A 101,167-nucleotide genomic window follows, 5' to 3' on the forward strand; every position below is an offset into this window, starting at 1 on the left:
GATGTGAGAACCGCGCATACGACATGCTGTGTGGGTATCATGCAGGCCTGACAGTCCCTTCATTGAAGGTTGTTTCCATTGTCCCCATTTCCCATTTGGAGAAACTGAGGCCTAGGAAATTGAAGGAATTTGCCTAAGGCAAGACCCAAACCTCCAAGCCCCACCATCTTGATGTACAGAGTGGAGATTAAATAGACCATTTCCTTCATGAGGACAATCTAGATTTTTCTGACAGGAATAATGGGTGTCATCTGGAAAGCCCAGAAATTCTGAAATACTGTCTGGGGAACTGGTGGCAGAGGGTCCCTGACCTGAGACAGGCCCGTTGGTGGGTCCTAAGTTCTTGCAGAAAGGCTGAGCAGGGATCTAAAACGCAATTCAAACCTCAGTCAAGAAGAAGAGACATCTTTTTTATTTTTACTATTTTGCACACAGACTCTATGAGTGCTGAGGCCTGATCTAAGGGGTCTGATGGCTGCTTCCCAGGCTAGAGAAAGAGGGAGAAATGAGAGGAGGGCCGGCCTGCAGCCCTCTCCTCCTTTTTCTAACATGTCATAGTGACAAAGTGCTCTCTGAGGCTGAAAAGCAGTACAGAATCTAAGGAACCTGAGACTCACCCAGCTGAATTCGCCCCACTCTGGGCTGGAGGCTGACCTGCTTAGTGCTGTCTAAACTTAACCTGACCCTGTATCTTCCCCGAATTGCCTGATGCAGCCACTAGTCTTCTATCCACCTCCTGTCCCTGGCCAGGATATTCAAACATCAACAAAGGTACACCCCAAACTGGGGCTGGGAAACACAGACCAGGGCTTCTAAACCCACCCTCATATCCACTCTACTCTAGGGCAGGCCTAGCCATTCTTCTCAGGAGTAAAGCACTCGGGTTCAGACGGGGCCAGAGGGAGTTATGCTATGGGTTCCTCAAACGAGTACAGGAAGTACACAGCCATGTGGTGTCAGTGGCAAGAGCTCTTGGCTTCCCTGAGTTTGTTTCCTCCTCTGTAAAGTGGACATAATGTCACCTATTTCATAAGTACATTGTGATGACCCAGAAACATAATGCAAGTAAAGTGCTCAGCATACAGTGGGCTTTCAACAACAGGAAACTGATTTCTGCTGGGAATCGGACAGGGAGAGGGGAGAAAGTGTCAGGGCTGCAGGCAGGCATGTGAGCTGTCCCCAGCACGCTGTCAGAGAGGAAGGAAACAGCCCTCTCTCAGGGACACCTTGGCCGGAAGTACCTTCAGTAAGTCTGGAAGCAAAGCCTACCTAATGAAGAAAGACACCCCCGCGCCTCTGTCCGCCGAGGCCCAGTTCTCTGTCTCTAGCTCTCCATCTGTGGCTGGCAGCTGGCGAGGCTCTCTCCCAGGCTGTGGGAGGCAGCATTGTACAGAGGAAACTGAACCGGCTGGGCAGGCAGGAGGGCCGATTTCTCCATTAGACATGGTAGGTGGAGTGCCTATGGACCACAGTACTTTTACGAGTCCACAAAAAAAATTTTAATGTCTTTTAAAATCAGAGGAAAATAATTAACTTCGAAGCTGAAGAAAATATTTTCTTGTCTGTTAATAGATCCATCCTTATGCCAACACAGTCATAAAATATATTTTTCCTTTATTGTGCTTTAGGTGAAAGTTTACAGCTCAAGTTAATTTCTCATACAAAAGATTTATACGCATATTGTTTTGTGACATTAGTTGGAATCCCCACAGTGTGACAGCACACTCCCCCTTTCTACCCTGGGTTCCCCATGTCCATTCGACCAGTCCCTGTCCCTTCCTGCCTTCTCATCCTGCTTTGGGACAGGAGCTGCCCATTTGGTCTCAGACATCTATCTGATTGAGCTAAGAAGCACATTCCTCACGTGTATTTTTTTTTGTTTGATAGTCCTATCTAATCTTTGTCTGGAAACCCTGGTGACGTAGTGGTTAAGTGCTACAGCTGCTAACCAAAAGGTTGGCAGTTCGAATCTACCAGGTGCTCCTTGGAAACTCTATAGCGCAGTTCCACACTGTCACTATGACTCAGGGTTGACCTGACCGCAATGGGCAATCTTTGAAGAGTGGGCTTCGGGAATGGTTTCAGTTCTGGGTTTACAGTGCATCCGGGGGCGATAGTTTTGGAGGTTCCTAACTAAGGTCTCTGTCAGACCATTAAGTCTGGTCTTTTTATGTGAATTTGAGTTCTGTTTTACATTTTTTTCCTGCTCTGTCTGGAACTCTCTGTTGTGTTCCCTGTCAGGGCGGTCATTGGTAGTAGCTGGGCACCAACTAGTTCTTCTGGGCTCAGCTGGTGGAGTCTCTGGTTCATGTGGTCCTTTAGTCCTTTGGGCTAATATTTTCCTTGTGTCTTTGGTTTTCTTCATTCTCCTTTGCTGCTGCAGCTCCTTTTTTTTTTTTTTTGAAGGAAGAGAGAGGCCCATTAAGGCAAAAGTGTCTAGGGCTCTTGAAAGTCATAATGCAGCCCTGGCTGAATTCTCATCCCAGCTCTGCCTCAAACTTGCTCTTTGACCTGCGGGTCCCCCCTCCCCCACCGCACACACACCTCATTTCCTCAACTGTACAAAGAGGAACCAAAAAAAACTAAACAAAACCCGTTACCACAGAGTCAATTCCAATTCAAGAAAACCCCATGTGTTACAGAGTAGAACTGCTCCTCGGGGTTTCCTTATCCGTAATCTTTATACAAGTAGATTCCCAGGCCTTTCTTCCATGGCACTGCTGGGTAGATTTGAACCACCAACCTTCAGGGCAAACCATTTGCACCACACAGGGACCTTGTACAAAGAGGAGGGTGGCCCAAATCATCTCCAGCTACTAGTTCTGCAGTGACAAAACTGTGGCCTGAAGAGTTCCATTTTCCTCATGCCAGCCACAGGGCAGCTATCTTGGTTACTATGGGAACCTTGCCCCCAAAGGATGCATCAAGGCAAGTGCCAGAAGATCAAGGGCAAGGGTCTCTAGGTACACAATCCTTAAGCCCGATTTGGGGACTCTGGCCTGTAAGCTCAGACTCAAAGTCCTACTGAAAGGCGAGGTGGGAGGTAGGGGGGAACAGCTTTAAGTCAAAGTATAAAAGCCAAGTTGCCAGTTACAGAATCAGAAGAAGAAAGTTAGGTTCTAAGACACAAGGATTGGCATCAGCAAATCTCTATGTTATCCACCTCTCCCATGGACTTAGATCCATGATCTGGGAGCCTGGGTTTTCCTCATTCCTAAATTTGTTATTATTGTTACATGTCGTCAAGTCAATTTCGACTTATAGCGACCCCATGTGACAGAGTAGAACTGCCCCATAGGTTTTTCTAGGCTGTAATGTTTATGAAAGCAGATCACCAGGTCTTTCTCCTATAGAACAGCTGGGTGGGTTCAAACTGCCAACCTTCTGGTTAGCAGCCAAGTGGTTAGTCTTTGTGTCACTGGGACTCTTCTTTCTTAGATTAGGGATCTTTTTTTTCCTAACGAAAATTTACATAGTGCCTTACAGTTGACATATCTTCTCTGTTTGAGTAGGACAGCTATCTTTAGTCTCGTTTTATAAATGAGGAAATCAAGGCTCAGAGAGGTTGCATGGTTTGGTCGAGGTTATATTGCTAGTAAGGGCAGAAGGCGGTTCATACTCAGGTCTTCTGGTACCCCATCCAGGGTCCTTTGCCTCTGCACCAAGATGATGTCAAATAAAATCAGGTGTGTACAGGGCAGAGCAGTCAGCTGTAGAAGTGGACCTGAAAATAGCATCTGTGGCAATGAGTGGGTCTCCAGGCTTTTCCCCCAGAGAATACTAACACATGAACACAGTGCTGTGCGTATGGGTTGGAGAAAGTGACCCTGGGTGAGCATAGGCATAGTAATTATGATTCAAGTACAGACTGAAGGTGGAGGACTAGGGGACACACCAAGCCCCACTGCACTGTGACATTCAAGTACACACTGAAGGTGGAGAACTGGGGGACACACCAAGCCTCACTGCACTGACATACACCAAAGAATGCCAGCTCCTCTGCCTTCCTGTCTTATCAAAGCAAGTGGAGCAGCTCGAGGGAGTGTGCCAGGCATGGTCTTTGCACAGGCAGAACTGGGTTTGAGTTCAGACTCCATGTCCTAGTCTGTTGTCTTAAAGTGGTTTACTTAACCTTTCTGAGCCTATTTCCTCATCTGCAAAGTGGAAATGACAATAATACCACCCCTTAGGGTTGTTGTACTTAGCATAGTGCTGGCCACATAGAAAATAGTTGATAAATGGCAGTAACTCAGCACCGTTATGCCCAGTCCCTGCCACAGTAGGCAGTTAATGGTAGTTCCCTTCACATCTCACTTCTACCACCAGGCAGGGAAAAGGAGATTCTTTCAAGTGTCTTTGTAGTCTCGAAACTGCCTTGAAGGCTCTTATACATATTTTTTGGAAGACAAGAACATTTCTCCCATTCCTCCAAAACAAACCATCCATAAAGGGGTTCCTCTTGTCTAACGGACTTAATTTTCTTGATGAGTTTCAAAGGGAATCAGAAAGATTTCTTTATGCTTATTAGAGAGGACTGGTTCCCTGGGGGTTGCCTTCTGACTGCAAGTCAGGACAGATGTGGCTCAAGAGGGTGATTTCAGTGGAGAGACTGGGCCCCCAGCCAGATCAGGAAGGATCTGGAGAGAGCCAGAGCATGGACATTGGAGGCCCAGAGAGGATCACGTATAGTCTGCCCCAGATGATGCAATAATAGAGAAGTGAAGTAGAAGTAGAGGAAGCATTGAAGTCAAAAGCAATCTCGAGTTTAGAATTATTTGGACCAGCTTTATAGGAAAACAAGCTGGGTGTGTGAGAGAGTTAGGGGGTAGGGATGTATGTGCAGTGTCTTGCCAATAAGAAAGGAGGTCAAGGTAATATGCTAAGTCTCTTTGTAATGGCTCATTCTTGAAACTGGAAGGAAAGGGGCATAAAGAGTCTAAGCAAAGAGTGTGAACCTGTAGCGTTTAGGATTCTTTGGTTGTGAGCAACAGAAACTGACTTTAGCTATCTTAAATCTAAAAGGAATTTATTGGGAGGACATGATCAGGTGGCTCACAGATTTGAAGGGAATGCTGGAAAAACAGGCTTGCAAAATCTAGGACCAGGAAACCCAGGTTGTTGTTGTTAGGTGCCGTCATGTCAACTCTGCCTCATAATGACCCCATGTGATGGAGTAGAACTGCCCTGTAGGGTTTTCTTGACTGTAATCTTTACGGAAGCAGATCAACAGGTCTTTTTCTCATGGAGCCATTTGGTTTGCCAACCTTTCAGTTAGCAGGCAAGCGCTTACCCATTTGTGCCACGAGGGCTCCTTGGGAACCCAGGCAACAGGAAGTCATTGAAAGTCTCCTTGGAGCTCTACTGCCAGAACAACTGGACTCCAATCTTTTTCCATCACTTCCACTGAGATGTAAGAGAGTCATATTTGCCTAAGCTGAGTCATATACCCACCCCTTGGCTAGAGAAGGGTCCAGCAAGATACTCTGATGTGTAGCCCTTCCAGCACTACATAACAGCAGTGAAAGGGAAACCAAGGTGCTGTTATCAAAAGGAAGGGAAAGGTTGCTAAGCAGCCCCCAAACAGCATAAGTCCATCATACTGGAAGCAAGCAGCAAAAAGGTCTCATACCTGGCTCAGTGTCTCTGGGAGCTTCTTGGCTAAGACAGAGAGTGAAAGGAGAAACAGGCAAGCCTTGAGAAAGTGGCAGAAAGCTCTGAAAGGTACGGGGACGGAGAGGCCTAGACTGCGGAACAAACTTTCTCAGGCTGGGGTAGATACAGAGCTGGAGACAGGCAGGCTTTTTGTGGACTTTGCACAGCTCTGAGTTCTGCTCAGGAATGGGAGAGTTGTGATGAGGGGAGCAAGTGCAAAAGGTTATTAAGGATGGCCTTGAATGTTTATTAAATGCCACTGTGGGATGGAAAGGAGTACCACCGGAGGGAGAAAAGGCACTGGGGCTCGGGAAGCAGTCAAGTTGCTTGCAGGTTTATCAGAAGGTTTGCTGTCCATATGTCCATGTGGGAAATGGATGTGCCCTTTCACAGAGCACTCAGTAATTTGTGTCTTCCTACTTTGAGGATATTTAAGTCATATCCTCTCTCTATTTCAGTCCTGCATAAGGAATATGTAGTATGCATGAACACTTTGAGCCTGAAAATGAGGAGTTCGCGATTCTGTGATAATGTGAATTCATCTATAAAGCACGAAGACATTAATGTGTGTGCATTAAGATGGCCCTGTAAATTAGTACAGGTTCATACGTCTAGCAACAAATTAAGGGCGGAGGGAAAAGGCCAAAGCTAAAAGAAATCAAAGTGAAAATATTAACACAAATTGAAACTACACCACTTCATACTTCTAAGTGTGGCATTACTGTGAAGGTGGTAAATTTTTTGTTGGGGAGGTGGAATTATGAAACTTGGGAATTACGAGGAGGGTCCCCTCAGTCCCCCAACCCCCTGCTGGCTGCTCTCATTTCAGACTCAGCAGTCAGCCCAGGTGCCGGGCAAACTTAAAAGAATTTTTGCCCTGGAGATTAGAAACCAAACTCCAAGCTGGTCACCTCCCCCTTGGTGCCTCCCTTTGCCAGCACACAAGGAGCTTAGTCGTCTCAGGAGGGACAAAGGGGTATTGTTAAGGGGAGCCTGGTTATGAGAAGGCTCTACAACTAAAAGCTTTTATGCTGCTATCTACGCTATTCTGCCTGGGAGGGACACTGTGCGCCTGTCCCAACCTCACTGTCTCGGTGCAAAGAGAAACTTCAGCCAGACGCAGTGATTGCAGGAGGATATCTTGGGACTTGGCAACATTAATAAGTTAAGAATTTCTATCACAACATCTCATCCAAGTCCCAATCCTCGGACCTACTAGGTCCAGGGACGGGTTGGAATGGGGGGAAAAAAAACCAACTTTCTTTTTATAGATACAGTCTCGGAGTCAAAGGTTTCTCCCGTAGGAGCTGGCTGAGAGGCAGCCTCGCTTGGGCGGTAGAGAGAAGAGGTGGGTGTGGATCGCATCACAAAGCGTAGGGGAAATCCTGTCTCTACTCTTTTTACCCTCCTTGTACTGGCCCTTCTAAGAGAACACTGATGCTTTCAGGAAAGGCTGCTTAAGCCTGAGGGGTTGATGATCCCAGAGATCCTTATCTCGTCTGGGGAATTAATTCATTTGAGGTGGTCTCATTAGTCTCAGAAGCTAATTATTAATACATACTTATTTCTTCTCTGGTGTAGTACTGTGCTGTTTTGAAGACTGGACTCCTGATTTCAAGGAATTTATCATTCAATCCAACCACCATTACCTTACCATGCACTGTGCTAAGGGTTAGAGTCACACAGGTAACAAAGATTGAGACCCACACATATGGGGTAGAGAACAATACAAGATGATCCATAAAAAGCTTTGGCCAAGTGGGGCCCTGATATCACAGTAATTAAAAGCTATGGCTGCTAACCAAAAGGGCGGCAGTTTGAATCCCCAGCCACTCCTTGGAAACCCTATGGGACGGTTCTACTCTGTCCTTTAGGGTCTCTGTGAGTCGGAATCCACTCAACGGCAATGGGTTCGGTTTGGTTTGGGTTTGGTGCTCCAAGTGGCTGCTTTAAAATCTGCATCTCCTGTGCCATGGAAGTCTGTAATGATTTGTGTTCTACTATGGGGCTGTTTCCATGGCCAGGCTATGTTTCCATGACACTTTATCTGTGAAGTAAATTCTCTAGTTTTGGCTCAATATTGATGAATATTTACAAATTTATACACTTCTTTCTGTCAAAAAAGTTTTTGCCAGTTTTCCTTGCCCATAGCTTAGGTCCAAGTCTGCTTGTTCTTATGACCTTCAGTGGAAACTCAGACTTGAGAAGGTGCAATGCCACCTTCAATGGAATTTTTCCATATCTGTAGGAACAATGTCAGCCATAAAACTGTGACCACCCCCCAGGGAATACAGTAGAGGGGTCTAGGGACAGGGAGGGAAGGAGTGGGTTTCCAATGGCACGCAGGAAGAACACAGAGGGGATGAGGTCTTTGCTTTGGAACTGACATGCTTGTGTTCAGAAAGGGAACTGGTTGCTTAGGGGCTCATCTTGACCCTGTAAGTGCTCTGTAGTTTTATGATGGGAGATTAAGATTATATCATGTTCTTGAGCTTCTACTTTATAAATCCAAATTCACCTTCTAGGAAGACACTGGGCCCAGTGGGCCCCACCCCCGTCACAATTTTTTCACCAGGGCTGAGTTGAGCTGGTTGATGCCCCAGTGCTCTAAGGAAGTTAGAGTCACAAGGATCCCTGGGAGCTAGGGAGTGTGGACAGTTGTAAGTGGGTTTAAAAGAGCAAGAAAAGGGGTAGAGGTGAAGAAGAGGGGCTCAGGACTTCCTCCTCGAAATCATCCTCGATGCTGCTCCTACCCTGAACTTCACGTACTCTGGCCTCTGGACTTCATCCAACCAGCTTCTTGTTCTTTCTTTCCTCTAGTAGGTAAAATGGCTGAATACGTCATTTCCCTTGCAGGATATGAAATGAGCTTGGATTAGAACTAGGCCCAACTTAACTCTGTCCCCAGACTTGTGTCTGCTCCCTCCGGACTTGGGCAACTGCCAGACCACAAGAACATACTGTATAATAGGAATCCAGTAATGCTGTTGTGGTCATAGCTTAACTGCTTTGAAGAGGTAACGGATCCAGGCACTATTAAAAATATGTGAGTCTCCACTGATCTGAACATTTACTCCGCCACCTCTACAGGCCCCCATTTGCCATATATCCCTCCCAATGGTTTAGCCAGTTGGATGCAGTGACTCAAAGGGGTTGGCATTAAACTGGAGGGATGGGAGGCTGTTAGGGCAACTCTTGGCTCTTTGATTGGCAGGTTGTGGTTTTATTATTTGTCAACCTCCCTGAATCTCAGCTTTCGGCCTTAGTGGTGAGATCAATACTCTTAAAATATTTTAATAGCTTTATTAGAAAAAATGATTCACACACAAAATGTTCACATAAAATAGAAAAGCACAAAGCAGAAACTAAAAACATGGCACCAAATTTATACACTCAAAAGCAATCACTGTTAATTTTGAGAAAAAATCCTCTACCTATCTTTATATACATAGTTACATGTATACAGTTTTACATAAAATAAATTATATTACGCTTTATACTGTTCTAGAAATTGGTTCACTTGACGTTAAGTAATGAATATCTTTCCATGTCAATAAATAGAACTCTTCATCATTACTTTTAATGGCTGCATGGTATTTTATTTTCTAGATGAGTCATAATTTACTTACTAGATCCCAATTAATGGACTTAGGAATTAACCCAATGAATTTAGGTTATATACTTTTCCCCCTTTATTTTGTTATTTTTGCTGCTAAAAATACTGGGGGCAATACAGCTCTTTTAAGCATCCCTCATTCTTTTCCTAACAGGTATTGTGAGAAATATTGAAAAATGTTTTTCAAACAGGACAATAGACAAAACATCTCGTAACATGGAGGAATCTGGAAGGCGTTATTGTGAGTGAAATTAGTCAGTTGCAAAAGGACAAATATTGTATGAGACCACTATTATAAGAACTCAAGAAATAGTTTAAACACAGAAGAAACTATTCTTTGATGGTTATGAGGGTGGGGTGGAGGGAGGGACAGGGGCATTCACTAATAGTAGACAAGAACTATTTTAGGTGAGAAAAAAAAAAAAGAACTATTTTAGGTGAGGGGAAAGACAGCACACAATACAGGAGAGGTCAGCACAACTGGACTAAACCAAAAAGGTTTCCTTAATACACCAAATGCTTTGAAGGCCAGCATAGGAGGGGCAGGGGTTTGAGGACCATGGTTTCAGGGGACACAATAAAATCTATTAAGGAAATATTCTGTATCACACTTTAGTGAGTGGCATCTGGGGTCTTAAATGCTAGAAAGCAGCCATCTAAGATGCATCCATTGGTCTCAACCCACCTGGAGCAAAGGAGAATGAAGAACACCAAAGACACAAGGTAATTTTGAGCCCAAGAGACAGAAAGGGCCACATAAATCAGAGACTACATCAGCCTGAGACCGGAAGAACTAGATGGTGCCCAGCTACAACTGATGACTGTCCTGACAGAGAACACAACAGAGAATCCCTGATGCAGCAGGAGAGCAGTGGGATGCAGACCTCAAATTCTTGTAAAAAGACCAGACTTAATGGTCTGACTGAGACTAGAAGGACCGCAGAGGTCATGGTCCCCAGACCTTCTGTCAGCCGAAGACAGGAACCATTCCCAAAGCCAACTCTTCAAACAGGGATTACACTGAACTATAAGACAGAAAAATGATACTGGTGAGGAGTGAGCTTCTTGGCTCAAGTAGACACATTAAACTATGTGGACCGCTCCTTTCTGGAGTGGAGATGAGAAGGCAGAGGGGGACAGAAGCTGGCTGAATGGACACAGGGAAAACAGGGTAGAGAGAAGGAGTGCACTGTTTCACTAGGGGAAGGGCAATTAGGAGTACATTGCAAGGTGTGTATAAATTTTTGTATGAGAGACTGATTTGATTTATAAACTTTCACTTATAGCACAATGAAAATAAAAAATAAAAAGGACATGAGACTCATAAAATGTCATGTCAGTGAAACCACTGACAGTGGAGTGGAAGAGGTAGTCCTAGAAAAATTTCAATAATCACCACCACTATAAATGGCTTCCAAACCTTACGTACATTATTATTCCACTGGCTTGAGTGACAAGTGTATTTAGGGAAACTTCTTATTCTGTATATTCCAATGGATTTATTTCAACACTAAAATTTTGCTTCACCAAAGAATCACGTTCTTCCCAGCAGTATCTTTTGTTCCACAGGCCCACACAAGTCTGATCCCCTATTCCCAGAAAATTCTTACTTTCAGTAGCTGATGACCCTAGAAGCCACCTGAGAGTCTCCCCAGTGGCCAGTGGGGGCAATGCATATTGTTTGGAAGGAGCAGCGGTCACGTATCACCTCCAGAGCAATGCCCATTGGTTTCCAATCCCAGGAATCGGCTTCCTCTGTTCCACTGCCAACTTCCCTTCTCATGTGTGAGACCTGTCTGTTGGCCTACTTGATTCCTTTCGGGGAAGAAAAACGGGGAGGCGGCAATAATTCAAGTCTACAAACTTTCCAGTCCTAGTCTGTAGAGGAAAAAGGACTAGCATTGCCTCTTCTGAATCTGAACCAGGGAAATTCAGAACCTGGAAGTACAGAAATTCCGTTTTGGAAAGTTGCGCTGCCCATATCACCTCTGACAACTCCAAAGCTCACCTCTGCATTAACAAAGCTCCCAATTCATGGACTGCCTCCAAGCTCTAAGTGGAGTAATCTCGTTCTGCCTCTGTGTCCCATGGCTTTATCTACGGCAGAGCAAAGGTGATCCTTACCTGCTGCTTGGACTCGGTGCAGGAGTCTCTTCCGTCCCCTGCCCATATGGCATGGCTGGGTGTGAGGTGCTTAGAAGGACAGCCAAGCTGATGAGCTGTGCACAGCAGCCTGAGGACTTTGCTTGGAAGGAGGAAGTGCACATTGCCTGGAGCCAGGAGTCTGGAGTTGGGAAGGGAGAGAAAGTTCTTTCCACCTTTCCTGGCCTCACCCTAGTCTTTTTTTTTTTCCAGTCCTCTTCACTGAAACTATGCAAAACTGAGCAGGAACGAAGTATGCAAAGCTTAAAGTCTCCGCCTCATGCAGAGTTTAAGGCCCCATTAACCACCACATTATCGAGGTGATCAAAGCATGCGATGATCAGATCAGAAGGGAACACATCTGGCAGTAGGCGTTGACTGGGAGTGGAAAGCCTGAGCTCAGTACAGTTCAAGAAAACGAGCCATCCTGACCACTAGGTGGCGCTGACACATAGCCTCCGATCGCCAGAAGGGTCATGCCCAGGACTTTTGAGACCACAGACAACTAATGTCATCTGGACTAACCCCATTCCCAGAAAGGCAATAAAGAGCTTCCAATAGTGTGTGAGCCCTGACGAAACCAAACACCAAACCAGTTGCCATCAACCGACTCCCACTTATAGTGACCCTAGAGGATAGAACTGTCCCATAGGATTTCCTAGGCTGTAACCTCTTTGGGGCAGTTCTACTTTGTCCTGTAGGGTCGCTATGAGTCGGAATCGACTCGACGGCACTGGGTGGGGTGGGAATCTTTACGTGAGCAGATTGCCAAGTTTTTTCTCCCGCCGAGCAGCTGATGGGTTTCAACTGCTGTCCTTTCAGTTAGCAGCCCAGCGCTTAACTACTGCGCCATCAGCCAGCGCTCCTATCCTAGAATAGTACGTGGAAAATGGTAAATATTCGATAATATTTGTTAGTGACTGTGTGGAAAAAAATAAATAAATGAAAGAAACAAATGAATAAATGAAAGCTCACTCAAAGTTAAGGCACCTTTTTTCCCCACCCCACCACCCCACTAAGGATCCGCCTCTGGGCCAGCTCATTTCCTTCCTACTCTGAACCCCTCAGCACGTCCAATCCCGGCCTCCTGACCCCACTTCAGCGGTGACTCCAAGACTCCCTGGTCAACCCCATGGCTTCCCCAGCTCCTGCCAGAGATTCAGCAGTAGAAATAGCTTCTTGAGTTCTCTATAACCCCAGGGCCACCAAGCCCCGCCCCGCTCCTGAGACAGAAGGCTGCACGTGCACTAACAGGGACTAACCTTTTGGCTCCTTGGAGTCTGAGAACCACCGCCCCTCCCCCACCCCTTCTTTCCTTCCCTTTACTCTCCTTTACTCTCCTTCCTACAGGCCCTGGAGGTAGAAGAGAGGTGTTTTGGTTTCAGAAGCCCTGGTGGCATAGTAGAAACCCGGCTGGTGTAGTGGTTGAGAGCTAGTTGGAATCCACCAGGAGCTCCCTGGAAACCGTATGGAGCAGTTCTACTCTGTCCTATACGGTCACTATGACTTGGAATCAACTCCAGGGCAATTGGTTTGGTTTTTTTGGTTTTGATGGCATAGTGGAAACCCTGGTAGTGTAGTGGTTAAGAACTACCGCTGCTAACAAAAAGGTCGGTAGTTTGAATTCACCGGACACTCCTTGGAAACCCTAAGGGACAGTTCTACTCTGTCCTAGCAGGTCTTTATGAGTCAGAATCGACTTGACAGCAATGCCTAGGCAGGTAGGTGACATAAGTAGGTAGGTAGGTAGGTTAAGAGCTTGGCTGCTAACCAAAAGATTGGCAGTTCAAATCCACTATGTGCTCCTTGGAAACTCTGTGGGGCAGCTGTACTCTGTTGTATAGGGTCACTACAAGTTGGAATTGACTCGACAGCAAGGGGGTTTTTGGTTTGGGGTGAAGCAGGTCCTTGGGTGGTACAAATGGTTTGCACCAGACACAGAATCACCATGAGTTGGAATCGACTTCATGGAAACGGGCTTGTTTGTTTTTGTTCTTCCACTAACCGAAAAATTGGTGGTTTGAACCCTCCTAACTTTTTTTTTTTTTAACAGTACTGAGGAAGAAAAGGACTGGTGATCTGCTTCTGTAAAGATTACAGCCAAGAAAACCCTATGAAGCAGTTCTACTCTGTAGCACATGGGGCTGCAACAGGATTGGGTTTTTTGTTTTGTTTTGTTGTTTTTTGTAATGAAGCAGGAGGGTTCTCTTCAGAACTCAGAGCCCTGCTCAGAGAAGGCACGCGGAAGGCAGGAGGGAAACGAGGACTCTAGGAAGGACAGGACCCAGAGGGAAGATTAATTTTCAAACATTTCACCACTTCTCCTAGAGTTATTCCTGTCTCTCAAGCCATTCTGCTTATCTACAAAAATCTTGCAACAGAGGGAGCTCCCTGAGAGCAGATACCATGTCTTGATCACCTTATATCCCGCCCCCAGGGACCTGATAGAGTACCTGGTAAAAAAAAAAAAAAACCATTAGACTCCAGCAAATACTTTTTCAAAGAATGAGTAACAAAAGCTACCATTTATAGAACTCTTGCTACATGCTGGAACACTGGTGGTGCAGTGGTTAAGAGCTCGTCTGCTAAGCAAAAGGTTGGCAGTTCAAATCCACCAGCTACTCTGGAAATCCTATGGGGCAGTTCTATTCTGCCCTATGAGGATGCTATGAGTCAGAATTGACTTGATGGCAATGGATTTTTTGGGGTGTTACATGCTAGACACCATACTATCTCATTTAATCCTTTCAAAGCCATTAGAGCAAGAATTATCATTATCACCATTTTACAAATGAGGAATTAACTCAGAAAGCATCAGTAACTGCTCCAAGATGCCATCACCACCTAAATGGTAAAGCTGAGACTTGAACTGAGGTCTGGCCAGTTCCAAAGTCCCTGTTCCTTCCCGCAGTGCTGCCCAGTGAAGGAAGCCAAATCTGTCTCAGGCACACTTTAGCATGCTGTTACATTGACTCTGTAGGAATTTATTTTTAAAGATTTCATTATCAACTTCATGGCTTGTGTATATAAATGAACTCTCCTCTAACCCCTGGTGTGGTTAAGTTAGCATCTGAAGTACTCTAATCGGGAATCCACACTCCAGAGTGTGGTTACAGAAGCACTTCAAACACCATTGAAATCCACACCAACAGGTTTAATGTGCTGGAGGGATGTTAGAAATAATCTTTCATTGACAAAATAAGTGGTTTTCAAAACATGGAGTTGGGTAGAAGATTATCTGGGCCCCATTGCCCTGGAATGAATGAGGTTAGAACTAGACAAGGCCAACTGCCCTACTCCCTCAAAGCAGGTTGTGGAACTGCTTTGTGCCTGCTTCTCAAATATTTGTATATTTGGCCAAGTTTGGTCTTGGCCATTTTTAACATTACACCTGTAGGAAGTTAGGAGAGGGGACAAATTGTCTTCAACTCTCCAGCACCTTCAAATTCAAGAGTCCAACCATCACTGAAGGACCAAATTGGCTTAGACCTGTTCACAACGAGTGCTTATCCAAGACTCAGCCTCCTCTTAGCTTAGTGGCTTTAACTGACCCTTAGACTTGGGGCAAGGAGCCCTGGTGACACAAAGGTTAAGCACCTGGCTGCTAACCAAAAGGCTGGGGATTCAAACCCACCCAGCGGCTCCGTAGGAGAAAGACCTGGAGATCTGCTTCCATAAAGATTACAGCCTAGGAAACCCTATGTAGCAGTTCTATTCTGTCCTACAGTGTCTCTCTGAGTCAGAATCTACTCGACAGCACCCAACAACAGACTTGGCATCTGATGGATTTTCTTCTCCCCTCTCTGCTCCACCCTCCACTCTCCATTGTCAGGCCTCTTGTAGTAAGCTAACATTAAACAGAAAGACGCTTTAGGTATGGTGGGTACTGTTTCTCTATTAAGGGTTCTGGGCGCTTAGAGCAATTCCAGTAGGCTCCCGTGTTCTCCCAGCTCCTACCCCAGCCCTGCCTGTTCTCCTCCCTCTCCCCACTCGGGAACAGCCAAAGATGCTGCCCCCCAAAATGGCTTTTTATTTACTTGAGCTATGCAAAGTCCCCCTCCACTGTGGTGATGCCTCTATAATCCTACCGTGTCTTCCAACCCCCAAACATTCTGACCTCAGCAATAGCTGAGCCAAGGAACTGGTTTCACCATTTTACAACAGAACAAACTGAGCTAAGGAGCAAGGGGTGGCTTATCCAAGCTTATTGTCAGGGAACAAGGACCCAGTAAATTCAGTCATCTAAGTAGAATTCTAGATCATTTTAGAACTTGCAATGTCAGAGTTTTAGAACAGCTATCTTATTTCTCCATCACCTTTGATTAAAGATGAAAACAATGGCCGCTCATCAAGGGGGTACGGGGCAGAGATCAGCTCCAGAGAGGTAGCAGGTGCTCTATCAGCCTGAAGAGCTTATGTGGGAGGTGACTCTGGATTCTGGAACAATTTAAAAGTTGGTTACCACAAATTAAGGAACGAAGAAAGGAAGGAAGGGAAGAAAGGGAGATGGCCGCTGATGTTATTGTCTGAATTTGGCCAGTGGCCACCACAGTTTAACCTTAAGTCTCAGTTCCATGGAGGACTACATAAAAAAAATACCTTAAGACAGAAAGGTTTTGGGGAAAAGTGTCTGAGAAATCTCAGCCCTAAATCCCAGGGTTAAGTCAAGGGCGGGGCAGCTAGGGATACATCCCTGGCATGGGGTGGGGTGGGGTGGAGACAGTGGTTGAGGACACCCCAGGAGCCAGGTCTCACTGGAGCCAGAATAGCTGCCTTGGCTATTTGGAAACCAACTGGCAAGATGGAGGGGACACCAAAAACCCAACCAGAGGACTTTTCAGGTGCAAGAACTTCCTGAGCCCCCAGCGTGGGGTGACTGGGGTTGGCAGAGCAGGTGACATCAGCAAAGAAGGGATAACCCCTAGCATTAGACGGGAAACTGCTCAGCCCATGAGCATCCCTGCCAACCTGGTTATTGATTACCCGCAGCCCCCGAGGAATGATTAACCAGTGCTTCCTTGGGACCAGCTGCCTGGGTGCGGGGCTGTGGGAACCAGTCTCCTGGGGCAGGGTAGGGGATGAGAACATTCTCCTCTAGGCATCCATTCACTCTAGGGAGTACTAGGTAGGGGCTAATTGTAACAAAAAGAAGAGCTACAAAACACAGCCATAAAAGACATTATTGGGACAACTGGGGAAACTTGAATACAGCCTATGTAAGTATCTGATAGTACTGTATCCATGTTCAATTTCCTGAGTGTGATAATGGTATTGGGAGAAGGTCCTTGTTCTTAGGAGGTACCTGCTAAAGTATTCAGAGGTGAGGGGTCACGATGTCTACAATTAACTCAAATGGTTCAGAAAAAAAAAATGTATGTATAGGTAGAGACACAGACACACAAAGCAAATGTGGCAAAATGTTAACTGGTAAGTCCAGGGAAAAGTGTGGGTATTTATAGTATTGTTTTTTGTAACATCTATAAAAAATCCAAAAACCTGTTGCTGTTGAGTGAATTTCAACTCATAGTAACCCTATAGGACAGAGTAGAACGGCCCCGTAGCGTTTCCAAGGAGCAGCTGGTGGATTCAAACTGCCGACCTTTTGGCTAAGAGCCGAGCTCTTAACCACTGCACCACCAGGGCTCTGTAACTTCTGTCGATACGAAATTTTTCAAATTAAAATGTTGGGAGGGGAAAGAAAGCTATCATGTATTAAGCAATTATTGGGCCCCAACTTTATGTACCTCTCATCTGATTTAATCTACATACCAAACCCAGAGATACAGGTCTTTAATATGATTCCCATATTGTTGTTATTAGTTGCCATCAAATCAATCCCGACTCATAGCAGCCCCATGTGTGCTGAGTAGGAAAACTGAGTCCCAGAGAAGCTAAGTAACTTGTCCAGCGTTATACAGTAGGATTAGAAGCAGGGGGAGGCCACATGGGGGAGAAGAACTGGAGTGCTATTGGGACACCAATGGCTAACACTTCTTCAGCCTTTCCATGTGCTAAAAAAAAAAACCCATTGCCATCAAGTCAATTCAGACTCATAGCAGTCCTATAGGACAGAGCACAACTGCCCCATAGGGTTTCCAAGGAGTGGCTGATGGACTCAAACTGCCGACCTTTTGGTTAGCAGCAGTAGCTCTTTATCAGTGCACCACCAAGGCTCCTTCTGTTTGCTAGTAGTGCTTTAAACTCCTCCATTTGTATTGGCTCATTTAATCGCCCATTTCTAAAAATGCATGCACTATGTGATAAGTCACTCGGTGTGGATGGAGGGGAATGAAGTTGCATTCATACATAATACAAGTTCGTGCACTCTCTTTGAAGGCAACTTAGTAACATCCATGGACATTTAAAATTCACGTGTGCTTAAAGTCAGCAATTTCACTTCTAAGTATTAAACCATAAAGACAGTCACATATGGATTGAGCTGTATGTATATTTATTGCAGCAAGTATATAATAACTGAAGATTGGAGGCATTCTAAATAATCATACTGTGTTGTTGTTAGGCTCCACAGCACTGGGTTTTTTTTTTTGTTGTTGTTGTTGTTAGGTGCCATTGAGTCAGTTCCGACTCATAGCAACCCCATGTGACAGAGCAGAACTGCCTCCATAGTGTTTTCTAGGCTGCAATCTTTATGGGAGTGGGTCACTGGGTCTTTCTCCCTCAGAGCTGCTTAATCATTGTGACACCAGGGCACCTAGGAATGCTATGGAGCCATTAAGAAAAAGTGAGACATCTCCAAGGCTACTAAGATGGGTCAGTCAGCCAACAGTAGTGTTATGAGAAAAAAAAGCAAGAAACATTTCCCTAGTGTTGAAAGGGAAATATGAATACATATTTATGTATGCATAAAATATCTTGAAAGGACACACACAAAAACTTATAACAGCAGTTGTGCTTGGGGAGGAGTCTAGGGGACAAGGGACAGGGTGGAAGACTTACTTTTCAGCCTTAGCCTTTCTATGTTATTTGAAACTTGTATACATGATTACCTATTCAAAGTGGATGAGTGAATGAATGAATGAATCTCCCTTAGCAAATTCCAGAGGACTCGCTTTTGGACTTCCTTAGGAGGTTGCTGGAGAGTTTCAGGGTATAGTCCCAGCACCGTATCCCACAGTCTAGGGCTCATCTATCACAATCCCGTAAATAATAAATCTGTTTGCAAATCCAGCCCTTTGGAGACTCTGGTTACCAGGAGATGCAGCGGCCCAGTTTAGCTTTCACACTTGGCCTCCTGAACTGCCAGGACCAGCTTTCCAGAGCGCCTGAGCTCTCAAATTGTGCAAGGGGATCACCTGGAAGCTGGTTAAATGGGCAGTTTCCCAGCCCCCCTCCCACCCCAGAGATTTAGATTCAAGCCTGGGATGGAACCAGGGATTCTTCAACTGCTGAGAGGTGATTCTTCTAATGCACGTTTGGAGAAACATGACCTGGTGTTTTGCTTTTGCCCTGTGCAAGCCTAGACTGAGAAGCTCCAGGTTTGGGGAATAAAGCTCTGTGTGTTGAAATGCAGACCCTTCTCTGCAATATTCTTTATTTTCATCTTCTCTACCCCCATGCCCACCTAATGAAACGTTGAGTGTTCCAATCCTCTTTGGTGTAGGATTGCATTAGGTGAACTGTTGGCCTGCAAACCCCTGAGGAACTAGAGTATATTGATGACAACCCCCCTCCCCGTTAAAACAAATACAATTAATTGTTAAATATCTTTAACTATTAACAAATCTATCCTGCAGCTGTGGTATCTATATTTTTAACAAACTACAAATCAGAACACTTGATCCGACAATTGTTGTTGTTGTTAGGTGCCGTCGAGTCGGTTCTGACTCATAGCGACCCTATGCACTACAGAACAAAACACTGCCTGGTCCTGCACCATCCTTACAATTGTTGTGATGCTTGAGCTCATTGTTGCAGTCACTGTGTCAATCCACCTTGTTGAGGGTCTTCCTCTTTTCCGCTGACCCTGTACTTTACCAAGCATGATGTCCTTCTCCAGGGACTGATCCCTCCTGACAACATGTCCAAAGTATGTAAGATGCAGTCTCGCCATCCTTGCTTCCAAGGAGCATTCTGGTTGTACTTCTTCCAGGACGGATTTGTTCATTCTTTTGGCAGTCCACGGTATATTCAATATTCTTCACCAACGCCACAATTCAAAGGCATCAATTCTTCTTCTGTCTTCCTTATTCATTGTCCAGCTTTCACATGCATATGATGTGATTGAAAATACCATGGTTTAGGTCAGGTGCACGTTAGTCTTCAAGGTGACATCTTTGCTTTTTTAACACTTTAAAGAGGTCCTTTGCAGCAGATTTGTCCAATGCAATGTGTTGTTTGATTTCCTGACTGCTGCTTCCATGTCTCTTGATTGTGGATCCCAGTAAAATGAAATCCTTGACAACTTTGATCTTTTCTCCGTTTCTCATGATGTTGCTCATTGGTCCAGTTGTGAGGATTTTTGTTTTCTTTATGTTGAGGTGCAATCCATACTGAAGACTGTGGCCTTTGATCTTCATTAGTAAGTGCTTCAAGTCCTCTTCACTTTCAGCAAGCAAGGTTGTGTCATCTGAATAACGCAGGTTGTTAATGAGTCTTCCTCCAATCCTGATGCTGTGTTCTTCTTCATATAGTCCAGCTTCTCAGAGTATTTGCTCAGCATACAGACTGAATAGGTATGGTGAAAGGATACAACCCTGATGCACACCCTTCCTGACTTTACAACACACACTATCCTCTTGTTCTGTCTGAACAACGGCCTCTTGATCTATGTAAAGGTTCCTCATGAGCACGCTTAAGCGCTCTGGAATTCCCATTCTTCGCAATGTTATCCATAATTGGTTATGATCCACACAATTGAATGCCCTTGCATAGTCAATAAAACACAGGTAAACATCCTTCTGGTATTCTCTGCTTTCAGCCAGGATCCATCTCACATCAGCAGTGATATCCCTGGTTCCACATCCTTTTCTGAATCTGGCCTGAATTTCTGGCAGTTCCCTGTCGATATACTGCTGCAGCTGTTTTTGAATGATCTTCAGCAAAATTTTACTTGCGTGTAATATTAATGATATTGTTCTATAATTTCCATATTCGGTTGGATCACCTTTCTTGGTAATAGGCATAAATACGGATCTCTTCCAGTCAGTTGGCCAGGAAGCTGTCTTCCATATTTCTTGGCATAGACGAGTGACCAGCTCCAGCACTGCATCTGTTTGTTGAAACACCTCAATTGATATTTCGTCAATTACTGGAGCCTTGTTTTTCGCCAATGCCTTCAGAGGAGCTTGGACTTCTTCAGTACCATAGGTCCCTGATTATGTGTCCGATCCCATGTCCTGATCTGACAATGGGACAGGTTATCTGAAAATTATGACTTCCTCTTCAAATATCTGACGGTATAGTTCATACAACCACCCCTGGTGACAAAACGATTAGCACTAGGCTACTAACCCAGGGGCTGACGTTGGAACCCACCCAGCGGCTCCGCGGGAGAAAAACCTGGTGCTCTGCTTATCTGCTTTTGTAAAGATTATAGCCAAGAAAACCCTATGGGGCAGCTCTACTATGTCACATACGGTCGCCATGAGTAAGAATCGACTGGAGGACACTCAACAACGATATAGTTCACACAGGTCGCCAGACAAAAGCTGGAACTGCCTTGGGTGGGAAGAAGGGTCTTGTCCCTCATTCTGCCAGCTGGGAACTGAGCGAATCCCCAGAGCTCCCTGGCCGCTCCCGGGTGTAACTGGGGCGGCCTTCGCAGAGAGCTCAGGGTCGGAGTCCGGGAGACCCCCACTGTCCCCAGGACCCCGCAGCCACCCCGCCGCCCCCAGACCGAGCCCAGCGCAGCGGAGAGGTGGGAGGCTGTTGCCGCTGAGGTCATTTCCTGTGCCTCTCCGGGAGCCGCCTGCAGCTCCGAGCCAGGCGCTCTGCCTTTAAGGAGCGGGAGGAGCATGGGCGGGGAGGAGGGAGCACCCGAGAGCCCTGAATGGGACGCCGAAAGGCGTAGCTCGGCTTTGTGCGGTGAGCCTGCGGGAGCCTCCGGGCTCCGGCCCGCCGCCGCCCCGCCCACCCGACCCCTGCTGCCGGGCGGTGGAGCCCCGGCGGCCGCTCCTGACTCCGGCGAGAAGAGCGCAAGGTCAGTGGTGGCCACGCGCGGAGGGCGCCCGGGTGGCCGGTGCGCGGCGTGGACGTCCGCGAGCTCGCTGAAGGTGAGCGCCCCCGCCGGGCGGGGGTGGTCGGGGTGGAGGTGTTGGCGGGGGAGGGTTTCGGCTGGCGGGGAGGGCCGGCTCCCCCTGCGCCGCAGGGCGATTCCCGAGCAGGTGCCTCCGTACCTGGAAACGAGCTCCCAGGAGCTCAGAGCGCTGGGAGCCGCGGGGCAGGCTTCGGGGAGCCGGGGACTTCCCGAGACCGGCCGCGAGGCGAGGAGTAACCCCTCCCGGGGACGCTCCGGAGTTTGGGACCGGCTCGATCCAGTTGCCCCCGCAGGGCCCCTCGGAGCTTGCCTGCCAACTACCTACCTACTACCTTGCAGTCCGTGCTCGCTCGCGTTCACCCCTACCGCTCTTCTCCCTCAATTTGGGTTATTTCTTCTGTGACTTCTGGGTGTTTTTTTTTTTTTAGGAGTCTTCTGGGTCAGGCTTGACTCCTAGGGGCAGGTCAGCCAAGCAGAAAAGAAAACAAATTGGGCGCCGAATGGTACCAGGAGCTTTGAGTCCTAGGAGCCTTAGAGAGGAATCAGTCACCAGGGGCCAGGGAGCCTTAAAGGGTGGCAGAGGCAGTGAAGACCCTAATCTGGGAGTCAAATCCTCTCCCTGTTGGATTTCTCCGGGATACTTCCTCCTTAAGCTTTTACTACCAAGCCACCTAATAAAACTCTTCCGGACAGAGCCTTAGTTCCAGCTTAAACTCCTGCTTGAAAGATCATTTTAGTAACTCTTTTCAATGGAAGAATCATGGATTCCTTCATCCAACTTTTTGGACCGTCTTCTGTGTGCCAGACACTGGTAACATGACACTACTTTGTAGAACATTAATTCCAGTGTTTTCCTGTATTATCACCCCCATTTTACAAAGGAGAAAAAGAGGACTCAGAAAAGTTATGACTTGCTCAAGGTTATATAGCTAAAAAGTAGAAGAGGCAAGACTCAAAATCAAGTCTTCTAAATTCCCAGTTTGGGGTTTGGTCCCCTGTCTGCCACAGGGGGCTTGTGCACAGCTGGATTATGATGGGATACCCCTGTGGTCCCAATCTCATTGAATCTAACAACTGAGCGGAAAAAATGTGCCCCTGCTGCCCTCTTCAGAAATCACCAGCTACTGGGAAGAAGTATGTACCTCCCACCTTACGCCCCCCTTGTGTGTTCCTCTTTCCTATTCCCTTTCTTTTTTCTGAGAGGGTATCTGTATGCCGAACTCTGTGCTGCTCATGGGTTGAACAGTACTTTGGAGAGGCAGAGTTAAGGTGCTGTTTTCCCTCACCCCTGTTTAGGGTGACTTCACAGCTGGCTGCTTGCAGAGCCACCATCCTGCATTCTCTGGGGCAGCCCAGCTGAACTGTCATTCCCTGCCATCAAAAGCGAATTCAAGATTGATCTGCACTGTGGGGAAATAGGCACTTATTGCTGGCTGGAGGGTGGATTAGGACCACCTCAGGGGAGGGCAATTTGGACTGCCTGGCAATTTACAATGTCTATCACTTAACCCTACAAATCCGTTTCTAGGACTTTATCCTTCAGATGTGCTCTGAGGTATGTGAGTAACGTATGTACAAGGATATTTGCAGCAGCGTTGTTTATTTTAGCAGAAGGTTGGAAACAACCCAAATGTCCCTCAATAAACTCAATAGGAGACCCTTAAATAAGATCATATAATAGTCACACAATGGAACATGTGCATGTTGGGGGAGATGTGTGGCAGATATGTATATTGATATAGGAAGGTCTCTTAAGTTATATTTTTAAACCAAACCCATTGCTACAGAGTTGATTCTGACTCATAGTGACACTATAGGACAGAGCAGAACTGCCCCATAGGGTTTCCGAGGCTGTAATCTTTACGGAAGGAGCCCTGGTGGCACAGTGTTTAAGCGGTCAACTGCTAACTGAAAGTCACCGGTTTGAGCCCATCAGCGGGAGAAAGATGTGGCAGTCTGCTTCCATAAAGATTGCAGCCTTGGAAACCCCGTAGGGCAGTTCTACTCCGTCCTATAGGTTCACTATGAATTGAAATTGACTCAGTGGCACACAACAACAATCTTTAAGGAAGCAGACTGCCACATCTTTCTCTCTGGGAGCGGCTGGTGGGTTCGAACTTCTGACCTTTCAGTTAGCAGCCAAGTGCTTAACCACTGCACCACCAGGGTTCCTTTGTTATATTGTTAGGAATAGTGTGTATAGTGTGCCACCATTTGTGTGTGGCTGTGTGTATATAACATACATGAATGCTTGTATATGCATGGAGTATCTCTGAAAGAACACACAAAAGCCTGATAACAGTGGTTGCCTTTGGGGAGAACTATGGCTGAAGTACAGAGGTGGGAAGAACCCTTACTCTGCATCATATACCCACTTGTTCAATATTCTAAAATAAATAGATAAAATAATTTTTTAAAATCAGCCAGTCTCCTCGTCAGGGTGGATCTGCTGGTGAGCACATACATCGTCAGTCCAGGGCACTGTTAGTTTGTCTTTTATTTGCTGATAATAACAATAGCTGTCATTTTTTGAATGCTTACTGTATACCAGGCTGTAGTAATATCTTCTTTAATTCTCAAAAAAAAAAAAAAATCCTGCATGAGGTGGCCTTGGTTTGAACCACATGAAATTGCCGTTTTTGTAGCTAAGAAAGTGGTTAAATGTTGGCAGTTTCATATGCTTCAGCCTCGTATTATTACCCTTCTTTCCAAAGAAGGGAACACAGACTCAGAGAAGGTGAGCAAATTGTTCAAAATCACAGGATTGATCAGTGCCTGAACTGGTAGTCAAACTCAGGTCTTTGGATCCACGGAGTAGGATCTTAAGTGCTATGCTCTGCTGTTTCTCAGACCATTTTGTTCTCAGTGGAGGCTGTACATGGTGGTCCTTGCTCCTTCTCTTAGCATTTAGATCTCTGAAGGCTAGAATGTGCTCACCTTTTCCTTTGTCTCCCCAACACTATGTGAACTGTGATGCTCAGCATCCCACAGAGGTCATGTGTGTTGTTGGCTTGGTCAGAAGGAGCTGTGTCTTATGTCTCTGTGTCTACTTACACCCTCGTCCCAGCTCTGTCCCCAGCAAGGGGTTACAGAGCTCTTCCTTTCCCACAACAAGGGAAGGGGGATCAAACGTAGCCTAACGGAGCACTGTTAGAATATGGTGGTGGCCCGTTACTAACGAGCAAAAATTACAGAGGGAGCGAACCGTGGTGAGATGGCAGGGTAGAGCCCAGTGGAGACTGTTCCCATAACAGAGGCCCAGACGTTACCTGCTGATGCCCTTGCACCCTCTGCAAGGTAGATGCAAGGTTGCTCTGGTACCTGCAGCGACTTCCCTTCAGGCTCTTGTATTGACTGGCTCCCTTTGCAGGGAAGTATCAGGATAGTCAGATTGTAGCCACTTGAGCCACAGCATCTTTCTTCATCTGCATATCCTTAACCTATACATAAAAAAAAAAAAAAAAAATACATAGGCCTCACTTAACAAAAGTTAATTGAATTAAATTTAATCTCAGCATTTTGGGAATTTCTAGTCAAATCCCCAAGCTTGCCAGAGAGATCTCTGGTCAAACATGTGTTTTCTCCCATACAGACCCAGGGTCTGAAAGTACCCAAGGGTTCCCTGTACCTTCTTGCCACTACCCACCCTACCCCTAGCCCTGCCTCTGCTTTTCAGGCCAGGGTGCTGGAGGATTTAGGGAATTTGAAAGCAGGTGCCAAGGCCATGGCAACTATTTGACTCTTAGCTGTCAAGCAGTTTAGGATGCTGGCACCAGTAGGAATCAAGAGAAGTGGGTTTTATAAGAGTAGCCATGAGCTGATGACAGTTATAGCTGCATGGGGGAGGGGGACACCTGGAGAGGTATTATATTCTCCTTATATGTGTTTGAAGCTTTCCAGAATAAAAAAGAAGAAAACAATTGAGCAGGTTTTTGTTCCCCACCCACTTGCCTCCTCTCATTTCCCCATCTGTTTTTGCCATTAATGTTGTGTTTGTGTTAGGCTAGCCTGGTAGCTGGAGACATCTACTGCCACTACTGAAGCATCATCAGGGAAAGAGGGCAGTTCTAGATGTTGGGAGATCAGGATTCTTGGTCCAGCTCTGCTACTACTGAGCTCTGTCTCTCAGCGAGTCGCGGATGTGATGAGTTTTTTCATCTGTTCACTGGGAATGATTACATTCATCCTTCTCCATCTCAGGGCTATTGAGAGGATAATAAGAGAAATAATGAATGTTGCAGTGCTTTGAAAAGGTAAAAGCTACTCTGCAAATCTGAAGTACTTGTTTCTGCTCATTCTTGTGCATCTTTATGGGAAGTACAGGTAAGTGCAAGGTGATTTAGCAAGTGAGATTCAGCTTATTTTTGTCTTCCCTTACCATCCTTCGTTTTGTAGCTGTTACTCCTACCACCTGCTTCTGTCGGAAGAGCCTCTGAGCCTTGGACTTGGCAGCAGGCAGCTTGCTGCAGATCTGTTTTTGAAAACTCGTAACTCTCCCCACATGCCGAGGCAAGCTCCTCAGGACCTCGCCAGCATCCCTAAGTCAGGGAGAGGATTAACTAGACCATTTGATCAGTGCAGAGTTGTGATCTCACAAAGATGCTGGATTGGGGAGAGCACTCCCTGAAGTCCAGGTGTAATCTCAGACACCAGAGAGAGGCAGAGACCAATGACGTATTTTATTTGCAAAGTCCCTGGAGATTTTCATGATTTGGGTTTGCACTCTCCCCGTGGAACCTGAGCAGCAGCTTTGACAATTAATAAGGGAATTAAATGAACCAAACTCTTTCAACCGCACAAAAGGATTAAATTCTCCCTGCCCCTTGGTTTTACTTGGGTGATCTTACTGCTAATTCTTTAGCCCTGGGCTAGGTCGCACACTCCGCAGTCCTAGTCTCAGATCTGCCACCTTTTTTATTTATACAAGGAAAAGCAAAGCTCCCTTAAAGGACAAAGAAAATCAAACACGAAGCCTCCTGGCCTTCTCTGGAGGCCCCACAAGGTTCTGTTTTGTCTTTCCAGCTGTGATCTTAGCTCAGAGAAGGTCATGTTTTGTTTTTGTCTTTTGTCTTCCTGCCCGTTCCAGTTGGTCCCAGTCTTTTGAGGTGGGGATTGCTGGGAGGTCACAATGTCGGGATTGTTCGGGATGACAGTTCCGGGACAGCAGGGCTGAGGTCATATATCCAGTGTTCTGAGGAGCCCAGAACTGAAAGACTCAGACACTGGATCCATCAGTGGTTTAATCATTGGGCCTTTTTGTAAGGTCCATGGACCCTATTTGTTAGATGTAAAGTAGGGACACATGATAAATATCTGTGCTTATGGAGATTACAGTATCAGAATATTTGAGACCAGAATGCCTTGGAAAATCTGGGCTATAAAGTAGGCTTCTGAAAGATCCTATGAAATATTTCTCTTACTCTTAACGGTCCACTTAACTCTTTGTAAAATCGGAGTTCTTCCCATTTTTTGGATGGGTAAGGAAGGCAGTGAGGGCAGTGGTGGTTCAATTGTAGAATTCTCGCCTTCCACGCAGGACACCCGGGTTCGGTTCCCAGCCAGTGCACTTCAGGCATAGCCACCACTTGTCTTTCACTGGAGACTTGCATGTTGCTGTGGTGCTGAACAGGTTTCAGTGGAGCTTCCAGACTAAGGCAAACTAGGAAGAAAGGCCTGGTGATCTGCTTCTCAAAATCAGCCAGTGAAAACCTTATGGGTCACAATGGTCTAGTCCCATTATGCATAGGGTTGAGTCGGGGACCGACTCGATGGCAGCTAACAACAACAACAAATCGTACAGAGGTTAAGAACAAGGACTTTGGAGCCAGAATCCCAGCCCTGCTACTTACTAGCTGTATAACTCTCTGAGTTAACCTCTCTGTTGTTCAGTGTCCTCATGTGAAAGTCTGGACAATGGTGCCTACCTCATAGGTGTTACGAGGATCAAAATGGCCACAGGCGCCTACATACAAGAAGGACTCAGTAAATGATAACTATTTGTAGTGTATAATGAAGGACATATACTTGTAAAAGTCAGGTATTAGGTAGGAAGCAATATTGGTGATTCACCCATCAAATATCAAGTAGAGGCTCACTGAGGGACCATGGTAGTATTTAGGCAACAGCACAGAAGATGGCTGGGTTTTCTGAGGCCAGGTGGCTCCTAAAGAATGGAAACGGGATTTAAAAAATTAAACAAACTTTTATTTTGGAAAATTCCAGGCATATACTAAAGTAGAGAGACCAGTTTAAAGAACACCTAAATGGGGCAGTTCTACTCTGTCCTATAGGGTCACTATGAGTCGGCATCAATTCGTTGGGAAAGAGTTTGGTTTTGGGTTTTGGTTAGATACCCATTATTTAGCTTTAAAAATTATCAACGTTTTGACAAATCTTACTTCATATATCTTCCCCACATTACTCACCCCTTACCATAAAGTATTTTAAAGCAAATCCCAGACATATTTCACCTGTAAATCATATATATCTCTAGCAGATGATATTAAAAATAATATCAACCTAAAAAATTAACAGTAATTCCTTAAAATTATCTAATACTAGGGTGACCACGAAGGAACCCTGGTGGTGTAGTAATTAAGAGCTCGGTTGCTAACCAAAAGATTGGCAGTTGTAATCTACCAGCCGCTCCTTGGAAACCCTATGGGGCAGTTCTACTCTGCTCTATAGTGTTGGGTGGTGGAATCTCTACGGAAGCAGACTGCCACATCTTTCTACCAGGGAGTGGCTGGTGGATTCCAGCTGCCAACATTTTGGTTAGCAGCGAACACTTAACCACTATACCACCAGGGCTCCCTGTAAAGATTACAGCCTTGGAAATGGTATGGGGCAGTTCTACTCTGTCCCATAGGGTTGCTATGAGTCAGCATCAACTCAGTGGCAGCGGGTTTGGTTTTCGGGTTCTTAAAGTGACTGCCTGGGTGGAGTTAACAGTAATTCCTTAGAATTATCTAATGCATAAGGTGACTACGTGGCGTGGTTTGGGACAGACCAAGTTTACACTTATTGCTGAGCATAATGATTACTAGAAAGTAATTTAAAACATCTGATGATGTTTTAAAATTAAAACACCTGGTGATGGATGTGTCTTACATCTCGTCTCTCCTTTCTGTTCACTCTGTGCCTGTGTCTTCTCTGGCACCCACATTCATGCATCTTCTTCATCCCCAACCTAGTTTTTCTACTCTAAAATATCTTGTCCTTATCCCTAGGAGGCATCTGGTTAAATTCTCCTGGCTGGGAATATTATAGGTGTCTGGTTGATTTGTTCTGGATTTATATAAAGTTTTTTCCAAAGACTGTAGCTTACTCTAGAAGCTACAGCAAAATATCTAGCAGTTTTCTGATTTGAATTTTATAACTTGAGGGGGTGAGAATCAGTTCCAAAGCAGGATCGTTCAATGATAATTGTCAGAATCCCAACTAAACAGAAAAATTGTCAAGGGAATACAAAAGGCTACATTTTCTTTCCATTTGTTCCCTGTGTGAAATCTATAAAAACCAGTTGCGTTCAAGTCAGTTCCAACTCATGGTGAGCTGGTATGTATTAGAGTAGAACCGTGCTCCATAAGGGTTTTTAATGGCTCCTTTTCCGGAAGTGGATTGCAAGGCCTTTCTTTCAAGGCGCCTCTGAGTAGACTTGAATCTCCAGCCTTTGCGTTAGCAGCTGAGTGTGTTAACTCTTTGCATCACTTAGGGATGTTGAACTCTATATAGGTGTAGTAGAATCAGAACTAAACTAGGAACTAGAGCTCTGGCTCTGATTAGCTATGTGAGCTTGGATAAATCCATTACGTACTTGAAGTCTTTTCTAAACACCATCCTCCATTCCCCCTGCCTCTGCAGCCCAGTCAGCTCTATTTCTCTACTTCCCTGATTCATCCATATATCTGTTAGCAATTGTGACTATGTTGAAGTTTTGTCATTAGATTTTCCTAAGAGCTCCTTGAAAAACTCAAGGACAAGAGACTTCTCATTTATCTTTGTATCTTCAGTGCCTAGAAGAGTGTTTGGCATGTAAATAATTAGTTGAATGGCTAAATATTTGTTGAATGAATGAGTGAATGAATAAACAAATGAGTCCTACTCTTCTGTGAAAGTGAGACTAAGTTCTCCATAAGGTTTCTTCTGCCTCAGTCTCATGATTTCTGAAGTTGTTCAGCTAACTTCTGATGGAGCCGGCCACCTGGGCTATGAGAGGTGGGAATGGAGCAGAGGAAAAGCAATGAGCTGTGGACTCACTTCCCTTCCCCAGCCCCATTTTCTCTGTCCTCTGGCCTCCTTCTGCTTTCCCCACATGGCTTCTCCTCACACATTTACTTATCATTTCCTCTCTTTGTATCCTGGTTCTCAGGGCATTCTGGAATATTCAGAAGTTGGTTCCATCATGGCAGAACTCAAGGTGGAGACCCGGGCCAATGTGGACTGGCAGAAGCGCTGCCTGGCCCTGGAGACCCAGCTTTTCCGGTTCCGCCTACAGGCCAGTAAGATAAGGGAGCTGCTGGCTGACAAGGTGAGTCCCAGAGAGCAAGTAGCTGCCCAGCCTCACTGCAGAAGTCTGTGTCAGAGAGGGAGAGTTGAGAAAGGTAAACTTTCAGTGAGAAGCTTTTCTACACGCACAAAATGAAACCCCAGGTAGTATTTTTTTTTTTTTTTGTATTTTAGATGAAAGTTTACAGAACAAACTAGCTTCTCATTAAAAACAGTACACATAATGTTTTATGACATTGGTTGCCAACCCCACAACAAGTCAACACTCTCCCCTTCTCGACCTTGGGTTCCCTATTACCAGTTTTCCTGTCTCCTCCTGCCTTGTAGTCCTTGCCCCTGGACTAGTGTGCTGCTTTAGTCTTGTTTTGTTTTATGAGCCTGTCTAATCTTTGGCTAAAGGGCAAACCTCAGGAGTGACTTCATTACTAAGCTACGACGGTGTCCGAGAGCCATACTCTGGGGGTTTCTTCAGTCTGGAACAGGGCAGTAAGTCTGGTCTTTTATTGAGTTAGGATTTTGTTCTACATTTTTCTCCAGCTCTGCCCAGGACCTTCTATTTTGATCCCTGTCAGACCAGTCAGTGGTGGTAGCCCGGTACCATCTAGTTGTACTGAACTTAGTCTGGTGGAGGCTGTGGTAGTTGTGGTCCATTAGTCCTTTGGACTAATCTTTCCCTTGTATCTTTAGTTTTCTTCATTCCTCCTTGCTCCTGAAGGGGGTTAAGAACAGTGGAGTATCTCAGATGGCCAGTCACAGACTTTTAAGATTGCAGATGCTACCCACCAAAGTAGAATGTAGAACATTTTCTTTATAAACTATGTTATGCCAGTTGTGTTAGATGTTCCTTGAGACCATGGTCCCCACAGCCCCCAGCCCAGTAATTCGGTCCCTCAGGGAGTTTGGACATGTCTGTGGAGCTTCCATGACCTTGCCTTGTACAAGTTGTGCTGGCTTCCCCAGTATTGTGTACTGTCTTACCCTTCACCAAAGATACCACTTATCTATTGTCTATTTAGTGTTTTTCCATCCCCACCCCTCTCCCACCTCATAACCATCAAAGATTGTTTCTTTTTGTGTATGAACTTTTTCATGAGTTCTTATAGTAGTGGTCTCATATAATATTTGTCCTGTCATGATTGACTTATTTCATTGAACATAATACCCTCCAGATTCATCTACGTCGTGAGATGCTTCACAGATTGATCATTGTTCTTTATCCTTGCGTAGTACTCCATTGCGTGTATGTACCACAGTTTGTTTATCCATTCATCTATTGACAGGCATCTAGGTTGTTTCCATCCTTTTGCTGTTGTGAACAGTGCTACAGTGAATATGGGTGTGCATATGTCTATTCATGTGATAGCTCTTGTTTCTCTAGGGTATATTACTAGGAGTGGGATTACTAAATCATATGGTATTTCTATTTCTAGCTTTCTAAGGAAGTGCTGTATCGTTTTCCAAAATGGTTGTACCCTTTTGCATTCCCACAAGGTAGTGTTTTTTTTTTTTTTAAAGGTCAAAATCCAAGCAGTTTACTAAACTGTCATCTTGCATTCTTCTCCCCTCTGCTGCTTTTTATGGCACACTAAAGCAATGATACAAATCATTTGGTCCTTTGTCACCTCTTGAGTCACTTGTGGCTGCAGTGGAGGGTCTATTATTCTACTGCTCACTCCCTATTAAGCACAAGGACACAGGCCCAGCTGGCTCTGCTACTTCTTAGCTATGTGATTGTGGGCAAGTTCCTTCATCCCTAAGTCAGGGACACAAAATGTCTACCTTTCAGAGTTATTTTGAGGATTATTTGAGATCATGTATATAAAGGTCCTGGCACAGAATGGATTCTTAAATGGGAATGATTATTATCTTTGCAGACTTTAGTGGACTGATCTGGGAAACTGACCACCATTCCTAATGTTTCTATGGAAAAATACATTCCAAATGGCTGACTTACAGAGGTATTTTAGAACATAGCCCATCTAGAGAATGAAGACCTACACTTTATGTATTTATATCTATATCTTAAGTGAATAAACCATTTTTTCTATAATTTTGATTTTAGTATCAATCTGCTTAGCAAACCCTTCTTTTATAGTACAAAGGTAAAATTTAGCCCACTTTTCTCCAAATAATGTCAAAGTCTTGATTAGTCAGGCCTGCATACATGATCTACTGTACTGATAGCCCCACAACCCTGTCTCCCAGAAAGACAAGTCAGTTGCATCACCTCTGCATTTCTATAGTTGAAGGGAGTAGCCCTGGACTAGCCTTGACTAGAACTCGTGAACTTTGGATCTGTTGCCAGTGCCGTCTTCTAGTTCAGGCTTTGTAAAACAGACCATCAGGGTTCCTGTGGATGCCTGGAGGTACTGCTAAGAGGAAGGGAAGAATTCAGTCACCTCAGGGAGAGGGACACATGCCTTAGACACTGGTTCTCAAAGTATGGTCCTGGGACCACCTGCATCACCTGGAGCCACCTGGAGTGCTTGTTAAACATGTGTATTTCTGGTCACCACTCCAGTTCTCTAGATCCAGGTCTCCAGGGCTGCTGCTAATAATCTGCATGTTTAACAAGCTCCCAGAAAATTGTTTCATACACTATAAAGTTTGAGAGTCTTGGCTTAGGATATGGTATTGGCGAAGGGGTACAAGGGAAGGAAAGACTAAGTGGGGATCAACTCAACCAGCTGGTATAAAACATACCTCAAAGGGAAGAGACTTCTGTTTGTAGTAGTGTGGAGAACAAAATAAACATAACCTTCACCTTATGAAAGACCTAGAAATACTGGGTTCAGTATTTCAAATATCCTTTTAAATGCAGAGCTGAGCACTGAATATAGTAAGAGAAGTCCTCAGATGGCAAAACTAAGAGGAAAATTCAGGGTAGTACTCAACCCAGGCAGCTGAGCAGGGCAAGGTGGGGTGGCTGGCCTCCGTTTAGTAATGTAGGAGTTGAGATTTGAGTTTTAACATCTGTGGAGACAGAGATGAGGTCTGGCCAGTCGGAGGCTAAAGTTGTATCTGAGACGTGTATTTAAAGTCCGGAATATCAAAGTCCAATGTAGGCTTTGTCCTAAACCAAAAAGGTAGACAAGGAAAAGAAAATCATCCACTAGCACAGGGAGATGACAGAAAAACTTCCTCAGCCTTGATCAAGGCTCTGGGTAGAAGAAACAAAAAGAAAAGTCTCCCCTGAGAGCCTGATGATAACATTAGTTTAACATTTATACCCTCTATGTCACTTGGAAACTCTAAGTTCTGGGCCAGTGGTACCACTAGGAAAACTTGTAGAAACAGACATAAAACCTCTCTGGAGAAACAAGACTTAAACCCAAATCACACAGGATCCCCACAGAAAAAAGCCTTAAAACACAAACATATTGCCATTAAGTTGATTACAACTCAGAGCAACCCTATAGGATAGAGTAGAACTAACTTCCCCACAAGGTTTCCAAAGATTCCCTAAATCTTTACAGAAGCAAACTGCCACATCTTTCTCCCATGGAGTGGCTGGTAGGTTCAAACCACCAACCTTTCAGTTAGTAGCAGAGTGCTTAACCACTGTGCCACTAGGGCTCCTGAAAAAAGCCTTAGAGAAGATGAATGTTTAATTAAAATTAATAACTCTTTGAGGAAATAATCTACAGTGAATGAGAGTCCATCGGTACAGACAACTGGACTAGATCCCCAAGGACTTCAGATAATAGAAATGTTGGCAAGAGACTATAAAGTGAATGCATTTAAAACTATTGAAGATACAAAGAAATTGAAAATATGAGAAAAGAACAAGGTACTATGCAAAAAGGTCAGCCAGACTTGGAAAAGAACCAAACAGAATTTCTAGAAGTTAAAATATTTTCACTGAAATTAAATTTCAAGGGACAGATTACATAGTAGATTAAACACCACCGAAGACAGACTTAGTGAACAGGAAAATAAACCTGAGGAGATCACCCAGAATCCAGCACAAAGAGATAGGCTGAGATGTAGATGCTAGAATGAGAAGAAGATTCTATAGATACCAAATAAGATTACAGAAGTAGAGAAGAGAATGAAACAGAGGCAGTACTCGAAGAGATAATAGCTAAAAGATTCCAAACTTGATGGAAGATATGAAGCCTCAAATCGAGGAAACAGAATGAGTCTAAGTAGGATAAATGAAAAGAAAATCCATGCCTAGTTATTTTTTTAGTATATTAGCTGGGCTATAGTTTTGCTGCTGAAAGAAAGAACAAAAAATAACAGTGGCTTAAACCAGACAGACAGTTTTTTCTTATGTAACATTCCAGATATGAACAGTCCAGCCTTCTGCATGTTTGAAGATGGTTCACTCTGATGTCTACATTCTAGCCTCTTCTCTTTAAGCACATGACCCCAAGTTTGTATACATTCCTTCTGCTCGCATTCCATTGGCCAAAACTTATTCACACCAGCTGCAAGGAAGATTGGGAAATGTAGTCTTTATTCTGGATAACCATGTGCTCAGCTAAAACTTGACAGTTCTATTAAATGAGAGAGAAGGGGAAAAAGGTATTAGGGAACAGCTAGCAGTCTGTAAGCCTAGAATAATAGGAATAATAACTCAACAATAGAAACAGAATATATAACTTTCGATATTAGTAACCCAGGGAAATGAAATAAAGTCTATCAAGTCCAGGCAGTGAGAGAGATAGGAAAAAAAAAAAAAAAAAAAGAGAAAAATGGAGTAAATAGAAAGCATAAAATTATAGAAATAAAATAAATCAGTTACAAGGAGACATGTACAAGAATGCTTATTCAGTATTATTGAATATATGAAAAGTTGGAAATATTTTAAATATCTACCAACTGGGGAGTGGATAAACTCACTGGGTGTATTTGTACTGTAGAATACTACATTGCAGTTAAAATGAATGAAGTGGAGCTATATGTATAAGATCAATAAACCTCAAAAAACAAAGCTGAACAAAAAAGGTCAGAAAAATATATACAGTTAATACAACTTACATAAAGTTTTAAAACCTGCAAAACAGTAGTATCTGTTGTTTAGGGGTACATACAAATGAGATAAAAATAGAAACACAGCCAAGTGTAGGATAAATGCTAGAGGGAGGAGAATAAAATTGGGGGGAAATACACAACTGTATCTGCAGTATACCTTAATACTTCTTAAGAAAAAAAGCTGAAAAAATTATAACAAAAAATTAAGATTTAATGAAGTTGAATGGGAGATATATGTGCTTTCAAAAATTATTCTTCATATATTTTTGTTTGCTTGAAATATTATGTAATAAAAACGTTTTAAAGTGCCTCCCTTTCCTATTCCTTAGGGGTTGAAGGAATAACTGGAAAGCTCTAAACACATTATAAATACTTCCTTTCTCTACAGCTTCTTGGGTCTGTATAAGTTGAACTTTCCTAATATCTACCTCCTCTTTTCAAGGCTGCCTTATTTATTTGTTTACCGTTGATTTGTGTGTGTGGCTATGTGACTGTGTGGTACAAAAATATGTAACAAAAGGTTTACAAAAATCATCTGAGACCAATCATCTATATGAGACCAACCAAAACCAAACCAAACCCATTGCTGTCAAGTCAATTCCGACTCATAGCAACCCTAAAGGACAGAGTAGAACTGCCCTGTGAGGTTTGCAAGGCTGTAAATCTTCATGGGTGCAGACTGCCACATCTCTTTCCTGCAGAGCGGCTGGTAGGTTCGAACAGCCAACCCTTCAGTTAGCAACCAAGCACCTAATCACTGCATTACCAGGGCTCCGTATAAGACCAAACAGTCAACAATTACTTTAAAACAGAGATGAGAAGGTAAGGGGACATGGAAACTTGATTAATAAAAATAGAACCACCAGAACGGAAATAATAAGAAAGTTCACACATTGGGAAGAATGTAACCAGTGTCACTGAACAATTTGTGTAAAAATTGTTGAATGGGAAACTAAACTGCTGTGTAAACCTTCACACAATAAAATACCATTTAAAACATGTGCAATTTCAACTTTTTTTACATGTACAATTCAGTGAGATTAATTACGTTCATCATGTTATATAACCATCACCACTATCCATTTCTGAATTTTTCCATCACCCATAACAGAAATGAAGTACCCCCCAGACAATGAATTCCCCTCTCCCCCTCCCTGCTTTCCTGGTAACTGCTGATAAACTTTGGTCTCTGTACATTTACCAACTCTGGATATTTCATATAAATGGGATCATACAGTGTTTGTCCTTTTGTACCTAGCTTATTTCACTGTAGCTTATTTTCGAGGTTCATCCACGCCAAGCATGTATTGGAACTTCATTTCTCTTTACTGAGTAATGTTCCATTGTATGTATATTTCACATCTTGTTTATCCATGCAGTTATTGTGGACACTTGGGTTGTTTCCACCATTTGGCTATTGTAAATAATGCTGGCATGCACACTGGTGTACAAGTGTGCGTTTGAGCCCCTGCTTTGAATTCTTTTGGGTATATATGGGGGAGCAGAATTGCTGAGTCACATGGTAGTTCTGTGTTTACTTTTCGAGGACTGTCAGGGCTTCCTTTGATTGTCATGTAACCACATTTCCCTCAAAGTAAAATGTTGGGGGCTTGTAGTGTGACTTGGGTAGAGTTGGGAGTGAAGAAAGGAAAGATGCAGACAGAGGGCAGAAAAGATTAGGGGTGTGGGAGGGAAGGGGGGCAGAAATAAATCTCGACTAGGGATCACGGGGTGAGATTTAAGTAAGAAAAAGGGCTGTGACATTAGCCTGACACTGTACCCCTCAGCAGGAATACTTAAGGCCACACACACCACATTGCTCAGTGTCAGGGACTGTGCCTGCCACCAGCAATCACCCCCAGGCCGGTATAACAAGTTCAGCAATTCACAAGAGATTTTCCCAGTAGATTCAAGATAGGTTTCAGATCCTAGGAGGAAATGATACAGGTTTCCCAGGAGAGATGCTATGGGGCCAAGCCCTGGTGCAGTCTCTGTGATTCTTTCCAGAACTTGTCAGTCGTCATTGGTACTCACTCATTTGGGTGAGCCATGTCAGCTAGGTCCCTAGACTCAGGGCTTCTCTGGTCAGCCCCCTGCCCAACTGCCCCCTCCACCTCTCTGCAGTGCAGCTTGCCGGTTTTGGGAAGGGAGAGATTGCACCACTCACTCACTGCTGGCCATAGCGCAGGGCGAGCAAAGCTGGTGCTTCCTGGGGACCTTCTCTGCCTGGGATCAGGTACTGCCCACTGGCTGCTAAGGCTTGGAAGAATTCCTGACTTGCTCTTACTCCTTCCCCGACACACAACCTACTCATACCTGACTCCCTCTTACACAACTGCTATTCTAGAAGTGGAATGTTGTTGTTGTTAGGTGCCATCGAATTGATTTTGATGCATAGCACCCCCACATGACAGTAGAACTGCCCCATAGCATTTTCTTGGCTGTAGTTTTTATGGAAGCAAATCACCAGGTCTTTTTTTCACGGAGCGGCGGGGTGGGTTCGAACTGTCAGCTGTTTGGTTAGCAGCCCAGAACTTAACTGTTATACCACCAGTGCTCCTGGAAGTGAAATACTCTGCTAAAAAAATTTTTTTTTAAGAGGAAACATAAAGGATACCAGCTAACCCCTCACCTAAGGACAAGAGAGAGCTAGCTGAAGGGTAAGGAGAAGAGGTGGTACTAGAGCTTGGCTTTGCTGTTGTATCTCTAAAGGTCTGGTGTGCTGCTGTCATGGACACCCAGATTACCAGGGCCACCCCATTCCAGAGCCAGATTATCTGTGGACTCACTTTCCATTCCGTAGAGGAGTCTGAGGGAGTGGCCGATATCTTAGAATCCACATCTTCTTGCTGTACTCACTGGGAGCTATTTCCCGCAACTCTTTCTTGGCCTGCTGGAGAAGTCACAGCGCTGTTCAGATCAGTCTCTCCTAAGAGGCTGTGTAGATGGATATTTGAAATGTGATTGATTCTGGGGCTTTTCCATTCTTGTTTAAGCCTGTGCCTCAGTTATCTCACCTGAAAACCAGGGATATAATATCTATTTACAAAAGAGCTTTGTAAAGAATTTGCATGATGAATAAATGACATTAATATTAGAACTAATATGTTTTTAATTTTTTTATTTATGTAATTCCTATCTGGTTTCAAAAGGAATTTGAGTGGATTTATAATGGAAGAAATAATAGAACACCCGTCTTTATTTAGCTTGAAGATTTCATGCACTTCTTTATTTCCAGAATCCCTTACCAGTTTCCCCAACCAAGATTTTGAAATAACCACTTTCACATTTTATATACCAAAAATTTGTAGTCCAAAAAAATTTTTTTTGAATGTATAAATGGTTCAGTTCAATTCCCTTAAACAAAAGAACAATGAGTATTGCTACTTCCACCTCAGACCATGGATTATACAGAGACAGCAGTTCAGTGTAGGCACCAGGTTCCCAATGTATGGATCGAACACAAGGCCCAGAAAACATATCCTTAAGTACTTCATAATTTCTGAAAAGGCTAGGTACTGTAAAAGGAGACTACTAGGACTGACAGGACTAGTTGGAAATATGTTGAAGTCTGCATAAAGTTATCAGACAGTATGCCTTAGCAGACGTCTGTGCTGACAGATCTGATTTGCTTTGGAAACAGATGCCTTCCAGAACTTTCATTCAGTGTTTGGTGTACCTCTGTGTCTGTGCATGTGTGTGTGTACATGTAGGGAGAGAGATTTTGATTGTTCTTCTCCTAACCCCTGATTCTTTATAAGGCTGTTGCCCATTGTAGTATTTGCCAAGAACCATAGTATTGATAGGGTTCTTACTACTGTAAAGCCATTCAAAAAGAGCCCTGTGCTAGTGGGGCCACAACCCCAGGTTCTACCCCCAAAGGAGTCAGTTTTGCTTTCATTCTATGGCCCACCTAGTGTTTTTCAGAGTGTGGTCTGTGAACCACCTGCATCAGAATCATCTGGGATTTTCTTTTCAAGCACATTCCAATGGTTACTTCCTCAGACTTAACTAAAACAAAACAAAAAAAAACCTGTGGGCAAGGTCCAGGACTCTGCATTATAACACCCTCCATATGTGGTTCTGATGCCACTAACCTTGGTATGGCCTTTACCTGTGAGCCGCATTCAGCTGTCCTTCTAGCAGATGCCTTGAGCCCGTATTGGTGCCCTGAGGAAGTTCTGGGGCTGTGGAGTATGGTGGAACCCACAGATAAGACTTTGAGCTCTTCCTTCCCCTCTCTTCTTCAATCAGAAACTAGAGCAAGTTTATGTTGGTGTATTTTATATAGTTGATAATAAGCATATGATATCAATTGAAAAGGTCTGTTGCCACCCAAAAAAGTTGAAATCCATTGTCTTTGATTACAGTAGAGTTAGTACCATCTAATAGCTAGAACTGACCCCCTACTTTACCAAGCGTGATGACCTTCTCAGATGCTTACAGGCAACTTAGATAAATGAGAGCTAGAGGGAACATGCACATCTAAAGGAGGAGGCCACTTATTGCCATGTGAAATGTAGCCCTAATGTGGCCAGATCTTCTAATTTTTCAAGAGAAGCTGGAAATGGGGAATTTTATGTGGAATTTGGATTTTTATGTGATATGTGAGAGGCAATATATAGCACAGTGGCTAAGAGCTTGGAACCAGACTGCTCCAGAAACCTAGCTTTGCCCTGTATTTGCTATGTGACCTTTGGCAAGTTACTTAACTTCTCTGCTTTTTATTACATAATAATAGGACCTGCCTCCTAGGATTATTATGAGGGTTAAATATGTTTATATGTGTAAAGTGCTTCAACAGTGTTAGACACAGAGCAAGTGGCGCTGTGTAGCTATATAGGTATAGGCTGAACGCATACAGCACTCACCATGTAGTTCACTCACTGAGTAGGTCTCATAAGACTCTTCTGTAGGTTAATAGTTGCCCCCTCTGGCTTAAAACCCATTCTTCCTGTAGATGGATCGTAAATAGGATGACCATATAATTTTATCATTTAAACCAGTACATTTTGTTGAGAGGAAGGAAGCTGTATTGCTAATTATACAACAAAGGTTTCTATGGGGAAAATACTAAATGACAAAGGAAACATCAAAAAAGGTGGAAGGAATACAGTCATTATACCAAAAAGAATTGGTCAACGTTCAGCCATTTCAGGAGGTAGTATATGATCAAGAACCGATGGTACTGGAGGAAGAGGTCCAAGCTGCCCTGAAGGCATTGGTGAAAAACAAGGCTCCAGGAATTGACGGAATACCTATAGAGATGTTGCAGCAAACAGATGCATCGCTGGAAGCACTCACTCGTCTATGCCAAGGCATTTGGAAGACAGCTACCTGGCCAACTGACTGGAAGACATCCATATTTTTACCCGTTCCAAAGAAAGGTGATCCAAAAGAATGCGGAAATTATCGAATAGTATTTTTTTTTATCATTAATATCACACACAAGTAAAATTTTACTGAAGATTTTTCAAAAGTGGCTGCAGCAGTACATCAACTGGGAACTGCCAGAAATTCGAGCCAGATTCAGAAAAGGATGTGGAACAAGAGATACCATTGCTGATGTTAGATGGATCATGGCTAAAAGCAGAGAAATACCAGAAAGATGTTTACCTGTGTTTTCTTGACTATGCAAAGGCATTCAACTGTGTGGATCATAACCAATTATGGATAACATTGCGAAGAATGGGAATTCCAGAACACTTAATTGTGCTCATCAGGAGCTGTACCTAGACCACGAGGCAGTCATTCAGACAGAACAAGGAGATACTGCTGGGTTTGAAGTCTGTATCCTTTCACTGTACTTATTCAATCTGTACGCTGAGCAGATAATCCAAGAAGCTGAACTATATGAAGAACAGGGCATCAGGGCTGGAGAAGGACTCATTAACAACCTGCATTATGCAGATAACACAACCTTGCTTGCTGAAAGTGAAGAGGACTTGAAGCACCGATTGATGAAGATCAAAGACCACAGCCTTCAGTATGGATTACACCTCAACATAAAACAAAAGTCCTCACAACTGGACCACTAAGCAGCATCATGATAAATGGAGAAAAGATTGAAGTTGTCAAGGATTTCATTTTACTTGGACCCACGATCAACACCCATGGAACCAGCAGTCAAGAAATCAAACGCCGCATTGCATTGGGAAAATCTGTTGCAGAAGACCTCTTTAAAGTGTTAAAAAGCAAAGATGTCACTTTAAGGACTAAGGTGCGCCTGACTCAAGCTGTGGTGTTTTCAGTCGCCTCATATGCATGGGAAAGCTGGACAGTGAACAAGGAAGACCAAAGAAGAATTGATGCCTTTGAATTATGGTGTTGGCAAAGAATATTGAATATACCGTGGACTGCCAAAAGAATAAACAAATTGGTCTTGGAGGAAATACAGCCAGAAAGCTTCTTAGAAGCAAGGATGGTGATTTGTCTCAGGAGGGACCAGTCACTGAAGAAGGATATCATGCTTGGTAAAATAGAGGGTCAGCAAAAGAGAGGAAGACTCTCAGTGAGATGGATTGACACGGTGGCTGCAACAGTGGGCTCAAGCATAACAATTGTGAGGATGGCTCAGGACTGGGCAGTGTTTCCTTCTGTTGTATATAGGATTGCTATGAGTCAGAATCGACTCGACGGCACCTAACAGCAACAACAAAATTGCAAATTATGCTAGGACAGCAGGTATACAGCAGACTGTCCCAGGCAAACTGGTCTCCCTAGCCCTAAAGTGCCATCTTTGCATATGGAAAACCAACACATAGCTCATATCTATAAACTGTTCAGTAAATGCCAGGTCATGCATATCCTTTACATGGGGTATCTTGTGTAATCTTCACAACAACCCTAGGAAACAGATACTGTCATTATCCTCTTTTTACTAGTGAGTAAACTGAGGCACAGAAAGGTGAAGGAATTATCTAAAGCCATACTGTGATGGAGCCAGTCTGATTCCAGAGCCAGAGTTCTTCTCTGTACCATTCTCTCCAATGGGTGAAAGTCAATGGTAAGAATGTTGAATCCCCTTCTTAAAGGGAAAATTGAGACTCAGAATGGCATGGCTCTTAGCTCAGGCCACTGCCCAGTACGTGTGCAGGAGAACCCAGGCTACCTTGATTGCTGCCACGGGGCTGCTATTTCACAGCATCACCAAGTGTAACAAGGAGCCGTGGACATGAAGGTTAAATTGCACATCAATGCCAAGTGCATTTTATCAGGTTGCTACAGCCAGTTGTAGGGTAACTTATGAGTCCTATGTGTGAGTCACAGTTGGTGAAAGAGGATCCCTGTCAGCCGCCTAAACCTGACACCTCTTTTGCTGGTTTGCCACCCCAGACCCACAGAGGTCTCAGCTAAAAGGGCAGCTGAGGACATGGTTCTAGGTAACCCTCTGAGAGGAGAAATTGACCCCAAACAATGGGTGGCCCACCCATAGCTAGAGCATTTCAGAGCTCCAGGGGTGGCCTTTTAAGTAAGGGTGAAGAAGGAAGATCTACCCTTGTGAAAAGGGTTGGTGCTGCATTAAAAGAAGAATTCGCCCTTTGAAACTCTAAAAATGACATGTGAGCACAGACACACCTGGGAGTACTCCCGTGGCAATTAAAAAAAAACCAAACCCGTTGCCGTCGAGTCAATTCCGACTCATAGCAACCCTATAGGACAGAGTAGAACGCCCCATATGGTTTCCAAGGAGCAGCTGGTGGATTCGAACTGTGGACCTTTTGGTTAGCTGCCATGGCTCTTAACCACTACGCCACCAGCGGTTAGAGAAATTTTATTTTTATTAAACTGAGGGAAACATGATTTTAAGCATATTCTTTTCAAACAAGGATGGCAGAATGTAGATAATTGTTGGAGTGTGGTAGGGGATGCTTAGATGATCATTATACACTTCTCTCTTTACAAGAAGTTCAGAACGTTTTCAATGTGCAGACATTAGTTTTAGAGAAAAAAGAAAACTCCAGCCTAAAAATGACTACAGAATGCTTTGAGATAAGAATTACTGGGAGGGTCAGCAGCAACAAGGACCACATGGCAGCCCAGGGCAGAGTGGAAACCCCAGGCTTTGCCATTCCATCTGTTTCAGTGACGACATACCCTAAAGGGATGAATAATAAAATCTTGAGGGGGGAAATGCTTGCTATAATGAAAAAAAAAGAAGGAGAAGAACTGATTCAAATTGTGGTGTTGGCAAAGAATATTGAATATATCTTGGACAACCAGAAGAACGAATAAATCGGTCTTAGAAGAAATTTAACGAGAATGATCCTTAGAAGTGAGAATGGTGAGACTTCAGTTCACTTACTTTGGACATGTCATGAGAAAAGACTAAACACTAGAAAAGGTAAAGTGGAGGGTAAACGAAGGCGAGGAAGGCCTTGGTGAGATGGATTGACACGTAGCCAGAACAATGGACTCAAATATAGCACTCATGAAGGTGGTGCAGGACCAGGCCACTGAGAAGTAGACTGAGATACGTTCTCTTCTTGACTGGACTTTGGCTTCTCCATCTGCAAAATAAGATAGCAAGTTTTCCATCAGGTGAAGTTATAAAACATCAGATGATCTTTGCAGAAGGTCAAGAGTATGAATTACCATTTCTTACAGAAATCCTGTGCCTCTTCTGTGCTGCAGCGCAGACGTGAGCTCTAAATGTCCAGCTGAAAGTCAGTCTGGGAAACTTGTCAAGAGCCCAAGGCCTTCCAATTCAATATTTAATTTTATTCTTGGAAAATAAGATGCTTTCAGTCATTGCATTAGTTAGAGTTCTTTCTAATGCAGGCAAAGAAACCAACTCTTATGGTGATGGGAAAATTTGGCAACGATTATGGGTAATGGTTGCACAACATGATTAATGTAATTGCTATCACTAAATCGTACACCTGAAAAATGTTGAATTGGCAAATGTGTTATATGTATTTTTTACAATAAAAAAAATTATTAAAAAGAAAGAAACCAACTCTAGCTAGCTTAAGCAAACGGGGGAATTTATTGGAAGGACCCTGGGGCAGCTTACAGAGCTGAAAGAACTGTTCACTACCACTACTTGGTGAAGTCTCTGCACCTTCTCTGGTGCAGCCCCCTGGCTCCAGGCTCTGGTCTCTCAATTCTAGCTTTTGGATTCTTGGGGAGAAGGAACCGGATTGGCTCAAGCAGAGTCAGGTGTCGAAGAGGGAAGGGTTATACAGTATTAATCTGGTCATTGGGGCCACCACTAGGTATTAACCCCTTTCCCACCAAGGGGAATTTCTTTTGTACTGGGCAGCCACCCCTGTAACCATATGTTGGTTTATGCTGTTATCTCCCTCATAGCAGCGTAGCAACTGTTTGAAGGTCGAAAGACTCCTCTAGGACAGGTTCAAGGACTATTTGATTTGGAAGAGGCTCTCTGAGTCTGGCCAGAAACAGTCCACCCTTTCAGGCTTGAGTAAAAAAAAAAAATTTTTTTTTTTTTAGGCATGAGTGGAGAGTTTCAATCATGATTAGTAAACCCCAGGGAGAAAGGAAAGGAGATGGAGGCATCCTTGGCCTGAGTACATGAATGTCCATCAAGGGTGGGAGCCCCAGGGACATTTTTGTTCTATGGGTTGTAAATCTTGAGTTTTACTTGGGTCCTCAGGTGTATGTAACCCCAGCTCTCCTTTGAAGGGAGCCTGTCCTGAAAGCATCTGCACCGTGACCCTCAATCCCAGGAAGGAGAAAGAGGGACGAGGGCAGACTGCCTCTAGGAAAGGGAAGCTGCTGGTTCTGGAACATGAGCCCCCCCTCATGTGTAACTCTCCTGTCACTGTTCACACCAGGCAACTAACTGCTCCTTCACTCACACCCTTTAATCAGGGAAAGCAAATTTTAGCCTAGTTGATGAGAGAATGGGGAAAAGGAGGAATTGCTCAGTTAATTGGTAAATATCAGGCCAGGGGCCCAGGCCAAGGAGGGAAGGCTGAGTTGCCAAAGAAAAGGCCAAATTTGCAGAGATGAGGTGGGTGAGGGCTGGGCTGGAGCTTGGAAGACAAGGCTTGAGGGAGCCCTGAGCCTGTCCAGCCTCACGGAGGACCCAGGCTAGGAAATTATGCCTCTAGTATATTTGTAGGAGTCCTTAGGTTACCATGCTCAGCTGCTAACCAGAAAGTTGGAGGTTTCAGTCTACCCACAGGTGCCTTGGAAGAAAGGCCTGGCAACCTACTTCCAAAAAATCAGCCTTTGAAAACCATGTGGAGCACCATTCTACTCTGACACACAGGGAGTCACCGTGAGTTGGGGTTGACTCCGTGTAAACTGGTAGTGGTAGTATATTTGTAATGTACAGATGTTGCCCTGGGTCCAGGCAGAGTGGGGAAGGAAGCAGCTGACTCTGACTGGGCTGTGGCACATGGAGTTTGATATAAGAGTTTGATGTATGAATCTGCTTTGCTTCTTCAGGGCCTCCATGTGACTGTGTGCAATTCGGGCAGCAGTGGCTGGCCAGGGGGAGAAATGGGAGCTGAAATCCAACCCAGACTCCCCCTTCCATCCTGTGAACTTGCATAGTTGCAAAGATGCCACCCAGACCATGAGCTCCTTGAGCAGCTCCTTAGGCTTCAGCCTAGATCTGGTCCCTGATGAAGTTCCGTGGGCAGGAACTTTGTTCCCTTTGCTTGGGCCATCTGGTAGAAGGTTCTAGGATTGCTGAGCTTCTCAGACCTGAATAATATGCCTCTACTGCCAGCAAGATATAATTTGTAAAAACTTTGTCTTTCCCCCTATTTCTTAAAAAAAAAAAATAAGGTGATACCAATGAACGCTATTTCCATTCAGAGGGTCTGCAACCGTGTATGAGGAGGTGTTTGTCCCCAGCCAATGACATTTTCCAGGGTAGGAAGGAACATTCTTCACCGTTGACAAATATGGGCTCATATGGGAGCAGGTTCCACGCCAGGGACTTGGGGGAGTTGTGGCATGGCGTGCCTGGGACCCAGAACTGAGAGGCTTCAGGGAGAGGAGACAGAAGGCAGGATTGAGGGCAGGAATACCTCAGGAAGAATGATGGTGATACTTCTGCCCCTTCTCACATCTCTACAAAAAGGAGAACTAGACTTTTCATCCCTTAGCAGAGAGGACAGCAGCCATGTGCTTTTCAAGTGCCTCAAAAATTCAGGGTCAGTGTCTTAGCTTCCTAGTGCTTCTATAACGGAAATACCACAAGTGGATGGCTTTAAAGAACAGAATTTTTTTCCTCACAGTTGTGGAGGCTAAAAGTCCAAATCAAGGTCTTAGCCGTGCCAATTCCTTCTTTGTTGGTAGCCCCGGGCATTCCTTGGTTCCTTGTTGATCCTCACATGGTATTTGTCTTTCCCTGTGTGTGTGCATTTGTGTCTCTGTGTCTTTGCTGCTCTTTATATAAATGAGAAGTTTAGGATTTACCTATATGGGTATGACCTCAATGGATTGATTGATTATGTTAGATGGTATTACCGGGGATGATTAAAAAAAAAAAAAAAATTTTTTTTTTTCATTAAATATAAGGTCGTTACGTTACATCCTTAAGTGTAGGGGTTAGGATTCCAACATGTATTTTGGGGGGAGGGGGACACAATTCAATCCATAACAGTTGGGGAGCTGAGAGTTGCCATGAAAATCTTCACCTTGGCACCTGGCCTGCTTGAGTCCCTTAAAATGGGCAGTTAAAGCCTGGCCTGTGTGCAGTGTCAGCAAAATTCCCTCTAGTTGCCCCACTGCCATGTTCACAGTAGGAAAACCAGGCCTATATCTCCCCTTCTCTCTGGCTGAACAGATGCAAGAGCTGGAACAGAGGCTGTTGGAGGCGGAGCAGAGAGCAGAGAATGCGGAGACCCAGGTAACTGGGGGTGAGGATTGGTAGGAGTATGCAGGGGAAATGACTGTTGGCCTTTCCATGGACACACCTGGACACTGATGAGCTCCTTACAGGGACAAGGGAAACTGGCAATCACGTGTTATCAGACCTTCTGAAAAATTAAGGTGCATGGAGCTTTCCATGGGAATGAGTCTTTGGGTAAGAGTCAGTGCAGTGAGTGGATGAGTTTATTAGTCAGAATAGGCCAGGCTGTGCTGAGGTGACACATTAATTCTGGAATCTCAGTGGTTTATTGCATTTAGTTCTCACTCATGGTACATATCCATTGAAGGCTAGCCAGGAGCTCTTCTCCACACAGTCATTCTTGAATCCAGGCAAACAGAGGCTCTCCTATCATATAGCTGGACCATCTGGAACAGTCAGCCTTCTTGGTTGCCATGGTAGGGAAAGAGAGAGCTGGACTTGTGTACTAGCTCTTAAATTCTTCAGCCCAGATGTAATGTGTCATTTCCACTTAGAGCCCATTGGCTGAAGTGAATTACATTGCCCCACTTTAGCTACAAGAGGGTTGGGAAATATGGAGAAGCATGTGTACCTTCAGGAAGCAGTAAATCTTTGCCACTCTGAGGTAGGAACAGCTATTTTCCAGGGCTATGTGTCGTGCTCAACTAATCTCTACTGGGGGCCCCAGAGTTAGATGGCCTGAGACCCACCTGTTTTTTTAGAGTAGCCAAAATGATTTTCTTCCCAGATGAGGGCTTAACATATGGTCATTTAATTAATTGGCTCTGACTGCCCTGGGTAAGGGCTCTGCCTGGGAGTCAGGCTGGGACATCAGGAGGCATCTTTCCCATCTTATTAGCCAGTTCACGCAACACATTCCCAACCCTGTGATGATCGGTACTTTTCAGGTGGGTGTGATGGAACAGAAGGTAAAGCTGTCCCATCTGAAGAATGTGGACTCAGCAGGCAGCCTGCACCGGAAGTACCAAGAATTGATGAAAGTCATGCAGGGCAAAGATGAGCTCATCAGCCAACTGGAGGCCCAGCTGGAGAAGCAGGTAAGGGCTAATGTGCAGTTGAATGCCAACACCTCTCTAACAGCTGCACCTGTTGGCCTCCCAGCTTCTTGACCCCTCTGCTTGAGCCCTTCAGTGACGGGACCTCACTTGCTCGTGACACTATTATTTTAGGTGTAGATTTAATTATCAGAAGGCCTTTCTCATATCCATTAATTAGAAGCGAGGCATGGGATATAGTGGAAAAGGACTTTGGAGTCAGACCGACGTAGATTTGAATCCCACCTCTAGCACATGTTGCTCTGTGACTGTGGGCAAGTTACTTAAGTCACTGATTCATTTTACATATCTATAAAATGGGGGTTATAATACTTTGTAGGCTGCCTGGGTGCCACAAACAGTTAAGCACTCAGATGCTAACTGAAAGGTTGGGGGTTCAAGTCCAGTCCACCCGGAGGCTCCTCAGAAGAAAATCCTGGTGATCAGCTTCTGAAAGGTCCCAGCCACTGAAAACCCTATGGAGCATTTCTACTCTGTAACACATGGGGTTGCAAGGAGTCAGAACTGACTCAATGGCAACAGGTTTTTGTTTTTTTTTTTAATTTAGGACTGTCATGAGAATTCACTTAGGTCATCTGTAGTATGATCAGAGCAGCACGGAGCTGGACAGTCAGCCTCGGTCAACTGGTTGGCCAGAGTTTCTCTGTGAACCTGAGTAGGCAGAGAAAAAGTTGTCAGCTCTTCTGAAAAGTGGGGCCTCCCCTCCTGTTCACATGGGGGCCCAGGAGAGGCCACTGCCCAGCATTTTCAGCCATCATTAGTACCTTTGCCCCTTGATCTGGAGAGGGACACACTTGGCCATCTGGAGCATCATCCTGCCAATTCCCTGTGCCCAGCCTCCTCCCCTCCACAATCGCATCAACTCCATCTGTTGTAGTTGTCTAGTGCTGCTATTACAGAAGTAACACAAGTGGGTGGCTTTATAGGACAGAATTTATTTTCTCACCATTTAGGAGACTGGAAGTCCGAATTCAGGGCGCCAGCTTAGGGGAAGACTTTCTCTGTTGACTCTGGAGGAAGGTCCTTGTCTCGTCAGCTTATATTCCTTGGTGATCTTCACGTAGTAAGGCATCTGTCTCCCCCCCTCTCTGCTTGCTCGCTTGCTTGTTTAATCTCTTTTATATCTCAGAGAGATTGACTTAAGACACACCCTACACTAATACAGTCTCATTAACATAACAAAGCCCATTCCCAAACGGAATTATAACCACAGGTATAGGGGTTAGGATTTACAACATATATATTTTGGGGGGACACAATTCAATCCATAACACCATTTCTCCCATCCCTTTGCCATTGGCCTTGCCTACCTAACTTTCCCCTGGTGCCAGAGCTCCGTCACTTAAAACGAAAAACCCCACAGTGCAGTCAGACAACTTTTCATTTCCCACATATGCATTCTCTGTGAAGAGCTGGTCCTGGCTGATCCTGGTAGTACCTTCCCACCATCCCAAGCAAGTTTTTAATCACTCATCAGCACTGACGGAACATTTCCTTTGTGGGCCGTGCCTTTATATGCTATACGGGGCACTGTGTGTTCCTGAAAAATGGTGGGAAAATAGTTTTGATACATGGAATCCCTAATCAATTTCCCATTGATTTTTAGAGATACCTTATTTTCTCTTTTGAGTGGTTCGTAGTTAGAAGTGGCAGTATCCTGGGAATTGGTAGGCAAAATGACTCCTGCCGAAGCTTCTTAGGTCAAAGTCATTTTACAATAGTAATAAATAGGTCAAAATCAGAATAGAAAGAACACTGTTCTCTGAGTCAAGAGACCTGGTTTTAGTCCCAGCTGTGCTACGAACTTACAGAGGCAAGTCATTTCACCCCTCTGGTCCTCAGTTTCTATAACCATATCACCATATAAAGAGGGTATCAAACTAGGTCAGGGGTCCACACTTTTTCCTGTAAAGGGCCAGACAGTGAACATACGTGGCTTGGCATTGTCTGCCTAACTTTACCCTGGTGCCAGAGCGCCATCACTTCCACGGGCCACATGGTCTCTTATCACAGCTACTCATCTCTGCCACTGTAGTGCAAAAGCAGACATAGACGATACATAAATGAATGGGCATGGCTATCTTACACTACCAATTTATTTACAAAAATAGGCAGAAAACAAAAACAAGCAATGGCTAGATTTGGCCCGTGAGCAATAATTTGCCAGCTGCTGATCCAAAGAACCTTTAAGATCCTCCCAACTCTGAAATACTGAGAATCTGACATTTTGATATTCCCATCTCTTCCCCACAGACTCCCTTGTTTGAGCATCAGTCTGACATCATGCAATTATCAGACAAGTTTTCCCCATCAATGTAACCAAAGTTTTAAACTACTCAGTACGCATTTCTTGTCTCTGGGCCCTTAAGATCGGGACACTAGTACTCGTTGGAGAGTTGGTTGATTACCTGTGCATCAGACACTGTGCTATGCACGTTCTCTCACTTTGTCCACCAAACAGCCCTGCAAGGGAGATATACCATCCTCTGTTGTAAATGTAACGAGGCAGGACCAGAGGAGTTAAGTTTCTTACCTAATGCTCCACAGCAAGTAAGCCTCAGGGGTAGGGTCAAAGCTCCAAAGTCCATCCCAGTTGCCATAGAGTAGGCTCCAACTTACGACAAAGCCATGTGTGTCAGAGTAGAACTGTGCTCCACAGGATTTTCAGTGCCTGGTTTTTCGGTACATCTCCAGGCCTTTCTTCCGAGGTGCCTTTGGGTGGACTTGAGCATCCAACCTTTCGGTTAGCAGCCAAGCACATTAACTCCCCAAAGCCCATACTTCCCCTCTATCCTAGGCTACTGTTCTTTAGATACAAAACTCCCCTTTTCAATCATCGTATGTTCTTTTGATTATTTTGGGAAAATATCTCACTTAATGTGCTAAGTTAGCTTTATATTTTGTTTTTATAACTTTAAAAAGTAATATATGCTGTCTTAGGCTGGGTTCTCAGGAGAAGCAAAACCAGTAAAGTGTATAAATATATATAGAGGGAGATTCATATCAAGGAAATGGCACACAGGCTGGAATGTCCCCAAGTCCGGGGGTCAGGATAGAGGCTTCTCCTGATTCACGTAGCCACAGGGGCTGGTGAACCCAAGATCGGCGGGTCAGAGCAAGGCTCTTGCTCAGAGGCTGCGAAGATGGACAAGTCCCAAGATAGGCATATAACCTGCTAGCTCAAGCCCCAAGAACTGGGAGTCAGATGAACAGGAGCCAGCTGCAGGTTCCAGAGTGAGCAAAAGCCCACGAGCCTTGCCAGAATGTCCACTTATGTTTAATGCAGGCTGCATGCCCAAGGAAATTCCCTTTCAGCTAACTGGCTACTCACAGCAGATCCCATGATGGAGGTGATCATATTATATCTCACCATGCAAGTGATCACAACATCATATGACTGCCAAATCACTGAGAATCATGGCTAAGCCAAGTTGACACTCAACCTTAATCATCACACATGCTTATAATAAAAAATACAGAAAGACCAGAATGTTACAAAATGACAAGTAAAATTTTTCCCCTATCCCCAACCCTTCATTTCCACTCTTCACTGTTAGCCGCTGTTCATTATGAACATTTTATTGTGTGTTGAAACATAGCGTTCCCTCATGTGGGTGTACCATGTTTTTATTTAACCAAACGCTTATTGGTAATCGTTGAGGTTACTTCTAGTTTTGAGTCTTTGTTTTGTTTTACTTTATCAAATAATATTGCAACAAAATTCCTGAGCAGCGGGTTTGTTAGGTCAATGGTATATACATTTAAAATGTTGATGGATACAATCAAATTGCCCCCAAAAAACCAGTGGCTGTCAAGTCGATTCCCACTCCTGGCGACCCCACGTACATCAGGGTAGAACGGGGTTACACAGGGCTTTCAGTGACTGGTCCTTCAGAAATAGATCACCAGGCCTTTCTTTAAAGGCACCTCTGGGTAGACTCAAACGTCGACCTTTCAGTTAGCAGCCAAGTGTGTTAACCGTTTACGCCACCCAGGGACTCCACCCCCGAAAAAGCCTTTGCCAATTTGTATAAGAAGGATGGTTTCCCAACATTTTGGGTAATATCAAACTTTTAAATTGTGTTAGTGTGATAGAGGAAAATGGTCTTATTTTTATCTGTATTCTTCAAATTATGATTGAGGTTGGACAACTTTTCATGGGTTTCTTTGCCTTTTTTTTTTCTGTTGATTTCCTATTTATATCGTTTGCATGTATTTATTGGGTACCAAAGAAAAACAAATCAAACCTACTGCCGTCGAGTCGATTCTGACTCATAGCAACTCTCTACAGGACAGAGTAGAGCTGCCCCATAGAGTTTCCAAGGAGCGCCTGGCGGATTTGAACCGCTGACCTCTTGGTTAGCAGCCGTAGCACTGAACTACTACGCCACCAGGGTTTCCATTTATTGGGGGGAAAAAAAAATCTGCAATGCAAACCATATATAGGAGTTGATTTGAGATGATTTATTGGATAGTTCATCTGAGATGATTTATTGGATAGTTCATCTCAAATCAACTCTTATATATTGTTTGCATTGCAGATTTTTTTCCCCCATTGGTCTTTTGTTTTTAAGGGGTTCTTTTTTTTTTTTTAATCACACAGTAAATTTATAGTTATGATATAAATTTATTAGTCATTTTCTTAATGGCCTTTTCCTTTCAGTTGAGGTGAGACTCGAATAGCATAAATGTAACCATTTTAAAATGAACAGTTCAGTGGCATTTAGTGCATTCAGTGTTGAGCAGTCACCCCCTCTGTATAGTTCCAGAACATTTTTCTCACCCTGAAAGAAAACCACATACCCATTAAAGAGTCACTCTCCTTTCCCCCCGTCTTCCAGTCCCTGTCTCTATGGATTTGCCTATTCTGGATATTTCATATAAATGGAATCTTATAATATGTGGCCTTTTGTGTCTGGTTTCTTTCACTTGGAGCCCAGGAGGCACAGTGGTTAAGTGCTCAGCTGCTAACCAAAAGGTCAGCCACCAGCTGCTCCTTGGAAACCCTGTGGGGCAGTTCTACTCTGTCCTATAGGGTCGCTGTGAGTCAGAATCAACTCAACAGCAATGGGTTTGGTTTTGTTTTTGGTTTTTCACTCAGCATAATATTTTGAAGCTTTATCCCTTAGGGCTTCTCTAATGGGTCACCTGCATCCAGTCACCTGCTGTTTCCCCACTGTGCTTCCCACCTCCAGTATTCACTCTACCAGTGACTGCTGTAATTAACTAAAGACCCTCTCTTTTTTGCAGAAGCAAATGAGAGCTGAGGAAGCAAAAATTGTTCAAGAAAAGGCTGCGAAGATCAAGGAATGGGTGACACTAAAGTTAGCAGAGGTGAGTCAAAAACTTACCTTGCAGAGCCTGGAATGAGGGTGTGCCTGAGGTTGCTGGCACCCCTAGAGTTTTTCTGCTTGTCTGTTCATGGTACCTTGACTGACGTTCATTTTGTTAATTTGTCCTTTATTCAGCTCAAATGCTGGAATTTTCCCTTCCGTTTGTCTTGGTGGAAACCCTGGTGGTGTAGTGGTTAAGTGCTGCGGCTGCTAACCTAAAGGTCAGCAGTTCAAATCCGCCAGGCGCTCCTTGGAAACTCTATGGGGCAGTTCTACTCTGTCCTGTAGGGTTGCTGTGAGTCAGAATCGATTCGACGGCAATCGGTTTGATTTTTTTTTTTTTTTTTTTTGGTTTCTCTTGGTTGAGTTTCCCTAGAGTTCCTGGTTAGTTTTGTACTGCGTTTAAGTTTAGGGGAAAGGAATGAGTTTCACTTCTGAAAAGTCCCCATCAGTTCCCTTCTGAGGACCACACACAGTCCTTACCATTCATTATCTCCACTTTTTCCTCTGTTCTGCCCATTCGCTTTTGTAGTTTGTCACTTGCTAAACCCTGGTGGTATAGTGGTTAAGAGCTATGGCTGCTAACCAAAAGGTCGGCAGTTTGAATCCACGAGGTGCTTCTTGGAAACTCTGTGGGGCAGTTCTGCTCTCTCCTGTAGGGTCCGCAGCGGGTTTGGTTTTGAGTTTTATAGCTTTATTTAGGAAACTCTGGGCTGGAAGCTATAGTGATATATTTGTCAAACAAACAAAACAAAAGCCTCACTAACCTCAGTTTAAATAAAAAGAAAGAGCATTGAAGCTTAGAAAAGGAAGACCTCTCATCTCTTCTTCCTTTGTCCTCCTGAGACAGGTAGTTCATATCTGCGGGGGGGTTGGCTTTTTTTGCCTCATGTTCCCATCTTTGGACACACATATCAAGTCCCCTGCTAGACTGCTAGTTCTTTGAAGCAGAACTTTTCCCACAGCCTTAACCCATACTAGAAGGTGCTCAATAAAAGTGTGTTGGATTTAATTTAAAAGGTAGTTCAGCAACAAGGGTAAATCTCATAGATGTTATGTTGAGCAGAAGAAGCCATTTGTATAAAGTTCAAAACAAGTTCAAAAACAGGTACAACTAAACCAGTGTGTGTAAGGATGCATATGTAGATGGTAAAACCCAGCGAGCAAGGAAGCAAGTGTCATAAACTTAGAAGAATGTTACCTTTAGGGAGGAGGGAGAAATGTGTGATTGGGAAGGACAAGTGGGGGGTTTTACCTGAACGTGAAGAAAACAAAAATCCTCACAACTGGACTGATAAAGAACATCATGATAAACGAAGAAATTGAAGTTGTGAATGATTTCATTCTACCTGGATCAACAATCAAGAAATCAAATGGCATATTGGCATTGGGCAAGTCTGCCACAAAAAATGACTTTAAATATGTCCTTTGATGACTAAGGTGCACCTGACCCAAGCCATGGTCTTTTCAATCACCTCATATGCATGTTGAAAGCTGGTCAGTGAAAAAGGAAGACAGAAGAATTGATGCGTTCAAATTGTGGTGTTGGCAAAGAATATGGAATATACCACGGAGTGCCAGAAGAACAAACAAATCAGTCTTAGAAAAAATACAACAAGAATGTTCGTTGGAAGCGAGGATGGCGAGACTTTGGCTTACTTACTTGGAACACATCATCAGGAAAGACCAATAGCTAGAAAAGGGCAGCATGTTTCATAAAGTAGAGGGTTAGTGAAAACAAGGGAAACACTCAATGAAACAAATTGACACAATAGCCGTAACAGTGGACTCAAACATACCAATGATCATGAAGATGGCACAGGACAAGAGTTTTTTTCTGTTATACATAAGGTCACCATGAGTTGTAGCCATCTCAACGGCAACTAACAACAACAACAAAAACAAGGGGGATGGGGGAGGATTTCTTGGGTGATGGCAAATTCTTATTTCTTAACCTGCATAGTGTTCACGTGGATATCAATTTCAGAATCTTTTAAAAAGCTATTTATTGATGTGGTATGCATTTTTCTGTGTATGTGTTATATTTCACAATGAAAAAGGTTAAAAATAACTAGTAAAGAAAGTTCAGGGGCTGCCCAATGGAATTCTGTCCCAACCCTATCCCAACCGAAACCCGTTAGCTCAGAGGGAGAGAGGAGGTCAGGGCTGTCTGGGAAGGTTGGCCCTGGATTGGTGGGGCACCAACTGTTCTTTCTCGGAGACTTGGGCTTTTAATCTTATTTTGAATTCTGTGTCTGAACCTATAGGCTGGCTGTTATAAGTCTTCATTTTTCTTTTTGCCCAGCTTGAGATGGAGAATCAGCACCTGCAAAGCTGCAATCAGCGCCTGGTGGAGCAGGTGGGAGCCCTTCAAGATGCGCTGGAAGGTAGGCAGGCATGTGTACGTGTGTTTATATTTTGGGCCATGCATGTGTGTACGTGTGTGTGCTTTGGGGTGTGTGGATGTGTATGATGGGATATGTGGCCGAATCGAGGGACTCCTCAAATGCCCTTGACTTTCTCATATGTCTACTTTTGCCCAGCCATAGCTGTTCGGATGGCACCTTCAGGGAAGTTACTGGTGGCCCCCCAGGAAACCCCAGAGCAGGATGCTGTCACTTCAGGGCCTGGAACCCAGCTGATGGGGCAGGACAGTGGTCCCCAGACTGAGGGTTTCCTGAAGGTGGCTGTGCCTGTATCTTTTCCAGGTGCCCTGCAGAACAAGGACTCTGTTCCTGAAGCTGGAAGCCCCTTGGACGACTCTCATTCCAGCCTAGTCCACTCTGGGGAAAGAGCGGAGGCCAAGACGCCTCAGGGTCATCTGGGAAGAGAGGGCTCTCCTGGTCAGCTGCGCGTGAAGCCTCGCATCCCCAGATGTGGTTCCACTTCCTGGGGTGAGGGTCTGGTCAGTGTTCAGGGAGGGATGCTCCCTGGGACAAAGATCTCCATCAGAGAAGGTGGCCCTGGCAGCAGCCTGACCCTTCCAAAAACAAGGACTCCCAGCACCCCTCAGGACAGCATCCACTTGGCCAAGCGGCACCACAGCCAGCCCCAGGTGGGCTCTGGGCACTTTGACCATGTGGTGAGCATTGAGATTGGGGCCCTACCGGCCCTCTGCCCCTCCAGCCTCCTTGAGGTGAAGACTGGAGCTGAGCTCCGGGAGGAACCAGAAAAGATGGAGATGGAGGAGCCACCCCCAGCAGGGAAGAAGGAGGAGCAAGAGAGCCTGAAGATCCCTGGAGCTGACCTGGGGGAGGCAGAGCTGGGGAACAAACCACCCACACCACCCCTGCACCGGTTTCCATCCTGGGTAAGAGGCGCCCTCGTGGCTGGGCAGAGCTAGCAACATGGACACTGTACATTGAGTATGTCTTTTTGTGCTGAGCTTGCGACAAGGCTCCATTCTCACATGGTTGTGGGAGGCTGGTCCCAGGGAGCCTTTCCAGACCATAAGCACTTGCTTTATGCTGCGCACCAAGCTGGGTGCTTTCAGCACATTTTCTCATGACTCTTTGCAGTGACACAGCATGGTCATTAAGAGCAGAGGTCCTGGAACCAAACAACTAGGGTTGAATTTGCTAACTATGTGATTCTGGGCAAGTTACTTAACCTCTGTGCCTCAGTTTCCCTATCTGCAGAAAGGGGATAACTGCATCTGCTTTGTAGGGTTGTTGTGAGGATTAAATGTGTTAATATTTAGTAAAGCACTTTGAATAGTGCCTGGTTCGCAGTAAGTGGTATGCAAGTGTTTGCTACTTTTCATTATTTCTGAGCCTTAGCCCCGTTATGTGTAATACTAGATAAAGTGATGTGACGTCTGGTGGAACTGGTTCAGAATCTCAGAAATGGGGGATGGGAATACAGCTGAGGCAAGATTGTGAATGAAAGAATCTTTGTAGAAGCTGGGTGATGGGTACATGAGGTGGTTCTCTATACTGTTTTCTTTTCTGGCTGACATTTTCCATGGTAAAAAGTTAAAATAAAAATTGAGGGAGTAATAGCATTCACTGGCAGTGGTGAGGATGAGATGAGACACCAGGTGTCGAGCGCTTAGCACAGCCTGCCACGTGGGAAGGACTCAGTACTTGGGTGAGGAGTTACTTGCTGCCCGCCTACCACTCCCGCCTTTTACAAGGAGTTCCTGGGTGGTGAAAACAGTAAACACGCCCGGCTGCTAACCAAAACATTGGAGGTTCAAGTCCACCCAGGGGCACCTTGGAAGAAAGGCCTGGGAATCTGCTTCCAAAAAATCAGCCCTTGAAAACTCTGTGGAGCACAACTCTGACACGCATGGGGTCGCCATGAGTCAGAGTCGATGGCAACTGGTTTTGGTACCATGATGGCTAATAGTGGTTCTTGTGTTTTGTCTATACATGTTTGTGTGTGTGTACGTATGGGTTTGTGTATGTGTATGAGAGAGAATAAGTAAGAATAAATATACAGAATGCCTTGGATGATATTTTTCACACATACACAGCTAATCCCTGAGGAATGAAGTGTTGAGGGGCTTCAGGTCTTGTCCTAGACCCTCGGTGCTCTCTCAGCTGGGCTCTAGGGACCGAAGAATCAGATAAATCACTTTCAGGAGAATTTGTCTCATGTTTGCAGTCCTCTTTGTAACTTGCTCCTAAGAAAAACAAGGTACAGTACCAGCTCCATCTGAGGTCCCTGGGCTGGATCACCCTGTTGGAAGCCGAGCTTAGGAAATCACAGTAGCCAGAGGGTCCTTCTCTCAGGCAAGATCAAGTGGGCATGAACCATCTAGGGGAAACAAGAAGACTGAAAATTTAGAGAAGGACGTTTCACAATCTAAAAAAACTAAGGGAGTCAGATATAGTCATTTGCCATTTTACCTTTTGCAGAGCCCGATAAATTATCCACTAATCCTCAAAGCAACCTTGTAAGTTAATCTTAGATAACCTTTTTTTGTAGAACAGTTCTACATTTTGTTGAACCTAAATCCCTCAGGCTTCAGTTTCATTTCCTTTGTGAAGTTAGAGGCCTGTCCTTGGTTGAATTCCATGACCATTCCTGGCAGGAATAATCTTTTTTATGCCTAATCTTACTACTTGGACCCAATTTGTCTGCCCTGCATAAGCAAGGCTGGAAGCACAACCTGAGGACCACAGGAATTTCCCTCCCCCTCTGCAGGGCCCCTCCTTAGATTCCCTTCCTCCTGCCCTCCATCTCCTATCTTCCTACCCGTCTTTTATCTCAGGATCTCATCCCTGTACTTACCAGCCCCTCCCCCAGCTTCCCCTTGCATTTATTCTCCTCTGGGCCAACACCCCAATATGCCTACTCCTGCCCCCCAATCCAGGCTGACCCCACCCTTTACCAAGCTGCCCAGCCACCTCTGTGGAGCCAGCCTGACATTCCTCCTCCCAGTCAGTGCTTGTGACTCCCTGCAGTCACCTGAGTGGGCCTTTGTTTCCCCTTTACCATCAGTGGAGAAAGAGATATGGAAAAGTATAGGCGGGGCCTGCTGGGTTATTTGGGTGCAATCAAAACCATTAAAAGAAGCTTCCTGGGTCTGTGGGCCTACATCAGACCCAGGGCCAGCTGAGGAGGATGAAGGAGAGTTGAGAATCAGCATGCTCCCTTAGAAGCATCTTCTTTGGGTTGTGGAGTCTGCTTGGGCCAGAGTGAAACTTCAGGCTGGCTTTGTAGGTTAGCCCTGAAGCCTAACCTTGATACAGCATTATTATGGTAGGAAAAAAGTATGTCCTAGGTTCCAAACAACTGACTTACAAAGAGCATGTCCCCACCGTGTAGCTCTGACTTCCTCCTTATCAACACCCCCGACTTCTGGGGGTGAGATCCTGAAGTCCAAGGGCCTCTAAGTGGGTAAGATTCAGAGAATCAGGCTATTGACCACCTCTGCCCCCCCCCCACCCCCCAGGACCACAGAAACACTTTGTCCCAAAGTGAAGGAAATGACTGTGGGGGCACTGATTATATTCCAGATGATAAATGTTTACGTTAATAATTTCATTTGATTCTCACAATAGCTTTGAAAGGTAAGCATTATAATTACCCCCACTCTAGAGCTAAGGAAAATGAGGCTCAGAAGTGATGTAACTTGCCCAAGATTCCTCAGCTAGTAACTGGCAGAGCTTGCATGTGGACCCACATCTGCCAGCTCCATGCTTTTTTCTCCACACCCCAGGAGGGCGTGGGTGGGCAGTTCTAGGCCCTGATGGAGTCCCTGACCCAATGGAACCTCGCATTCCAGGAGAGCCGAATCTATGCTGTGGCCATTTCCGGCATGCAGCTCTCAGATGCAGCTCCCAGAAGTAACACAGCCAGCTGCGGTGAGTCCGAGCAAGGCGCAAGGGGAGCAGAGGGGTGGTGGGTGGGGTGGGTGTGGGGAGCAGAGAGGACTCCGAGCAACACCCAGTGCCAGGGTCACCTGGCATCCGTTTCCCTCACCCCAACAGTGAAGTTCAGGTGAAATCATACAGCAAGGGCTTCTTGGAGGGAACAGTCGTGCAGCTTCAGTACATTACCTGCCAAGTGGAAGTGAGAAGGCCAGTAGCCAATCACAGGGCTGGAAGACACCTTAGAGGCTGTCGTGCAGCCCAGCCTCCCATCTGTACAGGCTCCCTTCTTTAGTGCAAGGGCTGTGGATGGAAGGAGCACCCCTGAAGGAGCCACTTTCATCCTGACCCACTGGCCAGTCACAGAATCCCCATACTTGTATTATTTGCAACTCACCTCTGCAAAAGTGGGACCGAGTGCAAGCCTCGTGGAGGATACAGCAGTTGCAGGGCAAGGCTTTTGGATTCTGTTGTAATGGGTCCATTAATGCACTGGTATCATGGTGCCCCAAAGGCATTCAAGAGGAACAGAAAGCGGGGAGAGAAGCTCAAGAATGCCTCGGCCCCCAGCCTGAGCCCTGTCACACCCTCTACTCCTGGAACGCTCTTTTTGGGGGCACCATCTGCACTGAATCTTCTCACTGTGCCCAGTTCTCTGCCTCCCTCATGCCCCTCACCAGGTTATGTCACCTGAGCTCATCTTGTCCCACTTTTCCCCCCTCTAGCTTCAAGCCCTCCTGCCCTTGTATTCCCTGGGCCTTTCTCTGGCCTTGTCTACAAGAACGTCACTGTGCCTGTCTTTACAGCCCTGAAAGGGGTAAGGAGCTGCGATCCAAAGAGGGGTGCCCCGTTGGGAGAGGCCCTTCATCACGGCATGCAGTGGTTGGGTGGCACTCTTGGGTCAGGCTTCTGCACGCACATGATCCTGGGCTAGGAGCTCAGGCCACACATATTTCACTTTATTGTTCATCTTTATTAGATTTTTATTATAAAAAATAATATTATTTTTACAAAAATTTGAAGCAATATCAACGCGGACAAGTAAAAAGTTAAGGGTTAAGTCTATGCCTGCTCCACCACCCCTGTTCCCACCTTTCCTCTCTGTCCCACTGCCCAGTTTCCAGAGAGCAGTGGTACTCCTTCTGGAATTTTTTATATATATATAAAAAACCTACTGTCTTTGAGTCGATTCCAACTCCTAGTGACCCTATAGGACAGAGCAGAACTGCCCCATAGGATTTCCCAGGAACAGCTGGTGGATTTGAACTGCTGAGCTTTTGGTAAGCAGCTGAGCTCTTAACCACTGTGCCATCAGGGCTTACATATATTCAAACATAAACCCATATACCCTGTCATACACATTTCTACATATTTTTAAACAAAAATCAGATATAATAGTGTGCTCAACATGATGCTTTCATATACATTTTTTCTTTTTGTTATTAGATTTTGAAATTATAACTGTAATACTTGGTAAAGCATTTCATAGAAGAATAAAAAGCCAAAAGTGAAATTTCCTTTCACAGTGCTTTTCCCTAATTCCTGTTTCCGGAGGCAACTCTCATGAATGGTTTGGTGTTTATTTTGCAAAACCCTCTGATGCATTTACAAATACAGATTCCTTCTCTCTCTTTCCCTGTCTCTGTCTCTCTCGTTCTCATGCATGGCCACACTACACAAAAGGGATCATGTTGTATTCATTCTACACCTTGATCATTCACCCAGCCGTATGTCAGGTCATCCTTCCGTACCTCCACACACAGCTCTACCTCTTCTTCATATTGCTGTCCAGTACCTCATGGTATAGATGTGCCATGATGGCCTTAACCTTTGCTGATTGGCATTCAGGTCATGGCTCTTTTTCTCTAAAATAAATGTGATGAACGTCGTTGTGTAAATATATCTTTTCTTTATATTATGTGTATATAATATCTATGTTAATATTAAATATATTTAATATATAAATATTTACTTATATATTCATATTTCCATAAGGGATAGCACTAAAGGTGGAATATCTGGACAAATTACATGCATGTCTTTTTTTAAATATTATTTTTTGCTGTTGTTGAGAATATCCACAGCAGAACATACACCGTTTCAGCAATTTCTACATGTACAATTCAGTGACATTCGTTACAGTCCTCAAGTTGTGCGACCGTTCTCACGTGTTTTAAATTTTAGTAGGTACTGCCAAATTATCTTCTAAAAAGTCTTTATCACACTACAGAGTATCCTTGTCTTCATACTCATCAAAACCGAGGATCGTCAGTCTTCTAATAGAAATATCTCTAATTGTCTCAATGTCTACACACATTTTAAAAGCTCCTGCCAGACAGTTGGCCTGTGGTGTGGCTTTCCGGCCCCCTGGTGGCAGGGAGCAAGAGTCACAGCAGCCTGAATGGGGCAGCTCCTCTGGGGAGCATAGAAGATGGTGGGTGGGGGAGGAAGGCCCAAGGAAAGGCATGGAGGCAAGGACACAGGCGTCAGGCAGGATGAGCCTTCCAGCCCTTTGGAGCAGTTGACCTGTGCGTGGCTGGGTCCGGATATCGATGCTACCCCAGACAGGCTGTAATGGTCACACCCTGGGAACCTGGGACTACTGCACAACTACAGGGTAGAATGGGGCCTGTTTTGCAGCCCAGCTGCAGTGGGGAAGGGGGTCTGTTTTGTAGAGAGCCACAAAGATCAGCAGCATACCCTTTGTGGATGAGTCCTCTGGGTCCGACGATGATTGCAGCTCTCAGGCGAGTTTCCGAACTTCGGTTACCTGCTCCGAGCCCAGGAAGACCAGCGGACTGGGCAGCCCCCGGGCCATCAAGAGAGGTACAAGAAGGGAGCAGGACGAGTATGGGGCAACAAGGGCCAACTCACCTCCTCCACAAACAGTCATACACCAGGGTTCCCGCTTGCTCTGTGCCCATACCCTCAGCAGCATTCTACCCTCAACCCTACAGTCAGGTCCCAGGGTGGGTGATAAAGGCTGTGTAGCTCCTGGGCTGTACCAGTTAGGGAGATGTGGGACCCAGGGCCTTGACTCTTCCTCTCACAACCAGGCGTCTCCATGTCCTCACTGAGCTCTGAGGGCGACTATGCTATCCCCCCGGATGCCTGCTCTCTGGACAGTGACTACTCAGAGCCTGAGCATAAACTACAGCGTACCTCGTCCTACTCCACTGATGGGCTGAGCCTAGGCGGGGTGAGCTGGGAGTACGGTGGTGGGAGCAGACCTCCAGCAGAGGCTGCCAGGGGCCACAAGGGAGAGGGCACTTTCTGTCTTCAGCACTAGATTCAGGCAGTAGCTGTGTGAGGCCCAGGGTCCTGGGGTTGGTGAAGGGTGGGAGAGGGGAAAGGAAGGAGGACCACAGAGCTGCCACTGATGTGAGGCCATTGGGAGTAGACTGGGGGTTGTACAGTTACTGAGTCAGGCACACACAGACCCTCTGAGGAAAGAAGGAGAAGGAGCCTACCAGGAATGGCTACTGTGGCCCACGAGGCCCCATGAGGCGTTTTTACATGTTACCTCTTTTTATCCTCACATCAGCCTGGGAATGCTAACGAGGGCTCCCATTTACTGAGCATTTACAGTGTCAGGCACTGTGTGCAGTGCTTTTCAGACATTGTCTCATTTGTCCTCACAACCCGCTAAGGAATATTATCCCATTTTACCCGTGAGGCTCAGAGTCTGAGCTTCAGAGACGTGCTACTATATGCCAGATTGATCTAATTCCCAAGCCCTTGCTCCGCACCACTGTGCCTCTGTGTCTTTATCTCTTCAAGTCTGCCTTGCCCTCTTTCCCTTCTGTGCTGCCTGGAATGGCCTTTTCCTCCTCTTGGCTTGTCTGAAACTGACCTTTCCTTCAAGGGCTAGTTCCGGTCTGACCCTTTCCTGAAGCCCTTCCTGGCCTGCTTCTGCCTCTTACAGTCGCTAATCTGCCATCCTTTCATAGTGAGGCATTGTCTTTCCCAACCAGCATGGGAGCCCTTCCAAGGCAGGAGCACTCTTGCTTTAGTTCTCTTAGAGCTCTTAGCAGGGTGTGGTACCCTGGAAAAACACATAGTAGGTCCTCAATACTTTGCTTTTTTTTTTTTTTAATAATTTTTATTGTGCTTTAAGTGAAAGTTTACAAATCAAGTCAGTCACTCACACAAAAACCCATATATACCTTGCTACACACTCCCAATTACTCTCCCCCTAATGAGACAGCCCGCTCTCTCCCTCCACTCTCTCTTTTCATGAATACTTTGCTTTTAATTGATGACAAAGTGGGCCCAACTGGATCATTTTGGCCTGTGTGACATCCAGGAGCCCCAAGGGATTTCCCCTTTCTGTCTACCCTTCTTCTGCCCTATATCATTTCATCCCTGCAGGAATCACTGGAGAAATCGGGCTACCTACTAAAGATGGGGAGCCGAGTGAAGACATGGAAGAGGCGCTGGTTTGTCCTGAGACAAAGACAGATTATGTACTACAAATCCCCGGTGAGACCCTTGTCCCCCAGGACTGTAGTTAAAAGGACCCCACCCCAGACCCAGAACTCTGTGAGAGGGCCTCAGGGAGGGGCAACTGGCTCACGATCAGAAGGGCAAAGGCCTGTCAGGTGGGGAGAGACTACATAGCTGTGCACCTGAGGCACTGAGCCACACCTGGGGGCACCAACCAGAGGCTGGTCACAGGTTATCTCAATGAAATAAGGCACTGAGGAAATTAACATGGCTTAGCCCCGCCACAGCTTTGGTCAAAAACATTTTCTAGGCCACTTGGCTTGGTGATTTCTTCTTCCTTCAGAAGCCAGTTCCTTCTTATGCCTGGTCCCAGGCTGCCCTCATGTCATCTAGATTGTCCCAGCAGATGAGCCCATTGCCTCTTCTACCTCCTTCCTCCCCAAATGGAGCTGTTTGAAGTTAGCGAGCCTTGACTATTGGGAATTAGTGTGACTGGACCTCCCTGAGAGCCAATTTTAATGTTTTAAAGAAGACAGAAAGACATCGTCTGTAACGATCTCCAGTTGATTGGTACTGGCTCCTGGAAAACCACGTTAAGGATTCTGGGGCTCTATCACTCAGTGAGAAAGCATGCTGTATGTCTGCAGTGGGCACTGGAAAGGGTAATGGTGACATATATGCTGCGTATTTGCCGTTCTTGGTATAAGGGATACAGTGGAAAGAATTTAAGGGCTTTACATCTGTCCTCAATCTGTCTTTTTGGAGGCCTGAGTCAGAAGGACCTGAGGCCCTAATCGTTGCTCCATTTAGTTAGGACCAGGATCCAGATCAAGTTTTCCATCACACCTAGCCCAGGAAAACTTGGTAATCACATTCTCCTTTGCCTGTGACCTGAAGTAAGATATGAGGGTAAATGATGCTCTGGGAAGTCTCCACACTCCAACCTCTTTCCTCCCTACTCCTTTCTTTATACAGAATGATGTTATCCGGAAACCTCAAGGTCAAGTAGAACTTAACTCCCGATGCCAAATTGTTCGAGGGGAGGGTGCACAGACATTCCAGGTGAGCATGCTTCCAGCAGTTTGTATTTTAGACAGAAGCAGTGCTGGTTTGGATATGGCTGTGATGGAGACAAAGATGGGGCAACATGAGCATGGATGAAAGACACTGCATCAACATTTGGCTGTGATCCTAGTTTGTGTTAGAAAGGAAGAAGAGACAGAATGTGAGACATGGAGTGAAGGGAGGAAAAGAAAGGAGGAAATAACTGGTGGGGAGGCCCAGTGGGTTCAGAGATTTGGGCCACCTTAGAGCCAGGTCCCTGTTATTTCATTCTCCTGTCTCCCGGCTCCTGACCCTAATCCCTTACTCTCCCACAGCTCATCTCTGAAAAGAAAACCTACTACCTGACGGCTGATTCACCTAGCCTGCTGGAGGAATGGATCCGAGTACTGCAGAGCCTGCTCAAAGTCCAAGCTGTTGGGCCTCCAGCCCTGCCTCACGGTGGCACCAAGCCCACTGTGAAGGGCTGGCTGACCAAGGTATGTGTGGGGCTGGTTAGGACAAATGGGCCTCCTGAGGGTCAGAGGAGCCAGGAGTGGGAGTGCCAAGGAGTGGTGGGTTCCCTCCTCATATACAGCTCCTTTCTCCAGGAACTTCCTCACAGTGACTGGTGGTTGGTCCTCACACATGGTCTGACCACACAAGATGATGATGACTGATTCCTTGGAAACAGGGATCAGGGCTGTTAGAACAACAGCTATACTCAAGACAGAGAAAGGAAGGAAATGTCTTGTACCATTCTGAGGTCATGAGGGGATGCCCCTCCCCCTGCCCTGATCCCCCACCAAGCCTCAGTATCAGTAGTGGGAAGCAAAGACCTAGTGAGGTATTACGGCCATTCAAAGACTCATAGTATGCCACGGTATATCCAGGGCTGAGAGGCCTGCTCTAAAGACATTTTAGTTTAGAGTCTTCTGGTTGCAAGGAGCAGAGAAGTACTTGATACCCCCAGAGGAGGGAAGTTAACAAGGAAGCACATTAACTAGACCCAAAAGCCATCAGGAACCAAAGCAGCTTATAAGAGTAAGATCAGTGCTTACAGGCTATCCCTGGCCCTGCTTCTCCATTCAGTGTGTGTTCGTCATTATCCTCTGTCTGGGTTACCCAAGGGTTTCAGCTTGTCATGCCCTTACCTCCCTCATGGCTTCCTTACAACTTATATGATCTATGTTTTGTGGATCATATTTTTGGGGGAGGAAATCCGATTGACCTGTTTCATCTTTTAATGGCAGATCATAGGTCACTGAGCAGCAGCCTAAGGATGGGCTGGGATCACATGGCACGAAGCATAGCACCGTCACTGTGAAAGGGGTGGTTCCCATTAGTGGGAAGTCTGAGGGTCTCTCCACTAAGGACCTGAGTTGGACTAGGTTTTGAAGCTGTCTCCCTGTGGCTTCCTTTTGCCAGCTGAGAGTTTATTCCCAGAGTTACATAGTTCTAATACTGCTAGTTCATTTTGGTCTTACAGGTAAAGCATGGCCACTCCAAGCTGGTCTGGTGTGCTCTCGTTGGAAAAACTTTCTACTACTATCGGAGCCATGAGGACAAGGTACTTCCTAGGGTTTGGGTGGGGCCTTCCAACAGCACCTACTCACCCACTTCCTCCAAACCACATTACTACGGCTCCAAGTCCTGATGGAGGTCCCCAGCTTTGCACGGTCCTCCACCTCACCCCTCAGCAAGTACAAAAGCCAGCAGACCAGATCCCATCTGAGAGCACAACCAGTGAATTCTACTTGTACGGCCCATCTGTGCTGCCCCGAACAAGCCTCATGCTGCTCTCACCATGGCTGGGAGACTGTAGTCTCCCCGTCCCCATCCTGTCATCCTGTCCACTTCCATGATTCCCAGCCCTACAGAGCCTAAGGGTTCAGAGAGAGGAGCCTCCCTTGTCCCCCACTGCTTTCCCACTCATGAAAGACTCCTCCCTGCAGCGACCCCTGGGCCATCTGCCCATGAGGGATGCACACATAGAGGAAGTAGATCGATCCTGTGACTCAGACGAGGACTATGAGGCCGGAGGAACCGGACGGTTGCTTTCCTCCCACTGCACCCTGGTGATCCGCCCCGCAGAGCACAGCCCCACCTACCTCCTCATTGGCACCAAGCATGAAAAGGTGAGGGAGGGTTTGGGCCTCTGGGACAAAGCTTGAACCTGTGACTCCAGCTTCTCTTCTCTCTTACACCGGAACTTTGTAAAATTCAAGTTTATTTCCCTCTTGGACACTTTGGCAACAGGTATTCTCTGATAGGGGATAGTCCCTTACATTGTATTCACTCCCAATGATCAACACAGGGCCACAAGCTTGGAAATTTGGGTTCATGCTCACCTAATTCTGCGTCTTTCTTAGAAACTAGTGGCCTTGACTTGTGCCAGCCAAACGGCTGAAGCCCACCATGGGCTTGACCCCTTCAAGGAACTGTCTTTGGAGCTATTGCCTCTATTCCTCCCATACCCTCTCCATCAGATGGCTTTCCATCCCCTTCCAGGACACATGGCTTTACCACCTCACAGTGGCTGCAGGTGGTAGCAGTGCCAAGGTGGGCACTGCCTATGAGCAGCTCATTGGAAAACTGATGGATGGTGAAGGAGATCCAGGTAGGCAAGGGTGGTCATCACTTCTTGGGTTGGAGGGTGGTGGCTGGGTGATTGTTGGTTAAAAATACAAAGAAAGCAGTATTGCACCCTGTTTTTTGTTATTTTTGTTTTGTTTTCTGTCACATACATTATTTTTCTCAGATACTATCAGCTCATCAAACATGGGCTGAAGATGAGTTTACAGTTACCACAGGAAGTTGTTGTTGTGTGCCATCAAGTCAATTCCGACTCATAGTGACCCCACAGGACAGGGTAGAGCTGCCCCATAGGGTTTCCAAGGCTGTAACCTTTACAGGAGCAGATCGCCAGGTCTTTTCTCTCATGGAGCTGCTGGTGGATTCAAACCACCGAGCTTTTGGTTAACAGCAGAGTGCTTAACCACTGCGGCACTGGGCTCCTTTGAAGCTGTTTTTAAAATGTCTAAACTGCAGAAAGGAGTTCTCATCCCAACCTCCGGGGCCCCTCTGTCTTTGATCAAGATACTGATCTTTGTATTTGGGGGTGGTTTATCTGGGAAGCCGACTTTCCAGTGACCTGAGTAAATGTTTTACTCTATTCAACCTGCAGCTTTGTTGGCTGGACAGAGAGCTGAGCAAAGAAGGTGGCTGGTTAATCTATAGTTAGAGTTTGTTAATCAGCAGATGAAGCCTAAACTGGGATCAGGTTAACCTAACTAAGCCTAGGGTGTTTTGGGATCTTTATTTGCTACTGATACCCATAGCTCTGAGGAACTAACTAAAGGCACACATACCCCTTTTCTACTGCTCTGAGACTTATTTCAGCCTGACACCTATGCTCCATCAGCCAGACCCAGACCTGATAACTGCAGGAAGGAGGACTGCCCTGCACACACACCCTTGCACTCAGGCGCCCTCAACCTTGCACATAAACCCCTACTGTAGCTCCATAAATAAAGTGGCAGCCACCTTCCTGTGTAGTCATGCTTGTAAGTGCTAACTGCACAGTACAGATTGTGGATGACAAACTGAGCACAACCTGTGTGTCCCAGACAGTTAAACCATTGTCTTCCCACAGATTAAAGTGGGGGTGGGAGCCGGAGTGGGAGGTGGGTTCCCTCATCCAGTGGTAACTGCTGTAGTTCTCTGGTGCTGTGCTTTGGGCAGATTCCCCCCTCTGGAGGCACCCCGTGCTGTGCTACAGCAAAGATGGGCTGTACACCTCCCTCACCACCTTGCCCTCGGAGGCCCTGCAGACGGAGGCCCTCAAACTCTTCAAGGTAAAGTGGGAGTGGAGCCCAGGGCCACCAGCTGGCGGCACCCACACCATGCACCCAGGTGCTGCCTGGTGCTGCTTGTGCAGCAATGTTAATACTCAGGTGAAAGAGGCCGTGCAAGTAGGGGGTAGCCCACAGAGGGATCTGAAGAGGAAGGGAAAGAAAGTCCACAGGGTGTCCACTGCTTTTTTCCTCATGCCGGGAAGTGAGCTGCTGGGAAGGAGGAAGCTCTGAGATATTGTTCACAGTCCTTGGGAAGCTCCAGTGAAAACTCGCCCTTGAGGAGCTCCCCTCCTCCTGTAGTTGACTGCAGGAAAGGCCAGGTTTATGTAGTTTCTGGACCTGAGAGGTTAGTTAGCAACCCATTTTAGAATATTTCTTGTGCCTGACTGAGTTTTCTTCTTTAAATGAACATGCCTTGCTTATGTAATGTAAACATCTTAAAGACTCTATCCCAAAGTACCCCCCCTCAGCACGCATAATCTCTCAGAAGCAGTGACAATGTTCCCTGTTGTAGAAGGGACTGTCAGTGAACTGGAGCCTCTCGGGAACCCTGGGGGAATGACGCAGCCTGTTCACTTCTCCCCTTGGAGTCAGAGACACCATTCCAGTTACAGAGAGGGCAGTAATTGAGGGGCCTTCAGTCTTCCTGTACCCATCATCATCCTTTCCCTCCCAGTCCTGCCAGCTCTTCATCAACGTGCCTGTGGAAGCCACCTCAGTAGACTACCATGTGTCCCTGGCCCAGACAGCACTGCAGGTGTGTCTGGTTCACCCTGAGCTGCAGAGTGAGATCTACTGCCAACTCATGAAGCAGTCTAACTGTCGCCCACCTCAGAAGTACTCCCTCATGCAGGTGGGCATCTCCAGGGGTGGAGCAGCTGACAGCCACTGACAAGGGCTTCCCAGGAGGTGGGGAAGGTGGAAAGAGGTGACTGGGCAGGTATCCTTGGACCCTATCTTATTTCCTAGACTTTGAGCTAGCCAGTAGACAGCCGTGGTGCTCAAAGGTGCCTCAGTACAGGTGTCCTTTCTGGGTCTCTATGCACAGTCAGATTGTGTGGTTGCTGTTCTGGGCAAAGGCTGACTGAGTTGTCCATCCCCAGTACCCACAGATGGCTGGGGGCTCCGGTTTGGGGAAGGAGTGCTGAAGGGTCTGCAGCACAGGACTGTGGGGACAGGGGGCGCTGCAGACCCAGCCCTCACCCCACAATGCCTATTTCCCCTGGCAGTGCTGGCAGCTTCTGGCTCTGTGTGCCCCACTCTTCCTGCCTCAGCATCACTTCCTCTGGTACATCAAACAGCAGCTCCAACGCCATGCAGACCCCAGGTGAGTTAGCATCATTTCCTCCATCATTCTGACACTACCAACTACAGCGTGATTAAGAGATATGGGGGAGACTATGATAGACCAAATGGAAAGAGCTTTATTATCACCTCTAGCCTGAGATTTGCTGAGTGGTACATGGAGATCTGGGCATGCTGATCCACGTATCCATGGATGTTTTGTGGGCACTCTCATGTGAAGCCATGTTGTTAGTTGCCGTTGAGTTGCTCTGATTCTTGGCAACTTTTTATATAATAGAATGAGACATTGCCTGGTCCTGCACCATCTTGATGATCTTTGATATGTTTGAGCCCACATAAAGCCATATTGCTCCCAAGTTTTCATTCTCTGTTGTTGTATTCTTCTGGCTTCTGGAAGAAAATATCCACACCAGAAACGTGCAGCATATAGGCCCTGAATGACATATTAATGCCCTCAGTCTTTGGGGCTTTTTTCACAGCCTGCCCCAGCCCACAGGTTTGATCCTGGCTATGTTGGGGTAGGGACTGGAAGTGCCAACGTGGCAAGGACGAGTGGAATTCCTAATATTCCCCTTTTCCTTCTCCTCTGTCTTTTTAGAAACGAGACTGGCCAGTATGCTACCTACTGCCAGCGGGCAGTGGAGCGGACTCTGCAGACTGGGGAGAGGGAAGCCAGGCCATCTCGCATGGAAGTGGTGTCCATCTTGCTGCGTAACCCCTTCCACCACTCCTTGCCCTTCAGCATCCCTGTGCACTTTGCCAATGGGACTTACCAGGTAAGGAGGCTGGGCATGCTCCCTGCCCTGAGCCTTCTCATATCACTGCCCCATAGGTGAATACCTTTGGTCCAGGTGGGTGCTAAACCTTCTTAGGCTTAGCAGAGTCTTAATAGGCAAGCCAGCAAAAGGGATGGGCTTAGGGTTTGGAGAGTGGGGATTAGTGCCAGTGTGTGGGGAGAAAGGAGGTTGAATCACTTGTCTATTTGGTGCCCTAGATCTTTTGAACCCACTGCGTGAACAGGGAAACTAAGACACTGACCAAGAGAGTAACATGACCACAGGCATCCAAAAACTTGACGGTTAAAGGAGGAACAAACTTTATGCCCAGTTCCAGTTTACAAGGGGCGAACTCAGTCCTTAAGCACTTGCCCTCTGCATATGAATATGAAACCAATTTTCTTTGGCCTCGTGCATTCCCCCTTGCTCCATTCAGCCAGCCCTTCCCACTTCTAGCCCCCTTTATTAGCCCTGGTGAGCTCATCTCAGGAGTTTCACTCTGGGACAGGACACTTCTCTCTCCTCAGGTGGTTGGTTTTGATGGCTCCTCCACAGTTGATGAGTTCCTCCAGCGGCTGAACCAAGAGACAGGCATGAGAAAGTCCTCCCACTCTGGCTTTTCCCTCTTCACAGACGATCCTTCTGGCAGGGACCTGGAACACTGCCTCCAGGGGAGTGTCAAGGTGATAGTCTCCCCACCAAGCAGACTGACCCCTCCTGATCACCTCCCAGCTTGGGGAGAGAGCCCATCTGGTGGGTACCTGACTGTTCAGCAGCATGTTTGGTGCTGAGCCTAAGGTGCTCCCACAAGTCACAAAGATACAGATGTGTGATTGGAAGGGAAGTATTTCTGTGCTATCCTAAAACACCTGCAGGCAGAGAAAAACTGTTATGTGGCCATGTCTCTGGAAATAAGGTCTCCATACCCATTTCCCCGAAGTGGCTGTACAGCATTCAGGAGAAAAGCTTCTTCACAACTCAGTGGAGGAAGGACAGGGAGACACTTCTCCGCAGCAGCTCCAACCAAGCCTGCTGCCAAAATGGACACGTACTCATAGGTGGACACCTATCTGCCCAGGCTCACTGCAAGCCGTGTTGTATACCAGCACCTCCCTTGTACCTTGCCTGTGCTATGCTTGTAGGTCCACCCACATTTTAAGGGGGTAGATCCTTATGGTACCTCTGTAAGCAAAGGCCCTTGAATGAGATTTAAGAAAGGTCCACCTTGTATTGTGGTCTGGGGTCAGTGCCATGGAATATGTTAAGTGTTTGTGGGAACGTGCTGTAGCACTTGATGAATATGAGTATTTTAACACCAGTAACTGCTTTCTTTCGACAGGCTTCTATAGTCTCTTATCACAGCTTGAAATAACTATGTCACATGTCTTCTTTGTAAAGTTCCCGGCCCCTGTAAGGCTTTGTTACACAGTAGGCCTCTGGGTATATTTGGAGAGGAGAACGGCAGTGTGTTGGAAATGGAGCCAGTGATGTGAGGCCATGTTTTTTTGACAGGGTGGGGGGTCGGGGAGGCTTGTTCAGGCCAGCGAGGGCAACGTTCCTTGCTTTACTGCTCACATCACGTACAGGTCTCCTTCCACCTCCCTGTCTGATCATGAGGGAGTCACACACACCTCACGTCCCAGGAGGGTGAGGTCTCGCAGGTCAGCTTCCTGATGGAAGGACAGTCACTCAGTTCTGCTCTTCTGCTCTGTCCAAGCGCAGCCCTGGCTGGACCTAGCTTCCCTTCTTCGCAGGCTTTTCTGACTTTCCTCTTTTGCCTCCTCAAGATCTGCGATGTCATCTCCAAGTGGGAACAAGCCTTGAAGGAGCTGCATCCCGGGAAGTCTGAGGGTGGCACACGCATCGTGAAGCTCATGTACAAGAACAGGTCCTGAGCACTGGCTGAAGGCAGGGTGCCAGCTCAGCCCCTCCCCAACTGTTGGGCCTGTCCCAGACAGGCAGAGGGGCCCACAGAGAGACATAAATAAGATTGCTTGGTGGTCATCAGCTGGGGGCCCAGGCTAGTTCTGCTCCTGATCCTCTGTGAGGCCCTGGGCAGCTCAGACTCTCAGTCAGCTTTCCTTTGTACTGCACATACCCGCCAAGAAAACAGACCAACCTCATGGGTTACCTTATAAGTAAAATTTTGTATGGGTACCAGATATTTAAGGCTAAAGAGTAAATAGCTCCTATACCAATTCCAGGAGATACAGTAGACAATCTGACTTCATCAATTTAAGTAAGAAAATACCCAAGATATGTCTCCAGGCAAATAATTTCCATTAGTCTGTTGGAATCTCGGCGCCCTGGTGGTACAGTGGTTAAGAGCTCAGCAGCTAACCAAAAGGTCAGCAGTTCAAGTCCACCAGCTGCTCCTTGGAAACCCTATGGGGCAGTTCTACTCTGTCCTACAGGGTCACTGTGAGTTAAATCGGCCCAATGGCAATGGGTTTGGTTTTTTGGTTTTATTGGAATCTTTACTCATCTAATTCCCTCATAAACTATGATTCCACATACCAGATTCCTCTCACCAAATCTAGTAAGTCTAATGGTGTATTCATAGTCAACCACATGCTACAGTTGGTATGAAATCTACATGGCCCTATATCTGCTCTGGGTCATACATACTTGGTTACATTTTTCTGGAGGCAATAAAAGATAGGTACACAAATGATATAAAAAGAGTAGTTTCTTTTTTTGAAAATGTAGATAAAGAGATTCCAAGAAAGCCTCGTCCCTGTTTGGAAGCCCAGCTGAGCCCAGCCTCTTCTCATTCTTTTCCTTGAAGGCTATACTTTCGGAGTCAAGTCAAAGGGGAGACCGAGCGAGAGCGGCTGCTGCTTGCCTCCCAAACTAATGGGGAGATAGTGGCAGGGAGGTTTCCTGTCAACAAGGAACTGGCTCTTGAGATGGCTGCCCTGATGGCCCAGGTAAGTTTCTGTTCAGGAATCAGGAGTATCAGCTGCCATCTTTGGACTCATGGGGGTGGGATGGGGGGAGGGAGGATGCACCATGCAGTGTGAAACACAGGTGAGTCTGCAGATCCTGTGGTGGGAAGGCAGTTGTGCTGTCCTTGGCTATGGAGAGAAGCTGACTCACTGCAGATACAGGCTAAGTGTAGAACACTGGATTTGGAATCCCGAGGCCTTTGTCTGAATCCTAGCCACCTTCTAACTGTGAGATCTTGGGCAAGTCATTTCACTTCTCTGTACTTTAGTATCCTTGTCTGTATACTGAAAACAAAAATACCCCCCTGCCTGCCCCTAGAGGGTTGTTTTAAGTATCAAATGAGATCATATATGTGATAATATCTGTAAACTGATACACATTGTAAGTAGAACAGGAAGAGGAACTCACAATCTGACTTTGACCCTTCTCACTGTTACCTTTAGGAGGCTGTCTTGCCAGAGGTATCTGGGACACCTTCATGGTTCCCATAAGAAAGAGTCTGGACTTACATGCCGGAGGAGGAGAAATAATAATAGTTGATTTTTATAATAATCAACATTTATTGAATACTCTATAGTGAGCTCTGTGCTAAAGCATTTTACATGTATTAGCTCAGAGTTTAAGTAACTTGATCAGGGTCACAAAGCTGGTGAATGGAAGCGCGGGGATTTGAACCAGCTGTCCAAATCGAAAGGCCACATTTGGAACACTGCTGTACACCAGGATCTGTAGCATTTTTAATCCTGTATCCCATATTTATATGCTTTTTGGATTGAAAGCCAGAACTTCCACATTTTTTCCCTTGTCTTCCACTAATTAACTGTGTCTTTGGATATCAGGCACGTAACCTCAGCTACAAAATTAGAGTTGGTCTAGATAATCGCTAATATTCTAGGAACCTATGGTTGTTTCTTTAATGTCTCTGAAACTTGAGATAAAGGCTCTGTTCACAAGTGTCTTTCCCATCCGTTTGCACTCAACCAGCAAAGTAATGAAGTAGTAGTTTATTTCAACTCTCCAGCAGCTCCCCCCACCTCATCCACCTCCAGGTTCTTGACTGGTCCTCCCCATGTGCTTCTGCCACAGGTAGAATACGGAGACTTGGAGAAGCCTACCCTGCCAGGCCCTGGGGGCACACCCCCTGCCAAGGCTCAGCATCTCCTCCAGCAGGTCCTAGATAGGTTCTACCCAAGGCGCTACAGACATGGGCCCCCCGCTGAACAGCTGAGGTAAGCTGTAAGGTCTTGGGGAACGTCACTGTGGGGAGGCATGCGCTGTAATGAAAACATGCTGGCACTTCACTGGTACCATTTCTCTCCATCTGTCCAAACTAGGCACCTGGCAGATACACTGACCACAAAGTGGCTGGCACTGCAAGGCTGCTCCTCTCCCGAGTGCATCCGCATCTACTTGACCGTGGCCCGGAAGTGGCCCTTCTTCGGTGCTAAGCTCTTTACTGCTCAGGTAAGTTCCAGTGGTTACCAGTGGAAGTAGTCCATACCCTCAGGAATGCCCTAAGTTTCTCCTCTAACTTCTGTCTCCACCTGGCCATGTTTGAGCCAGTCCAGTCTGCAGCCCCTGCCTCCACACTAACAACCACCAGGGGTTGCTAACTCTCCACCCACTTCAGACATACTCCAGATTTCCAAGGTCCAGATCATTTAGTTCTGGATGATATTCTTCCCTTTGTTGACTTGTCAATATTACCCTTGAAAGAAAAGATAGCATCAACTAATTCACACACAAGTGTCCAAACTTAATATGATAATCCTCTTAGGAGTGCTTTCATCTTGTAAAAAAGTTTGAATGATAGAACAATGTTTAAACCTAAACAAATAAATCTTGAATAGCTTTACATGGCACACAAGGAAATCAAACTACTCAGGCAACAGTTAATTTTACCTGCCTGAAGGCCAAGGGACCAATAGTAATTTCAGTTGGAACTTTTCCTCATTGGGTGTCTGACATGCATGAACTTTATAATCACAGAGATTATCCTGTCCTTGAAGCTACAGATCAGACACTGGACATTCATAGACTCATTCATTCAACAAATAGCTCCTGAATTTCTAGTCCGTTTCGGGCATTGTGCTAGTTGTTTGAGGTTACAAGAGGAGCAAATCAGACACATGAAACTTCCCATCTAATGGAGAAGATAACTTAATCCAATAATTATTCTCTCTATATATGTATAAATATACATATTTATATATGTATAGGAGCCCTGGTGGCTCAGTGGTTAAGAGTTCAGCTGCTAATCAAAAGGTCAGCAGTTTCAATCTACCAGCCGCTCCGTGGAAACCCTATGGGGCAGTTCTACTCTGTCCTGTAGGGTCACTATGAGTCGGGATTGACTCGACGGAAACGGGTATGTATGTATATAATTTCTAATTTTTTTAATAAACTGTTACAAGTGCTGTGAAGGAAAAGTACAGGGGTATTATAAAAATAGCGGGCCCATTTAGTCTTGGAGGTTGGGAAAAGCTTCCAATAAAAGTGACACGTCCATCCCTCTCCCCAACCTTTTAGGAAGGAGAGGCAGGAAATCTTACGGATTACCCTACTGCAGCTCTGGCAGTAAAAATTAGTTGTTCCAGGAAATGCCCACCAAATAATCATGTTTCTCACTGGCAGGGCCTAATGCCCGTAAAATTGCATTTTTGCTTCCTATTTCTTCTTCTATAGTCCTAGGAAATTGATTGAAGCAAGATGTACTTCAGCTGGGAGAGACTCTGTTCCCCAAGTCCATAACAAGGCACCCAAGGCTGGCCTCTGTTCTGCAGCAGAGCTTGCCAACCAGTGTTCTGTGGCATGATGGGTTATAGGTATGCCACGAGCTCAATCCTCTCCACCCCTGGACAGTTAGGCATCAGAGCCTCAAGGCCAGATGCCTCCTGCCATGGGCAGCCTTGTCTGTTCACTCCAGTAAACAGATACCATTTTCTAGTTCTCCAAGATGAGAAAAAGTTTGGAAATTACTGCTTAGCAGATCCCTGGATATGCCTTCTTCCTCAGAAAGCTCTCATCGTTCAGAATTCCTAGGCTGTGGATATGTCTGATAGGATTTTTCTGTTTCCCATCCTGCCCAGCTGTCTTCCAAGGAGAATACTCTGGTGTGGATTGCTGTGAACGAGGATGGTGTCAGCATCCTGGACCACAACACTATGGTATAGAGGGATGAGGGCTGGCTCCTTGACCCTTCCTTCTCCCAAACATTGTCTTGTCGTCTTGTCTTCTCTCATCTGAGCTAAGTGACCATGGCTGCCTCACCCCCTGCCTGAGCACAGCTGTCCTATAGAGTCTAGACATAGTGTGTTGACATTCAAGACACAGATCTCGAAATTGTAACCATTTCAGTGTTCTCCTCCCTAGTTAAGGCTACCTGTGCCTAGAAGATGAGCAATTGATGGATCCTAGGTCAGGAGGCCAGGTGGAAAGTTCCCCCAGAACTAACTCGCTCCTTTCCACAGCAAGTGCATGTCACTTACCCGTACTCTTCAGTGACTACCTTTGGTGGCTGCCGGGATGACTTCATGCTTGTGATTAGATCCATTCAAGACCAGAACTCTGGAAAAGGCCACATTGAGAAGTTGATCTTCCGGATGGCTGCTCCCAAGGTGGGTCTGACAGTTGCTAAAACATTTTACTCTGTTGATATGATGTGGCAGGCTTGGAGCTTAGAGAGGGTTATGATAGTATTCCCAAAGAGCCTTGCCTCCCTTGTAAAATATCTGTCCTTGTCTATAATCAGTACTCCAAAGGGTTCAGGTAGAACAGTAGTCACTGTTGAGCTGGTAGGTGGAGAGGGCTAACAGGAGGAACTAACTCTGGTCCAGCTACTACTATGCTTTTTACTTTATCATTTTTAGTTCTCTCAAGCCCCAGCACCATGCAGACCCATTTTCTTTCTTCCTTGCAGCAGGTCCTAGGGCAGACCAGCTTCCTTTTTAAGGGTATTCTCGCTGTCTTGAGTTCTGTTGTCCCCAACACTAGCCACAAAGTGGGACAGTCTCCACAGTGCTCCACCTTCCTTATGGTTTGGTATAGGAAATGCTTACTAGCAAAAATAACAATTCCAAAGGCTCAAAAACCTAAGTTCTGACTTACAGTTCTTGACTGTCTTCTGAGAGTAACTAGAAACACTGTTGCCTCTACTTTTAATCCTAAGGTTGGAGTTTGCCAACCCTCCTCCTCCTTTTAATATCATCCCTCCAAACGAAAGGATATACAGACCCCTTCCTCCAAGAAGGCCCACTTCCCCAGCTCTGTAGGCAATCAGAGCAGAATAGCTGGTCCTCCTTTTCTCAGGAAGGTACTGTGCATCTCAGAGCACCTCCAGGCCAACAGATGCCCATTTCACCAGGCCTCTAGAGGAAACTCACAGTAATGATCCCCTTTGTACATTTTCTCCCAGGTGGGTATTTAAGAGATGAAGAAGCTGAAGCCCAGAAAGGTTAGGCACCCAACAACCACTAGTGAGAAAGCCAGGATTCAAGCCAAGGCCAGTTCAATTCCTTTGTTTCTGTCTTCTCCTTAGATTGCAGAGGCTACCCTCATCATGGCCAGCTACATGAATCATTGCTCTGCAACTGTGAGCCCACCAACCAACCCGCCTGCTTCCCGCCAACCTTGGGAACTGGATGGACGGCAGTTCTTTGCTTCTATTCCACGTGCTACCAAGCGGCCAACGTTACTGTGAAGATTACTCCTACCGTCCCCAATTACACCTGGTCCCTGCAGGATTAACCATATATCCTAGGGTATCTGATACTAACTGTGATGGGTCTAACTGTCCCCCAACCCTCCTTGGTTTAGTCTGTGAAATGTTTGAGTATTTCATTGTCCACAAAGCCTTTATTCTCTAGGTGCCTTACAATGTTTCAGGGCCAAACTTTTAAAAATCCAGGTCCAATGATGAAACCCACTCACTTTTTTCCACAAGAATATTGAGCTCTGGCTGCTACCTTATCTAGACATAGACAGGGAATGATCCACTGTACCTGAGGGCATCAGTGCTGTACGCCAAGGTACTCTCAGGGAAGTAAGATATTTTTTACAATGTGTATGGTCCTTACTTGGGGATTTATACTTGAAGTTTTCCCAGCCCCTGAACAAGACAGGACTAAAATTTCCATTTCAACTGAACCTCTAACAAAAGCCTAGAACTCATTAAAACTGGACTTCCTTCCCAGGTGGGCAAGGTGTTGGGTAAAAAGGAATAGGGGCAGCAGCTCCTATCTTTGCACGCTTTCCCTGCTAAGAATGAAACTGTTCTCTTACACACTGGACTGTCAGCCAAACTCAGTACCACACACTGTCCAAGCAAAGGCAGGAGGTGCTTCAATCTGACCTCTCCTTGTCTCATTTTAGAGACTGGACAGGGCTCAGTGAAGGCTGTGCTCACTACTGTTAAGGTGAGGTGGTGCTCACTAGTGTAGGGTAGGTGGTGCTCGCTACTGTAGGGTGAGGCGGTGACTATTTGTTTCCCCATTCTTTGAAAGGCCAAGGAAATGTGCTCTGCTTTTTTGAGAGGTTGCTGCCAAAGATGAGCCAAGAACACAGAGAACCCCTCCAGGCTCATGGCCCTGACCTGTTTCTCAGGACTTCTGGTGAACTTCTCTTGGGAATTAGTTTGAGAGCAGAGGGCACATATGTGATATCTGTTCTAGCCTAACAGCACTAGGGGAAAGAAATTGAAGTTTTCTTTCCCCTTTGGCCATTGTGATGACACCAATATCACCCCTCCAGACCTAGTCAAGAGCAAAGGAGATGGTAGTTGTCTCCCACCTTCCCCTAATAGGAAAAAAAAAAAAACCAAAACGAAAGAGTTCATACTCTGATATTCCAACACCTGAGAAAATGAATTTTATTTCATAGCTTTAGGGCAATCTTGCCATTTGTCAGTAAAGTGCTGAAAACTGGATGGATTTAGCAGTAACATCCAAAAACCAAGCCTTTAACAATGTGTGCTTCTTGCACACTGCAAAAACAACATGCTGGAAGTAGTTCATGTAACACTTCAGCTGCTGTAAACTTCCCCTTCTTTCCCGTTTTAAACTGACAAGCATGATGAAAAAAGCACATCAGTCTGCATCTTATAAATGAACTTGACTTTATGAAGACGGGCAGTTTTACAGCCATCTCCCACTTCTGTACTGCCTTTTCCACCAGGATTTAGGGATCTAGCTGAGACGTTTCTACCTCGAACAAGTCACATCTCACATATACCACAGGTTCCTGGGTAACCCTCCAGAGCTGTGTAAATGGCAGAGATTGCAGCTCTGGTTTTTAATATCTTGAGTGTCTCTAGGACCAATGAGGATAACATCATCTACCAGGGAGGGATGTTTAAAAAAAAATTAGGATTCCATATAAAGAGTAGGCAAGGAGTTTTTTCATACTGAACTTGACGCCACGCTATTCCCCCGCTTCCCCTCCCTCCCAATCCTTCAGGAATCCTCTCAGTTTATTGATTTTATACAGAAGAAGCTTCCTTATAAACAAAGGCTTCTACAGTTCTCTTATTTATCCTTCTTTAACACGCAAGTCCTGTGTCTGGAAACAAAAGTCAAATCTGTCTGACCTTTTGTCTCATCCCTTTTGGCAAAAGAAGCTTTTGAAACCGTAGCTAATGATGAGTAACAGGAAAGTATTCATGTGCTTGACACCCATGACTGAAATGCCATGATTGTGTTTGTCAATAAAAAGCAGCTGTCTGTGAACCAGGCAATTATTGTGTATGTTTTAAGAAGATTTGTTTATTAAGAGAGTTATAAATTAACCCTGCTAACACAGGAGCTAAGTGGACAGAGTAGTCTTTTGTAGGACATTTCCTCCCGCTAACTAGTACCTGAAGGGCTGGCCTTTTTATTATTAACTTTTACACAGTGGTGCTCTGCAGTTGGAAATGATACCTTTCTCAAGAAACCTGATGTCAGTTTCCCACTGTCTTGCTCCACAAATTTCAATAGAAAGCAAACTGAATGTGCTTAGGAATTTCATGAAAGTGCTCTTTGCTGATATTATTTTTGACATCCTGTTTCTTAAAGTCTTCCCTCAGTTGGTAAAGTAGGCAACATCTTACAAGGGGAACACTAAAATACACAGAAATACGTTGCTCAACATCACACAACGAGTTAGGTTTCCAGTCACCTGCTCTATGGCTCTGAGATCCACAGCACCCACACTGGTTCCTAGGACTGTGTCCACGTGATAGTTTAGAATACAGAAAATGAACCAGCCACTATGGCTTAAGAGTCATCTCCCAAGGAAGACAATACTGGCCTTTTGAATGCTGGGACTCATGGGCTTGTTGATGTGGCTTTCTGGTGTGCCAGGATCTCCTGGCAGCTCCTGTACACTTCAATCAAGCAGTCCAGCCGGGGCTTGGCACTCTGAATTCCAAAGGGGAGAAACGCAGAGTCAAGATGAACGTAAGAGAGTGCTCAGTGGTGTTGCATCCACGTGTAAACTCAATCTCTCACCCACATCAAGGGGCATAAATGGCAGAGAAATGAGCTCAGACAGCAGGAAGTTCACACCTCAGTACCTTGCTAGAAGGACTCCAAAACTATGCCCGTAGCCAGCCCGTGAACTGTGTGAGGCAGGAGCTCAAAAGACAATTTTTTAATCTGTCTAAATTTCACAACCTCTAAGAGAAGAAGAAGAATAACAAGGACAGGCCCTCTGAGAAGTGTCACAAGCTGAGATAGAGTCCTCAGAGACCAGAAGGGCAGTTTAATATGCAAATATTGTAAAACATTTTGTGAAATGAAATGTAACACAACCAAAACTAAAAGAAAAGCCACAGAATGGGAAAAATATATGTGGAAAGAATATTTAATGAAAGTTTGCTACTTAAAATATAAAAAGAATTGTTACATAATTAATATCTAGATTCTACTTGACTAATAGAGATGGATAATTTAAAACAAAATACTGATAGGAGATACAAGGAAATATGAAGTCAGTCATTTAAAAAGATACAAATTTAATAATTTTAAAATGCCTTTACCTACATACTAAACGAAAAGAACCAGTTGAATTCACTGCTAGCCAAGACTGCAGAAAAGGCAAGTAAAAACTCCCAATAGCATGGTAAAGTGGTCCAATCTCTGCAGCTCAATCTCAAACACGAACAAAAACCCATGGAACTGCTCATAAACTTTAACAAAATAGCTATAATTTGAAACTATAATGCCAAAGAATTTTTTTTTGAGCTTAGCTGCCTTAAATCTTTTGTGAAAAAGGAACAGCAGTGGAGCAGGGTTAAATGCATACGTAAATAAATACCTATAATTTATTACAATCATGTTTGTTCAAGTGGTTTTTCCTAAGAGCAAAACAAGTAATCTGGACACAATTTAAAAAGCTAGAAATAGAGTGGCTAAAGTAAACTATAATATTTCAACATGATGGAATACTATATAATTATTTAAAGTATAACAGCCTTTGCAGATGAATGAAAATGCATATTAAATAACTATTTAATAAACAAAGCACAAAATAGTGCCTAATATGTGTAGATAATGACATCTGGGTGAAACTGTATAATGGAAACTGAGAGTCAAAGTAGATGAATAGTAATTTATGGGCAGAAATTGCTACATATTTGATTATTTTTTCTCTAAAATTTGCATGAATTCATATTATTTTTGAAAGCCTATATTTGCTTCAGAGAGGAACTTCTAAAATAACTAAAATCCTAATTTTCACTGGAAATAGTTGCCAGGTATCTTCAAAAACTCTGACAAAAGTTTACATTCCCACTGAGCATAAACAGCAGTGCATATGCAAGGAGTACGAGAGGAGGTAGAGAATTTCTCTGGAGAAAGGAAACTTAAGTGTTCTGTGCTCACCTGGAAGACAGGTACTACTTGGGATATCCCATGTGGTTCCACTGGATCCTTCAATAAAATGCAGAGGTAGTAAATCACCTTCTGCTGTAAGAAAAGAAACCAAATAGCAGAAGTCCAAGTGAAACTCGGTTTGTTTTCTTTTTCTTCTTCTTCAAGGGGAGGCTCAAAACTTTTTCTCTAAGTAGTAGAACACCTGATAACCTTGAAATGGAAAAGGAGAAGTATATTCTCATTCTTTAAATGAAAAATACAAGAGATGATTTTGAAGCTGGGCTAGAAACAGTTGAAGTGCTGATTCCTTATTCATAAAAACCTATTCTCTTTAAAAATAGTCCTATCTTTTCAACGTAAGTTTCACTCTTATGGTTTATAGACACATCAGCCAAAAAAAGAAACACTGCAAGTACTAGAGCAGAAGATTCCTCAAATTTAATTCTATGACATCAAATACTTTAGTATTTGATTCAGGAACACCCCACCTGCTACTTCCTCCAGAAAGGCCTGTAATACTTATTATACACTTACCATGTAAATAGCCTCGTTAATGACAATATCCTTCACCTTGCCCATCTCAATAAAGGTGGTGCTTTCTTTGCCTGAGGCGTAGGATGAGGTCAGCTGGATGCCCAGGGAATCAATGATTAACAGAGTCTCCTGATCAATCTTCACAAAATGGAGGTAACCAAGTAGGCCTAAGAGGGTGATGAAGATGGCAGCAGAGAGGATCATGCTGTTCTGAAGAGAGAGCCAGAGGCAGGCAGTAAGATTACCAAGTGGTCCTGCGCACACTGCTGCTGTGTTAACAAATCAACTCGGGCGGGGCGGGGCGGGGCGGGGGGGGGCAGAAAGGGACAAAGGACAGGCGAAAATCTTTGTTCTACTGTGAGTTGAACAGATGCAAGACCCATACATAAGAGGAAACCATACAAAAGAGGAAACCACTTTTATCTGGGTTCTGCAAGTATATAGGAGTCCTTGGGTGGTATAAATGGTTAAGTGCTTGACTACTAGCAGAAAGGTTGGCAGTTCGAACCCATCCTGAGGTGCCTTGGGAGGCAGGCCTGTCAATCTGCTTCTGAGAGGTCACAGCCTTGAAAACCCCACAGTTCTATTCCGCACACATGGTGTCACCATGAGTCAGAATCAACTTGGTGGCAACTAACAACAGCATACAAGTGGATAGTGGAATAGATCCAGATAGCTTCCAAATGGACAGGTCTGTGGAGGGAAATCCACAGCAAAATGTCTGGCATCACACCAATGTCAAAGATTTTTCTTCCAAAAGTGCAATTTAGGGACCCAGATCTTTTCCTCTCTTGCTCCCTCAGCAGAATATACAGTGCAAAATCACAGACTGAACAATTGTAAAGTACTTCGCACCAGTGCTGCAGATACTACTCACTGCCTATTCAACTGCCGCTTCTTCCTAGTAGAACTTGGAGTGAATCATGACCTGGTCCCACTCCTTTTGCCAATGATTGGTTAGGAATGGGCACATGACAAGTCTGGCCAATGAGATGTCAGGGGAGGTCAGCTAGAGGGGCTTCTGAAAAACTTAGTTCATCTTAAAAAGACAGCTAAGGAAGAAGAGGTCCTTTCTTTATGAAGTTCATAGTGAGGTTTGATGCCATGGCCTTTGCCACATGAAGTGGAGATGGCATAAAAACAAAATTCTCCTATTTTAAAATTGCCTAAGATCAGCCCTCCACATGGAGGAGGCAACATGGTATAAACAAAAAGAAACGGCTTCAGAGTCAAACAGCCTTGGATTTGAATCCCAGGTCTACCATTTACTAGCTTTGTAGATTTGCGACCTTGGATAGATAAGTTATTACTCTTTCTGAGCCTTGGTTTTCTTCTGAGGTTGAAATGAGGCATTCAGTAAAACACCTGGCACTCAATAGGCAGTTAATAAGTTATCTGTCCCTGCTCCCCACATGCCCACAGGGGCAGAACTCAGGCTAGTATTAAAATTCAACTGTATTATAAATTTAGGTAGCTAGACAGATAAACATAGATAAATTACCATGCTCTGAAATATGCTGTGGTAGCAAAAAAGCTAATGGATGCAGTAATAGAAACTACCAAAATACGGAATAAATAGCTCTGCTGTATTTAGCTTTGACCAGACCACTCCTGGAATATATTCCATCCAGGACACTATACATGAAACTAGAACTTACCCTGGGAAAGGCAATTAGGATAAGTCCTTTTAACTGAGCGCTGTCACAAAGTTAGGACATTTGACCCACAATACAATACTGTGGAAGAGGTCCTGGTGGCACTGTTAATCAAAAGGTCCATAGTTCGAACCCACCAGCTGCTCCACAGGAGAAAGATGTGGCTGTCGGCTTCAGTGAAGATCTACAACCTTGGAAACCCTAAGGGGCAACTGTACTCTGTGCTACTTGGTCGTTAAGAGTTGGAATTGACTGGAGGGCACACAACAACAATACCGTGAAGCTAGTGTGGCAAATATTCCATTTTAGAGATGCGAAAACTGAGGCTCAGAAAAAATAGGACTGAGTCTGGAAATTGCTCGAAAAGTTCATAGTTCTTCAGAAAATACGTGAAACTGGGGAAGGGATTCAGGGAGGTAGATAGATTGCCTTGAAAAAGAAATTAGGAGGAACTATAAAAGCTGCTTTCAAGCTTTTAACGTCTGTGTGTATCTAGACACACACACATATACTATATATACACATACACACTTGTAGAGGCAGAGAGTTTCTGAAAGACTATATAAGGTATTGTTAACAATGATACCTGTGAGGAGTGGAAGCGATGGATGAGGGTGATCCACTAACAGTTCTCTGAACTCTCGGAATTAAATTACTAGGAGCATAACTACATAGCGCACATGGAAGTTTACATTTTAGGCTGTCGTGCAAGGACTAAGATGTATGCTGGGTGGATCCACAAAAGCAGAACAGGGATCCACGAGAGGGAGATGGTACAAGAGCACAAACTTCACTAAACGTAATGAAAAGATCCGTCCAGCAGGACAATGGCGTCTCCAGAACCAGCGAGTCCTCGTCCTCCGACCCTACAACTGTAGGAGGATCCGGCAAGAGGCTCGAGCTCCACCAAAAAGACCCCAAAGAGCCTTCCAAATCCGAGCCCCAACTCCGAGGGCAGGGAGAGGCCGACCGGCCATTACCTCACAGAGGGTGAAGAGTCCGTAGGCCGCCAGCCACACGGTGCAGGTGACAGCGGTGAGGGAGCGCAGCGAGAGCCGAGGGCAGCTGAGGCAGAACTCCCGGCAAGAGGGGGAATAGTAGCGGCGCTGCAGGGCCAGGCGGCCGCCGCAGATGTCCGAGAAGCTCCGCTCGTCCTCCATTGCCGGCTCGCCCCCACCCAGCGGGGCCGCGCCGCGCCGCGCCGCGCCACTCTAGCCCGCCCCACCGCGCCGTCTCGCCGGCTCTCGGGCCACTTCCGGAGAGCCGGGTCAGCGTCCCGCCCCCCGTTCGGCGCAGCCGCAGTTCGGCGCTGAGAGTCCGGGAGGTTAAGTGAAGAGTTCATCGTGCCCCCGGTGTGTTCGGCCGCTATTTTCGGCTTCTTTGTCTTCTCCAAAGAGTCGTAGGGGGCCAGCGACTCAGCAGACAGATTAAAACCGCTACTAACAAACGTGGTTTCGCCCGACAAACTGATTTATATTTCTAAGCCAGAGTGTGCCCCAAGGAGACAGTCCACAGGTATTCATACATTCCAATCATTGTTTTATTCGTTACATATTTAATGACACCTTTTTTATTGTGTACTAGGGAAACCCTGGTGGCGTAGTGGTTAAGTGCTACCGCTGCTAACCAAAGGGTCGGCATTTCGAATCCGCCAGGCGCTCCTTGGAAACTCTGGGGGCAGTTCTGCTCTGTTCTATAGGGTCGCTAGGAGTCGGAATCGACTCGACGGCACTGGGCTTGGTTTGGGTTCATTGTGTGCTAGATAGTTTTAGGTGCTGAGGATACAGTGGTGAATAACATTGACAAGGTCCCTGTCCTCAAGTGGCTTCCTTTCTAGTGGGAGAAATAATATGGAAATAATTTCAGAAAGCCGTCGGCAATAAGGTGATGACCACAGGCAGGGACGGGTGGGCCGGGGACTTTAAACAGGGCATTCAAGAGAACGTCTCTCTGAGAGGGAAACTTTGGAGCTAGAAGAATGAGAAGGAACCGAACATTGGTCTCAGGGAGTTCTGCAGGTGCACTTTGTCAGGAAGAAGGACGAACAAAGACAAAGCCCTCGAGGCTGGAACAAGGTGAGCTTATTGGAGGTATATAAAGGCCATGGAGACAGGTGCCTGGGGACAGATAGGTAAAAGATCCAGAAGGGTCTTGTATGAGACGCTGTAAGGAGTTAGATTTCACTGTCCAACTTCTCTCTCCCAGACCTCTGCTGGGAGGTAGACAGTAGGAGTGTGAGATGCAGTTTATGGAAAATAGGATTACTAAATGTATGTAATAAGTCCTGTGGGTTCCCTCCTCTTACCTCAGATGTGTCCCGTGAGCCACGGTGTGGCCTATTAAAATAGTTATGATGCTTCAGCCCTGAGGCGTAAGGATAAATGGCATAGAGTTCTCACTAGCTTTAAGTCTCTCCGATGCCAGTCAGGTTCAGTTGCTCCATTCTCATGCAGAATTTTTTTCCTTTTCTTTTCCTAAATTTTTCTTCAAATATTGCTTTGCTTTGTTTTTCCAGTTTTATTTCTGTGCCCCGAATCTTCCAACCAATACTTTTTTTGTGAATATCATTTAATGTCTTTTACAATTATAAAAGTAATATTTGCGTATTGTTGAAAATTTGAGATTTTTAACTGTACAACAAGGAAGAAAACTTTAAACCACCTATATCGCCCCCACTGAGACATAAGCACCGTTGGTGTTTTAGAGAGACCTCTAGTCCTGGAGTTCTCGCCCAGGCATCCCTAATAGCATTCAGAGTCTGCGGACTTGGATGGGGAAAAAATTTCCCCTTTAGTTTCATTAACTTCTAACTGAAATTTAACATTTCTTTTGATTATGAGTGCAGACACAAACCAAGTAGTATCAGCAGTGATTTTGTCACCAATAGAAATCACAAATATTTTCTTTTCACAATAATTGTTATAAAAATCAAACCTGTCACCATCGAGTCAATTCTGACTCACAGTGACCCTATAGGACAGGGTAGAACTGCCCCATAGGGTTTCCAGTGCCTGGAGCACTTAACCACTGTGCCACCAGGGTCTCCATAATTGTTATCTCAAAATGTCCTTTTCACTCATAACTACTTCAAAATTGCAGTAATTATTAGACCCATCACTAGATCTTGTTATTAATGTGTCAGTAAAGAGATACATATGGCTATAACACATTTGAAAAATATTTTGATTACTATATTTCAATTCAAGGAGCCCTGGTGGCATAGTGGTTAAGTGCTCAGCTGCCAACCAAAAGGTTGTCAGTCTGAACCCACCAGCTGCTCCGCAGGAGAAAGATGTGGCATTCTGCTCCTGTAAAGATTATACAACCTCGGAGACCCTATGTGGCACTTAGACTCCGTCTTATAGGGTTACTATGAGTCGGAATAGACTGGACAGCAACAGGTTTGGTTTTGGATATTCACATTCTGTTGGTTTTCTTTGAAATCCAATGTTTTGTTTTTTTTTTTAAATGCAATTTAAAATATGATTGTGATAAGGGATCCGTTAGCTTCACCAGACTTACAAAGGGTCTGTGGCACAAGAAACGTTAAGAACCTGTACCGGCTTAGAAAGTTTCACAGCAGTAGAGGCATAGAAAGAAAAAGACACCTAAATGTACACTTAACATTTTTTGAATACTATTAGGAATATATATGGTAGTAAAGTAATCCCAAAATCTTTATATCTACTTTGTTTTGTCACATCACAGTATCTTCTTAACTCTATTATGCAGTTTGGCAGCTCAGTAGAAATTGAAACCTATGTGTTTGCTATTTACCTAGGTTCCAGTTAGAATGTGAAATGACAAGTTTTCATGACCATGATCTTGCAAAAGTATCAAGGAGTGATTGTTTTAGCTCTCAGTATTGGATTTCAAAATATTCTCAAATCTCAAAAGTTCCATGGACTATATTTGCAGGGTCAGTCATGGAAAAATAGAGAAAGGGAGCATGAGAAAAAATATATACCCTCTATTTTCAAGGTAGGATAACTGCTGTAACAAAACACCTTACAATTTCAGTGGCTTGACACAATAACTGTTTATCTTAAGTGCATAGTTCCACATGGGTGTTCGTGGTGAGGTGACACGCTTCCAAGTCAGCGACCCAGACTCCTTGCATCTAATGGCTGCACAACCCCCTAGGGCCTTCTCGTGGGCCTCTCCATTGGATCCTCTGCATCTGGCTGGCAGATGAGGGGCAAGAATGGAGGAAGGTGCATGAGACGGTTTTCTGGCCAAGTCTTTGGCCCACATTTCCATTGGCCAGAACTCATTAGCATGGCTATACCTAACTTCAATGGAGGCAGAGAAACAGCATCTATCAGTGTGGGGAGGGATGGTTGAGGAGAAATGATCTGGTGAACATTTAGTCAGGCAAAGGCCATATTCTTCAAAGAATTCTGGCTACAAGAACCAGGAACTATATTGGAGTGAATTAAGCACTGAGGTGGCAATTCACAGGATTAATCTCCCAGACTTACTTTTGGTATGATGGGTAATTATTTCCACTGTTAAAGTAATTCTTGGAGCCTGAGTGGTTTTGAATTTGAATAGCAAAGGAAAATAGAGTAATTAAAATACAAGTTCAGTTAACTTTTTATTTTTAGGGTCCATGCCAGATTCTTAAAACCCTTCCATAAGTTCTATTTTAGTGTTTGCTTACATTTATGGGTTAAATAGTCATTCCAAGAATACAATCTTAAACCAAAAACAAAAGCTGTTGCTGACCAGTTGATTCTGACTCAGCAACCCTGTAGGACAGAGTAGAGCAGCCCCATAGCGTTTCCAAGGAGCAGCTGGTGGATTCGAACTGCTGCCCTTTTGGTTACCTGAGCTCTTAACCACTGGGCTACCAGGGCTCCTCTGTCTTGTACTGTTGCTTCTATTCTGTTTGCTTTTTTATGATATTAATGATTGCTACTGCTATGTTAACTGATGGTAGGACTCCTACTAAGGGCCACTTACCCCTAAGCGTTCTGTGAACTCAAAGGAAACTAATAACAACCCATAGAGGAGAAAAAGCAAAGGCCCACGTAAGTAAAAAGTAATCCCAATGAAATGGGGTTTTAAAGAAATAAACTTTTCATCTGTTCATTTCTAGAATTCCATTTTGATTTATCTAGTGTTTTTGAGTATATCTCTTCATATGGTTTTTTTAGTGGTTGCTTGTTTTAGTTATCTTGTGCTACTATAACAGAAATGCCACAAGTGGATGGGTTTAACAAAGAGAAATTTATTTCCTCACAGTAAAGTAGGCAAAAAGTCCAAATTCAGGATGTCACCTCCATGGGATGGCTTTCCCTCTCTGTCGGCCTTCTCATCAGTCTTCCCCTGGAGTAGGAGCTTCTCCATGCAGGGACCCTGGGTCCAAATGACATGCTCTGCTCCTGGCACTGCTTTCTTGGTGGTATGAGGTCCCCCGTCTCTCTTCTTGCTTCTTTGTTTTATATCTCAAGAGATTACCTGAAGATACAATCCAATTTTGTAGATTGAGCCCTGCCTCACTAACACATTAACATCATAGAGGCAGGATTTACAACATACTGGAAAAGCACACAATACCGGGAATCATCCCCCAGCCAAATTGATACACACGTTTTGGGGGGGGGGGGCATATAGTTCGATCCATGACATTGCTGTAGGTATTAAATTATGTATATATAACTTATCACAGTCTAGTGATATTGACATTTTACCAGTTCAAATGAAGTGTAAAAATCTTACCTCCCTTTACATCCCTTTACGCTCCCCATTTATAATTGTCTTGAGTAGTTCCTCTATATACATTAAAAAACCACAGTGTTATAATTTTTTTTTTGCTTCAACCATCAAGCATAATTTCAAAAAATTCAGAGAAGAAAAGTTTATTATGTTTGCCCATATTTTTGTTCTTTTCATTGTTCTTCCTTCTTGATGTTCCAAGATCCCTTCTTTTATCATTTCCCTTCTATTAAGAGAACTTCCGTTAGCCATTCTTTTAAGGTAGGTGTGCTGGTGACAAATTCTCTTCATGAAATTTTCCTCCATCTGAAAATGTCTTGATTTCCCCTTCATTCCTGAAGGATATTTTTTACTGGATATATAATTCTGAGTTGACAGTTCTTTCAGCACTTGAAAAATATTGTGCCATTTCCTTCTGGCCTCCATGGTTTCTGATGACAAATCTGCTATCATTTGAATTTTTTTTCTTAATATATATCTGGTTCTATCATTGCTTTCAAGATTTTTTCTTTGTCTTTAGTTTTCAGAAGTTTGGTTATGATGTGTCTTGGCATGAATTTCTAGGGTTTATCCTGTTTAGGTTTTGTGTAGCTTCTTGAATCTGTAAGTTCATGTCTTTTGCCATATTTGGGAGGTTTTCAGCCATTTTTTCTGTGGGTATTCTTTCAGCCTCATCCTTTTTCTCCTCTCCTTCCAGGATTCTGATGACATAGATATTAGATCTTTTGTGTAGTCCCACAGATCCCTAAAGCTCTGTTTCTTTTTTTTTCCAATATGCTTTCTCTGTTGTTAAATTTGGGTAATTTCTATTGTTCTGTCTTTAAATTCACTGATTCTTTCGTCTGTCCTCTCCATACTGTTGTTGAATCGTGTTATAGTGTTTTTCAGTTCTAAAATTTCCATTTGATTCTTCTTTATATCTTCTGTTCTCTACACAGTGTCAGGAAGGATCAGTCCCTGGAGAAGGATATCATGCTTGGTAAAGTACAGGGTCGGTGGAAAAGAGGAAGACCCTCAACGAGATGGATTGACACAGTGGCTGCAACAATGGGCTCAAGTATAACAACGATTGTGAGCATGGTACAGGACCGGGCAGCGTTTTGGTTTGTGGTACATAGGGTTGCTATGAGTCAGAACCTACTCGACTAACAACAACAACGTTCTCTGCTGAGACTTCTATTTTTTTGTTTGTTTCAAGCATGTTTGTAATTGCTTGTTGAAGAATTTTTATGATACTATGTAGCAGTGGGTAGTGGTTTTTATGTAAAATCCTAGTCAGGTAATTCTAACATCTGTGTCACCTCAGTGTTGGCATCTCTTGATTTTCTTTTCTTATTCAAGTTGAGTTTTTTGGGTTCTTGGTATGAGGAGTGATATTTTCTTGAAACCTGAACATTTTGGATACTGTGTTATGAGACTCTGGATCTTATTTAAATTTTCTGTTATAGAAGGCCCCCTCTGACACCACCCCAGTGGGAGAAGAGGGGCATTACTTCAGTACTGCCAAGTGGAGGTTAAAGTCCAGGTTCCCTACTTGGCCTCCATTAACAGCTGGGGTGGAGGAGATGCTCCTTGTTATTGCCGTGTGGGGTAGAAGTCCAGGCTTCCCGTGTGTTCTCCACTGACCCCACAGGGTAGGGGTTGGGGGATGCACGTGTTACCACTCAGCAGAGAATAAAGTCCCTGATCTTTACTCAGCCTTCTCTGATAACATCCTAGTTGAGGAGTTGGAACATGTCATTATAGCCTGGCAAGCTGGAAGTCCAGGTTCCTTGCTTGATCTTTGCTGGCAGGGGTGAGAATGGCACCACAGTGTTTTTCTGTGGTGTTTGGCTGGAGTAGTTATTGTCTAAAAGCTTTCTACCTTGCTGGGCTTCTTTGTCCTTTGGCTTTAGAGAGCAGGCTTTCCTTGGGTGTTTTTTTAAGTGTTTTATCTGCACCCATTGTCATTTCCAGGTTGATATCTTTTCCAGTACCCAGTCTGGGATATACGAGACAAAAAGAAAACCCACAAAAGTCACCACCGTATCATTCTTCTGGTCCTGAGGTCCCTAGTCAGTCTGCCTCCCTCTCTCCATGTTTCAGAGTCTTATATTTGTTTTATATGTAATGCCCAGGGATTTTAGCTATTCTTAGTGGGAAGCATAGGGAATATATATATATTCCATCATTCTAGAAGAAATTTCCTCATTTACCCATTAAAAAAATTAATTGATGAATATTATCTATGAAATAAAAATGCACAGCCTGCAGTTTACTTTTTCCACACTCTTACTGGTTTCTTTTGTGAACAGAAGTCTTAATTGAGATGAAGACCAATTTATCAATCTTTCCTTTTATGGTTAGTGTTTTTTTATGTTCTGTTTAAGAAATTTTTGCTACCCCAAAGTCATGAAAATATTTCATTCTTTTTTTTCTAGAAGCTTCATTGTTTTACCTTTCATATTTAGACCTACAATCCATTTTGAATTAATTTTTTTATTATTTGAAGGTAAGAGTCAAAGTTAATTTTTTTCAACACCATATGTTGAAAATACCATCCTTTCCCCATTGATTGCAATGCCATTTTTTTTGTAAATCGAGTGACTATATATGTTTTTTATATATATATATATGTGTAGATTCTCTGTTCTGTTCTTTGTGTTCTATTTTGTCTTTCCTTGTACTATGAGTCGGAATCGACTTGACGGCAGTGGGTTTGTTTCTTTTTGGTTTTGTGCCAAACATCAAACTGTCTCTCAATTACTATAGCTTTATAGTAGGTCTTGATTTCTGATACTGTTAAATCATCCAGCTTTGTTCAGGATTGTATAGGCTGTTCTAGTCCCTTTGTATTTTCACCAAAAATCCTGCTGGGATTGCATTGAATCAATGGATCAATTTGGAGAGAATTGAGATTTTAACTATTCTTAGTCTTCCAGTCCGTGAGCCTGGTATGCCTCTCTATTTATTAGGTCTTTTCTCTCTGAGAACATGTTTTATAGTTGTGTTGTACGTCTTTAATTGGCTTATGCCTAGGTACTTGATGTTTTTTGATGCTATTATCTATTAGATATGTATTTTTTTATTTCAGTACTCATTCCTTTTTAAATATGATATGTTTATTATTTCCCTGATGAAATCAAATTGAGATTTTATAAAAGAAAATATATCTGCAACCCTGACACCTAAACAAATAAATCTTTTTATTTACGCAAGCATTTGGGCCTTTTTACTTTAATGTTTTAAAAAGATGATGTAATAAATATAAACAATTTTTGAATGAGAGAAAAAAATTGCACACAGTCCTAGAAATCCTTCAGTTTGCTTATTACTTTTCAATATATGTCTCTTAGTTTTTGCACTTTTATCTTTGCAAGCATAATGTACATACTATTTTGTAATTAAAATTTTTTAACATTTTCTACATTTTTACAGATTTTATATATGTAAATGATATATGTAAATGTCATTTAAAATAGCTACATAGTATCCCATCATGTCATTGTTGTTGTTACTTGCTGTCTAGTCCACCGTGACCCATGGCAATCCCATGTGACCCCATGCTTGCAGAGTAGAACTGCTCCATAGGGTTTTCAAGGCTGTGGTCTTTTGGAAACAGATTGCCAAGCCTGTCTTCAAGGCACCTCTGGGAGAGTTCAAACTGCCAACCTTTTGGCTAGTAGTCAAGTGCTTAATCATTTCAAAGACCCAGGGGCTCCTTTCTGTTACGTTAAAATAATAATTTACTTATTAGTGTCCTATTGTTTTCCTATCTGGTGAAAATGGCTAGTAGTCATTTCAGGTAAGGAAGAATGACAGTAGGGGAAAAAAATAGACAGCTGGAGAAGAAAGGGTAAATAAAGACATAGAAATAGGAAAAAAACACACAAACAGATATAGCACAGAAAGCAATTTTTTTTTTTTTTGGAGTCACATCCCCATCTTGTGGCGTGCTAGGATAGTGGAGCTAAGTATTTTCAGACTTGTGTTTATTTTTCACATATTTTATACTTGATTGGAGTGGAGTTATCTTTAGCATCTGTGCAACAAGCAAAAGAAAATGAAGTCAGGGAACACACCTAGCTTTTGTGTGGAAGGTTTCTCTTCCCTTGTAAAAACCAGGGTACTATGTGTCCTTGTAAGGACAAATACAAATTGAAAATAAGTTTTAATTCTCTGCGTTGAAAATAAGGGAAGAGGCTCCCCTTCTCTCCTGTTCTTTCAGAATTCCCTTTAGATAACCTGTAAATGCTTTCTCTTTTTGTAATGTAAATCAAGGATGTTTTCTCAAGGATTTCAGGACCACCTATTTTGAAATGTAATCTTCAAGGAAGGCCACACCCTTACTTCTCAAGTTTCCTGGAAGGAGATTAGCATAACTCCAGGTATCCTGCCATAAAGATATTTAAAAAATGATCAATTTTATCTTGAAAACATGCATGTAATGGGTTATATCCACTCAGCTATAAAAAGAGTCAGATTCCTTTCTGTCTTGGTAATTTCTTCAGCAGGTTGGTTGTGATGATTACATTTTCGTTCAATCCTTGTTCAATAATAACATTTTAAGTAAATTTTTAAAATTTGAATAATAATTTTTTTGTGGAGAGGTTTTCTGGGTTGGGAGTATATATTGTTTTTAGTAACTTTTCCCCAATTTTGTACACTAAGTTTTGTAAATCAAATAAACTGAACTTTGGTTAAAAAGATAAATCTAGTTTGACACAGGTTTGACAAACAGGTTCAGTTAGACCATAACACTCAGCTTAATTTCATGTGGTTGGTTGCAGCAACTTCCTTAAGTGAATTTGATCAAGTTGCAACTTTGTAATCTAGAAAATAAGTTTCCCTCATGAAGATTTTTCTGAAGACATCAAATGAAAGGTAAAAGAGCAGGGAGCCCTGGTTAAATAAAGCCTTGCTGCTCAAAGTGTGGAAACCCTGATGACGTAGTGGTTAAGTGCTACAGCTGCTAACCAAAAGGTCAGCAGTTTGAATCCACCAGGTGCTCCTTGGAAATCCAATGGGGCAGTTCTAATGTGTCCTGTAGGGTCTCTGTCAGTCAGAATTGACTTGACAATAATGGGTTTGGTTTGTTTTTACTCAAAGTGTGGTAGGCAGACCAGCAAGCAGCATTGGCATCACCAGGGAGCTTCTTAGAAATGCAAAATCTTGGGCCCCAAGCCAGACCTCCAAAACCTGTTGCTGTCAAGTCCATTAGTAACCCTATAAACAGAGTAGAACTGCCCCACAGTGTTTCCAAGGCTGTAAGTCTTTACAGAAGCGGACTGCTACATTTTCTCCCAGGGAGCAGCTGGTGGGTTCAAACCACCAATCTTTTGGTTAGCAGCCGAGTACTTTAACCACTGCACCACCAGAGCTTCTTTAAACCAGACCTACGGAGTCAGAATTTGAGTTTTAAGAAGATTCTCAGGTGATTTCCTTCCACATTAATATTTGAGAAGCACTGAAAGATATCACTCTTAACACCAGGATTCTCTACCCCTGACTACATATTAGAATCATCTGGGGAGCATTTACAAACTATAAAGCCTGGGTCCATCCCAGATAATCAAATAAGAATGGGCAGAAGGGGAGGGAGGAGATGCGCCTCAGTACTTTTGAAAAGCTCCCTAGGTGGTTTTTAACTAGCTGCCAGAGTTGAGAACTGCTCTCCTCTCATTCATGCCCCAAATCCCTCCCTTCTCTGTCTCCTCTCTCTTTATTACTCCTTACCTCTGTTAACATGATCGTGAAGGGACATGATCATTTCAGGATTGTCAGGAAGCATAACCCAACCCATTGCTCTTGAGTCAATTCTGACTCATAGTGAGCCTATAGGACAAAGTAGAACTGCCCCAGGGGGTTTCCAAGGAGCGCCTGGTGAATTCAAACAGCCGTAGCACTTAACCACTATGCCACCAGGGTTTCCAGGAAGCATAGTAAAGGGGGAAAAAAATTGGATGTGGTGGTTAAGAAGAAGAAAAGTACCAAGATAATTCCAAGGATCTGAATAATTATGGCAGTATCAGGGGTTGAATCCCCATGCACTCCCCACTCCTACCGAGCCTTTCCATATCTTCGCTTTCCATATCTTTCCAGACCCTCCCTTCTCCTTTCCAGGGCCCCCAACCTGTGCTGTTCTGTTTCTGTGTGTTGTCTCCTTGGAATATATTAGGGAAATAGAAATAAAAGCACAATCTGCTCCCAACCCAGCAAACCACTCCAGGTTTAAGGTAGAAGAGAACAAAAACAGTTTTATTATTGAATAACTATTAAACAAAAATGTGATTGCATCACAGGCAATCCACTAGAGAGAGTGCAAAAATAAAGAAATCTCACTCTTTATAGAGGCAAGTAGATGCAACTCATATTATACATACATGTTCTCAAGGTAAACAATAACTAGTCCTCAAATTCAAGGACTTAACAGCACCGTCTGTCACACGTTGTTATCCTAAATTCACCCTAGTGTTATCAATTGAATTGTGTCCCACCAAAATATGTGTTAAAATCCTTACCGTGGATGTAATCCTATTTGGAAATAGGTTTATTTGTCATGCTAATTAGATCATAACTAAATAGGGTGAGTTCTAAATCTAATCACTTCTGAGTTATAAAAAGAGCAGAATAGACACACACAGGAAAACAGATGACACGTAACTTAGTTCCCTAATGTTGCTGTAGCAGAAGTACCACAAACGGATGGCTTTAAAGAACAGAAATTTATTTTTCCACAGTTCAGGAGGCTGGAAGTCTGAATTCAGGGCACAGGCTTTAGGGGAACGCTCTGTCTTGGTTCTGGGGAAGATTCTTGTGCTTTTAGCTTCTGTACCTCTAGCATGCCTCACTTCCTTGGCTATCTTCACACGGCATTTATCTTCCCACCATTTGTGCTCACTTGTCTCTGTGTCTATGCTGCTTCGTATAATGAGAAGTGGTTAGGTTTAAGACCACTGACTAAAACTTCAGTGATATGGCTCTGTTACCAAAGAGAAGTCAATTTCCAATTAGAATTCTATCCGCAGGTATAGGGGTTAGGATTCCAACATATATTTTTGGAGGGATACATTTCAATCCATAATACTCCACCTTTTGGCTCCCCAAAATTCATGTCCTTCTCACGTGCAAAAATACATTCACCCGATCACATCATCCCTGTAACAGTGGTATGGTGGAGGCATCTGACCTCCTCTAACTTCGCAAGGCAGGGAGAGAATTACTGTCAGCATCAGCCCAAGGCTGATTCCTATGAAGCAGAGGTCAGGCATAACCTCTTCTCTCCAACCTTCCTACCAATTCTGTCACTAGCCTGCCTTCCCACAGCACTCTCAACTTCTCTGCTGGGTTCAGTAGTCCATCGCAATGGTCACACAGAACTCACAGGCCATCCTCACAGTTACGGGGTTTATTAGGGAAGTAACAGGTTACAGTTCAGGATCAGGAACTATTCAGGATACAGTTCTTCAATCAGGACAACCTCTTCCCAGCCGTGCCTTCAGGCAGGCTTCTCCCTGGCCCTTGGCCTCTTGGCCCAGCCTCTGACCTGCTTGGACAAGTGTTACAAAGATCTTGAGCTCTGCCAGTAAGTACCCGGGGCACCCTACTCTGCCAATAAGCCTAGGCTTGAAGGCACTCAGGTCTCTTGCTCTGTGGCTTGGCAAACGTAGCTCCGCCAGTAAGTGCCCAGAGGCAGCTCACTCCACCAGGAAGCCTCCTGTCCAAAGGTGCTTAGCCCTCTCACTCCACGGGTCAGCACACTCACTGAAAGTGCCTTGGTTCATGGGCCAGGAAGCCCACTGCATTGTCTTGCGCCAGTCTTCTGGTTCGCCTGCCACCGATTTTCTACAGCTGCTTCTCACCGTTTTGCACCATTTCCTGTTATTACAGCTTTCTGTCTCTGTCTGCTGGGTCTAGTTAGTTTTCAGTGGAAGAACCCTGGATCCAAAGGATATACTCCACTCCTGTCTTTTCATGGTGGTAGTGAGGTTCCCCCTTTCTGCCTCTGGGATGGCATTTTAAGCCTGGTGGCATGGCAAAACTGACCAATCCCCTCATTAGTGTTCCATCCACCTTATTTTTTTTTTTAACCCCACAAGGGTGCTATGCAGCTTATTTGTATTATTAACAAACTGCCCAATCCCCTTGATGAGCCACAAGCATCTTATTTGCATATTCCCATCCAGTCATTTGGTGGGACTTAAAAGACCATGGCTAGAAAGGCCATATAAAAGCGATCCATCACACTGCACAAACACAGACAAAACTTTTAAAAAGTTCTTATAGACACACAACAGAATGTTTAGTATCGTATCAATGCTTTAGCAGGCATTCATCAAGGAAAAAAATTAGTACAAATCCAACCAGATAACCAAAATATCCTGGGAATCTTATTTCTAAGACAAGCAAACACCTGCCCTACTCAGGCAAGTATTATAAAGCTCTTTAGCTCTGCCAGTAAGTACCCAGGAGCATCCTATTCTGCCAGTAAACCTTGGCCTGAAGGTGCTCAGGTCTCTTGCCATGTGGATCAGCACACCCGCTGTAATTACCTTGCTTTGTGGGCCAGGAAGCTCACTGGGCTGTCTTGTGCCAGTCTCCTGGTTCTGCCACCACCATTTCTCTGCTGCTGCTTCTCGCCGTCTTGCGCCATGTCCTGTATTATAGCTCCCTGTCTGTGTCTGCTGAGTCTAGGAGGTTCTCAGTGCAGGGACCCCTGGTTCAAAGGATGTGCTTCTTGGTGGTAGTGAGGGCCCCCCTCTGCTGTGGGGTTGGCTCTCTTTTAAGCCTAGAAGAGTGGAAAAACTGACAAGTCCCCTCGTTAGGGTTCTATACACCTTATTTGCATTATTAGCAAGCTGTCCAATCCCGCTGGTGGGCCACAATACTTTATTTGCATATTCCCACCTAGTCTTTTGGTGGGAGTTACAAGACTATGGTTAGAAAGGCCGTATAAAAGCAACCTATAGCGCCACAATCCCAAAAATCTTAAGCCATTCCAGCATCAACTGTAAATCCAAAATCTCATCTGAATTATCTAAATCAAGTATTGGTGAGACTCTGGGTGTGTTCCATCCTGGGACAAAATTTTTTTCCATCTGTGGACCTGTGAAACAATACAAGTTATCCACTTCAAAATTACAATGGTGGAACAGGCACAGGGTAGACGTTTCCATTTCAGGAGGGAAAAATTGGAGGGAAAGAAGGGGGGGATCATAGGTACCATGCAAATCCAGAACCCAGCAGTGCACATTTCATTAGCTCTCAAGAGTAGTTCTTTGGGACTGTTTGGGCAGTGGCCAGGCCCTCTGGACTTTGGGAGTTGGCCACATTCTCTGAATTCCAGGCGGAGGCCCCTTGGCCCTGAGTGTCAGCCCTTCTTTCCACGCACACTGGACAGCAACCTAGATCCCTTGGTTTTGGGCAGCCCCATTCTCCTGACCCACTGACGTGGCAGTCCCACCTCTTCAACTTTGGGTTGTACCCTATTCTCCTGGTCCATGGGTTTGAACCACTAACCGTTTGGTTAATAGCCCAGCTCTTAACCATTTGTGCCACCTAGGGAGGGCTTGTTTAATGTCGTTGGTGTTTCTCTCCCTCCCTCCAATTACTGATTCAGTAGGTTTGGAATGGAGTCCCAACATTTGCATTTCTAACGAGTTCACAGATCATGTGATATTGATGCTGCTCATCCGGGACCACACTTTTAGAACCAATGCCTTATGGTGATATGGTGCTTGTTCTAAAGCAAAGGTTCTCAAAGGCATCACTTTGTTAAACCAGCAGGGGAAGACAAGCAATTTGTGTGTGTGTATTTTTTTATGTGTGTGTGTTTGCTTGCGTGTGTGTGCGCACGTGTATACGTGCACTTTAGGTGAAAGTTTACAGATCAAATTAGTTTCTCATTCAAAAATTTATACATGAATTGTTTCATGAAATTGGTTGCAATCCCTGCAATGTGTCAGCACTCTTCCCCCTTTCCACCCTGCGGTTGCCAGTTTCCATTCATCCAGTTTTTCTATCCCTTCTTGCCTTCTCGTCTTTGCTTTTGGGCAGGTGTTGCCCATTTGGCCTCATATACTTGACTGAACTAAGAAGCACGTTCCTCACTGTGCATTGTTGTTTGCCTTATAGGCCTGTCTAATCGTGAACTTTGAGAGTGGCTTTGGTTCTGAATTAAAAGGGAATCCAGCAGCCATAGTCTCAGGGGTTCCTCCAATCTCTGTCAGACCAATAAGTCTGGTATTTTTTTGTGAATTTGAATTTTGTTCTACATTTTTCTCCCACTGTGTCCAGGACCTTCTATTGTGATCCCTGTTTGCGCAATCAGTGGTGGTAGCACGGCACCATCTAGTTCTGGTCTCAGGCTAGTGGAGGCTGTGGTTCATGTGGTCCAT

General features: G+C 44.7%; 2 protein-coding genes across 8 annotated transcripts; one reads left to right on the forward strand and one right to left on the reverse strand.

The window, feature by feature from the left end:
* The first annotated feature begins 21,385 nt into the window (after positions 1-21,385).
* On the forward strand, positions 21,386-80,753 carry PLEKHH1 (pleckstrin homology, MyTH4 and FERM domain containing H1). 6 transcript variants are annotated; one of them, XM_049898879.1, is made up of 29 exons: positions 21,387-21,642; positions 29,998-30,156; positions 46,885-46,947; positions 47,838-47,987; positions 53,256-53,339; positions 55,644-55,725; positions 56,047-56,648; positions 59,574-59,652; positions 60,384-60,475; positions 62,334-62,484; positions 62,715-62,857; positions 64,030-64,140; positions 65,080-65,166; positions 65,484-65,645; positions 66,635-66,715; positions 67,101-67,283; positions 67,657-67,765; positions 68,890-69,002; positions 69,679-69,855; positions 70,232-70,329; positions 70,906-71,083; positions 71,611-71,766; positions 72,871-72,971; positions 73,872-74,013; positions 75,119-75,261; positions 75,367-75,496; positions 77,095-77,199; positions 77,503-77,649; positions 78,570-80,753. In XM_049898879.1, exons 2-29 carry the CDS (start codon positions 30,031-30,033, stop codon positions 78,729-78,731), a joined length of 3,957 nt encoding a protein of 1,318 aa, XP_049754836.1. In that variant the 5' UTR covers positions 21,387-21,642; positions 29,998-30,030; the 3' UTR covers positions 78,732-80,753. The 6 variants fall into 6 exon arrangements, with proteins under 6 accessions (XP_049754831.1, XP_049754833.1, XP_049754836.1 ...); XM_049898875.1 differs by having other exon boundaries at positions 77,122-77,199; XM_049898874.1 differs by having other exon boundaries at positions 21,386-21,642; positions 77,122-77,199; positions 77,503-78,661.
* On the reverse strand, positions 56,643-86,311 carry PIGH (phosphatidylinositol glycan anchor biosynthesis class H). Of its 2 annotated transcripts, XM_049898889.1 has the most exons (5): positions 86,051-86,310; positions 83,416-83,625; positions 82,891-82,974; positions 81,317-81,426; positions 56,643-58,099 (listed from the first exon to the last, which is right to left on the reverse strand). In XM_049898889.1, the coding sequence occupies exons 1-4, from the start codon at positions 86,228-86,230 to the stop codon at positions 81,334-81,336; spliced, it is 567 nt and encodes a 188-aa protein (XP_049754846.1). In that variant the 5' UTR covers positions 86,231-86,310; the 3' UTR covers positions 56,643-58,099; positions 81,317-81,333. The 2 variants fall into 2 exon arrangements, with proteins under 2 accessions (XP_049754846.1, XP_049754845.1); XM_049898888.1 differs by lacking the exons at positions 56,643-58,099; positions 81,317-81,426 and having other exon boundaries at positions 82,543-82,974; positions 86,051-86,311.
* Positions 86,312-101,167: the final 14,856 nt, after the last annotated feature.

This window comes from Elephas maximus, chromosome 10, assembly GCF_024166365.1.
Source record: "Elephas maximus indicus isolate mEleMax1 chromosome 10, mEleMax1 primary haplotype, whole genome shotgun sequence".
Lineage (NCBI taxonomy): Eukaryota > Metazoa > Chordata > Mammalia > Proboscidea > Elephantidae > Elephas > Elephas maximus.

Excerpts from the sequence above, each read along its gene's own strand:
- PIGH (XM_049898888.1), bottom strand. The coding sequence starts at position 86,230 with ATGGAGGACGAGCGGAGCTTCTCGGACATCTGCGGCGGCCGCCTGGCC. Across the intron at positions 83,626-86,050 it reads GACTCTTCACCCTCTGTGAG|AACAGCATGATCCTCTCTGC; the intron begins GTAATGGCCGGT and ends CTCTCTCTTCAG. Across the intron at positions 82,975-83,415 it reads TTAACGAGGCTATTTACATG|CAGAAGGTGATTTACTACCT; the intron begins GTAAGTGTATAA and ends CTTTTCTTACAG.
- PLEKHH1 (XM_049898874.1), top strand. The coding sequence starts at position 30,031 with ATGGCAGAACTCAAGGTGGAGACCCGGGCCAATGTGGACTGGCAGAAG. Across the intron at positions 65,167-65,483 it reads AGGGTGCACAGACATTCCAG|CTCATCTCTGAAAAGAAAAC; the intron begins GTGAGCATGCTT and ends ACTCTCCCACAG. Across the intron at positions 69,003-69,678 it reads AGGCCCTCAAACTCTTCAAG|TCCTGCCAGCTCTTCATCAA; the intron begins GTAAAGTGGGAG and ends TTTCCCTCCCAG.